This window comes from Trachypithecus francoisi, unplaced genomic scaffold (genome assembly GCF_009764315.1).
Source record: "Trachypithecus francoisi isolate TF-2019V2 unplaced genomic scaffold, Tfra_2.0 Lachesis_group8, whole genome shotgun sequence".
In the NCBI taxonomy this organism is placed as follows: domain Eukaryota; kingdom Metazoa; phylum Chordata; class Mammalia; order Primates; family Cercopithecidae; genus Trachypithecus; species Trachypithecus francoisi.
This window is the reverse complement of record NW_022681473.1, coordinates 72,235,605-72,379,783: the sequence shown is the minus strand read 5'-3', so window position 1 is coordinate 72,379,783 and position 144,179 is coordinate 72,235,605.

Below are 144,179 nucleotides of genomic sequence, written 5' to 3'. Positions count from 1 at the left end.
AATTTTCATTCACATATCGCCAGTTGTGGGATCAGTCATTAGTTGCTATGTAACAAATCACTCCCAACATCAGTAACTTAAAAGTAACTATCTGTTGAAGTCCTGAGTTTGTAGATCAGCAGTTTAGACTAGGATTGATTGGGTAGGGCCAGGCTTGGCTGATCTCGTCTGTGCTCTGTCATGCAAATGTCGTTAGTAGCTTTGGCTGTTCCAAGATAACTGAATGAGACAGCTTGTGCTAGCTTCTTGTGGTCTCTCATCATTCATCAGAAAAGCCTAGACTTATACATGACGGCTATGGAGAGGGTCCAAGAGAGTAAAGTCACTTGTGGTTCAAGCTCAGAACTTGCATAATGTCATGTTCATTTTGTACTATTACCCAGGACAAGTCACTAGCTCAGGCAGGTTTCTTTCTTTTTCTTTTTCTATTTCTTTAGCTGCAGTTTCACTCTTGTTGCCCAGGCTGGAGTGCAATGGCACCATCTTGGCTCACTGCAACCTCTGCCTCCCATGTTCAAGCGATTCTCCTGCCTCAGCCTCCTGAGTAGCTCGGATTACAGGCATCTGCCACCAAGCCTGGCTCATTTTTGTATTTTTAATAAAGACAGGGTTTCACCACTTTGGCCAGGCTGGTCTTGAACTCCTGATCTCAAGTGATTCTTCCTCCTCAGCCTCCCAAAGTGCTGGGATTACAGGTATGAGCTACGGCACCCAGCTGCCTAGGCGGATTTAAAGGGGAAGAAATATATTCTACAAGTTAATGGAAGAAGCTGCAAATGATTGAGGCAATTTTTGTAACCTATGATAGATGTTCTTTGTGGTTTTATTTGCTTTAAGGATTTGCTTCTAACCATTTAAAATCCATTATATTATTCTGTGCTTAAAGGAACTCTCCTACGGAGTAATTGTATTAAGCTTCTTACTCATTCCTGGGTCGTCTTTCAGATACCTAGCTGCCTCAACAACAACCCCTGCTTACTCTTTATGTTTCTCATACACTGTACAGAGGACTTGTATAAACTGGATCTCAGAAATAATCAGTATGAACCCAGGTAAGTAAATTAAGCTAGAATAACATCATTAGATTCTGAAGCACTTTGTCTTTTATTTTCTCTTCTATCCTCACAACAATCCTGTCATCTAGGCAGGGATTCACTCTTTGTCCTGATACAGAAACTGAGGCTCAGAGAGTTTAAATGATTTCTGTGAGTCCCCATGACTGTATGAGTGATAGAGTTGAGATTTGAACTCAGGTTATCTGAAGGTAAATCCATCTCTTAATTTATTGTGCACGTTGTCTCTAGCTGGTTGGCTGGCTTCAGGCTGATGTTGGACCAACTTGCCTTCCTCTCTTGGGCATAAATAATCTAGTATAGCATTTCTTAAACTAGAACTTTGGGCCCTAGGTGATAAGGGATAGCAATAGCCTGGCCACAGAGGCATGAACAAAGAACATCATAAAGTATGGGAATATTCAAGGACCAGTCCAGATCTCTGAGTTTCCCTTTCATTCTCCTGGGCCCAAGAGATCTGCACTCCTTGGGCAGATAGGGATTACAGTGCTGGGATTACAGGTGTGAGCCACTGTGCCTGGCCCCTTCATCCTTTCTTGACTTTAATTTTCCTTTGCCCTCCTAAATTATAAAGCTTTCAAGGTGAATAATGACAGTAGGAGGCGGGGGGCATGGTGATACGCAACTTGAAAACAATTGAGGGCAACTGCTTTAGTTTTATATTGGCAAAAGTCTAAAGAGGTCACCTGGTACCTATGGAGTCTTTCTGTAACTCTCAGAGCTCTGATAACCTCAGGCACAGCATTAGGGCAGTGGAGGAACATAAGCTTGTGAGTCAGACACATGAGCTAAAATTTCTATTCCTCCATTTACTGCTCAGTGTCCCCATTTGTAAAATGGCACCAGTTATATCTACTATATCAGCTTATTTAATAAATAAAATGAGATAATGTATTTAAAGGTCATCATATAGAGTAAATGTTAAATAATTTTGTATGCTCCTTAATTGAGGGATGCATTCATATATCATAGACCTTTATCTCTATAATTCTTTTAATTCTAACTCAAGTTGCACACAAACTAGTTGAAAACGTGGGTTTTCTCTTCTTTCTTTACTTAACTCATTTTCTATTTTAATCTGAAGACATAATAAATTCAGTTTGACCCAACATATTCAATTAACATACCTACTACATCAGGCATTGTGTTAGGTACTAGGCACTTAGTAAAAACATAGCAAAATGACTAAGATACATCTTTGTCCCTAGGCTTCAAGCTTCTCATAGTCAAGGAGAGGAGATGTGAACAAAAGGGCCGTATTATAGGATAGACTATCGTGTCTGAAGGTGGTTCCTTCCAGTGGGTTTGTGGTCTTGCTGACTTCAAGAATGAAGTCACGCCGCGGACCTTCACGGTGAGTGTTACAGCTCTTAAAGATGGCATGGACCCTAAGTGTGAGTAGCAGTAAGATTTATTGTGAAGAGCAAAAGAACAAAGCTTCCACACTGTGGATGGGGACCCAAGTGGTTGCCATTGCTGGCTGGTGTGGCCAGCTTTTATTCCCTTATTTGTCCCCTCCCATGTTCCATTTTTGTCCTATCAGAGTGCCCTTTTTTAATCCTCCCATGGTTGGCTAATTTTAGACTCCTGCTGATTGGTGTGTTTTACAGAGTACTGATTGGTGCATTTTACAATACTCTTGCTAGCTTCAGAACACTGACTGGTGCATTTTTACAGAGCGCTGATGGTGCATTTTTCAATCCTCTTGCTAGCTAAAGAGCACTGATTGGTGTGTTTTACAATCCTGGCTACAGAGCACTGATTGGTGCATTGTATAATCCTCTTGTAAGACAGAGAAGTTCTCCAAGTCCCCACTCGACCCAGGAAGTCCAGCTAGCTTCACCTCTCAATTCCCCCTGTAAACAGGACACCCCAACTGCTGTTGGGAATTGGGCAATGACCACTCTAGCTACATCCTGCTGGATAGGGGCAAAGAAGGGGCCCTGCAGTTGTAGTGTCCTCCAGAGGGGAACTCTCTAGGCCCATTAAAGGGCCAGTGGGTTGGTCCAGGGGTCCTCGGTAGAAGTTGTGAGTTTAGCTCATTTGGGCTTCCATTTGTAAGACCATTTGTAGCTTGATGACCTTGATCCTGGAGAAAACGAATTTGACAAGGAAGTTGAAAATACAGGGCTCAAAGTTGAGTAATAGCAGATGGTTCTCATGGGACCTAGAAAGGGGAGAAGCCATGTTGCCCAACTCTAGAGGTTTGCATAAGATTTTGAAAGGTGTTGTCTGATATCAGAAGCCTTCTCCTGTAAATGCCAGGCAGCGTCTCCTACTATCCCTGACTGGTTAGTGTAAAAACAACACTTTTCCCCTAAGAAAGTGCAAAGTCCTCCTTTCTCAGCAGTGAGGAGGTCTAGGTCTCGGCAGTTTAGGAGAGTCACTGCTGCCAAAGAGTCTATTTGGGATTGTAGAGTAAGGATAGACTTTGTTATTTCTCACAAACTGAGAAATCCTTTGAGAGTGTGTGGTAGTAGGATAGTGAAGTGGACATTAATTGTAGTGGGCATTAATTGTATGGTCCTGCACTGATGAATTTGAGCTTTGAGGGGCACTGATAGGGTCTGATTTCCTGGGGCAATGTCAATGTTGGGACTGAGGAAGACTAAGGTGCAGGTGCCTGTCCAGTTGGTGGGGAGGCAGATATACGTTAAAGTTCCACATAAGAAAAATATGCCTTGGCTGGGTAGACAGAACTGGTTGTGTATATTAAAAAGGTACGTGAGTTTGTTTTCATTTTCCCATACTCCTAGAGTGCTTGCCAAGGTAGCTCCGGTGAGTGGCTGGAAAGGGGTGTTGGGAGCAAAATGAGTGGCTCCCTGTGTTCTGTTTTCCCATTGGAGAAAAAGTGGTTTTGTATCTACTAGGAACCATTCAAGACAGTAACTGAAAAGGGAATGAGAAGGCATTCACTAGTGGTGGGGGCGCTGCTGCAAGTGGTCCAGGGGTGAATGGTCATGCAAGGAGTATGTTTTCCCTTACAAAACCTGGACTGTTTGTTAAGCAGGGAGGAGGTGATGATTTTTGCAGGCCCTGAGAAGCAGACAAGCCATCTGAATGGAGCTGTTTGGCTGACTCGGAAGTCACTATGATCAGCTGGGGCTTGAAGTTGTAAGGTGTAATTACTCTGATGGGACAGTAGGTGCCCCAGGGGCAGGCCTGATAACAAGTTATGTTGGAGGCATAAAGGGGCTTGGAAAGTTAAGAGGGTATTCTTGGTTACAGGGCCATGTATGGGCTTTTCATTGCTCATGTAATAGATGAAGTTGGAAATGTAAGAGCATAAAAACTGGATTGCGCATCCTGTTAGAGTATTTTTGGTCCTATCAGAGATGGGGAAGTCTAACTGCCAGTCCTCTCTGGGATAGTGCCCTATCCTTTTTCCCCCCAGAGGGGACTTATGATGGACCAAGGGATTATTCCTTTGGCACACCTCACAGGCTTTAACTACTTGTTGGAAGATCCAGAGGAGATTTTTCCCTGTAAATAGGGATTTGATCATTTGATGAGTGTTCTCAACACCCATGTGAAAAGTTTGGTGAAGGGTCTTAAGTATTTTCCACTGGCTGGCTTCACGTGTGAGTATCTTTCCCTTTTCTGTCGTTAACCACCACGAGGGGAGAAAACTATTCCCTCTTGAAAGTCTCCATTCTGTTTTGGTCAGGGAATACTGGGGCTAAATCTTTGGGAGAGCATTGTTTGATACCAAGGGTCCTTCCATAGGTATTTCTAATGGGAGGTTCACCTGGCAGCAATTTTGCCCTCAGCGTCTGCCCAATGGTTTCCTTCTGCCTTTTCTCCTTCACTTTTGTGATGGTTTTGGCAATATAAGACTGACACTTCCTTGGGTTCTTGCACTGCATGCAATAACTCCATGATTTTCTTGTGGCATTTAATGGGGGTTCCCCCAGAGGTTAGGAACTCCCTTTCTTTCCATTTTGCAGCATGGGCAGGTAGGATTAGATAAGCATACTTGCTGTCTGTATACGCATTTATTCTTTTTTCCTTTCCCAGTTATAAGGCTCGGGTAAGCACCACTTGTTCTGCTAACTGGGTGCTGGTCCCTGGGGGAAGAGGCTTACTTTCAAGTACTGTTACATCACTAACTATGGCATAACCTGCCCTTCTCATCCGATTTTCCACAAATGAACTTCCATCAGTACCTAGATTAAGGTCAGGATTAGCTAAGGAATTCTAAGAGGTCATCTCGGGAGGCATAAATCTGGGCTAAAATTTGTTGGCAGTCATGCTCGATTGGTTCCCCATCCTCTGGGAGAAAAGTGGCAGGGTCGAGAGCTGCACACATATGTGTCCAAAGCACCAGTCCCTCAAGGAGTAGCACCTGGTATCTAAGCAGGCAACTGTCTGATAGCCATAAACTTCCTTTGGCACGTGGTATGCCATTTACATCATGAGTAGTCCAGACAGTGAGATCCTTTCCTTGTATTATTTTGATAGCCTCTGATACTAAGATGGCCACCACGTCAACTACCTGCAAACAGTGAGGCCAGCCTTTTGCTACTACATTAATTTCCTTACTTAGGTATGACACTGGTTGTAGGGTTGTCCCAAGAGTCTAAGTAAGGACTCCAAGAGCTGTTCCCACTCTCTCTGTGACGTATAAAGAGAAGTTTTGTCTTGTGGGAAGGCTTAAGGCTGGAGCTCGTACTAGGGCCTGATTTAAGGTTTTGAAGGCTGTTTCTGCCCCTGGTTCCCATTCTACTAGATGAGTATTTGCCCTCTGGGTCTCCTTGATTATGAATATAGAGTGGCCTGGCCATCTTGCTGTATCAGGGCATCCATAGTCGGCAAAAGCTGGTGATGATCCCAAGGAACACTGGCAACTGTTTAAATGTCTTAGGGGGAGGACAAGCCAGTATAGGCTGTATTCATTCTTTGCTGAGGTCCCTGGTTCCTCTGGCTAAGATTAGGCCTAGATATTTGACTTGTTGTAGGCAGAGCTGGGCCTTCAATTTAGATGCCTTGTACCCTTGATTAGCTAGAAAGTTCAAGAGATCTAGAGTAGCCTGCTGGCATGAGGCTTCTGAATTGGTAGCCAAAAGCAAATCACCCACATACTGAAGGACCAGAGTGCCTGGACTTGAGAAGTGGCTTAGATCTTGGGCCAGTGCCTGACCAAACAGATGAGGGCTATCCCTAAACCTTTGAGGCAAGAGCGTCCACATAAGTTAGGATGTGTGGTCTTTGGGATCCTTAAGGCAAAGAGAAACTGGGAGTCAGAGTGCAGGGGAATGCAGAAGAAGGCAACCTTGAGGTCCAGAACAGTGAACCATTCTGCTTCCTCTGGTATTTGAGAGAGCAGGGTATAGGGTTTGGGTACAACTGGATATAGAGGAATTACTTCCTCATTGATGAGTCTAAGATCTTGTACTAGTCTCCACTGACCGTTTGGTTTTTGTACTCCTAGAATTGGGGTGTTGCAGGCACTGCTGCATTTTCTTACTAAGCCTTGAACTTTTAAATGTCTGACAATATCCAGTAATCCTTTATGAGCTTCAGGCCTTAAGGGATATGGCCTTTGATAAGGAAAAGCAGTGGGGTCTTTTACCCTGATTTGGACTGGGTGGGCATTTATTGCCCTTGTGAATTGTCCTTCTAATGCCCAGACTTCAAGGTTGATTCCCTCCTCAAGTAGGGTACAACAAATGGGTAACTTGCTCCCCATATTCATGTAGCTAATAGCTCCAGCCTTGGCTAATACACCCATCCCTAATAAAGGTGTGGGACTTTCAGGCATAACAAGAAAGGTATGTGAAAAGAGCAAAGTCTCCCAATTACGACTGAGGAGGTTGGTGAAATACCTAGTTACAGGCTGTCCCAGGATTCCTCGGATGGTAACGGACCTTGAGGACAGCCATCCAGGACAAGAGTTTAACACTGAGAAGGCTGCGCCAGTGTCCAGGAGGAAGCCAATTTCCTGGCCCTCAATGGTTACACTTATCTGGGCCTCAGTGAGTGTGATGACATGAGCTGGCGCTTGCCTGGGGCACCCTCAGTCCTGTTGTTGGATCATCTGGTTGGGGGCTTCTGTCCCAGAGAACCTTTGTCTTCTGGGGCAGTGTTCCTTCCAGTGATTGCCTTGGCATAGTGGACATGGGTGACGGGGCGGCTTGTTTCTCACTGGACAATCTTTTTTAAGGTGTGCCTGTAAACCACACTGGTAACAAGCCCTACCAGGTGATTGGCCTGCTCCATTTTCTGTCCTCTGTGAACCACCAAGGTTTGTTTGTCTGAGGGCCATGACTAAAACTGTGGTCTTTCTCTTATCTCAGTTTTCCTTTTCAGCCTATTCCTCTTGGTCCCTATTATAGAACACTGAGATTGCCAGGTTTAATAATGCCTCCACATTTTGTTCAGGGTCCAGGCTAGCTTTTGGAGCTTTCTCCTGATATCTGTAGCTGATTGGGTAATAAACCTATCTTTTAGGATCAATTGACCCTCGAGTGAGTTGGGTGACAGGGGAGTATATTTTCTTAAGGCCTCCCGTAGCTGCTCAAGGAAGGTAGTAGGATTTTCCTCCTTTCCCTCAGCAATGGTGGACATCACTGAATAATTCATGGACTTTTTCCTAATTCTCCTTAGTCCTTCTAGAACACAGGTCAACAGATGGTTGTGACTCCAGTCCCCATGATTGGATTTGAGTCTAGGTCCCAGTTGGGATCCATACTGGGGACGGCTTGCTGACCGGTAGGGAATTTGTCCCTTTCTTCAGCTGTCATTCTGTCATTTACTTGACTAAGATACCAGGTATCTCCAAACTCTTGAGTTGCAACTAAAGCCACATTCTTTTCATTAAAGGCCAGGGTTTTATCTGATAATAGCATGACATCTCTGCAAGTGTGGTCGAAGGTTTGCCCTAGACCCTGAAGGACATCTATATACCTATCAGGATCATCTGAAAACTTCTCCAGGGCTATCTTGATCTGCTTTAAATCAGAGAGGGAGAAGGGGACATGTACCCAGGTTGGGCCAAATTCCCTTCCCCCTACAGCTTGAAGGGGACATAACTGATAGCCTGGGGGTTTTTGTGGTCCCTTGGAGATTTCTTAGCTTGTTTCCTTCTGGGTGGGGGAGATTAGAGGAGGCTTATCATTAATAGGAAGGGGAGCTGTAGGAAGGCTAGGATGTGGAGGTAAGCTGAGAGGTCCTCCTGTAGTATGTAGATTACAAGCTTTGCATAGTTGTGGATTATCCTTCAGTGAAAAGAAGGCTTGGACATAAGGTAAAAGGTCAAGCTGCAGGAAAGTATTGTAATTTATACTTCCTTCAGGAGGCCATTTTTCCCCATCAGAGAGAGAATATTGGGGCCAGGCCTTAGTGCAGAACAAAAATAAGCTGCTTCTTTTTCAGGGTTTGCAGGTCAAATTGGTCCCAATGGCTTAGAATGCATTTCAAGGGTGAGCCTGTTGATGCCTGAGTGTTTCCCATCTGAAAGAAAAAACTGCCCCGCGGTTTTGGTTTGTTTGTTTGTTTGTTTTCCCCTGCCCAAGAACCTGCAATGTCCCTGGACCCTGCTGTTTGGAATAGTTATGCTCACTGAAACAACAGTGGAAACACTAGTTTTCCTCCTAGACCACAAAAAGGAGGATCGAGGAAGGTCAGATTTAGTGGCCCTTACCAACACATTCTCGAAAACGTGCACCCTTGCCTTTCCTCTTAGACCATGAAAAGGACCAAGAAAAATTGGATTCAGTGGCTCTTTCCAGTGCATTCTTGAAAACCTGTTAGAGTCCTAAGCATCTTCTCCTGTTGGTATTGGGACCTTACCTTTGTCCTACAAAGATGATATGCCTCAAAATGGAGTGGAGGGCCATACCCTGAGGGAGGGAAGAGATCTCGAGGGTTGGAAGAGTGACACCTTTTATCCTCACTTCTTATCATATAAATAGGAAAGATATCCCCCTAATTTTGGAGTTGATAATTTCTGAGGCTCCCCATATCCTAGCTTTGGGAATAGCCTTTGTTAGACCTGCTAGTCTGAGAATCCATTCTAAAATTCCAGATAGTCCCCTGCCAATGGGGCTTTGGGTAAAAAGTATGTCTTTGTGATTGGTAAGCTTGGGTGGCTAAGGAAGTGAACAGAGTCTTGAAATTTATACTAGAAATCATTCTTATAGGAGAGACTAGAAGAGCACCAGGGACAGGAAGTGGTTTTTAGAAGCAGGTCTAGCCTCCAAGAAGAGAGGCGGGAGGAAGTTTGTCTGACAGGTGTTAGGACTCAGGAGGCAAGGGTCAGGATAGATAGGATAGATGGGCAAGTCTCACTTGGGTGATTTAACTTTGAGAGTTCTGCTCATGGCTGCAGGGTCAACCAACTTTTTGTTGAGACTCTGGAGCTGAATGGCTTTCTTCTCTGTCAACCCTCATCTCAGCCCAGAAGTACAGGAAAAGCGGAAGCAGGTTCCAGGCAAACCAATATTCCTGACTCTGAAGAGCTGGGGGTTGTTAGAGAGCCCTTTCCCAGAAAGCCTGACACCTTGTCTTTAGTCTGGTGGCTGCACTGGTTGCCTTTAACTGGCTGACAGGTGTCCGCTGTTTAGCCCCCGAATTCTAAGGAAAAATAGGACAGAATATCAAGTGAAAGGGATCTGATGGTACTCACTGCAAGGCAATATTCTGGGTGAGCCCCCAAGATGTATCTGGAGTTGGTTCCTTCTGGTAGGATCGTGGTCTTGCTGACTTCAAGAATGGAGCTGCGGGCCTTCGCAGTGAGTGTTACAGCTCTTAAAGATGGCACAGTCCCAGAGAGTGAGCAGTAGCAAGATTTATTGTGAAGAGTGAAAGAATAAAGTTTCCACATGGTGGAAGGAGACCTGAGTGGGTTACCACTGCTGGCTGGGGTGGCCAGCTTTTATTCCCTTATATGTACCCTCCCATGTTCTACTTATGTCCTATCAGAGTGCCCTTTTTTCAGTCCTCCCCGCGACTGGCCACTTTTAGACTCCTGCTGATTGGTGCAGTTTTACAGAGCACTGATTGGTGTGTTTTACAGTGCACTGATTGGTGCATTTTACAATCCTCTTGCTGGCTACAGAGCACTGATTCGTGCATTTTTACAGAGTGCTGATTGGTGCATTTTATGATCCTCTTGCCAGCTACAGAGTGCTGATTGGTGCATTTTACAATCCTAGCTGCAGAGTGCTGATTGGTGCATTTTATGATCCTCTTGTAAGACAGAGAAGTTCTCCAAGTCCCCACTTGACCCAGGAAATCCAGCTGGTTTCACCTCTGACTCTGATACAAGTGGAAATAGACCATTCAACAAAGAACAGGATGAGTTAGTTGACTTTAATACTTGGGATGTGATGTAGAGAAAAAAGATCAAAAGAGAAAAGGCAAAAGACAAGAACTAAAACTGAAATTTTATGTTTTAGTAAGTCTGAGTAAGTCCTAATCTTGGAGGTCTTCTCCATTATCATGGATTTATCATCTACACATTAAGAACTGTCAAATTTATATCTCCAAACATAATATTTGTTTTGTGTCCTAAAATATAATATTGAATTGCTTTCTCACATTTTCTCAAACTCAAATGTCTTAAACTCAACATGTCCATAATTGAACTTATCTTCTGCAACCCCAAACTTTTCATACTCATAGTCTTCCTCATCTCAGTTACTGACGTCTTCCTTTCAATAGCTCATGCCAAACACCTTGAAGTAATATTTGACTTGTCTTATCCTCTCTCTCTTTCTCTTTTTATACATGACATTAAATTCAACAGATAATCCTTTTGGCTCTACCCTCAAAATAAATAGAGTTCTATAAATTCTCACTGGCTTTATTCTCTATCAGAAACTTGTGTCTGGATTACTGCAAATCTTCTAACCAGTCTCCCATCTTCCACACTTTTCTTCTCCTTTTTTGGTCTATTCTCAATACATGGCCAGCTAACTTAGCTTATGTTACTTTTTTTTTGCTCAAAATCATGGAACAGATGTTCTTTTTGTCCAGAGTAAAATCTAAAATCCTTACACTGGCTTTTCAGACACTATGTGATCTGGCTTTCTACTACCTCTCCAACCTCATCTCTTTCTACTCTGCCCTTCATTCTTGTATTAGGGTTCTCTAGAGGGACAGAACTAATAGGATAGATATTTGTGTGTGTGTGTGTGTGTGTGTGTATGTATGTGTGTATATATATATATATATATATATATATATGTTATTCAGTATTAACTCACGTGATCACAAGGTCCAAGTATAGGCCATCTATAAGCTGAGGAGCAAGGAGAACCAGTCTGAGTCCCCAAACTGAAGAAATTGGAGCCTGCTATTTGAGGGCAGGTAGCATCCAGCACAGAAAAAAGATGTAGGCTGGGAGGCTTGGCCAGTCTAGTCTTTTCATGTTTTTCTGCCTGCTCTATATTCTAGCTGTGCTGGCAGCTGATTAGATGGTGCCCACCCAGATTAAGGGTGAGCCTGACTTTCCTTCCCCACTGACACAAATGTTAATCTCCTTTGGCAGCACCCTCACAGACACACCCAGGATCAATACTTTGTATCCTTCAATCCAATCAAGTTGACACTCGGTATTAGCCATCACATTAACCAGTGTGTTCAGACACGTTGGCCCCCTTTGCCTTCTCAAACCCACACAGCATAACCCTGACTGAAGGCCATTGAGTCGACTATTCCCTCTGTCTTGAATGATTTCACGGGCTTCTCTATGGATAACTCACCTCTTTAAAGTCCTTTTCATAATGAGGCCTCCTAGCCCTCTTTTATATTATAACTTGTCTCCTTCTCTCAACCATATACTTCTTTTACTTTTTACTAATTTTTTCCATTATATTTGTTATATTCTGCTATATCACATAATTTACTTTTTAAAATCTGAGGCTCTTTGTCTCTCTCTCTCTCTGTGTGTGTGTGTGTGTGTGTGTGTGTGTGTGTGTGTTTACTCTACATGCCAAGCACCTCAAACAGTGTGTGGTAAAGAATAGGCAGTCAAAAAGGATTTGTTGAACAAATAAGTTAACTCTGACAAAGTTTTTGCCCATTCACCATGCTGTCCAAGTCCCTTTCTCTGCTCATTCTAAGTGAAATAGATACCATGTTTTAATTGGCAATTTAATTTATTTTTGTGGACCAGTCTAGTGTAGAAGAATGTGACTGTTTACAAACAATGCAAGTACAGTATATAAAACTATAAGCTATTTGGGATAAAAGAATGTAGTTACACAAATATTAATACATATTATTCCGGAACTCTGAACTGAGGAAAAGGAAAATGATCAACTATGGAGCATACTATGCACATGAATTACCATTCAGCTTTATTTGAATAGGCTTTGAGGCTGCATAGTTTTGAGATGGAAATCTTTGCCTTTTGCTTTTAAAATCATTCTTTGCAAAGTCTTAACCTGACCTGCCATGTCCACTTACTTTAATGAAACATGAAGCTGCTTAAAATGAAATTTCTCATCTCCACATTCTGTTCCTCTGATTAATTTAGCGTTGGCATTTAAGCATGATTACATTCCCTTGGGAATCAGTGATGTTTTAGGCAATTTCATCTGTTTAATTTACATTTTGTTGAAAGACTTAGGAAGGCAACTGCTTTTTAAATCAAGATCCCCAAATGTCCATGCATCCTGATTATAGCTGATCTTTCTATTTTCATTATGCTTTCATGAGTTGAACTTATTAAAATATGAAAATAAAGGAAAGCAAATCCACCATGTCAAATAAAATGCGCCACTGCTCTCCACTCTCTACATAGAGATGGTTTTCCATCATGCCTCCACGCTTTTTCAATTAAATGTCAAGTTTTGCACGGCTGCATCAAGAAACTTGATCATGGGGCACAAAGTTTTGCTTTTCCTTGCTCTGGATTATATTTAACTTAAGCGCTTATTACCAATAAGATTATTATGTAATCAGAACAACTAATATTAGATTTTATTATTGGACAGTTTAAAGTGGTTTTGAACCATATCACATAATCACTTTTTTCCCCAATTATCATCTATAATGAAAATAATGAGAATCTAAATTCTCATTACTAAGATATCTATTTTACAGATTTTCTATCTTTTTCAATTGGCAATATAAACTAAAGATAGAGAACCAGAATAACTGTGTTTCTAGAGCTGAATAAATATTAGAGATTACTATTACTATTACTTTCCATTCCATTCCATTCCATTCCATTCCCCTACTGAGAGAGAATTGGCCAATGAAAAGTAGAGAACAGAGAGGAAGAGAAACTACAGGCAGCAGGCCTCTGCTTAGAGTATTCCTTCCTATTTGTTTTCATTAATTAAAAAAATCTGACAATCTTTTATTGAGTGCTTTGACCTAGTCCTATGGTAGAAGTTGGACACATAACAAATAATAAGACAGTTTCTGCCGTTTAAAATCCTCTTAGCAGAGAAATCTACTCTTTTCTCAATGTTGGAATTTAAAATGGGTACTTTCTGTGCAGCATGACCATGCTTCTATTTTGAATAATGTTTTAAACGTCCCCCAAGTGTCAATAACTAAACATATTAGACTTTACTTCTGGCCAGGCACAGTGGCTCACACCTGTAATCCTAGCATTTTGGGAGGCTGAGGTGGGCGGATCACCTGAGGTCAGGAGTTTGAGACCAGCCTGGCCAACATGGTGAAACCCTGTCTCTACTAAAAATACAAAAATTAGCCAGGCATGGTGGCAGGTGCCTATAATCCTAGCTACTTGGGAGGCTGAGGCAAGAGAATCACTTGAACCCAGGGGGTGGGGGTTGCAGTGAGCCGAGATTGCGCCGCTGCACTCCAGCCTGGGCGACAAGAGCAAAGCTCTGTCTCAAAAAAAAAAAAAAAAAAAAAAAAGAGAATTTAATTTATTTTTATTTATTATATGACTAACATATTGGGTTTTACTAACTTTTTTGTGCAATGGTAGATAGATACACTCCAGACATTTGCCTAGGCAGTAACACAGGTGCCCCAAGAACTTCCAGTCATAGTCTTAGTGGTAAATCATTTATTTCTTCTTGGGAACAGAGTCCTTTCCACCATTGGTACAAATAAAGTGTTTTAATATTTAGAGGTAAGCCCTACAAAGTTTCAAGTGTCTGAATCTTAACTATCTTCTCACCTGTTTGTTTTATTTTGCTTAATCCCCTTATATAAACTTATTTCTACTTGGTTTCTAGGACAAATTTTGATGCTAAATTAAAACTGAGTTTGAATTCTGATTCACCACTTTTTGGCTACATATGGATATGCATACAACACTAGATATTGTCATCTACTGCACTGTTGCTCCAAGGTACTTATCTTGTGGTACCAAGTTTTGGTTGTCTAGATTTGGATGTCATTGGGCTTAGTGCTTATTGCCAATAAGTTATGTACATGCCAACATAATACTGAATTTTTCATTACTTTTATCAACTCTAGTGAGACTAGTGAAGATATGCATCACTTAAAAGATTGACTGAGTAGTATTTCCTTCCATCTCACTGGGTGATACTAGTTGTACTCTGTGTAAGTTGTACATCTTAGAGTTGTACAGTATGCAAATTGCAGAGCCATACTTGGTTACCTTGGTGTGACAGGTTGAGGCCAACTACAGATTTAGAGAGCACATAGCTCCATAAGATTGTTCTCACTTCTGACACTAACTGTAAGTTTAAGTGGGGGTTCCTAAAACTACCCTCAGGTTAGATAATTGCTAGAACTAATTGAAAGCTGCTATAATACTCAATGATTATGGTTTATTAAAGGGATTAAGATCCATCAAAGGAAGAGATAGATAGAGCAGAGACTAAGAGGGTTCCAAACACGAGGCTTCTATCATCTTCACCCTGTGAAGTCAGGTTATGTTGCTCTCCTGAGATTGATGTGTGACAATATTCTTGGAGTATTACTAATCAGGGAAACTCACACATACCTTGGTGTTTACATTGGGCTTCTGTTACAGAGGCATGCTTGGTTGAGTGATTGTCCATGAGGTTGATTGTCCATCAGGTTGATTTTAATTTCTAGTCTCCAATTGTGGCCCAAAGCCCCCACCCTAAATCACATGATTGGTGTGAGTCAAAGCACCAATGAGTAAATCACATTGTTACTAGTGGACTAGCTCAGGATCCCCAAGCAAATACAGATACTTTACCTTCTGGAAGTCCAGGACAAAGTCCAGATCTCATTTTAGGTAAGACTAAATTCATTACTGCACCCTTGGGAAAGTCCCTTAATTTTCTTCTATCACTGTTCTCTCATGTATAGAATGAAACAAATTATATGTGACTGTTAGGGTTATATTCTGGTTAATTACAAAGCATACAAACTTAAGATTATAGGAGTAGAAAGTAAAAAAATATGTCACTATTCTTTCTTTGGTTTACTACCCTCTTCATGTATACTTGTGGGTTCTGCCAGCATAGTCTTGTTAATTTTGTCTTTGTTTCCAACTCCAATTTTTTTTGACACATAATTTCAGTCACAATCACTGAGTTCTTGGGTGTGTCTTTTTTCCTACCTCAGTGGACTGGTTTATTATCTTTATCAGGGTTCTGCAATAGCATTAGACCTCTTTGAGTTTTGTTCTTTTCTCCTTAGGCTTGAAGACTTTTCTCAAAGACATTGTCTCATTAACTTTCTCACTGCCAGTAATGGAGTTTCTATTATCATTATTCTATAGTCATTCCAAGGAGTTCTCCTCTTAACAATTTCCTTTTTTTTTTTTTTGAAGTCAAGAGAACTGTTATTTTGGCTCAGTAGCTGAAGGAAATTTCATTTAAGGGGTGGTATTATTTTGTGCTTAGAGAGGATTAGAATGGAAGGTGTAGGGTCCTTTTTGAATGATTTCTGAACCAGTTGAGAAATGGGGCCTAACATTTCTTTATTGGCAAAATCTAGGTATTAGGGAATGTGACTTTTATGTCCAGATAAATGGATTTTCTATTACTGAACCTATGAACTCAACAAATACAGGGAGAATGTGTGCTCTCTGTAGGCAGACCCACTTCAAATGGGATAAAGGAGAAGAACTAGCTAAGCATGCTTGCTTTATTCTTCACCAATTTTTTTTCTTGACACAAGGTTTCATTTCACTCTCACCAAGGCTGGAGTGAGTGCACTGGTGTGATCTCAGCTCACTACAGCCTGGACTTCCCAGGCTCAGGTGGTCCTCCCACCTCAGCCTTCTGAGTACTTGGGACTACAGGTATGCACCACCATGCTGTGCTAATTTTTTGTATTTTTAGTATAAATGGGGTTTTGCCATGTTGGCCAGGCTGGTCTTGAACTCCTGGCCTCAAGTGATCTACCTGCTTCAGCCTCCCAAAGTGCTGGGATTAGAGACCTGTGCTACCACACCCAGTCAGGCCAGAATTTGCTTTTCTTTGGTGGGGGGACTGAGTCTCCCTCTGTTCCCTAGGCTGGGGTACAATGGTGCAATCTTGGATCACTGCAACCTCTGCCTCTCAGGTTCAAGCAATTCTTGTGCCTCAGTATCCCGAGTAACTGGAATTACAGGCAGGTGCCAGCACACCTGGCTAATTTTTTTATTTTTAGTAGCAACAGGTTTCACCATGTTGGCTGGTCTCAAATTCCTGACCTCACATGATCCGCTTGCCTAAACCTCCCAAAGTTCTGAGATTACAAGCATGAGTCACTGTGTCTGGCCCTTCAGCAAATTTCTAAGACAAAAAAAAAAAAAAAAAAAAATTCACTCGTACTCTGCTGGGGGATACACGAGTAAAGAAATGGAGAGAAGCCAGGAGTATCACATAATTGAGTTTCTACTACATAGATGGAAATATGTAGAATATGTACATGTAGCCAGAAAGTGGTAAATCAGAATTCAAACTCAGTTTAATTTAAATCAAAGTTTGTCCTAGGTATGCAAGAATACCATTCTTAACTGAATGGTATTTCAACCACCATTGAAATTAGTATGGTCAATTATTTTAGTAAAGGCCCCAATTTGTTCATGCCTTCCTGTATTGGTAACTTTTGCTAGTTTTCTTTTGCATTGACTCTGCATTTGGATATGTGCCTTGTTTTGGCTCTAGGAAAAGTAGCAAACACCAAACCTGTGGCTTAAAAAGTGCTTGCACGCTGGAGTTTGTCCTGTCTTTCTGCTCTTGGAATGTTATGACATCCAAGTGAATAAGAGCAGGCAGTCTGCTGGAGGGTGAGGCACTACATGGAGAGAGGTCCCAGTCATCTCAGCTACCTCAGATGAGACCATCATAATCTAACAAGTCCCAGTGGGGCTGACCTACTAATTTACCAGTGATCACATGGGGAACTCTGGCAAAAAAATCACCCGGCTGAACTTAACCCACTTACAAATCCAAAGAATTGTGTCAGAAATAAATAGTAGTTTTAAGCCACTTAGTTGTGTTAGTATGTTAGGTAGAAGTAGATAACTGACAAATGGGGAAGATACAGTCCCATGAAATAGTGGTTTATATTAATCCAGTCTCACATTGCTATAAAGAACTACCTGAGACTAGGTAATTTTTAAAGAAAAGAGGTTTAATTGGCTCATGGTTCCACAGACTGTACAGGAAGCATGGCTGGGAGGCTTCAGGAAATTTACAATCATGGCAGAAGGTGAAGAGGAAACAAGCACATATTCTCATGGCCAGCAGGAGAGAGAGACAGAGAGGGAGGGAGTGAAGGGGGAAGTGTCACACACTTTTAATCCCTCAGATCTTGTGAGAACTCATTCATTATCACAAAAACAGCAAGGAAGAAATCCACCCTCATGATCCAATCACCTCCCATCAGGTCCCTCCCCCAACATTGGGAATTAAAATTCATTATGAGATTTGGGTGGGGCATAGAGCCAAACCGTATCAGAGATTTATGATTTCCATGACAGAGGGGCAATGGGAATATGTCAGAGATACTATAACAAGTAGTATTTTATTATAGACAAAGAAAACTAAATTCCATACCTTACTTTCCGCAACCTACAACAGTGGAATCTGCCCATGGACAAAAAAGGCTGAGAAGGAAAAATAATTAACTGTAACACTGGTATCTGTAGTAGGTGAGGGTGTTATTTCTTTGTAGTATCTCAATAATTAAATTCACAAAGTTCAAGATCCTAGGTTTGTGAGACTTCCCCTCTACATCATTTTTGTTCCAATTTTGCATCCTATTCTATGCCATGAATTGAAAATTTTATTTTCTCAAGCAGTTTGCAATCTTTGGTGGTAATTTACCTGGTGTTTCATTGGGATAGATAAGTCCCTACCTTTGGATTTACAGTTTTCAGGGCCAGAATTCTCATTTCAGAAGAATTCTCTTTCTTGATTTGATTCCTGACAATAAAAAAGCACATAAAATATAAAGTCTATAAAAAGAAATCATCAACTGCGATTATAGAAACTGCTCTCCCAGTGGGAGAATTATGCAGCTATTACCAAAGCATGGCAGAATGTGACTGCCTGAAATGTAAATATGCATACAAATCAATATCACCTCATATTTCAGGTAAACATGCACATCACAAACATTTCTGTACCAAAGACACATTGATAAGGAGAATATGGAATAAAGTATATTTTGTAGGGTTTGTGTTTTGCTGGGGGAAATGTTCAGGGGGCTTACTTAATTTAGTCAATAAACTTTTTAAAAAATTTATTTTATATCAAGTACTTTTCTGGAGGTATGGATACAGAGATAGTAGGCTTGGTTTTGCCTTAAGGGAAATTGTTGTCTAGTAGGGGCAAGCAGTGTAATCAGTATTATGACAAAGATGTGCATCTGGGACCACAGAGAAAGAACGCTAATCCAGAATGGGAGACAGTCTTTTTAAAAAATTTTTTTTACTATACTTTAAGTTCTAGGGTACATGTGCGCAACGTGCAGGTTTGTGGAGATAGTCTTAGTGCAGGCTTCCCAGAGGCAATGAAGCTAAAGCCCATCCTGAAGTGGGAGAAGGAATTAGCTAATTGAGGTTGAGTGTGAAAGCTGACTGAACCAAGGAAATGAATTGTGCAAGAGCAGACTGGGCTTAGGGGTCAAGCATTATGGAGGACTGCTGAACTACTAACTAACATGACTAAAACATAGAGTCCAAAGGTGTAGGAAGGAAGAACATTGAGCAACGTGTCAGATGAGTGAACATGGTCCAGATGACAAAGGAACTCATAGGATAACCTGAGGAGTTTGGAACTAACAAGGTGCAATGAGGAGTCAGTCAGGAGAGGTTTTAAACATGATCATGAGCTGGTGAATTGATGAGATTTATTTCTTAGAAGGTATCACTGATTAGAATACAGAGCATGGATTAGAGGCTGGTCAAAAAGGCAGAATCTAGGAAATAAAAGGATGAAGATCCAAAGCAAAGGCTTTGAGATTGAAGAGAACTGGGAGGACTCAATAAAATGTACAATAAATAGCTTCAGTTACAGTATTAACCAGAATATAGAAAATAGAGGACACACTCAAACTAGTTATTTTGAGGTGGATTTTAATAAAGTCACTAGTTAAAAAGGTGAGGGCAGAATGTAGAAAAACAATAAACAAGACTGACACAATGGGAAGCTATTTCCTTTCCCTGGGGTTAAATAGCAAGAAGAGAGAGTAACTACTGGAATCTGGTGAGAAAGTGCAGTGTGGAAAGACAAAGTCTGTGATATTTGTTCAAGGTTCATAGCTAACTTACAGGGTCCTGGTACAGATGGAGTGATGAGCATGACTACTCCAACTTCTCTTTCCCCTGTCTTTGATGTCTTTCTGAGGCTCAGCATTGGCTGCATGTAGGGCCACTGATGTCCTTCATATGGGGCCAGCTTCTAGGGACACAGAGGAAGCAGAGACAGGAAGAGAGTGAATCGGGAGAGGCCAATGGAAGATATGCAGCACAATAACACATTGAATGCAGTAGATCAGAAGCAGAAGAAGTCTTTATATTTATGTTCTTTAAGATGGAGTGATACCCCTTCAATGATTATAAGAAGCACAAGATGAAAGTAAAGTTATTTTACTTATAGTTCCTGGTGGGACTGGTACATAGTGTGCCCAAAGACCACACAGGAAGGTCAGAGAAAGTGTGGGAAGAGAGAGGCACCCTGGTCCAATTCCTTTATTGGAGTCCAGCACGTTGTCCAAGCAGGTTTCCTGCAGGGAGTTTTAATTGGCAGGTTGAAAGCAAGAAGGCATTGAGTTTCAGGAGGCCACACTGTGACTGAGAGGCAGTCACTGTGGCATATCTGTATGGTCCATGTGGGGTGTGATGGTCAGCAGGACCAGTCAAGTATGCTATATCTAGCTGTCCCTAGATATAGGGAGGTGGTCACCAGGAGGAAGCTGTATAATGCAGATATCTACATCAATTGCATTGAAAAACTGGGAGGAGGTGTAGAACTGGAGACTGTGTCAAGGGTGACTGAGCCTTTGGTCAGTTCTAAAAAAATGTAATTTATATTCACAATGGATGCTGAAGAAATCCTAATGGTTTCTCCAAGTCAATGAAAAAGTCTAAACTGCTTATTGTGTTTAAATAAGGCAAAAGCCAGTCAAACATGTTTCCATAAAAATGATTAAACTGAAAGACATTTTATTGCTTAATAGCATCAATTTAACACATCATATTGATTTGAAGTAGCTTGTTGAAATGGAGAAAACTAGGTTTGGAGCCAGATTCAATTTAATTAGAATATGAGCTATGTGATTTACTTGCTCTGCATCTTTGGGCAAACAATATAAGTCATACAATTTCTCTCAATCTCAGTTTACTATTTTGCACATGGGGATAACAATTTATGTATTAAAAGTCCCAGATACAGTGCTACGAATGTAGTAGAGGTACAACAGAGTTAAATAACATTTAAAAAGCCCCACTTAAATAATTTTTTAAGTTAGGAATAATTTTTAGTGTTGAAAATCAGTTCAATGGTTGAAACGTGTGTATACTAACACTGACTGGGAATTATTTTTTTCTTTTTTTTAGACAAAGTCTGGCTGTGTTGCCCAGGCTGGAGTGCAGTGGCACCATATTGGCTTACTGCAACTGTTGCCTCCGAGGCTCAAGCCATCCTCCTACCTCAGCCTCGTGAGTAGCTGAAGCTACAGCTACTTTTTGTATTTATTTATTTGTTTATTTATTTTTTATAGAGATGGGGTTTTACCAAGTTGCCCAGGCTGGTTCCAAACTCCTGACCTTAAGTGGTCCGCCCACCCTGGCTTCCCAAAGTGCTGGGGTTACAGGTGTGAGCCATTGTGCGCAGCTTGGGGAATCCATTTTTAGGTTTTCTGATTGTGAATAGTTACATTTTAATGTGACCTTGTCAAACTTCAACAGTCCATTTCCCACAAAATCAAGAGAGAAGCAGACTGATTTTTTTTGCTAATTAATTTTTTTTTCTAAAAAATAATCATAGCTCAACCAAATGTATTCAAACAATCAAATGGAATATGTTTTCTGGAGGAGCAACATTCTTTGTCTCTCTCAGTCAGTTTGCTAATTGATGACAATTTCTGCTGGCATTTGAGTTTGGGGATATGCTACTTTCCCCCGCTATCATTAGCTCATCCAGTTCACGAGACTGGAAAGGCTGTTGGGTTTTATTTTTCAAGGTAGAAAATGTATAAGAGCCCCAAGGTTCTCTTGGCTGCTTCAATGTCATCAGCAAGTATTCTGATTTACTACAGTCTGCACAGCTGGTGTCTTTTATAACATATTAACTGAGTGTGACACTTAATATATGAGTGACACCCTGTCAATTGATTTATATATTTTTACCCTCAACATGCACTCTTAAAATAAGATGTGTAAGTGACTTCTAAATGAGATTTAGAAACATTAAAATGAACAAGTAATATTTGAAGGGAAGCTGTATTTGGCTGCAAGAAATAGAAACAGAAACAAGTACTACAATATAAATGAAATTTTCTCATAATCTGTGTTTGTATGGGGGACACAGAATGGAAACTTCTGAATGGCTATGTCCCACTAAAGCTGGAAATGAAACGTTGCAACTAAAGTACATTTCCCCATCTCTTTTGGTCCTGGGGAAATCTGTGGTCACTCTTCAGTGATGTCTCTGCTTCTTTCTGTGGATCTTTTCAGTTGCGTCTCTCTGCAGAGCAGTATTCACTCATCTCTTCATCTGCATTCTACACCAGCCCTTAGCTATAGCATAGCCCACCCACGTTAATTAATTCCTCTTTATAATTGGCATTAACTTCTCAGATCCATATTATCCACATTATGATGTATATGACTAAGCCAGCTCATCTTCCTTATGAGCCAGGTCTCACAAGTCTCAGGTTACCGGCCAGCCAATGGTTTGCTGGTGCTGGTTGGATCAATCTACCCATAGTCCAGTATACTACAGCCATAGCAGTGGCATTGTGTGGGCTGATGTTTATGCAGAAAGGAAGCACATGGTTGTGTGGAGTAATACCTGATGTTTGTTGCCTCATGCCAAGGAAATTGAGGACACAGACACACACAAGGAGTGAGTTTAAGAGAGAAGGTTTAATAGGTGAAAGAAAGAGAAAAGAAAATAGCTCTCTCTCCTGCAGAGAGAGAGAGGGGCTGCCAAGTGGGTCTTCCAGTCTTGTGGTGAAGTGCAGGGGGCCTTTCTAGGCTGGCTTGAGGAAGTGGTGTCTGATTTACATAGGGCCCTAAGATTGGTTGGACCAGGTGTGACATTTACATGGCGTGTGAAGAAGCTGGCTACCCCACTAATGTTTTTATTATGCAAATAGATTTTCCACTTGGCCAACACCATGTTGACTGCTCCTTAATGGTACATGTGGTTGGCAAGGAAAAGGGAAGATGGAGCCGCCATGTTGAACATGCCTAGCCCCAGGTAGCCTTTTCCTATTGGCACAGCTGCGGGCATTCACCTGTGCAAGCTTCCAGCTTGCTTGTCTATGTCTGCAGCTTGATTTTTTCAAGCTGCTCTTTGTTAGAAAAGAAACGATTTTGGGGCTGCTTTTCATTAAAAGGAAAACCTTACCAAGGACTTCCTTATCCTCACTATCTGCCTAAATAATTTCTTTTTAACTACTGTATCAGTATGAGTTGTGAGGGGAGCATGTAATGATAGATATTTTATTTTTTTACAAATAGAGTCAAATAGAAAAAACAGAATCAACCGATATAAATCACAAAATGTACTGTGATTCATTTGTCTTCAGTAAGACAGAAGAAAGAAGGGAACTAACATGCACAACTTCTGACATGTAGGAAATCACCTTGAAGCAATGGCAGCCTCCAGTGACACAACCAGGCAAACTATCTCAGAAGAGGTCATGGAACAAAAGGTCTTGTAGACCAAATTAAGATGCTTGAATTGCATAACTTCTTAATTCTTCTTTTTTTTCCTTTTTCTTTCCTTTTTTTTTTTTTTGAGACAGAGCCTTGCTCTGTTGCCCAGGCTGGAGTGCAGTGATGCAATCTCGGCTCATTGCAACCTCCACCTCCTGGGTTCAAGCGATTTTTGTGCCTCAGCCTCCAGAGTAGCTGGGATTACAGACATCCACCATGCCCAGCTAATTTTTGTATTTTTAGTAGAGATGAGATTTCACTGTGTTGGCCAGGCTAGTCTCAAACTCTTGACCTCAAGGGATCTGCCTGCCTCGGAGCTTGTTAATTCAATGTAAAACATATAGTGAGAAGCAAGGAAAAGAAAAGCAAGGGGAGAGATCAGGTGGATTAATACACTGATGCTAAAATGCAACTGGGATGTATAGACTAGACCATACTACCTAAAATATGCTATGATATATATTTTGTCTTTCTGCTGCATTAGCCATTTGCACTGATGTGTAGACAACGGCTAGAATTGAGATTTGAGCAAAGAGGACCAATAGACAGCAAGTACCCAGGGGCCTAAACTCACAGTTGATTTTTTTTATAGAGATGCATGAGTAAGTACACATGGCATAGCTATAGCTTACTAATTAGCTTGACAAGCACTTATAACTTTTATTTGTGTTTCTTGGGCAGAAGATACCCTGAGCTATAATGGGTCCATATTGGGTGACTCATTTTTGGATAACAGCTATTTAGTCTAGAGGTGGCATGATCACATCTTATGTATTTTTCTTTCATCCCTTTTTATTTATTAGTTGCACTCTCATTTATTCTCTCCTATATTCTGTTTACTTGATTCATCTTTACCATGTCTTGTGGGTAACTGACTTATCATTGATATTTAACATACTCTGTGAATTCTGCCTAAGATATACAAACTATTTGCTAACTTTCTGTCTAAACTTAACATTTCTAATGGATTTTATCTATTCCATTTTTTTTCTTGCCTTCTAGAATAGAACTGAATGTTCTAAAATAATAGAGCAAACACACTGCAACTTCTATGGCACACGCACTGAGATAAAAATTCCATATATGTTATCTTATTTAACATCCTCAGTAGTCTTGGAAGTAGTTACTACTATCAAGTAGGAAGTTGAGACCAAGTAAAATTGTATAATTTGTGCAAAAATCACATGGGAGATAAGTGGCAGTGTTGGAATTCACAAGATTTCTGTTCTTTGTATTTTTGACTCACTGAAAACTCCAAGAGGGTCTTGGCATGTGGCGGATGTGCATCTAATATGTTCCTTGTATTTCATTGAAAACATTTGCATACAAACCTATCTGTCTACACATTATACTGTGAGGTGCTTAAGAACAAGGATTGTGGCCCATTCGTCTCAGTATCCACAACACCTGGCACAGTGTTTCACACAGAATGCATCTCAATAAATGTAAATATCTCCTTTTCAAAAATTGCAAGTTACTGCCTACCCTATTATTTCATTCTTTTCTTCTTCCCTGCCTCAATTCCTCCCTATCGTTTTCCTTTCTTTTCTCCCAGGGGACTTTAACATTTGTTAGATTAGCTTGATGTTCTGCCAGGGCTGTGTTTAAATAACTTCCTGTTTTACATTTTCTTCTCCTCTGCTCACCATATTTGTTTCAGACTGTGATCCGACAGCTCAACATTTGTAGGGGAGAGAGTGATCTCTCAATGTCTTTCAATTCAAAGGTATTATGTCCTGTCTCTTCAAAAGTACAGGGAGAGGAAAGTAGTTTTATTTAATGAGGTAGAACATTTGAGCCGCTAGTTCAGAAGAGATATCAAAGAAGGTTGTTCATGTCAGCCTCTTGATTTTTACTGTATAGGTCTTTCTAGTTCCCTGGGACATAAAAGCGTGTCATTTAAAAGGCATTAGATACATTTCTCTGGTTTAGCATGTTTAATGAGTCTCAGACATTGTAAAAAGTTGTGGAGCCTATAACTCTTATGGCCTGAATGTTGCAAATTATCTATATGGAGCCAGAGGGTAGCATAGGATTATAAAATGAGGGTTAGCCATCATCTAGCAGACTATAAAGTTTCTCTGTTTTATATTTTTCAAAAGATAAACTGACAAAATTAGTTTGGGAATGGAAATGTTAATACGTGACCTTAAAAGGCACAGTTTCATCCTTTATTTTGTCTGGTGAGCAGTCTGAGACTAGGAAAGATAAATGGCATGCCCATAGTAACCCTACCATTGCTTCTTAAGATTCATCCCTACCCCTGTGCTATTTATTCAGTCACTTATTCAGTTACAAACACTTATTGACTCATACTACATATCAGGCACAATGAATAAAACCCAAGTCCCAATCCATCCCGCAAGGTAACTGTTACCTTAAATACCACAATGTTTTTACCCAGTTAATTTTGCCATCCTTTGTAAACCATCTCCTTTCTTATCTACTCCTGCTGTTCCATATTTCTCCTCCACTAACTTTTCTTCCCTGCTTCCCTCTTTCCCTCCTTTCTTTCTGGAACATTTAGTATGTTACTTCTGTATTCAGGGCCCTGGGACAGACACTGGGAAGATAATGAGGATTAAGAGTTTCTGCTTTTAAGGGACTCACAGTCTGAATGGAGACAGGTATGTCAAGCCAAATTTACAATACTGTATGATAGAGGATCTGCTTCTGCTTTATATTTAATTTTATAGTTCTCTTCCATCTAGCCCAAGGTGACATCTCAAAAATTTCTTGAGGATAAGTATTTAAAATTAGAATCTGATTCCAAGTCATTTTTATATTTTTCAAAGTCCCGTGTATATGTTGGATGTGGAATAAATGTTTCCTGAGTTGAAACTGAGTGGGTCAAAGTGTCATGCAAATGCTATGAGACATTTGGTCATGTCTTGCTGTCTTTGGTTTCTGCTGCCCACCCTTACTGAGTTTTGTTTTTTCTATTGTATTGTGATGAAAATAACTAACCATTATTGTCAACTTGTTATGTGTCAAGTGAATGGTGCTAAGTGAAGTAAATATTGTTAACCAAGTTTTACAGAGGAAGAAATTGACACCCAGAGACGTAAAGAGATCTGATCAAAATCATGATGCAATAAAGTTGAAGAAGCTTGGATCTGGCTCTGTAGTTTGAGCTCTTATTTATGATGCTGCATAGCACAGTGTAGTAGATATAGGATATTAGGTTTGCAGTCAAGCAGCCTTGACTATTTTATAATTTGAGTAAATTAATACCTCTGAGTTTTAGGTTGAGGGTAAATTAGGATAGTAATATTTACTTTAAATTATTGCCTCAAAGATTAAATAAAATAAGCATCCATTACATGCCTGGCACTAAAGAAATGCTGCCTTCTTCCCTTATTCTTCTCTCTTCAAAAGTCAGTGTTCTTGAGAATGTGACTTACTAAGTTTCTACTAATCTTCTGGGGGAATCAACATTTTATACCAGCGTGGAAATGCTTTGTATCTTTTATAGGACTTAGCAGGAAGTGAGTAATGGGGAGGTGGGGGTGATGCAGGGGCTTTGGACCTCTAAAATCAATGGCCATACTCCCCAATAAGAAGTAGATCACAGTGATTATCTTATGCAGGAGTCTTTAAGAGATGCTGGCATGAGAATAAGGACATATTCCTAACAATTATATACAATAGGTCCTCTGAACATTTTATATGCCCTTAAAATTTCTTGAGAAAATTTGAGAGAGGAACAAGTAGTCCCTAGCCTTAAGCATCCCTTTCTCTATTCACAGAATGGTTCTTGGTGTGTGCCCTCTTCCTTTCCCACGACAAGCCCAAGGTTGCCAGTGTGCCTATCTCTCCTTTGGGAAGCTACTTTCGTATTCCCCACCCTCTACTCTGTTGCTTGGGTCTTGTTTTAGTACTTTCCTTCCTATTTACTGTAGGTTCTGTAGGCTTTAGGGGCTTGCTGGTTACTATAGAAGACAAATCATTTTAAGCAATTACATGAGTAAAGGAACAAGCTTTTAGAATGTTGAAAAGATCTCAGAGAGTTTGGCTTCCAGACCTGACTTCTTTCTGACATAAGAGCTAGAAGCCCTACTGCTTTTGTTCTAAGTAGTGGTTGCCACCAAACTTCTCACCTTTCCTAGACTCCATCCTTTAATGATATCAAGTTGAATACTGAAAGAAAGAAGATAAGAATTGATGCCTCCTAATTTCTAGAAGATGATATGATTTAGGCGAAGGGAATAAATTTTTGTTTTATGGACTTTTTGGCAGTCTTATGAAGCTTACAGACCACTTCTCAGAATGCTTTTAAATGCATAAAATAAAATATGTAAAATTTCAGAAGATAACAAGTATACTAAAACAATCAAGGCATTAACATAACTCATACTTTTCATGTATTAAGCAATAAGCAATTTTATTTTATTTTATTTATTTATTTTTTTTATAGTTTTTTTTTTTTTTATTATACTTTAAGTTCCAGGGTACATGTTCATGACGTTTATATCATGTATAACTCCCAATGCAATCCCTCCCCTCCCCCCTCCCCATGATAGGCCCAGTGTGTGATGTTCCCCTTCCGAGTCAATGATCTCATTGTTCACAGTCCCACCTATGAGTGAGAACATGCGGTGTTTGGTTGTTCTCTCTTGTGATAGTTTGTTAAGATGATGGATTCCAGCGCTCATGTCCCTACAAAGGACGCAAACTCATCCTTTTTTTGGCTGCATAGTTCTTCCATGGTGTATATGTGCCACATTTTTTTAATGAACCGGCATTTCTATCTCAGGTTATGACCCATTTCTAATCCATCTGTCACAGATGGAATTTGGTTGATTCCAAGTCTTTGCTATTGTGAATAGTGCCGCAATAAACATACGTGTGCATGTGTCTTTGTAGTAGAGTAATTTATAATCCTTTGGGTATATACCCAGTAGTGGGATGGCTGGGTCATATGGTACATCTAGTTCTAGATCCTTGAGGAATCGCCATACTGTTTTCCATAATGGTTGAACTAGTTTACAATCCCACCAACAGTGTAAAAGTGTTCCTATTTCTCCACATCCTCTCCAACACCTGTTGTTTCCTGACTTCTTAATGATTGCCATTCTAACTGGTGTGAGATGGTATCTCATTGTGGTTTTGATTTGCATTTCTCTGATGGCGAGTGATGATGAGCATTTTTTCATGTGTCTGTTGGCGGTATGGATGTCTTCTTTTGAGAAATGTCTGTTCATATCCTTGCCCACTTTTTGATGGGGTTGTTGTTTTTTCTTGTATATTTGTTTGAGTTCTTTGTAGATTCTGGATATTAGCCCTTTGTCAGATGAGTAGGTTGCAAAAATTTTCTCCCATTCTGTAGGTTGCCTGTTCACTCTGATGGTAGTTTCTTTGCTGTGCAAAAGCTCTTTAGTTTAATTAGATCCCATGTGTCAATTTTGCTTTTGCTGCCGTTGCTTTTGGTGTTTTAGACATGAAGTCCTTGCCCATGCCTATGTCCTGGATGGTACTACCTAGATTTTCTTCTAGGGTTTTTATGGTATTAGGTCTAACATTTAAGTCTCTGATCCATCTTGAATTAATTTTCGTATAAGGGTAAGGAAAGGATCCAGTTTCAGCTTTCTACTTATGGCTAGCCAATTTTCCCAGCACCATTTATTAAATAGGGAATCCTTTCCCCATTTCTTGTTTTTGTCAGGTTTGTCAAAGATCAGATGGCTGTAGATGTGTGGTATTATTTCTGAGGACTCTGTTCTGTTCCATTGTCTATATCTCTGTTGTGGTACCAGTACCATGCTGTTTTGGTTACTGTAGCCTTGTAGTATAGTTTGAAGTCAGGTAGCATGACGCCTCCAGCTTTGTCCTTTTGACTTAGGATTGTCTTGGCAATGCGGGCTCTTTTTTGGTTCCATATGAACTTTAAAGCCGTTTTTCCAATTCTGTGAAGACTCATTGGTAGCTTGATGGGGATGGCATTGAATCTATAATAACCTTGGGCAGTATGGCCATTTTCACGATATTGATTCTTCCTATCCATGAGCATGGTATGTTCTTCATTTGTTTGTGTCCTCTTTGATTTCACTGAGCAGTGGTTTGTAGTTCTCCTTGAAGAGGTCCTTTACATCCCTTGTAAGCTGGATTCCTAGGTATTTGATTCTCTTTGAAGCAATTGTGAATGGAAGTTCATTCTGATTTGGCTCTCTGCTTGTCTGTTACTGGTGTATAAGAATGCTTGATTTTTGCACATTAATTTTGTATCCTGAGACTTTGCTGAAGTTGCTTATCAGCTTAAGGAGATTTTGGGCTGAGACAATGGGTTTTCTAAATATACAATCATGTCATCTGCAAACAGGGACAATTTGACTTCTTCTTTTCCTAACTGATACCCTTGATTTCTTTCTCTTGCCTGATTGCCCTAGCCAGAACTTCCAACACGATGTTGAATAGGAGTGGTGAGAGAGGGCATCCTGTCTTGTGCCAGTTTTCAAAGGAATTTTTCCAGTTTTTGCCCATTCAGTATGATATTAGCTGTGGGTTTGTCATAATAGCTCTTATTATTTTGAGGTACGTTCCATCAATACCGAATTTATTGAGCGTTTTTAGCATAAAGGGCTGTTGAATTTTGTCAAAAGCCTTTCTGCATCTATTGAAGTAATCATGTGGTTCTTGTCTTTGGTTCTGTTTATATGCTGGATTACGTTTATTGATTTGCGAATGTTGAACCAGCCTTGCATCCCAGGGATGAAGCCCACTTGATCATGGTGGATAAGCTTTTTGATGTGCTGCTGAATCCGGTTTGCCAGTATTTTATGAGAATTTTTGCATCGATTTCATCAGGGATATTGGTCTAAAATTCTCTTTTTTTTTTGTGTCTCTGCCAGGCTTTGGTATCAGGATGATGTTGGCCTCATAAAATGAGTTAGGGAGGATTCCTCTTTTTCTATTGATTGAATAGTTTCAGAAGGAATGGTACCAGCTCCTCCTTGTACCTCTGGTAGAATTCAGCTGTGAATCCATCTGGTCCTGGACTTTTTTTGGTGGGTAGGCTATTAATTGTTGCCTCATTTCAGAGCCTGCTATTGGTCTATTCAGGGATTCAACTTCTTCCTTTTTAGTCTTGGGAGAGTGTAAGTGTCCAGGAAATTATCCATTTCTTCTAGATTTTCTAGTTGATTTGCGTAGAGGCATTTATAGTATTCTCTGATGGTTGTTTGTATTTCTGGGGTCGGTGGTGATATCCCCTTTATCATTTTTATTGCGACTATTTGATTCTCTCTCTTTTCTTCTTTATTAGTCTTGCTAGCGGTCTGTCAATTTTGTTGATCTTTTCAAAAACCAACTCCTGGATTCATTGATTTTTTGGAGGTTTTTTGTGTCTCTATCTCCTTCAGTTCTGCTCTGATCTTAGTTATTTCTTGCCTTCTGCTAGCTTTTGAATGTGTTTGCTCTTGCCTCTCTAGTTCTTTTAATTGTGATGTTAGAGTGTCCATTTGATCTCTCCTGCTTTCTCTTGTGGGCATTTAGTGCTATAAATTTCCCTCTACACACTGCTTTAATGTGTCCCAGAGATTCTGGTATGTTGTATCTTGTTCTCATTGGTTTCGAAGACATCTTTATTCTGCTTTCATTTCGTTATGTACCCAGTAGTCATTCAGGAGCAGGTTGTTCAGTTTCCTTGTAGTTGAGCGGTTTTGATTGAGTTTCTTAGTCCTGAGTTCTAGTTTGATTGCACTGTGGTCTGAGAGACAGTTTGTTATAATTTCTGTTCTTGTACATTTGCTGAGGAGTGCTTTACTTCCAATTATGTGGTCAATTTTGGAATAAGTGCGATGTGGTGCTGAGAAGAATGTATATTCTGTTGATTTGGGGTGGAGAGTTCTATAGATGTCTATTAGGTCCGCTTGGTGCAGAGATGAGTTCAATTCCTGGATATCCTTGTTAACTTTCTGTCTCGTTGATCTGTCTAATATTGACAGTGGAGTGTTGAAGTCTCCCATTATTATTGTATGGGAGTCTAAGTCTCTTTGTAAGTCTCTAAGGACTTGCTTTATGAATCTGGGTGCTCCTGTATTGGGTGCATAGATATTTAGGAGAGTTAGCTCTTCCTGTGAATTGATCCCTTTACCATTATGTAATGGCCTTCTTTGTCTCTTTTGATCTTTGATGGTTTAAAGTCTATTTTATCAGAGACTAGGATTGCAACCCCTGCTTTTTTTTGTTCTCCATTTGCTTGGTAGATCTTCCTCCATCCCTTTATTTTGAGCCTATGTATGTCTCTGCATGTGAGATGGGTCTCCTGAATACAGCAGACTGATGGTCTTGATCTTTTATCCAGTTTGCCAGTCTGTCTTTTAATTGGAGCATTTAGTCCATTGACATTTAAGGTTAATATTGTTATGTGTGAACTTGATCCTGTCATTATGATATTAACTGGTTATTTTGCTCGTTAGTTGATGCATTTCTTCCTAGCCTCGATGTTCTTTACATTTTGGCATGTTTTTGCAATGGCTGGTACCGGTTGTTCCTTCCATGTTTAGGGCTTCCTTCAGGGTCTCTTGTAAGGCAGGCCTGGTGGTGACAAAATCTCTAAGCATTTGCTTATCTGTAAAGGATTTTATTTCTCCTTCACTGATGAAGCTTAGTTTGGCTGGATATGAAATTCTGGGTTGAAATTCTTTTCTTTAAGAACGTTGAATATTGGCCCCCACTCTCTTCTGGCTTGTAGAGTTTCTGCCGAGAGGTCTGCTGTTATTCTGATGGGCTTCCCTTTGTGGGTAACCGACCTTTCTCTCTGGCTGCCCTTAAGATTTTTTCCTTCATTTCAACTTTGGTGAATCTGGCAATTATGTGTCTTGGAGTTGCTCTTCTGGAGGGGTATCTTTGTGGCGTTCTCTGTATTTCCTGGATTTGAATGTTGGCCTGCCCTACTAGGTTGGGGAAGTTCTCCTGGATGATATCCTGAAGAGTGTTTTCCAACTTGGTTCCATTTTCCCCCTCATTTTCAGGCACCCAATCAGACGTAGATTTGGTCTTTTTACATAATCCCATACTTCTTGCAGGCTTTGTTCATTTCTTTTTCTTCTTTTTTCTTTTGGTTTCTCTTCTCGCTTCATTTCATTCATTTGATCCTCAATCGCTGATACTCTTTCTTTCAGTTGATCGAGTCGGTTACTGAAGCTTGTGCATTTGTCACGTTCTCTCGTGTCATGGTTTTCATCTCTGTCATTTCGTTTATGATCTTCTCTGCATTAATTAGTCTAGCTGTCAATTCTTCCACTTTTTTTTCAAGATTTTTAGTTTCTTTGCGCTGGTACGTAATTCCTCCTTTAGCTCTGAGAGGTTTGATGGACTGAAGCCTTCTTCTCTCATCTCGTCAAAGTCATTCTCTGACCAGCTTTGATCCGTTGCTGGCGATGGGCTGCGCTCCTTTGCAGGGGGAGATGCGCTCTTATTTTTGAATTTCCAGCTTTTCTGCCCTGCTTCTTCCCATCTTTGTGGTTTTATCTGTCTCTGGTCTTTGATGATGGTGACGTACTGATGGGTTTTGGTATAGGTGTCCTTCCTGTTTGATATTTTCCTTCTGACAGTCAGAAGGACTGTCTGTTGGTCTGTTGGAGATTGCTTGAGGTCCACTCCAGACCCTGTTTGCCTGGGTGTCAGCAGCAGAGGTTGCCGAAGATAGAATATTGCTGAACAGCGAGTGTACCTGTCTGATTCTTTCTTTGGAAGTTTCCTCTCAGGGTGACTCCACCCTGTGAGGTGTGGGGTGTCAGACTGCCCCTAGTGGGGATGTCTCCCAGCTAGGCTACTCAGGGCAGGGACCCACCTGAGCAGGCAGTCTGTCCGTTCTCAGATCTCACCGCGCGTTAGGAGATCCACGGCTCTCCCCAAAGCTGTCAGACAGAGTCATTCGCGTCTGCATGGCCCGCCCTCTTTCCCCTAATGGACTGCAGCTGTGCGCTGTCCGCAGAGGTAGAGTCTACAAAAACAGGCAGGCTTCCTTGAGCTGCTGTGAGCTCCACCCAGTTCGAGCTTCCCAGCGTCTTTGTTTACCTACTTAAGCCTCAGCAATGGCGGGCGCCCCTCCCCCAGCCTCGCTGCTGCCTTGCGGATAGATCGCCGCCAGACGGCTGTAGCAGTGAGGGAGGCTCCGTGGGCGTGGGACCCTCCCGGCCAGGTATGGGATATATTCTCCTGGTGTGCCTGTTTCCTTAAAGCGCAGTATTGGGGTGGGAGTTACCCGATTTCCAGGTGTTGTGTGTCTCAGTTCCCCGGCTAGGAAAAGGGATTCCCTTCCCCCTTGCGCTTCCAGGTGAGGCGATGCCTCGCCCTGCTCAGCTCACGCTGGTCAGGCTGCAGCAGCTGACCAGCACCGATGTCCGGCACTCCCTAGAGAGATGACCCCAGTACCTCAGTTGAAATGCAGAAATCACCGGTCTTCTGTGTCGCTCGCGCTGGGAGTTGAAGACTGGAGCTGTTCCTATTCGGCCATCTTGCTCCGCCGCAATAAGCAATTTTAAACAGAGTATACTGGAAAGCAATGACCAGTTGGGTCAATATCTGTAGACATGGAGATTGTGATTGAGTCTAAATACTACTATAACTTCAAATTATTGATTAGCATAAGTTATAGTCCAAGACATTTGCAATAACTATAATGCCATATTAAAATGTCTGTCATTTCTTTTGCTGATAAAGTGGAATGTATTGCACACAGTAGTGTGTTTGTTATTTACATTTGTAATTTAAGGATATGCTAAATTTCAGTTAGAGACAAGTAAAAATTAGATCAGATATGTTTTCCTGTCCAAGTTCATGGATCCCAGAAATCTCTTTATAATCCTGTTGGTGGTCTGTGGATCCCAGATCAAGATCCTGTGCTAGGACTTCCTGTCAGTTGTCCTCTCTCCCTGTCCTCTTTACTAGGTTACCATGACCTGCCTCCTAGATCTTCCTCATTGTTACAGTTTTGTATAAACATCTTAGAATGTCACTAACATCAGGGTAACTTAATAGCATCTGTAAGAGTAAGAAAGCTTGAGCTGTCATTTTTGCTTCAGGCTGCAAAATACAGTAATAAAATTTTTCTTTCCTTCCCTTGCCATTCCTTGCTTTTTTTTTTTTTTTTTAAATAATTATTTAGTGGGAGAATCAAGAAGTGGGGAAAGAAAGATGGCAACTGCAGATGGAGCATAAGGACCACATAGCTCATGGTAGTTTTCCAGATGAGCATGAATATGCAGATTTTAGGCATATGATAATCAAAAGACCTGGAGGTTCTTTCCCTCCTCTCCTTATATTTCAGTGCTACATTCTGATGATCCTAATTAGTTTTTTCTCCCATATGCATTAGGATTTCAATTATGATGGTATGTGTATCAATTTATAAATAGAAAGAAAGGCAGTCTTATGTCATGGATCATCTGATCTCTGTTGGTACAGCAATGGCAGGCAGGGATGTCTCTTAGTCTCAATGTTCTGAATTGTGTGAGCTAGAATGCCCCCATACCTCTGGACATCTAAATGGACATGCCTAGGATGGTGCAAACTGCTGCTTTTCTCAATTAGCATGGAAAAAAAAGCACATCCCAACCCAAATTACCACACAGATTATTTTAGTAATTTGTATTTATCAGAATATGGTATCCTGAACAAAAGATAATAATCCTATTTAAAAAAATATATACAGAGTCATCTTTCTATAGGAAAATGTTGAAACCCTATAGCACGACGTATCACACAAAGCCTGTAGGATTTGTCCACTACTTGCCTTTCAGTTTCTCTTCTGGCACTCTCACATATACCCTGAGATTGGGCCACACCAAACAATCTTCAGATCCCCAGATACACCAGTTCATTTCATGCCTCTGTGCTCCTGTACATACTGTCCCCACTGTCTAGAATTCATTCATCCTGCTTTTTTCTGGAACTCAAAATTTTACACAAATTATACCTAGTTCAATTGAACTTTAGAAATATTTCTCTCACATTTTTGGGAAGCATTGAGCACTTTCTTCCCTGTGTTCTTACACTCCTGTGTTTGGTGTTTGTACGTTGATGGCAGAATTTGTTAATTCTTTCTGCACAGGTTTATTAGGGATCTTCTCAGTTCTGGGCTCAATGTCTAGACATTGATGAATATGACAGATGCCCTCTGCCTTCCCAGAGCTCACAGCTCTGCAAACATTCCACATTATTGTGTCTTCTTATTTGCCAGTTTTTACCATCAACTCAGACAAGGAATACAGCCATCTTTTCCTTATTTTTTCCTCAGACCACTCACAAAGCCTTTACATCGAAGTAGGCTTTATTTACAGAGGGGTTTTTACATTGCAGACATTGAACATATAAAATTCAAGATTAGACAGCTCTTTTTAAAAAAGGTTTTCTACCATCCCACCACAGAGAATTGGCCACATTCCTCAATATCTTCCAACATTCTTCCAGGCTGATTCCTTTCTTTGCTTCTTCAAGACACAATCACATAATAATTTCTTATAATATACATCAGAACAATTTAATTTTTATTTCCTTGTTTACTTCCAACAATATTTTCCAAAACCAATAACTAATTTAAGTACTCTTCTAAAAAAGTACTGTCTACTCTGGGTCATATTCTCTAACAATGTAGAAGTGGTAAAATCTTGGAAATTTTTTGTTTCATTTTCTTCTTCACAGTAACTGGAAGGACTCAGGGTGGAGATTTTCTTTTTCTCATGAATAGATTTATGCACTTCATTCAAACTTTTAGAAGACAAAAGTATCTATAATCAGATTTGGTAATATAATACAATATAAAAATTCTACTATAATATGATACTATATATAGCATTATAGCTTTATAAAAGATTATAATTTCATCTTTACTGATGGCCTACAATAAAAGGTAAGAGATTGTAGAAAGATGGATTTAGCTTTATTACAGGACACTGAGGTTTTCTAAAATGTAGGTGGGTTTGCTGTGCTAGAGCTTACATTATTTGTAATAAAATACCATTTGTAAAATCTTTTAAAAAGACAACCTATGTTACACTTTTTTATTATTATTTTTTATTATACTTTAAGTTCTAGGGTACATGTGCATAACGTGCAGGTTTGTTACATATGTATACTTGTGCCATGTTGGTGTGCTGCACCCATCAACTCGTCAGCACCCATCAATTCGTCATTTATATCAGGTATAACTCCCAATGCAAACCCTCCCTCCTCCCCCCTCCCCCTGATAGGCCCCAATGTGTGATGTTCCCCTTCCCGAGTCCAAGTGATCTCATTGTTCAGTTCCCACCTATGAGTGAGAACATGTGGTGTTTGGTTTTCTGTTCTTGTGATAGTTTGCTAAGAATGATGGTTTCCAGCTGCATCCATGTCCCTATAAAGGACTCAAACTCATCCTTTTTGATGGCTGCATAGTATTCCATGGTGTATATGTGCCACATTTTCTTAATCCAGTCTGTCACAGATGGACATTTGGTTGATTCCAAGTCTTTGCTATTGTGAATAGTGCCGCAATAAACACGTGTGCATGTGTCTTTATAGCAGCATGATTTATAATCCTTTGGGTATATACCCAGTAGTGGGATGGCTAGGTCATATGGTACATCTAGTTCTAGATCCTTGAGAAATTGCCATACTGTTTTCCATAATGGTTGAACTAGTTTACAATCCCACCAACAGTGTAAAAGTGTTCCTATTTCTCCACATCCTCTCCAGCACCTGTTGTTTCCTGACTTTTGAATGATTGCCATTCTAACTGGTGTGAGATGGTATCTCATTGTGGTTTTGATTTGCATTTCTCTGATGGCGAGTGATGATGAGCATTTTTTCATGTGTCTGTTGGCTGTATGAATGTCTTCTTTTGAGAAATGTCTGTTCATATCCTTTGCCTACTTTTTGATGTGGTTGTTTGTTTTTTTCTTGTAAATTTGTTTGAGTTCTTTGTAGGTTCTGGATATTAGCCCTTTGTCAGATGAGTAGATTGCAAACATTTTCTTCCATTGTGTAGGTTGCCTGTTCACTCTGATGGTAGTTTCTTTTGCTGTGCAGAAGCTCTTTAGTTTAATTAGATCCCATTTGTCAATTTTGGCTTTTGTTGCCGTTGCTTTTGGTGTTTTAGACATGAAGTCCTTGCCCATGCCTATGTCCTGAATGGTACTACCTAGATTTTCTTCTAGGGTTTTTATGGTATTAGGTCTAACATTTAAATCTCTAATCCATCTTGAATTAATTTTCATATAAGGAGTAAGGAAGGATCCAGTTTCAGCTTTCTACTTATGGCTAGCCAATTTTCCCAGCACCATTTATAAAATAGGAATCCTTTCCCCATTTCTTGTTCTCTCAGGTTTGTGAAAGATCAGATGGCTGTAGATGTGTGTATTATTTCTGAGGACTCTGTTCTGTTCCATTGGTCTATATCTCTGTTGTGGTACCAGTACCATGCTGTTTTGGTTACCGTAGCCTTGTAGTATAGTTTGAAGTCAGGTAGCGTGATGCCTCCAGCTTTGTTCTTTTGACTTAGGATTGTCTTGGCAATGCGGGCTCTTTTTTGGTTCCATATGAACTTTAAAGCAGTCTTTTCCAATTCTGTGAAGAAACTCATTGGTAGCTTGATGGGGATGGCATTGAATCTATAAATAACCTTGGGCAGTATGGCCATTTTCACGATATTGATTCTTCCTATCCATGAGCATGGTATGTTCTTCCATTTGTTTGTGTCCTCTTTGATTTCACTGAGCAGTGGTTTGTAGTTCTCCTTGAAGAGGTCCTTTACATCCCTTGTAAGTTGGATTCCTAGGTATTTGATTCTCTTTGAAGCAATTGTGAATGGAAGTTCATTCCTGATTGGCTCTCTGTTTGTCTGTTACTGGTGTATAAGAATGCTTGTGATTTTTGCACATTAATTTTGTATCCTGAGACTTTGCTGAAGTTGCTTATCAGCTTAAGGAGATTTTGGGCTGAGACAATGGGGTTTTCTAAATATACAATCATGTCATCTGCAAACAGGGACAATTTGACTTCTTCTTTTCCTAACTGGATACCCTTGATTTCTTTCTCTTGCCTGATTGCCCTAGCCAGAACTTCCAACACGATGTTGAATAGGAGTGGTGAGAGAGGGCATCCCTGTCTTGTGCCAGTTTTCAAAGGGAATTTTTCCAGTTTTTGCCCATTAAGTATGGTATTAGCTGTGGGTTTGTCATAAATAGCTCTTATTATTTTGAGGTACGTTCCATCAATACCGAATTTCTTGTGCTTTTTTAGCGTGAAGAGCTGTTGAATTTTGTCAAAAGCCTTTTCTGCATCTATTGAGATAATCATGTGGTTCTTGTCTTTGGTTCTGTTTATATGCTGGATTATGTTTATTGATTTGCGAATGTTGAACCAGCCTTGCATCCCAGGGATGAAGCCCACTTGATCATGGTGGATAAGCTTTTTGATATGCTGCTGAATCTGGTTTGCCAGTATTTTATTGAGGATTTTTGCATCGATGTTCATCAGGGATATTGGTCTAAAATTTTCTTTTTTTGTTGTGTCTCTGCCAGGCTTTGGTATCAGGATGATGTTGACCTCCTAAAATGAGTTAGGGAGGATTCCCTCTTTTTCTATTGATTGGAATAGTTTCAGAAGGAATGGTACCAGCTCCTCCTTGTACCTCTGGTAGAATTCAGCTGTGAATCCATCTGGTCCTGGACTTTTATTGGCTGGTATGCTATTAATTATTGCCTCAATTTCAGAGCCTGCTATTGGTCTATTCAGGGATTCAACTTCTTCCTGGTTTAGTCTTGGGAGAGTGTAAGTGTCCAGGAAATTATCCATTTCTTCTAGATTTTCTAGTTCATTTGCATAGAGGTGTTTATAGTATTCTCTGATGGTAGTTTGTATTTCTGTGGGGTCGGTGGTGATATCCCCTTTATCATTTTTTATTGCATCTATTTGATTCTCCTCTCTTTTCTTCTTTATTAGTCTTGCTAGCGGTCTGTCAATTTTGTTGATTTTTTCAAAAAACCAACTCCTGGATTCATTGATTATTTGGAGGGTTTTTTGTGTCTCTATCTCCTTCAGTTCTGCTCTGATCTTAGTTATTTCTTGCCTTCCGCTAGCTTTTGAATGTATTTGCTCTTGCTTCTCCAGTTCTTTTAATTGTGATGTTAGAGTGTCAATTTTAGATCTTTCCTGCTTTCTCTTGTGGACATTTAGTCCTATAAATTTCCCTCTACACATTGCTTTAAATGTGTCCCAGAGATTCTGGTATGTTGTATCTTTGTTCTCATTGGTTTCAAAGAGCATCTTTATTTCTGCCTTCATTTTGTTATGTACCCAGTAGTCATTCAGGAGCAGGTTGTTCAGTTTCCATGTAGTTGAGCGGTTTTGATTGAGTTTCTTAGTCCTGAGCTCTAGTTTGATTGCACTGTGGTCTGAGAGACAGTTTGTTATAATTTCTGTTCTTGTACATTTGCTAAGGAGTGCTTTACTTCCAATTATGAGGTCAATTTTGGAATAAGTGCGATGTGGTCCTGAGAAGAATGTATATTCTGTTGATTTGGGGTGGAGAGTTCTATAGATGTCTATTAGGTCCACTTGGTGCAGAGATGAGTTCAATTCCTGGATATCCTTGTTAATTTTCTGTCTCGTTGATCTGTCTAATATTGACAGTGGAGTGTTGAAGTCTCCCATTATTATTGTATGGGAGTCTAAGTCTCTTTGTAAGTCTCTAAGGACTTGCTTTATGAATCTGGGTGCTCCTGTATTGGGTGCATATATATTTAGGATAGTTAGCTCTTCCTGTTAAATTGATCCCTTTACCATTATGTAATGGCCTTCTTTGTCTCTTTTGATCTTTGATGGTTTAAAGTCTATTTTATCAGAGACTAGGATTGCAACCCCTGCTTTTTTTTGTTCTCCATTTGCTTGGTAGATCTTCCTCCATCCCTTTATTTTGAGCCTATGTATGTCTCTGCATGTGAGATGGGTCTCCTGAATACAGCAAACTGATAGGTCTTGAGTCTTTATCCAGTTTGCCAGTCTGTGTCTTTTAATTGGAGCATTTAGTCCAGTTACATTTAAGGTTAATATTATTATGTGTGAACTTGATCCTGCCCTTATGATATTAACTGGTTATTTTGCTCGTTAGTTGATGCAGTTTCTTCCTAGCCTCAATGGTCTTTACATTTTGGCATGTTTTTGCAATGGCTGGTACCGGTTGTTCCTTTCCATGTTTAGGGCTTCCTTCAGGGTCTCTTGTAAGGAAGGCCTGGTGGTGACTAAATCTCTAAGCATTTGCTTATCTGTAAAGGATTTTATTTCTCCTTCACTTATGAAACTTAGTTTGGCTGGATATGAAATTCTCGGTTGAAAATTCTTTTCTTTTAGAATGTTGAATATTGGCCCCCACTCTCTTCTGGCTTGTAGAGTTTCTGCCAAGAGATCTGCTGTTAGTCTGATGGGCTTCCCTTTGTGGGTAACCTGACCTTTCTCTCTGGCTGCCCTTAAGATTTTTTCCTTCAATTCAACTTTGGTGAATCTGGCAATTATGTGTCTTGGAGTTGCTCTTCTGGAGGAGTATCTTTGTGGTGTTCTCTGTATTTCCTGAATTTGAATGTTGGCCTGCCCTACTAGGTTGGGGAAGTTCTCCTGGATGATATCCTGCAGAGTGTTTTCCAACTTGGTTCCATTTTCACCCTCATTTTCAGGCACCCCAATCAGACGTAGATTTGGTCTTTTTACATAATCCCATACTTCTTGCAGGCTTTGTTCATTTCTTTTTCTTCTTTTTTCTTTTGGTTTCTCTTCTCACTTCATTTCATTCATTTGATACTCAATCGCTGATACTCTTTCTTCCAGTTGATTGAGTCGGTTACTGAAGCTTGTGGATTTGTCACATATTTCTCATGTCATGGTTTTCATCTCTGTCATTTCATTTATGACCTTCTCTGCATTAATTATTCTAGCTATCAATTCTTCCACTCTTTTTTCAAGATTTTTAGTTTCTTTGCACTGAGTACATAATTCTTCCTTTAGCTCTGAGAAGTTTGATGACTGAAGCCTTCTTCTCTCATCTGGTCAAAGTCATTCTCTGACCAGCTTTGATCCATTGCTGGCGATGGGCTGCGCTCCTTTGCAGGGGGAGATGCGCTCTTATTTTTTGAATTTCCAGCTTTTCTGCCTGCTTCTTCTTCCCCATCTTTGTGGTTTTATCTGCCTCTGGTCTTTGATGATGGTGACGTACTGATGGGGTTTTGGGTAGGGGTTCTTCCTGTTTGATAATTTTCCTTCTAATAGTCAGGACCCTCAGCTGTAGGTCTGTTGGAGATTGCTTGAGGTCCGCTCCAGACCCTGTTTGCCTGGGTATCAGCAGCAGAGGTTGCCGAAGATAGAATATTGCTGAACAGCGAGTGTACCTGTCTGATTCTTACTTTGGAAGCTTCCTCTCGGGTGTACTCCACCGTGTGAGGTGTGGGGTGTCAGACTGCCCCTAGTGGGGGATGTCTCCCAGTTAGGCTACTCAGGGGTCAGGGACCCACCTGAGCAGGCAGTCTGTCCGTTCTCAGATCTCAACCTCCATGTTGGGAGATCCACTACTCTCTTCAAAGCTGTCAGACAGAGTCGTTTGCGTCTCGGAAGTTTTCTGCTGCTTTTTTGTTGTTGTTGTTTAGCTGTGCCCTGTCCCCAGAGGTGGATTCTACAGAGACAGGCAGGTTTCCTTGAGATGCTGTGAGCTCCACCCAATTCGAGCTTCCCAGCGGCTTTGTTTACCTACTTAAGCCTCAGCAATGGTGGGCGCCCCTCCCCCAGCCTTGCTGCTCCCTTGTGGTTAGATGGCAGACTGCTGTGCTAGCAGTGAGGGAGGCTCTGTGGCCGTGGGACCCTCCTGGCCACGGGTGGGTATAATCTCCTGGTGTGCCCGTTTGCTTAAAGTGCAGTATTGGGGTGGGAGTTACCCGATTTTCCAGGTGTTGTGTGTCTCATTTCCCCTGGCTAGGAAAAGGGATTCCCTTCCCCCTTGTGCTTCCCAGGTGAGGCGATGCCTCACCCTGCTTCAGCTCTCGCTGGTCGGGCTGCAGCAGCTGACCAGCACCGATTGTCTGGCACTCCCTAGTGAGATGACCCCAGTACCTCAGTTGAAAATGCAGAAATCACTGGTGTTCTGTGTCGCTCGCGCTGGGAGTTGGAGACTGGAGCTGTTCCTATTCGGCCATCTTGCTCCGCCCCCTGTTACACTTTTTTTTTAAGCACAAACCAACTTCTTCATAGTACCCTCCCCTTTTTTATTTTTACTACAAAATGTTTCTGTGGCCTGTGATAGTACTGAGCCATCATTTCATTGTATTTTGAATATTTAAATGTTTAAAGATAGATTTGTTTACTTAGCTTATTTGTATGTAGAGGCTAATATTTTCCTGGCTCTTTGGATATAGGCTTGTGTTAATTTGAATGGAATGGATCTCTATGCACTTAGCTTGTTTTTGTTCTTGTAGTTGTTATTATTATTTGGTGTATTTCATTCCAGAAAAATTTTATGTATATTTATTGTAGATCATTGTCATAAACATCCACATCCACATGATATTTTATATCTGGCTTTGTTCAGCTAATGTTTGATGTGTACTTTGAACAGTGTTTAAAGCAAAACTTTTTAATGATTGTGTAATACTTCATTACATTTATATCAGAGTTTGCTTCACTGTTTTCCCAGGGCTGAGTAATTAAGTTCTTTATTTCCATTTTTTAAATCAGTATAAATAATTCTGTGATTAACTTCTGCTTGGATTGGACGTTTTTATATTTTGAATTCCTAGACATATGATTACTGAATGTGAATAAAATTATTTTTAAGCTCTTGATTTCCAGTTTCCCAAAGGCTGGAAGCAGTATATAATCCTACCAACTATATTGAAAAGTAACTGCTTTATTACTCACCAGTTAGAAATGTGTAAAATCATTAAGACATATGATATGAAAGATATTACTTCATTATTGCCACAAAGAGTGAATTACTACATTGCTATAACTAGAGTTATTACAGTTTTATATATTCAGTTATTAATTGCTTTTACTTTTTTTGCAACTTGATTAATACGTATCCTCTAATAAGCTGTTATGGTCTTCATGTTTATTTTGCTTTATAAGGCCCTTAGATATCATAAACTTATTTTACTGACTAATATGCCTTGCAAATATTCCCCACATTTTTTTTTACCTTTTAATATTTTTAAAATTTTCCATTGACATTTAAGAGATTGTCAGTCTTCATGTCATCAAATCTGCAGATCCTTTCTCTTATTCTAGAAGCTAGAAGACTAAAATAGATGTCTTGACCTCCAGTCTTCTGATTTTGTAATTTTTGGGCTTATGATTTTATCACACAGAATCGGCTGATACATTTTTTTTCTTTCTACTTTAAGATGGTGTGTCCTGGCCGGGCGCGGTGGCTCAAGCCTGTAATCCCAGCCCTTTGGGAGGCCGAGACAGGCGGATCACGAGGTCAGGAGATCGTAACATGGTGAAACCCCGTCTCTACTAAAAAAAAAAAAAAATACAAAAAACTAGCCGGGCGAGGTGGCGGGCGCCTGTAGTCCCAGCTACTCGGGAGGCTGAGGCAGGAGAATGGCGTGAACCCGGGAGGCGGAGCTTGCAGTGAGCTGAGATCCGGCCACTGCACTCCAGTCCGGGCAACAGAGCGAGACTCCGTCTCAAAAAAAAAAAAAAAAAAAGATGGTGTGTCCTAGCGGATGATACGATGATACTGTTTCATTTCTTTCATATTTCAGAACACAAATTTCTTAGCAAATATACAAAATTTAAATTTTATAGTAAATTCAAATGCTAAGATACACAACTAAAAATTCCAAAACAATGGCAAAATTTCAATGCATAATTCAAGATACTTTCATATAAACATAAATGAAAAGGTCGCTGTGGTTCACAAACTGTCTAGCCATGTTTATTGCTACTCTTTACAGCAGCTAAGAAAACAGCTATGTGGTCTATCTGGTTGCAAACCTTGAAAAGCTTCCTCTGTACTTTTATGCTTTGGTGATCAGAAAACTGTTTTATTAGCATTGTTAATAGTAATCTGAATTCAATAACTGTGAAAATGTATTGAGAACCTATGATGTGCTATGTATATGCTCTTCCAGGTGCTGGTGATGCAATCAGACAAGTCCCCTGCTGTTGTTCTGGAGTTTACATTTGGAAGAATTGTATTATATACTGGGGAAGGATGTGGTTACTCTCCTGAAAGCTTCCCTTGGTCACTGTCTTCTTCTTCTCCTCCTCTCTTTTCTCCCTCTCTTCCCCCTCCTCCTCCTTCTTCTCTTACTCTTCTTCCTCCTTCTCTTTTTAAGTGAGGAAGCCCCTAGAAAATATTGTGACAGGGAGAAACTGATTTTAAATAAGTATGACTGAAAAAAAGTCTTTCACTATAATAGAAAATCTTGGTGCTGAGGGAAGAAATCCAAATATTAAAAATTTTCAGAAAATATGTCTTTGAACAGACAAACATTCATGGACTTTTGAAATTCATTACTTCTTTGGTACCTGGGAGACTGACTTGCTGTGGCTTTCAACTCTTCTTGTTAGAGGGATAAAGATTCTGCCTAACATAGTTTCTAACCAAACTTCTACATTCCAATAAACTGAATAAAGTGGAAATATAGCTTCTCACTTTCTCCTAACCTTCAATTAATTATTAATAAAAACTTTAACATACATGTCAGCTCAAGCTTCTGTTTCATATTCTCCTTAAGATGTCCACACATCAACAGGGGCTATGATCTCAGAGTTTCCAGAATAACCTGGGGTGATGTTTTGAATGGCAACGCTGAGGGAAATGGAGGGACTCCCCTGGGAGAGAAAGGTGGTAGGTGGAAGGAACTGTTTTGGGGCAGTCAAACACATGGATGAGCCTGTCCTCACTGGTTTGGGCCAGGGTTTCCTTCACAGCCCCCTCTGTTCTCTAACAAGGTGACTGTCTCAGTTTGGGATGAATGAAACCCAAACCTACTCAAAGTAGATCAAGCAAAAGAGGAACTATTGGAAGGATTCAGGGAAACCTCACAAAAGTCAACTGTGGAAAGGCAGATGGGGAGCTCCCCGCTTTCTAATCTCTACTTCTTTTTGTATGTCTGTCCTGCTCCTGTGCATGCTTTTTAAATTTTTTTCTTTTCTTTTCTTTTCTTTTCTTTTCTTTTCTTTTCTCTTTCTTTTCTTTTCTTTTCTTTTCTTTTCTTTTCGAGACAGAGTCTCACTCTGTCACCCTGGCTGAAGTGCAGTGGTGCAATCTCAGCTCATGGCAAACTCCACCTCCTGGGTTAAAGCGATTCTCCTGCCTTAGCCTCCCAAGTAGCTGGGATTACATGCACCTACCACCATACCCTGCTAATTTTTGTATCTTTTAATAGAGACGGAGTTTCACCATGTTGGCAGGGCTGGTCTCGAACTCCTGACTTCAAGTGATCTGTCTGCCTCGGCTTCCCAAAGTGTTGGGATTACAGACATGAGCCACCATGCCTGGCCTCTGTGCTTGTTTCTTAAGAGGAGCTCACACTTCTTACCAACCAGCATGTGCAAGGCAGAAAGTAGCTGTCAATGCTGAATCTACATGGTCTCCTGCCATTTGACCAGCTATAGACTCTGTTGAGTCCCAAGATGGGGAGAGTATTATAGTTTGTTGGCTGGTTTATGGATTGGCTAGTTTTGAGCCAGCCACCACACTTGTTTGATCAACTGTAGCTCAGACAGAAGGAAGGTCATGATGATCCCACTTATACTAAGCAGGAGCTGTGGGAAGATTCTCTGAAAAAAAAAAAAAAAATGAAAGGGCAAGAAAATTGACCATGTGAATTTAATGAAATGAATCAATGAAAAAAACGAGTGTCTGATATAGTAGCAAAATGAAAGCAGTAAGACATAAAAGCTCACTATAATTCAAAGGTTAAAAAAGTTTTAAAGTATTTGTCAAAAGTGAACAAAACATAGGAACAAGTACGTAAAAGATAAAACTGCAGGGGATAGATAAAAAAGCAGTTAAGGAGGTTACAAATCCAGCTTTTTAACAATATTTATTGAATGTTAACTTCATGCCCAGCTATCTTCTGGGCAGTGATTAGTGAACAAAAAAGATGTTTCCTGTCTGTAGGGGGCTCATAGTCCAGTATGAAGAGCAGACATTAAACAATAAAGAAAGTAAATAAACGCATAATGGAAAACACAGTAAGAGTTGTAAAAACATCCAAAACAACAAATATTCTAACCAACTAATAAACATGCTACTATAAATGAGAGGTTAAGCCAAGATCTAAATGACAAGGCACAATCAGTCATATAAAATCAAAGGAAGGGTTTCCAGGCAGTGGAAACAGCTGGAACAAAGGCCGGAGTGTAGAAACAAGGTTGATGAATTTGAAGAGCCTAAATAAGGATTAGGAATGCTAAAATAAACATTGAAATTATAAAATGACTTAAAAGGAAACATAAGGTTAAAGTTAGAATAAAAAATTTAAAATAGTAAGATAAAGTGAATATCTCGCCAAGGTTTTTGAGGTCAGAAAAATCTTCCTAGAGAAGTAACATCATTAGAAAAATGCAATGGACTGAGTATTTCTGTCCTCCCTAAATCAGTATGTTGAAACCCTAACCCCAAGGTGGCGGTATTAGGAGATGGACCCTTTGGAGGGTTAGACCATTAGTGCCCTTATACAAGATAACCCAGAGAGAGATCCCTCACCCCTTCCCATGTGAGGTTCCAGTGAGAAGACAGCTGTCTTTGAGGAAGCGGGCCGCCACTAGACACCAAATGCAGGAGTGCTTTGAACTTGGACTCCAGATTCCAGGACTAGGGGAAATAAATTTATATTTATAAGCTGGTTGGTCTATGGTGTTTTGTTATAGCAGCCTGAGCAGACTAAGACAAGAAGCTAAAATGATCTGAAAAGAAATTCAAACATAAGAAATATCAGGCAATCTAAAATACATAAATAATATACAACACGCATGCACACACAAACACACACATAGAAATAAAAGAAAAAGTTGCAGGCAAGACAGCCCCAAGGGAATGGCAGAGTCTGTTGTGTGAAGGCCATGGGGACACTGAAAAGTCCAGAAATTTGGGAGTAGAGAGACCTCTTCTTAAGCAGAAATTTCTGGCAGTTCAAATTCAGGAAAAATGGTCTCAAGCAGAGACACTTCTGTATTACAATTTGACATTAACCTAAGTTTGGTATTTGTCATTCATCCGTCCACCCATCCAGCCATCCAATATTTTTTGAAGACGTACTGTGGGACATGCATGACAAATTCAGCCCTCAGAAACAATATCACATCCAGATATCATAAAATCTATCTCTACATCATACTGGTTTAACTGAGAACTATGTAATTAGGTGGCACAGTATTAATTCCCTGAAGAATTGCTTTTATTGAAGTATACTTGAGAGTTTTGCCGTCAGCCCAGGTTGGTGAACTCTGTAAACAAACAACTTACAACTTGTGTCTGTTGTAAGATGTTTACCATGTAAATCTCTATAGCACAAAGTATTTTTTAAAGAAAATTTCCACCCTTCCCTTTGCCAAAGAAATTTTTATCTGAGCTTAGTACTAAAATAGCTATAAATTTTCCAGAAATTTTGAATTATAAAAGATTTTCTAATTTAATTTGTGGATTTAATTTTGCTCTAGCCACACATTAGCCTAGAGCAAAATGTGTGGCTCACCAGCATGTTGTGGTCACATTTTTTTGAAATGCTATCTCCAGCTTTGTTTCTTTTTCCTCTTTCACTCTACTTTTAAGTTATTTTACTTTGTCACATTCTGGTACCTTGTAAGTATGAAATCCTATCCAGAAATATGACAGGGTGTAAGTAGATAAATTATTGTGCCAGGCTCTGTAATACACATTAAGGATACAATAAAAACTAGGCTTTTTTTTTTTTTTGTCGCCAAGAAATTCACAGTCTAGTATGGGTAGAGATGTATAATACGATTGCTACCAGCTGTGAAGCTTTTGCAGTGATTTTAGCAAGTTCTTTTACTTCTTCTCTATTTCCTACCCATTTATCCTATTCTAACCATGAGATATAACATTGATTTTTCTGTCCAAAGCAAGAGATGCAGCAAAGTTGCAGGTAGTTTGGCACAGTGGAAAAAGACTTGAACCTTAAATTAGAAGACCAGGATTTCAAGTCGTGGTTTTTCATTTCAAAGCTTTGTCACCTTGAGCAAGCTATTTTACCTTTAAGTCTTGGTTACTCATCTATATCGTGGATAATGTGAGGATAAAATGAGATAAAGTAAGTGAATCCATGGCTAGTTTTGGTGCTTTCGAGCTATGATCCCATAACATCATGCTCTTACCTGTATCGTAGTGCGTACTAGACCAGCTTTCTTTCTCAATACACTGTAAACTTGTTAGGGCAGAGTACAGTTTTGTTTATTTTTCTATTTCCAGCATCTGGCATATAAAAAACACTGAACAGATGTTTAATCAATGAATTCATTATGAAGAAAGTTAACATTTATTGAATGCACACTTTGTGTTAGGTTAATTGGTTTGAGTACATTTTCTCTAACATGCATTACTTGAAACCTTAAGTATTATCATCCATGTTTTAAATATGGGAAAATTGAGAGTTACGGAGGTTAAATAATTTGTATAAGGCCACATAAAATTTTTCAGTAGAATGGAAATTCAAACCCATTTTTGCTTGTACTTTCTCCACTGCTCTAATCTGCTTGCCAGCAATTGCCACTCCCAGCAGCTGTAAAAATTAATATTTCTGTGCATCAAGGTTCATAGCAATTAAAATAAACATTCTAGCACACATTCTAACTTAATAACATTGTTAAATAATAATACATGTGTGTATGTGCAACAGTACAAATTCCACTCTCCCAAAGTCCTTTGATGGCAAATGATAGCTGTATTAAGTAATATTTGCATAGTATTTTCTACAAGCCTCTTTTCTGAGTGTTTTAGAAATTTTCACTCTTCAAGGCCGGGTGCAGTGGCTCACGCTTGTAATCCCAGAACTTTGGGAAGCCAAGGCGGGCAGATCACCTGAGGTCAGGAGTTCGAGACCAGCCTGACCAACACAGAGAAACCCCGTCTCTACTAAAAATATGAAAAAGTTAGCTGGGCATGTTGGTGCATGCCTGTAATCCCAGCTACTCAAGAGGCTGAGGCAGGAGGCTTGAACCTGGGAGGCAGAGGTTGCGGTGAACCAAGAGCACGCCGTTGCATTCCAGCCTGGGCAAGAGCGAAACTCTGTCTCAAAAAAAAAAAAAAAAAAAAAATAATAATAATATTGAAGACATTTTAGCTCTTCAAGCCTCATAAACATGTGCAGAAGGTATTATTACCCCATCTTAAAGATGAGAGGTTATGTAACTTGTCCAAGGTCACTCAGCTAATAATGTTATGAAATTGAGATTTGAACTCAAGCACTCTAGCTTCAAGTTCATCACCATCATGCTTCACTGCCTCTCAAGTGGTGTCAATGGAGGCTTTTTTGGGACATTTGCAGGCATGCTTGGCTCTCAGTAGACTGACGTGTGGGCTATTCAATCAGGTACTTGTCCTGTGTGCCTCATTGTGGAACTTCATAAAACTGAAATTGAACATCAGTTCAAATCAATTTGTCACATAATCAGATTATGTGCAATCTGATGTTTGGAGAAGCCTAATTGTAACATTGTGTTTGAGGCAGGAGATCAAAAATTGATTGTGTGGCTTTGTTGAATATCAATCATCCTTTTATTTATAGCAAACTGTTGACTTAGGATTATTCAATACATATTGATAAAATATTGGTAAGGTAAATTAATAATAAATTATCAGCTACAAATCATTTGCATTTCACTTAGCATGGAGGGTGAAGGGTAGTTTAGAGTAGATCCTTCGCAGTATATCATTTTGCCATTGCTGTGTAATTTCAAGGTAATCTTGAATAAATATGACTTCAGTCTAGAACTGAAGCTATGCCAATACCCAAGGGGCACCAAATCCACTGAGTACTTTTTATTTCTGAGCATATGTATATATACACCGACCTCAGGAAACTTTGGGAAGCAGTATGGTAGAGTCTAACATAGGCTGACTTTAGAGCCAGGCAGATATTAGTTTAAATCTTAATAGTAATAAAAACTACCAGGAATTGATAGTTCACTATGTATGTATCATTGTACTAAGTGATGACAAGGTAGCACTAATGTTTTTTGTTTTTGTTTGTTTTTTTTTTTTTTTTTTGAGACGGAGTCTCGCTCTGTCGCCCAGGCTGGAGTGCAGTGGCCGGATCTCAGCTCACTGCAAGCTCCGCCTCCCGGGTTTACGCCATTCTCCTGCCTCAGCCTCCCGAGTAGCTGGGACTACAAGCGCCCACCACCTCGCCCGGCTAGTTTTTTATATTTTTTTAGTAGAGACGGGGTTTCACCGGGTGAGCCAGGATGGTCTCGATCTCCTGACCTTGTGATTCGCCCGTCTCGGCCTCCCAGAGTGCTGGGATTACAGGCTTGAGCAACCGCGCCCGGCCGGTAGCACTAATGTTAAAAGTCCCTACTTAGAATCAGCCAAACCAGGAATGAAATCCTGGCTATACCATGTCCTACCTTTGTGATTTGGGCTCCACTTTTTCATCTACAAAATGGGTACAATTGTTGTTGTGAAGATAAAATAAGAAAATCTTTTTCACTAGGAAAGTGAATGTTCATGGATTATTTAGCCTCCCTCAGCTTTCTTATTTGTTAAATGGAGATATTAGTAACCACTTTTTTGGGTGATTATAAGATTTTAATGAGAAAATGTAGGTAATAGACCCGATGCTTATTAATTCCAATTAGTAGGTGCTCAAACATTTGACTTCCTTCCTCTCTCTCCCATTACTGGCATTAAGTCAAAGTTCTTCAGTTGGCTGGATGTCCTCTGGTAAAAGTGTTTCATGAAATATTCTAGTTTTTGTATCCATCAATAATGCACTAATGGATACAAAATATATATAGGGAGCAATATATTTGAATGTGTAAGAGTTATGAACATTCTAGGATATTAAAAAGAAGTGAATGGGCCATTTTTTGTATTTATGCTAAGTGGTTATAATTATTTCAAAACAATTCAGAGTTTTTTTTTTCAGCTAGTTTTTAATCAGATTATCTGAAATCTGATGTTTAGAGAAGCCTAACTGTATTAAACTTTTAAATTCAAAGCTACTTCTTTTGCTTCTGTATATTCCATCACTGCCACTGCTGAAGAATTAAGTATCTCTGTCACTAAGCTTCCTGCAAGATTGATTTCCCCATGTACTGCGGTCTACTCTTGTTACACATTTTTCTATTTCAAGTCTTCCTGAGTGTGAAGTCACATGTCTGCATCTTAGTTACAGAGAGTTTAAGAATGTTAGTTTTCCTATTTCTACATTAGGAGGTAGAATTCCTAATGTAAAAAATTGCAAAAATTTAGGAAAGTGCTAAAAAAAAGTTGGGCATGCACAAAGGACAGGTGTTCAATCTTCTATAACTAATGTATATATTCTCCTATGACTGTTACTAACATTATTTTCAAGTTTTTGCTCTCTTAAATGATGCTGTGCTAAAGATTGTTATATACTAGCTTTAAAAATATTCCTTGGGAGTAGATTTATACAAAAGGAGTTGAGTTAAAAGCCTTCTGTAGTACTGTAGAATATTTCCATAAATGTTTGGTAACACTCCCACCAGTAATAGATATTAGTGTTTTTTCACCACAATCCTGAGTATTATCAGTTAAAATGCTTTACAGAGGATGCTAACTTTATAATTAACTTGCATTTCCATGATGACTAGGAATAATGACATACTTTCATTTAATTATTAGGTCGTTTTTATTCCTTTTACATTTTTTATTTTGTGTGAATTATTTGTTTATATTCTATGTTCATAACTGTATTGGAGTTTCAGTTTCATATTAAATTGTATAAACTTTTGTGTTCCAAGGTTGTACAAATTCATATATATTTCAAATGTATTTTCTTAGTTCATTGTTTGCCTCTTATTTTGGTTTGTTACAATTTGTGATGTTAAAAGTCTAAAAATGTGTGTGTGGTTAATGCTATCTATTGTTCATTAACATTGTGGTTTCTTCCTTTATTTATTTATTTATTTTTAAATTATACTTTAAGTTCTAGGGTACATGTGCATAATGTGCAGGTTTGTTACATATGTATACTTGTGCCATCTTGGTGTGCTGCACCCATCAACTCGTCAGCACCCATCAACTCGTCATTTACATCTGGTATAACTCCCAATGCAATCCCTCTCCCCTCCCCCCTCCCTGTGATAGGCCCTGGTGTGTGATGTTCCCCTTCCTGAGTCCAAGTGGTATCATTGTTCAGTTCCCACCTATGAGTGAGAACATGCGGTGTTTAGTTGTCTGTTCTTGCGATAGTTTGCTGAGAATGATGGTTTCCAGCTGCATCCATGTCCCTACAAAGGACTCAAACTCATCCTTTTTTATGGCTGCATAGTATTCCATGGTGTATATGTTTTAATATTCTTTTAAAAATCAGTTCAAATACATTTCAAATTATATATTTTACAATTTAAAATAATTTCTTATTTTATATTTGACCTTTTAATCCACCAATAATTCACTTTGTTATATGGTAATAGATAAAGATCTAATTTCATTAGGCTTTAAATTGGTTAACTTGGTACTACTTATTGAATAGTCTTTAATTTCTTCATTTATTTATGATGCCTTCCTTGTAATGTAAATAATAGAGATTATTTTTAGGCTATTTTGAAAAAATTAACTTATGTGTTGATTATTATTACTAATCTACATCAAATAGTTTTTGGGTCAATTTCACTTATTTATCCTATGAGATAAGCTCTCCAATGACTTTGTTAAGTCAGTAATTTTGCTATTGCTCCTACATAAAAACATGTATGTCACTCATTTACTTGTCTCCTATTATTTTGAACCAGGTAGTTTGCTTAGAATATCAAGGCTGATATAGACCTATTCTTTCTCCTATCTACTTTGATCCATATGTCTACATAACTACCATTTGATTTGATTCCATACTAGATAAGTTTAAACCCAGATGAGTCAATGCTATATCAGAGCAGTGAAGGGGAAGGCTGATCTGGCTTGGGGCGTGTACCAATTTTCTTGAGGCTAAGTCATAGAAATGACGTGGCAGTGTGTCTATGCTGTACAATCTGCCTTGTTTCCTTTTATCTTTGAACAAATGATTCTACGCTATGTCAACAAATCCTCCATTTGTCCACTAGTTGCCTCTGTTGCCTATTTGTGGTACATTTTTATTCGCAAATAAAAATACCTGTTATAATACAGGTTGAGTATCCCTTATTTGAAATACTTGGGACCAGAAGTGTTTTGGATTCCAGATTTTTTCAATTTTTAGAATAATTGCATATATATAATGAGATATCTTGGGGATAGAACTGAAGTCTAACCACAAAATTCATTTATGTTTCATATGCACCTTATACATTTGGCCTGAGAGTAATTTATATAATATTTTTAATAATTTTGTGTATGAAACAAAGTTTGCGTTAAGTACTTTCATGTGGGATTTTCCACATGTGGTGTTATGTTGCTGCTCAAAAAGCTTCAGATTTTGGAGCATTTTGGACTTTGGATTTTCAGATTAGGGATGCTTAACCTTTATAGACAAACTAAGTTTTATTGACTTAATATATAGTAAGTGAGAGTACCACACATACAATCTTAAATAACATGTTTAAGAAAATGAGTGCGTGCTTTTTATTACTTACGTGTTGGCATTAGGAATTCCTAGGCCAGGATATCAGAAGGAGTTGGGAGGTCTTTGGATTTGTTGAAATTTTAAGTTCAGGACCAAATCTAAGTGACATAAAGTTCTGAGTAAAGCATAGTTGAATAAATGATGGGATAGTTGTTCTGGCTTTCAGCATGACATAACTGATGAGGTTTGTTTTACAGATTTTCAGAGTTCTGAATTTAGATAATCCCCTGTCTAGGCCAGAGGGTCAGCCACAAAATCAGTTTCACTGAGGAGCCACACCACTGTCTTATTCACTAGGTGACATATTCATCCCAGTAAAAAAATGTTTGGAGTCAGACCAGGGTCTGGTCTTCTTGCTTCTTTTGTCAAATGATGAGTGGTTGGATCACCTGACATAACAGTGACTGTGCGGCATTATGTAAGACTTAGGAGAAACAGCAATTGCCACCTGTAACACTCATGAAGAATAAGAGCCTGAATGCTTTAAAGCCATGGCCCTTACATGCCAAAGCCAGAAAAAAAGCATGCCTTACACTATTCGCAATAGCAAAGACTCAGAACCAGCCCAAATGTCCATCAATGATAGACTGAATTAAGAAAATGTGGCACATATACACCATGAAATACTATGCAGCCACAAAAAAGGATGAGTTCATGTCCTTTGCAGGGACATGGATGAAGCTGAAAACCATCATTCTCAACAAACTATCGCAAGGACGGAAAACCAAACACCGCATGTTCTCACTCATAGGTGGAAATTGAACAATGAGAACACTTGGACACTGGAAGGGGAACATCACACACCAGGGCCTGTCATGGGGTAGGGGGAGGGGGAAGGGATAGCTTTAGGAGATATACCTAATGTAAATGGCGAGTTAATGGGTGGAACACACCAACATGGCACATGTATACATATGTAACAAACCTGCACGTTGTGCACATGTACCCTAGAACTTAAAGTATAATAAAAAAATTTAAAAAGCATGCCTTAGAGTCCTTTTTGGTCTACCTGGAAGAAGCAGGTGGCCATGACTTTCAGTTTAGAGATAAATTATTCTACTTGAAGAACTGTGTTCATCCAAATTCAACATGAAATATTAGAAATGGCACAGGTAGTGCCATGGCTAACAAACAGAAAAAGAAAGCTATTTAATTGTTTATTTTACTTGGTCTGAAGAGTTTAGACCTCCCTGCTAAGTACTGAAGAATATAATTTATAACTTTAGCTAAGTTTAATAAAATTTGTGACTACTTTTTCGATTTGCAAAACCTTCATTGTAGAAATCATTGATGGCGCATAGAAAAAGTGAATCAGTGATTACTATGAGCAGTTCTCCGGAATAGCCTATAGTGGCTGCATTTGGAAATTCTTGGGAATGCACTTCAATGAAATATAAAGCACAGAGGTAAAAAGATCATGAATACTTGAAAGTCTCTATCAATTACTCAATACATACAAGTAAAATTTATTTATATTAAACAAGTGAAGACTTGTTGTCAACATAAAAGATAGTAACCCATTGGAACACAAATTTTGTTGGGGAGTAAATGTTTATCATAATAGAAATATGCCATTTATCTTCTTTCCTTTGGGAAAAAAAGTTCTCTAGCTGGAGTTGAATAACTGCTATAAGGATATTGGAGAATCTCTGAGGAGAACAAGTGACCTAGTACAGAAAATGTAGCCTCAATTCTTGTCCTTAATGTGTTTCTAATTTCTATTGACAACACTATAATCATTTTTATAGAAATATTTCGCTGTCATACAGTCAAGTTCAATTTTTATATGACTGGATGTTATAGTTAATACTGTGGTTATATTTCAGGTACTAGAAGAGTGTAGTGGAATGACTCCCTGGATGTTTAGGTGAATAAAGATTAGATTTTTATCTGAAGTGTTGGGTGGTGTATGGCAAACTTGAGTTAGTATCATTTAGGGATATAGCCAAAGTCTGTAAAAATCTTACAACAGAGTTGGAGAACTCTATTTAGAACAAAGTGGGTATGAGTATGGTTAAAGGAAATCTCTTCAATCTGGTTATGATGCAGCACTCTTTTATTAGCAATGTATGAGTGAAGATCAGCAAAGTGACAAGAAGTAGGCAAACATTAAAGCAAAGGTGCTAAACAAAGGACAGCATGCTACTCTGTGCTTCTGGGCAGCTGGATGGTCTATTTCTAAAGATCTTGGGTGGAAGTTATCTACCTTATGTTGCTGTTAGCTTGAGCTGAATAACTTAGGTTAGCAATCTCCTTCTGAAGATCACTGATTCTTAAGAATTCTCATCCTGAGGTCTATAGTGGGAATGGTCTACCTGTGTTCTGAGGATCATCTGTAAATTTTTTTTATTATTATTATACTTTAAGTTCTATGGTACATGTGCACAACATGCAGGTTTGTTACATATGTATACATGTGCCATGTTGGTGTGCTGCACCCATTAACTCGTCATTTACATTAGGTATATCTCCTAATGCTATCCCTCCCCACTCCCTCCTCCCCACAATAGGCCCTGGTGTGTGATGTTCCCCTTCCCGAGTCCAAGTGATCTCGTTGTTCAATTTCCACCTATGAGTGAGAACATGCGGTGTTTGGTTTTCTGTTCTTGTGATAGTTTGCTGAGAATGATGGTTTCCAGCAGCATCCATGTCCCTACAAAGGACACGGGCTCATCGTTTTTTATGGCTGCATAGTATTCCATCGTGTATATGTACCACATTTTCTTAATCCAGTCTGTCACTGATGGACATTTGGGTTGATTCCAAGTCTTTACTATTGTGAATAGTGCTGCAATAAACATATGTGTACATGTGTCTTTATGGCAGCATGATTTATAATCCTTTGGGTATATCCCCAGTAATGGGATGGCTGGGTCAAATGGTATTTCTGGTTCTGGATCCTTGAGGAATCGCCACACTGTCTTCCACAATGCTTAAACTAGTTTATAGTCCCACCAACAGTATAAAAGTGTTCCTATTTCTCCACATCCTCTCCAGCACCTGTTGTTTCCTGACTTTTGAATGATTGCCATTCTAACTGGTGTGAGATGGTATTTCATTGTGGTTTTGATTTGCATTTCTCTGATGGCGAGTGATGATGAGCATTTTTACATGTGTCTGTTGGCTGTATAAATGTCTTCTTTTGAGAAGTGTCTGTTCATATCCTTTGCCCACTTTTTGATGGGGTTGTTTTTTTCTTGTAAATTTGTCTGAGTTCTTTGTAGATTCTGGATATTACCCTTTGTCAGATGAATAGATTGCAAAATTTTTCTCCCATTCTGTAGGTTGCCTGTTCACTCTGATGGTAGTTTCTTTTGCTGTGCAGAAGCTCTTTAGTTTAATTAGATCCCATTTGTCAATTTTGGCTTTTGTTGCCACTGCTTTTGTACAATTTTTCTTTTCTTTTTTCTTTTTTTTTGAGATGGAGTCTGGCCCTGTGGCCCAGGCTGGAGTGCAGTGGCGCGATCTCGGCTTACTGCAAGCTCCAACTCCCGGGTTCACGCCATTCTCCTGCCTCATCCTCCCCAGTAGCTGGGACTACAGGCGCCTGCTACCACGCCTGGTTAATTTCTTTTTGTATTTTTAGTAAAGACGGGGTTTCACAATGTTAGCCAAGATGGTCTCAATTTCCTGACCTTGTGATCCGCCCACCCTGGCCTCCCAAAGTGCTGGTATTACAGGTGTGAGCCACCGCACAGGGCCAGCATTTTTATTTCTTGAATGAGCCATGCCCATTTTAAAATCCCAGGCCCAGTATATTTGCCACTTCCTTTGCCTCAACTGCTTTTTTATTTAATTCAGTTTTCTGTTTACATGGTAGCTCTGAAGAGCTATCTTCCAAAATCACCTTCCTTAAAATAGTCTTTAATCTTTTTCTTTATTTTTATAGTGCTTATCATCATGCCTGAATATTTATTATATATTCATATATTTTTGACCTTTTTTTAGCTCCCTTAGGGCATTGATTTGTTTGGCTTATCTGTCTCTATCTTCTTGCCATCTGGTATAATTCCTGACACATAGCAGATGCTTAATAAATATTTATCAAATTAATTAAAACATCATTTTACTTAGGCCAGAATCTGTCTGACTAGGGCTATATTGCTGCTCAGTAACTTACTTTTACAAAATAGCTTTATTGAGATATATTTCATGTACCATCAAATTTACTCATTTAAACTGCACAATTATTAGGTTTTTAGTGTATTCATAGATATGTGGAACCATCACCATAGTCAATTTCATAACATTCTTATCACTTGAAAAAAGAAGACTTATTTTCTTTAGCTATCATCCACTTATTCCCTGCTCCCTTCTCCCCACAAGTTTTTCTTTCTTAATGAATAGTCTGAATGCTACTTGAGTCACCACTGGTAGGCATTATATATAATGAAGGCCCTTACACAGTTCACACACTGTTGGTGTGCAGCACATGTATATCATCCCTCTTTTATCTTTTAGTACTCTTAATAGTCACAAAGTCAGAGATTTTTTCCATAATTTTCTAAATAAGAAAGTTAGAACCTAAGGAGTTAAGAAAAGTGTCCATGGTCACATAGCTGGTCTTCAGAGCTCTTCTCCCTTAGTGGGGATAATAGAAAGCATGCATGAAATTCACAAGTAGAACTCCCTATTGGTGATTGGGTGGCACCCAGAGTTTTGGTGCTAGGCATTGAGGAAGAGGGTCTTGTTTTATGCTAATGATGAAATGTGATGCTGTACAAAACTACACATAGAAGTGTAATTGATGAAGGTGCCAACACTTTTTAATGTTTTGCTGTCAATAATGACACTTCAGACTTGAGTCATAACAAGAACTATATAGAGATACATTTCCCTTCCTCAGAATGGCCACAAATCTCTTTCAAATTGAAATGATGATAATTTGCTTTTTTTCCCTGTTCATTTATACCTTCATCCATTTAGCAAATGTACCTTTAAAATTCTACAATACTCTAAGTATCTGAAACTTTCAAATTTGGGGATTCTTTCCCCATGAAAAATTATTTAACATATGTAAAGAGATATATGCATAATAATGTTAACCATATTGTTGTCTATAATAAAGAAAAATGGGAAAGTAGTAAAATATCTAATAATATAAAATGGTGAAATAAATGAATGCATTCCCTTGTCTAAATATTACGTAGGCAGTTGAAACAAATATTATTTAATTACTCAGTAAGTGCTCAGGATATAGAGTTATATGACCAAAGCAACATATAAAATTACAAAAACTGTGTGACTTAATTATGTGTAAATAAGTGCATTGATAGGTAGCTTGAGGAAGCCTGTAATCCACCAGATTAGATTTGGCCCCTTTATTATAAGTTCCCAAACCACTCCACACTTTTCCTTTGTTATACTCATCACATTCATAATTAGTTGTGCAATGTCTACTATTTCCATTAGAATGCAGACGCGATGGCAGAGACTGGGTCTGTTTTACTTAACCCTGTATTCTCCAGCACCTAGTATAGTGCCTAGCACAAATTCATAGTAAAATATTTAAATGATTAAGCTGATAAATTGATTAAGCAAAGAAAGAAAACATGCAATTAGATGGAATGGTGGTAGCCTTGTGGACGATGATTAAGTTTGAAGCCTTTGGAATCAGACATTCTGTTCGAAATCTTGTGCTACCCTTCTCTGTTGTATCATGAAGCTTACAAAAACTTTTCATAGCTATAAGCTGTTTTAAACCAAGGACAACTTAACTTTGACCACAAAGAAAAAAAGAAAGAAAGAAACAAACTCTAAAAAAATCCTACACTTTAACTCCACATTCCCTACATATTTACTTTTTGATGTCTCAATTTGTATATTTTTATATTGCCTACCTCTTGATAAATTGTTGTAGTTATTTTAAATAGTTTTGTCTTTTAGTCTTCATACTAAATACATAAGCAGTTTGCACACCACAGTTACAGTATTTGAGTATTCTGAATTTGTCTATATACTTTATACTATGTACTATCAGTGAGTTTTGTATCTTCAGAAGTTTTCTTGTTGCATGTGAACATCCTTTTCTTTCAGATAAAAGAACTCCCTTCAGCATTCTTTGTAAGATGGGTCTGGTGACCCTTTTTGTAAGATGGTGATAAATGTCCTCAGCTTTTATTTGTCTGTATCTCTTGTATTAAAGGATAGCTTTATTGTACACAGTATTCTCGGTGAACAGTTTTTTCTTCAGCAGTTTGAATATGTCATCTCACTCCCTTCTGGCCTGTAAGGTTTCCACTGAGAAGTCTGCTGCTAGATGTATTGGAGCTGCTTTATATGTTATTTGCTTCTTTCTTTTGCTGTTTTTAGACACTCTCTTTGCCCTTCACTTTTGAGATTTTGGTTATTATATGCCTTGAGGTAGTCTTATTTGGGTTAAATCTTCCTGGTGATCTTTGACCTTCTTGTACCCAGATATTTATGTCTTTCTCTATGTTTCGAAAGTGGTCTGTTATTATTTCTTTGAATAGCTTTTGTATTCCTCTCTCTTTCTTTACTCCCTCTTAAATGCCAGTGACTCTTTCATTTGCTCTTTTGTTGCTGTGCGAAAGAACAAAGTGTCCTTTGCTCCTTTTCATTTTATTTCTTCTCCTCTGTGTATTTTTTAGTAATCTGTTTTTGAGCTTATTGATTATTTCTTCAGCTTGATCAGTTCTGCCATTAAGATGCTCTGTCCTTCACTGGTGTCTCTAAGTCACTTTAAGTCCTTTTTCCTTTTGCCATAAAAATGAAGATAATTATAATACACATCTCACTGGGTGGTGATGAATATTATATGAGATAATGTATGTAAAGCATAATGCTGGGCACAGAGAAAGTGTTCAGTAAATTAGAGACATTATGATCATTATTTTTCTGTATTTTCCCAATTTTCCACAGTGTGACTCTGTTGTGTTTATAATTAGAAAAATCAAACTTAAGAAGAAAAAAATAACCAAAATTGGTATATTGCATGAGTCTTCCTCCCTCTTCATCCTAGCTGGCAATTTAGAATGCATTGACCAACTGTTCACCAAAATGTTTTCTAGTTTTTGAAAGTATTGCAAAACTTTTTCTCCTTCATGAATGTTTTAAAGGCATTGGAAAGCCCATGTTTGCAAAATCTGGTGACAATAGAATTGTTCTCAAGTCAAAGACTTTATGGCATAGAAAATATAGTTTGTTGAGTATTTCCTACACATGTACTTACAAAGGATTTGTTAAAAATCCTTTAGTTAATATATGTAAAATATAGAAAATGAATAATTTGGCGTTTAGTACTCCTGAGGAATCTATATTGAGAGAACTTTTCTTTAAATTCAAGTGTCTTGCAGAATGACAAATACTGCATGATTTTGCTTGTGTGTGAAATCTAAAAAAGTTGAACTCATAGTTGTAGAGAGTAGAATGGTGGTTACTGGGGGAATGAGAGGGTGGTTGAGGAGATGTCTGTTAAAGGATACAAAATTTCAGTTAAATCAAAGGAATTAGTTTAAGAGATCTGTTGCACAAGACAGTGAATATAGTTAATAACATTGTATTCTTGAAAATAGGTAATACACACGTTAATTAGCTCAATTTAGCCTTTCCTGTATGTATACATATTTCAAAACACACATGATAAATATATATGATTTTTGTCAATTAAAATAAAAAGGCAAGCAGGTGAGGTTATGGATGTTAATTAACTTCATTTAATCTTCCTACAATGTATACATATATCAAAACATCACATTGTACCCTATAAATATATACAATTATTATTCGTCAACTAAAAAAATAAATCCACATGCCTGGGAAAATAATCTAAGAGATACTACTCAGGAAAATGCCAGAACACCCATCTCTAGGAGAGTTGTGACTTTAATGGGTTGTTAATTGTGCATGCATGGCTAGAGGCTTCTATTGATTAGTGTGCACAGTAAAAACAAATTCCATGTTAAACACTATCATTTCCTCTAATAATAAAATTTCTGGTAAACTCTAACTTTTTCCTCAAGATTCAAGTTAAATGTTATGCTGAGAAGCTGAGAAGCTTTTCATAATTTTCATGGAGCATTAACGTTGTTTTTAAGCTTACTATGTTTATTATATTTATCTGTTCTCCTTAAATGTGCCTCCAAGGAAAAGTATTTGTCTTATTTCTTTTTTGTACCATCTGTGCTTGGCAAAGTACCTTATGTGGAACATGGTCAGGAAATATTTATTAAATGAATGAATAAATAAGTGAATTGGAGACTCTTACAGAGTCATCTTTTTAATCAAGCAAAATTCACAATCAGAAAAAAAGCAGGGAGAACACATGAGTTTGAACGTCTATGTCACAGTTCAAAATTGCTGCTGATCAGGTTTATGCCTAAATACTATTGACCAATAATGATTTCATTTCTTAATTAATTAGTAAACTCAGCTGCCAACTGCTTGAGGGTAGAAATCATCTTTGACTCTCCTGTGTCTGGCACTGTGCTTTAATTATGAAAGGCTTTCAATTCTGTAGGTATATTCTGAAAAATCCCCTTGCAAGATGTTTTCATGATAAAATGGCTCTTGATTTTTGATTCTCAAATTTCATCTTTCATTACAATATAATTTTCTTTCATTAAAATGTTTTCCAGGTGATATTAAGGAAAACTATATTTACATCCTTCAAACTAAATATAATTTTTAAAAATTGGTATAAGTCTTAAGTTACATTACCAATACAACTGGTAGAGTTATTGAATCACATGCACTATGCTTGTACTAGATGCTAGTACACCTCTTCCAGAATCTCTTCCTTGGGAAATTCCTTAGTCTTCTGGGAAAGACAGACAGAAAAATCAGTGATGCAATGGCCTGAGCCTAGAAAGAGGCACTGGGAGTTATAGGAAGCCAGAAGAAGACTATGCTCCTAGCCCAACCCAGAAGGATGACAATTTGCTCAGCCTTTCCAGGGAGTTTAAACAGTTGAGCTGATTTTTTTTAAAAGGAAGGTAGAATCTATTTAGGCAGAGAAGAAGGAAATATATCTAAGAAGGGAAGAAGAAATATATCCAAGAACACAGAGGTAAGATAGAGGTAATGGCCCATTTTGGAGGCCTGAGCAGTTCCACGTGGGTGTACTCTAGACTGTATTTGTAGTGACGGTAAGAACTGAGGCCAAGAAACATGTAAACAGAGTGGAAAGGACCTTGTGTAGCATTACAGAGTGTTAAGCCTTTTTGCTGAAGACTGTGTGGTATCATAGAAAAGTGTTAAGTGGCACTAGTCTGTGGAAGAAAACTTACGCATTTGCAATGGGGAAGGAGAGGAATAAACTAGTAAAACAAATACTACAGTGGTGGAATCTGTAGAACTTTATTACTGTGGCAACTGAATAGCAGATAGCAATCTAAGATTCATATTTCTGTCTTGAAAGACTAGATGAATGCTAATTCCATTCACTTACTCATTCATTTGTTTGTTCATTCAATAAATATTATTTAATACCTACCATTAGCAGAGAATTGCTTTATTTACCATAAATAAATAGATGAATAGGTTATGGGCTTTGATTTCTAGGAGCTCACAGCCTAGTGGAGAAGGCAGAGATGTAGATAAATAATGACTGTACAGTGTGTTAATTACATTATTTTTTAAAGTTTTAAGGTAGAATAAAGACTTAGAAGAGGGTATAATTAATTTTTTTTGGGAGTGACTAGGAAAGTGTGAGAGAGGTGATGATTCTTGGGCTAGTCTTTTTTTTCTTTCCAGGCAAGAAATCTTTATTTATGCCATTACTGATGGGGTTTATGAAATGAAACTACACATGCAAGATTTTTCAAATTGCTATTATCAAGCTTTGCTGAAGCATTTACGACCTTAGTTGGCCGTTTTACTTTCCCTAGACATTTTTTTTTTTTTTAGCTTGAATTTCCTTTTCTTTTTCTCAACTTTTATTTTAAGTTCCGGAGTACATGTGCAGGATGTGCAGGTTTGTTACATAGGCAAATGTGTGCCATGGTGGTTTACTGCATAGGTATTAAGCCCAGCATCCATTAGCTATATTTCCTAATGTGCTCCCTACCCTTGCCACCCCCAACCCCCAATATTATTCTCCTCCCTGTGTCCTGTGTTTTCATTAATCAGATTCTACTTATAAGTAAGAATATGTGGTGTTTGGTTTTCTGTTCCTGCATTAGTTTCCTTAGAATAATGGCTTCAAACTCCATCCATTTCCCTGCAAAGGATGTAATCTCATTCCTTTTTATGGCTACGTAGTATTACATGTACCACATTTTCTTTATCCAGGCTATCATTGATGGGCATTTAGGTTGATTCCATGACTTTCCTACTATAAATAGTGCTGCAAGGAACATATGCGTGAATGTATCCTTTTTTTTTTCTTTTATTATACTTTAAGTTCTGGGATACATGGGCGGAATGTGCAGGTTTGTTACATAGGTATACATGTGCCATGGTGGTTTGCTGCACCCATGAACCCGTCATCTCCATTAGGTATTTTTCCTAATGCTATCCTTTCCCTAACATCCCATCCCCTGACAGGCCCTGGTGTGTGATGTTCCCCTCCCTGTGTCCATATGTTTTCATTGTTCAACTCCCACTTATGAGTGAGAACATGTAGTGTTTGGTTTTCTGTTCTTGTGTCAGTTTGCCGAGAGTGACGGTTTCAAGCTTCATCCATGTCCCTGAAGAGGATATGAACTCAACATTTCTCAAAAGAAGACATTTATACGGCCAAACATGAAAAAAAAAAAGATTTTTTTTTTGTTTTGTTTTGGAGACACAGTCTTGCTCCATCCCCTAGGCTGGAGTGCAGTGGCAGGAACTTGGCTCACTGCAACCTCCACCTCCCGGGTTCTAGTGATTCTCCTGCCTCAGCCTCCTGAATAGCTGCGGTTACAGGTGCTTGCCACCATGTCCAGTTAATTCTTTTGTATTTCTAGTAGAGATGGGGTTTCGCCATATTGGCCAGGCTGGTCTCGAACCCCTCACCTCAGGTGATCCACCCACCTTGGCCTCCCAAAGTGCTAGGATTACAGGTTGAGCCACCACACCCGGCCGTATCTTTTAATAGAATGATTTATATTCCTTTGGGTATATAACCAGTAATGGGATTGCTGGGTCAAATGGTATTTATGCCTCTAGGTCTTTGAGGAATCACCGCACTGTCTTCCACAGTGGTTGAACTAATGTACACTCCCACCAACATTGTAAAAGCGTTCCTTTTTCTCCACAACCTCACCAGCATCTGTGGTGTTTTTTTTTATCTTACTTCATTTTTTAGTAATAGCCACTCTGATTGGTATGAGATGGTATCTCATTGTGGTTTTCACTTGCATTTCTCTAATGATCCGTGATGTTGAACTTTTTTTCATATGTTTGTTGGTCACATGTATGTCTTCTTTTGAGAATGTCTCTTCATTTCCTTTGCCCACTTTTTAAATGGGGTTGTTTGTTGTTTTCTTGTAAATTTGTTTAAGTTCCTTGTAGATGCTGGATATTAGACCTTTGTCATATGGGTAGATTGCAAAAATTTTCCTCCATTTTGTAGGTAGTCTGTTTACTCTGATGATAGTTTATTTTGCTGTGCAGAAGCCCTTTAGTTTAGTTAGATCCTATTTGTCAATTTTTGCTTTCGTTGCTATTGCTTTTGGAGTCTTTGCCGTGAAACTGCTGCCCATGCCTATGTTCTGAATGGTATTGCGTAGGTTTTCTTCTAGAGCTTTTATAGTTTTGGGTATACATTTAAGTCTTTAATCCATTTTGAGTTCATTTTTGTATATGGCATAAGGAAGGCATATGGATAGTCAGTTCTAGCCAGTTCTCCCAGCACCATTTATTAAATAAGGAATCCTTTCCCCATTGCTTGTTTCTGTCAGGTGTGTCTAAGATCAGATGGTTGTAGGTGTGCAGTCTTATTTCTGGATTCTGTATTGTGTTCCATTGACCTATGTGTCTGTTCTTATATAGTACAATGCTGTTTTGGTTACTGTAGCCTTGTAGTATAGTTTAGGTAGTGTGATGCCTCCAGCTTTGTTCTTTTTGTTTAAGATTGCTTTGGGTATTCAGGCTCTTTTTTGGTTCCATATGAATTTTAAAATAGGTTTTTCTAATTCTGTGAAGAAGGTCAATGGTAGTTTAATGGGAATAGCATTGAATCTATAAATTGCTTTGGGCAGTATGCACATTTTCACAATATTAATTCTTCCTCTCCATGAGTATGGAACGTTTTTCCATTTGTTTGTCATCTCTGATTTCTTTGAGCAGTGGTTTGTGGTTCTCCTTGAACCACAAGGTCATTCACTTCCCTTGTTAGCCATATTCCTAGGTATTTTATTCTTTTTGTGGTCATTGTGAATAGGAGTTCATTCATGATTTGGCTCTCTGCTTGCCTGTTGTTGGTTTATAGGAATGCTAGCAATTTTTGCACATTGATTGTATATCCCAAGACTGTGATTAACTTGCTTATCAGCTTAAGAAGCTTTTGGGCTGAGATGATGGTGTTTTCCAGATATAAGATCATATCATCTGCAAACAAAGATAATTTGGCTTCCTCTCTTCCTGTTGGACTACGTTTTATTTCTACCTCTTGCCTGATTGCCCTGGCCAGGATTTGCATTACTATGTTGAGCAGAAGTGGTGAGAGAGGGCATCCTTCTCTTATGCTGGCTTTCAAGGTGAATGCTTCCAGCTTTTGCCCATTCAGTATGATACTGGCTGTGGGTTTGTCACATATCGCTTTTATTGTTTTGAGGTATGTCCCTTCAATATCTAGTTTATTGAGAGTTTTTAAACATGAAGAGATGTTGAATTTTATTGAAGATCTTTTCTGCCTCTATTGAGATAATTATGTGGTTTTTCTCTTTAGTTCTGTTTATGTGATGAATCACATATACTGACCTGCACATGTTGAACCAAACTTGCCTCCTGGGGATGAGGCCAACTTGATCATGATGGATAAACTTTTGATGTGCTGCTGGATTTGGTTTGCCAGTATTTTATTGAGGATTTTTACATCAATGTTCATCAAGGATATTGGCCTAAAGTTTTCTCTTTTTGTTGTAGCTCTGCCAGGTTTTGGTATCAGGATTATGCCGGCCTCATATAATGAGTTAGGTAGGAGTCATTCTTCTTCAATTTTTGGGAATAGTTTCAGTAGAAATCGTACCAAGTCTTCATTATACCTCTGGTAGAATTCAGCTGTGATTCTGTCTGATCCTGGGCTTTTTTTGATTGGTAGGCTATTTATTACTGCCTCAATTTCAGAACATGTTATTGTTCTACCCAGGAATTCAATATTTTCCTGGTTTATGGAGGGTGCCTTTGCCTAGGAAATTGTCGATTTCTTCTAGATTTTTCTAGTTTATGTGCATAGAGCTGTTTATAGTATTCTCTGATGTATGTTTGTATTTCTGGGGGGGTCAGTGGTGATATCCCCTTATCATTTCCAACTATGTTTATTTGATTCTTCTCTCTTAGCCTAGCTAGCAGTCTGTCTATTTTATTATTATTATTATTTCCAAAAAACCAGCTCCTGGATTCATTGATTTTTGGAAGGATTTTCAGTGTCTCCATCTCATTCAGCTCGGCTCTGATCTTGGTTATATCTTGTCAAAGCAGGCTAGCTTTGGGGTTTGTTTGCTCTTGGTTCTCTAGTTTTTTTTTTAGTTGAGATGTTAGTTTGTCAACTTGACATCTTTCTAGCTTTTTGATGTGGACATTTAGTGCTGTAAAATTCCCTTTTAACACTGCTTTATCTTCATCCCACAGATTCTTGTATGTTGTCTCTTTGTTCTCATTAGTTTCAAAGAACTTCTTGATTTCTACCTTAATTTCATTATTTACCCAAGAGTCATTCAGAAGCAGGTTGTTCAGTTTCCAGGTAGTTGTGTGGTTTTGAATCAATTTCTTAATCTTGGTTCCAATTTGATTGCATTGTGGTCTGAGAGACTGTCAGTTCTTGTGCATTTGCTGAGGAGTGTTTTACTTGCTACTAAATGATCAATTTTGGGTAAAAACATGTTCCTTTAGCTCAGTGAAACTTGTTATTACCCACCTTCTGAAGCCCATTTCTGTTAATTCATTCATTTCAGCCCCAGCCTAGTTCTGTGCTCTTGCTAGAGGGGTGTTGCCGTCATTTGTAGGAGGAGGGGCACTCTGGCTTTTTGAATTTTCAGCATTTTTGTGTTTATTCTTTCTCTCTTTGTGGGCTTATCTACCTTTGATCTTTGAGGTTGCTGATCTTCCAGTGGGGTTTTTGTGGGGTCTTTCATTTATGAATATTGTTTTCTGTTTGTTTGTTTTTCTTTTAATAGTCAGGCCACTCTACTGTAGGACTGCTGCTGTTTTCTGGAGATCCGCTCCAGATCCCAGTCTCCTTGGCCTCTCCTGCAGGAGGTGGTTGGGGTCCCCTCCTGATAGAAGATCTCACCCCCTCTGGAGGGATGGGTTCAGGAACCCACCCAATGAAGCAGTCTGATTGCTTCTTAACAGAGCAGGTGTGTTGAACTGGCTGCCTCTATTCTTCACAGCCAGCAGGATGGAATGGCTGAAGTTAGGGAACTGCAGAGATAGCAGCCATCCCTCCAGCTGGGAGCTCCCTCCCAGGGAGAGATCAGATCTCTTGTCTGCAGAACTGAAGACCGCACCCCGACCCTGCCCTGCCGCGCTTCCCCAGTGAGGAGGAGTGAATTGGGCCCAGTTAAAGAAGCAGTCTGGCCCCAATCTGGCAAGGCCACTGTACTGTGCCATGGGGGGCCCCTCCTTGTCTGGGCCATCTGGTCTGGACTCTCCACAGCAGGCAAGCTGGAATGGCTGTTTCTCTCAAACCACAGAGATGGCAGCTGCCCCTCGTTCCGGGAACACAGTCCCTGTCTCAGGTGGACTTCAGCCCTCTGCCTTGGCTGGCTGGCATTCCAAGCCAGTGGGTCTTAACTTGTGAGCTGCCTTGGAAGTGGGGCCCGTAGAACAACACTGCTTGGCTCCCTGTATTCAGCCTCCTTTCTCGGGATGTGTACGGACGGATTTTCCGCTTTGGCAGGGATCTGGGGCCTGAATATGCAAAGCTCCTGGGTCTCTATGTGCGCTTGAGCAGTTGTTTTGCAGAGACTCAGCTCTGTGTATTGGACCCCAGTGGTGTGGGCTCATGAGGGAATCTCCTGTTCTTCGGGTTGCAAAGATCCATAGGAGAAGCGTGGCTTTGCTGGTGGGTCACAGAATCACTCCCAGCATCCCCTGGCTGGGGGTGCGGGTTCCTTTGGCTCCATGTCACTCCTGGGCGGGCTGTTGCCTCGGTGGGTCCAAGCTGCTTGCCTATTCAGTTACAATGTGAGAACTTGGATATTTCAGTTAAAGGTGTTGAATTCACTGGTCCGTTTTCATTTCACTCCGTGAGCGCTGTGGACCTCAGCTGCTTCTAATCAGACATCTCACCCCTCCCCCGTACTAGGTCTTAAAATAAGAATAGAATGCTCAGGGAGGTTGAGGTGGGAGCATCATTTGAGCCTGGGAGGTTGAGGCAGCAAGTGAGCTATGGTCCAGCCTGGGTGACAGAGTGAGAGCTTGTAAAAAAAAAAAGAAAAAGAAAAAATAGAATGCTCCAAGTGTACAAGGGGAAAAGTTTAATCTAGGGAAAGGAGCACCATGAAAAACAGCACGATGCTTTCAAGAAACCACAAGTAATTCAGTATGACTTAAGCATAAGTCTTAAAGTAGTTTGGAAATGGGGCTGGTATGTGATGCTAAACATCATGTATCTAGTGACCATGCTAAGAATTTTTTTATTTATTTAATTTTTAATTTTGGTGTGTACATGGTAAGTATATATATTTACGGGATACATCAGATGTTTTGATGTAGGCATGCAGCATTTTGTACTTGATCAGGCAAATCAACAGTTCTCCACTGGGAGAGTACATCAGACTCATCTGAAGACTTCAAATACATTTCTGAGGTCTTGACTCACCCCACGCCTCTTGCATTAGAAAGCACAAAGGTGAGCTTGCAGTGTACATTATTTTCAAGCTTTATGGACCAATCTGATGCGAAGCCACTGTAGGCAATGGTGGAACCATTGTAAGTTTCAAGTCTTTTCTTCCAATGGCACACAAAGCATTTTTCTGCTTTTCTATTGTTGTGGTGTGACCTACAGCCACCTCATAAAGCACAAATTGGTCATAATGTTTACTGCCCAACCTTGTAATAATCGATTGCCACTTTCTTATCAAATACAAAGAATAAATGGAATCTGATTACTATGGAACCATCTTCCATTGTGGATATATTCTTGTCAGAAACTATATAATGCAAAAATGGCCACAAATGATTTTTTTCTCAAAACTACTTTTGTTATAAAATCTTCCCAAAGTGTATAAAGTATTCAAAAGGTTTTTTATGAACAAATCAGGGAAGGTTGGCACTTGTCTTACTCTTTTCAATTTGCTCAGTAATTAGTAGGGAAATGTCTCATAATGTTTGGTAAATGGAGGAAACAAAAGTGGTATCTACATCTTTTGTTATCAAAATAGATAAGCTATCTAGCCTGACAACAGGAAATGAAATGATGATTTCATGCAGAAAAATGGATTATCTTCCATCCCTGTTGAAATGGCAGTGAAAATATATGAAATATTTAGGAGATAGGCAGTTCACAACTACATCACAGCTTGAAGTTTCAGCATCAGTTTCAAACTCAGTAGGAATGCCTGGATTTCACTTCTCAATTTTGGATGGCAATGAACATAATTAATCAGCATATTGACTAGAAGAGTGAGTAAAATAATGGGAAAGAGAGAAATTGGCTAGCTGAATTGACAATTTCCTTTAGTTTTAATTGTTTTAGTAACTACTGACATTATTTGGAATAGGGAAATAATGAGTCACAGAATTACACAGCTACAGAAACTAAAAAAGTCATTCAGTTCAATTTTCTGCCTTACATTTAAATTTACTTTCTTGACACAATGTTGACTTTCATTTAATCATTAACTTGTAAAATTATGTGACTCCTATATAGTAGTCACTTAATAAATCTGGCTTAAATTAATAAACATATAAACCTTTTCAGTAAGATCCCAGTCAAATGGTTTCTTTTAGGTTGCCGTTTCTTTTATGTCACTAATGATGGGGAAATGGCTCTTTGGACAGTTCAGTTTTAAAGCTTTTCTTCTTTTAAAGCATATTCCACTGTGGTAGAGTATATGCATTTTGGACTTCAGCAATCCTGGGTTGCTATCTACTGCTCATCAGTCATAAATTATTTAACAGGTTATTTAACTTCTCCATTCCCCTGTTTTCTCTCTTACAGAGTGAAACCTACCACTTGCATCATTAAATGAGATAATTCACATGAAGTACTTATCACAGTGCTTAATGGATAATAAATGCTTAATAAATATTAGCTTATTATTATTGCTAATAATATTATTATCTACCTATACAGTCTGCCATTGGTCTTAGGTCTCTTCTACAGAGCCATATAGAACAAACATAATTCATTTTTCAACACAAAGCCTTTTAAATATTTGAAGATGATTATCACATAATTTAAGTAGACAGAGAGGTAAAGAAGATAATAGTAGGTCACTAAAAAGAAGATAATTATCATTCTAATGTCTACCTCCATGAGATTAACTTTTTTAGATCTCAGATATGTACCCTATAAAAATGTACAGTATTATGTATCAATAAAAAATTTAAAAAGACCTATAAGCCATCTCCAGAGTAAATAAAGGAGGCTAAAGAGACATAACTAATTGCAATACCTGACTCTAGACTAGATCCTGTATTGAGGGGGCAAAATGTTATAAAGGTCTTTATTGAGCCAATTAACAAAATTAAAATATGGACACTAACCTAGACAAAAAGTACTGTGTCAATGTTAAATTTCCTGAGGCTAACAGTTGCATTGTGATTACATAAGAAAATGTCTTGTACTAAGAATATGCTCTGAACTATTTATGGATAAATAACTATAATATATAAAAATTACCCTTAAATGGTTAAAAAAAAGAATGTTATACCATGGGGATTTGATATTCTAACACTGTATTTCCCATTCTCGATATTTATCACAGCCATTATAGTGTATATATATTTATTAAAGAGTCCTACATATATGTTAATTTCTTTTTTGTGTGTGCATCATAAAAACAGTGATCTGAGTTTTGAATAGGAGTAAAAATTTACAGTAAAATGTTATAGGTAGATCAATTTCCCTAAAATTTGAATTAATCATTTTCTGTCATTGTTAGGCCATTTGTTAATAATGACAGTTGTTTATATTTGTTTTTCCCATCTAGGCTATGTAATTGTTGTTCTTTGGACTAGAGAAATTTAGCAATTTCTGTAGTAAAATATAGCATTTTGCAGATGTATGTAGGCAATAAGTCAGGCTGATGGGTCTACAACTACTCTGATAATGCAGAACTTCGAGCAAGTTACTTATCTTCTTGGAGCTTTACTTTCCCATTGATAAGATGGGTAGCAGATCTGTTTCATTGGATTTGTGAGATGTGAGAAAATAATAATCATAACTAGCATTTGCTAACCACCTATCATGTGCTAGTCATATACCATGTATATTATATTGATCAATTTTAGGCAAATTGATATACCTAGAACATTTTACTGTAAATTTTTACTCCTATTCAAAAATCAGATCAATTTAAATAACAATTCTGCAAGGTAGAAACTATATTTTCCACATATGTAAGAAACATGGTAATCAAAATGTTACTTTCTGTGGTATTTTCTTCTTTGCAAAATTTCACAAGAGTTTTTCATTTTCATGATGAAAAAAGAGGCAGTAAGGTAGAGTGATTAAAAAGCACTCTGAAGTTCAGTACGAGACTATTTAGGGGCACAGTCTAGCCCTACTATATTCTAGCTGTATGATCTGGGGCAAGTTATTTAACTTTTTAAAGACTTAACTTGTTTATTTGTGAAGTGGGAATGATAAACTTGATATCTATAGGATTTTGTGAGATTGAATGAGATCCAGTATAATAATGCCTAGTAGATTGCAATTTCCGTGTAATAAATAAAAACACTTTAGTGGCACTTCAGGTGCTCTTTGAATTGCTATCTCTATATTAACTAATTTATTCCTCAAGACAACTCTATGAGGTAGGTAGCATCTTTCCCCTCATTTTACAGGTGAAAGACAAAGGCACAGATAAATCATTTACCCTAAATATAGCAGAAAAACAAGAAAGGGGTTGGATCAAAAATAGAAGTGTGTGTATGTATGTGTGTGTGTTTGTCTGTGTGTGTGTATAATCTACAAAGAAAGCACAAATAACAGAAAAAAGTGGAATCAGGGAAAGGACAATATCACATATCAAAGTGGAAGTAGAGCCACAAGCTATCACAGACATTGCTACTGGATTTGTAAATTGGTTCAACCATTTTGGAAAACAGTTTTTTTTACCCACTAGGTTTGAATATTCATGAACCTCATGATCCAGCAAATCCACATGGTTGTGTAAGTATCAAAGAGAAGCTCTTGTATGTGTAGAGTGGGGAGCTATGCCAGCATATTTACAAAAGCTCTTTAAATATAGTAAATATATGAAATAAATCAACTGATGATCAACAGGAAAGTAGGAGAACACATGGCAGAATAGTCACAGAATGGACTATTATATAGCAGTTAAAGTGAATAGACTATGATGACATGCAAAGATATGAGTGAATATCAGCAAATGTAATATTAAGTGAAAAAATATCAAAATATTACATATAAGTTTATAATCTTTTTGTAAAGTTGAAAACAATAAAATAAAATATTTTTATGATACACATAGATTTAATAAACTGTAAAAATGAAATCAAGAAAATCAAGGGCATATTGAAACATGATTCACTAGACTAGTTCATTAGAACTGTTATCTTTGGTGGGGTCAGGCAGGGAATGGGAATGGTAATCATAAAGTGAGATGCAGGTTATTGTCAAGGTCCTAATTTTTGTTTTGAGTGATGAGTTCATGAATGTGTCTTGTGCTGTTAGTAAATAAGTAAATAAACAACTGATCTATATATGGAGCAATAACAGGAGTGTATCATGAATGAAAGATCGTGATTAATCCAATTTTGTTGATTTGAGATCCAGAAAGAGAGAGAAAATAATACCAGGCCATTTGGCTCCAGAGTACATGTCTCAACAGATGTGCTGTATTATTTCTATTGTTGTTTTTATCATTAGTATATTATAAAATGAAATAAGTTGTTATAGTTTATTTAAATATAAGTACCAGATATTGTTCTGAATTCTAGGGAGACAGAGGTGAACAAGGTGGGAACATTGATTCTCTCATTTAGCTTAGATTTTGTTTTGAATTGCTTGTAATGCAATCCTAGCCATTGAGACAAAACAAGAAATCTAATAAGGATATTCTGGAAAAGATTTCTTCCTTTTAAAAGTAACACACAGGAGGGATGTTGTTGTGTTTATACAGGAAGTTAGAAAATGCGGCAGCATCTTTCAATTGGGCAAAGGTGACACATCAATGGTGGAAAGAACCTGGGTCTTTAATAATGTGGAGTAACTGAATTAACCAATCCTGGAGCCACATTATTTAGGATTTACATTAATGGTTCCAGGAGACGGTAAATTTTCCTTTGTTGAACTTTCTTTTACTTTAAATCCAAAGAACCCTAGATGAAAAATAATTTGGTACCAGGAGTGAAATATTGCAAGAAACATACCCTAAAGTTTTGGAATTGTCAGACAGGGTGAGAGAATCATGACATTTCCAGTTCTATCAATAATATTCCCTTAAAAGAATTAAGTCAGTTTTTCCTGAATAGTGATATAAACTCCAAGTATAAAGACCCTGCTTTGCATGGACAACCTAACTGAGGACCATAGATCCATGTTACAAAAGGTATGGTAGGAAGTCCTAGCAAAAGCAATCAGGCGAGAGAAAGAAATAAAGGGCATCCAAATTCGAAAAGATGGAGTAAAACTATTTCTGTTTGCCAATGATATAATTGTATACCTAGAAAACCCTAAAGACTCCTCCAAAAGATTTCTAGATTTGATAAATGAATTCAGTGAAATATCAGGTTAAAAAATCAATGTACACAAATCAATAGCACTGCTGTACACCAAGGATGACCAAGCTGAGAATCAAATAAAGAACTCAATCCTTTTTACAATAGCTGAAAAAAATTAAAATACCTAGGAATATATTTAACCAAGGAGGTGAAAGATCTCTACAAGGAGAATTATAAAACACTGCTGAAATAAATCATAGATGACACAAACAAATGGAAATACTTTCCATGATCATGGACTGGAAGAATCAATATCACGAAAATGACCATCCTGCCCAAAGCAATCTACAGATTCAACGCAATTCATCAACATACCAATATCATTTTTCACAGAATTAGAAAAAATAATTCTAAAGTTCATATGGAACCAAAAAAGCTCAAATAGCTAAGACAATCCTAAACAAGAACAAATCTGGAGGCATCAAATTACCCAATTTCAAATTATACTACAAGGCTATAGTAACTAAAACAACATGGTATTAATATAAAAGTAGAGACATAGACCAATGGAACAGAATAGAGAATCTAGAAATAAAGTCAAATACTTACAACCAACTGATCTTCGACAAAGTATACAAAAACATAAATTGGGGAAAGGACACCCTATCCAATAAATGGTGTTGGGAAAACTGAATAGCCATATGTAGAATAATGATATTAGATCCCTATCCCTCACCACACGCAAAATCAATTCAGATGGATTAATGACTTAAATCTAAGACCTGAAATCATAAAAATTCTAGAAGAAAATCTAGGAAAAACTCTTCTGGATGTTGACCTAGGCAAAGAATTTATGACTAAGACCTAAAAAGGAAATACAACAAAAACTAAAATAAATGTGACCTAACTAAACACGAAGCTTCTGCACAGGAAAAGACATAATAATCAGCAAAAGACATAAGCAGACAGAGTGGGAGAAACAGCAGAAACCCACAGAATGGGAGAAAATATTTGCAAACTATGCATCAGACAATGAAATTATATCCAGAATCTTCAAGGAATGCAAACAAATCGGCAAGAAAAAAATAAATAATCCCATCAAAATAGGCAAATGTCATGAACAGACACTTCTTGCAGGAAGATACACAAATATGTGTAAATACATATGGCCAACAAATATATGAAATAATGTTCAACATTACTAATCACTAGAAATGCAAATTAAAACTACAGTGAGATACCACTTTACCCCAGCCAGAATGGCCATTATTAAAAAATCGAAAAACAACAGATGTTGGTGTAGATGTGGTGAAAAGGGAATGCTTATACACTGCTGGTGGGAAAGTAAATTAGTAAAACCTTTATGGAAAACTGTATGGAGATTTCTCAAAAACTAAAAGTAGATCTACAATTTGATCCAGCAATCCCACTATTTTCCCAAGGGAAAAGAAGTTGTTATATCAAAAAGACATCTACATGCATATGTTCATCACAGCACAATTCACAATTGTAAAGATATGGAACCAATCTAAGTGCACATCAACCCATGAGTGAGTAAAGTGCAATATATATACACCATGGAATACTACTCAGCCATACAAAAGAACAAAATAATGTATTTTGCAGCAACTTGGATGGAGCTAGAGGCCATTATTCTTTTTTTTTTTTTTTGAGACGGAGTCTCGCTCTGTCGCCCGGGCTGGAGTGCAGTGGCCGGATCTCAGCTCACTGCAAGCTCCGCCTCCCGCGTTTACTCCATTCTCCTGCCTCAGCCTCCAGAGTAGCTGGGACTACAGGCGCCTGCCACCTCGTCCGGCTAGCTTTTTTGTATTTTTCAGTAGAGACGGGGTTTCACCATGTTAGCCAGGATGGTCTCAAACAAACTCCTGACCTCGTGATCCGCCCGTCTCGGCCTCCCAATGTGCTGGGATTACAGGCTTGAGCCACCGCGCCCGGCCTAGAGGCCATTATTCTAAGTGAAGTAACTCAGCAATGGACAACCAAATACCGTATGTTCTCACTTATAAGTGGGACCTAATCTATGGGTACACAAAGGCATACAGAGTACTATAATGGACTATGGAAACTCAGAAGGAGGATGAGGGATGAAAAACTACATAGTGGGTACAAAGTACACTAGTTAGGTGTGATGGTTAATACCGAGTGTCAACTTGATTGGATTGAAGGATACAAAGTATAGATCCTGGGTGTGTCTGTGAGGGTGTTGCCAAAGGTGGTTAATATTTGAGTCAGTGGGCTGGGAGAGGCAGACCCACTCTTAATTTGGGTGGGCACAATCTAATCAGCTGCCAGCATGGGTAGATTATAAGCAGGCAAAACAATGTGAAAAGAGAGACTGGCCTAGCTTCCCAGCCTATATCTTTCTCCCATGCTGGATGCTTCCTGGTCTCAAACATCGGATTCCAAGTTTTTCAGTTTTGAGACTTGGACTGGCTCTCCTGGCTCCTCAGCTTACAGACAGCCTACTGCGGGACCTTGTGATTATGTTAGTTAATGCTTAATAAACTCCCCTTTATATATACATGTATTTATCATATTAGTTTGCCTGTCACTATGTGACAGGCAAATTGAAATTTCAGACTTAACCACTATAGAATCCATCCATGTAACCAAAAACCACTTGTACCCCTAAAGCTATTGAAATAACAATCAAACAAAACAGCCCCTAAAAATGCCAAAAAAAGATACAAGTTATGGTAAGGCAACTCTAACTGCTCGTGCCCTGTGTGGCCTTGTTTTGGCATCCTTTGTTAAATTAAATGAGAGAGAGACAGACAGACAGAGAGATTGAGAGAGAGAGAGAGAGACAGACAGAGAGATTGAGAGAGAGAGAGAGAGTACATGTTCATGGGTTTTCTTTTATTTTTCTTCTTTTTTTTTGAGACGGAGTCTCACTCTGTCACCCAGGCTAGAGTGCAGTGGTGTGATCTTGGCTCACTGCAACCTCTGCCTCCCAGGTTCAAGCAATTCTCTGCCTCAGCCTCCCGAGTAGCTGGGATTACAGGTGCCCACCATGACACCTGGCAAATTTTTGTATTTTTAGTAGAGATGGGGTTTCACTATCTTGTCCAGGCTGGTCTTGAACTCCTGACCTCACGATCCACCCGCCTTGGCCTCCCAAAGTGCTGGGATTACAGGCATGAGCCACCACACCTGGCCTATGGATTTTATTTTCCACTAATACCTAGATCATCTGTCTTGTACTTGGTGCCATGAAAAATTAAAAAAAAAAAGAAAAGAAAAGAAAAGAAAAGAAAAAAACAGAGAACATGAGAAGGATCCACAAGAAACTAATGCAAAGCTGTAACAGGCTGAGCAATCCATAACAGATGCTGTCAAAATGCAATGGTGCTTCTGAAGCATGAGAAATCCCAAGTGGCTGGGTGGAAAGAAAAGGCTTGAGATTCCATGCCATTTTTTTCTCTTAGTTAAACCTCTTAGACATGCTTGCTAATAACTATATAGTTAATTTTTCAGAGGCAATTTCTGGGAATGAAAAAAATCATGGATTTATAAGTCAATATAGTGCAAATTCTGATTCTTAGAGGCTGTGCTTGATATTCACCATAATAGTTAAGTGACCCTGGAAAATTCACTTTGCCTCTTTAAGTCTCAATATTCTCATGTAAAATAGAAATAGTCAACATATTTCAAAGGGTGGGTATAAAAATTAACTGTTTGGTGTATAGCAGGTTAGGCAACCCTCCCCTCAACCATTACAATTTACTTTTCCTTTTTCCTATTCTAGGTATACTTAGTCTCCACACTTTCTTTAATTGTATTTGGCCTCTATTCAAGGGTACACTTTTCATATTGTGACTGATTTTGCAATCAATGTGTTTTAACCTCCAGTGTTTCCTACCTGACTTTTTGTTATCTAATTGTAAGCACTTTTGATGCATCTGTTTACATTCAGCTTTTCCCTCTGGTCTTGACATTTCCCTATTGATTGAGAACATCTTTGAGGACCTTCCAACTTTGCCAGTCATCCCTTGCATTTAATATGTAGAGTGGGTCATCACCTCATTCATTGAATGCTTTCTGCTTCTCATGGTTCCTTCCATTTGTGTTGAACTGTATTTAATATAGACTTCTCTCTCTTTCTCTCTCTCTCTCTTTCTCTCTCCCCCTCTCCATCTCCCTCTCCCTCTCTCTTTCCCTCCCTGTCCCTCTCCCTCCCTCTCCCTCCCTCTCCCTCCATCTCCCTCCCTCTCTCCTTTCTCCTCTCGCTCTCCTAGGATGGAGTGCAGTGGTGCCATCTTGGCTCATTTCAACCTCCACTTCCTGGGTTCAACCAATTCTTGTGCCTCAGCCTCCTGCATAGCTGGGACTATAAGGCATGCAACACCATACCTGGCTAATTTTTGTATTTTTAGTAGAGATGGAGTTTTGCCATGTTGCCCAGGCTGGTTTCGAACTCCTAACCTCAAGTAATTCACCTGCTTCAGCCTCCTAAAGTGTTGGGATTACAGGCGTGAGACACCATGCCTGGCTCTTTTGCTCTCTCCCTCCCTCCCTTCCTTCTTTCCCCTCTTCCTCCCATCCTCCCTTCCTCCCTCCCTTTCATGCTTCCTCCCTTCCTCTTTTCTTCTTTCCTTTTTCTTTCATTTCTTCTCTCTCTCTTTCCTCATGTTAACCAACAATTCTATTTGTTGAAAATAGATGATGATTCACTTGAAACACATACACACACACACATGCGCGTGCACACACACCCTTTATGTCTCTAAGCCAGTATTGTATGCATTGGAGAAATCAGTTGCATAATACCTAATACCTATATTGATCATTTAAAAGTGTTGGTTAAAGGCATGCGTTCGATCCTGCCTCTAACTCCTATTTACCGTATGATGTTATATAACCTACTTAGCTTCTCTGTAAAATGGGGATAATAATAGTATCCTCTCTAATGGGTTATTGAAAAGATTAAAAGAGTGAGTTAATTCAGTAGCCTGTCAGAGTGAATGCCTAAAAAAGCATTATCTATTTTTATGCATCTTTGGCACATGTAGAATTATATTAATATGTAATTTCAAAATTTACTATGAAAAGAGGGGGTGCCATTTATTCAATAACCACAGAACCTGAATAATAATAGCTACCATTACTGATCTCCTGTTATATACCAGAGGCTGTGCTAGGTACATTACCCAAATGAACCCATGTGAGCTATTTAAGACTCTGAATCAAGGACACAGTTGACTGAGTATAAATCACTCAATGTCTGAAGTCTATTCCTACTGTAACTGGTTACCAAAAAGTGTTTCCATAGTTAGTTTATATTTGGTGTATTCACCAGAAGATCATCATCATCTGTCTATTCCTATGCTGTCTCTCCCATCCTATACCCACAAATCTCACCTCTCTCCCATCCTTCATATTATCCTTATTAGAGCCTCTTTTATCATTTTTATTCACAGAATATTTCTTTGATCATTTGTTGTGAATAAAACTTGTTTCTCCTCCATAAAAACACTTTCCTTAGAATTTTACTAGTGGATCTGCCTATGTACTGATGCCCTAAGGGAGCTGGAGTTTAAGCCAGCATTATTCAACTTCACAGAAATCCTTCCTAATTGTTTCTCTGCTACTCTGGTCTTGTGAGGTAGAAGTATAAAAAGAGCATTGGAGCAACAGAGGAAGAAGTGACTTAGAGGGTGACAATCACTGTCTATGCAGTCAGAGATTTGGAAGGAAATCCTGGTCATGTCTTCTACTAGATGTGTGACCTTGGGCAAATTAAGCTTTCTAAGCTTCAAATACATCATCTATAAAACTAGGATAAAATTAACACCTGCTTCATAGGGCTGTTGAAGGGGCAACTTTTTTTTTTTTTGAGACGGAGTCTCGCTCTGTCGCCCGGGCTGGAGTGCAGTGGCCAGATCTCAGCTCACTGCAAGCTCTGCCTCCCAGGTTTACGCCATTCTCCTGCCTCAGCCTCCCGAGTAGCTGGGACTACAGGCGCCCACCACCACGCCGGCTAATTTTTTGTATTTTTTAGTAGAGACGGGGTTTCACCGTGTTAGCCAGGATGGTCTCGATCTCCTGACCTCGTGATCCGCCCACCTCGGCCTCCCAAAGTGCGAAGGGGCAACTTTTGATAATCTACTCATAATGCTAAGAGTTTTTGCTGGCATACAAGAAAATTTCTATGTTTGTTGCAATTATTATTTTTATTCTCACTTTTACTATCAGTGCTATCATTTATTGAGCATCTGGCATACATGAGACCTAGTGAAAGGTATATTAAATATGTTGGCTTATGCCTCTTCATTTAAGCATGTTAGATATTATCTTTAACTTTTTGGGGGAGTTTTGCTTTACAGAAAAATGGGGAAGTAGCTAGAGGGGAATATGAGAATAAATGAGGATTAAAAAAACAATATGGGAATTGTGATAACATTTAATGATGATGTAAAAATCTATTATAGAAGGAGAGACAGAAGATGCAAGAGAGAGTAGGATAACTGAGAACATGAGAGAGAATGAAATCCAAAGCATATGGAAAGGGAAGAGGGCGTGATCATTGCTAGGAAGGTATGTTTCATGGTTATAATAGGAAAGAAAGAGAAATGACTGCAGTTTAGGTATTTTTGTACATTTGAAGGTAGGAGGGTATATAGCCAGATACTATTAGGTGGCTTCTGCTTTTTCTTCTACATCTCCTTTTCCTTCTTCTCCTTCCCTTGTTCCTCCTCCTCCTCCTTCCCTTCCTCCTGTCCCCTACTCCTCTTTCTTTAACAAGATACAAGGTAAGCCCAACTACTATAAATAGAGCTAAAGTTTGGGATATTTGATAAATTGGAGAATTTCGCAAAGAGTAGGAGACTGAGCTTATTAGAATAATGCCTGCTGTTAACCTAGTGAGTGAACTCAACTGGGTATCAGACCAAAGGAGCTAGACAGTATTGAGTTTTGGGGTTGGTGATCATGACTATATGACGAAAGCAATTTTTCCAGTTATGTGATGGACTTCTGCAAATTAAGCTGTGTGAATGAGGAAATGAGAAGTCAAAGGGTTAGATTCATTCAGGGTTGGGATGAGCACAATTAAAGCACACACAGGCAAGAAACTTAGAGATATTACTATGATAGTATCATGGGCCATGAATCTGGGCTAGGGTCTGAATGATAGAAGGCTGGCAATTAGAGAGAAAGTGGAGGGGGTCAGGGAATTAGTGATTTCATTATCCAATGAGTTTGGATAATTATTGACATGAGAGTACCAGAGAATATAAGCTGAAAGAATAGGAGTTTGTGGTTGCTTAGTAGGAGATTGAGTTAATTATAGAGGTGATGCTGTTTCTGGCAATGTCATGGTCCAGACTACAGGTAAGGCGAATGAGATATAAGCCTTTCTTATTAAAAACCCAACAAAAGCTTGGACTTGGACTTTCCCATTTGAAGAATCCCCTGGGGCTTCAAGGAACACTGTCTGAAAACTACTGACCCAGGCAAAACTCACTGTCTAATGAAGATCCTCAGTTTCAGGTATTTTCAAATCTGTCAGATATTGGCATTAAAGTTAAAATAATGTCATCCAGGGAAGTCAGGACTTCTGCCTTGCTAGCCACTTCTCTTCCTTCTGTGTCACTTACAGAGACAGACACTGTGACATAAGCTTTAAATCAGATAGACTTGAAATCAAATTCAGCCTATTTCACTTACCAGCTGTGCAATATTGGGCCAGTTACACTCTCCGGGCCTCAGCTCTTAATTCATAATATTAGATGTCATGAAGATTAAATGATACAATTTATCTAGAGCATTTGGCATATAATATGACAGAGGGTTTATATCTTCTGTATTATGAGGCCGTATTATAATTCTTAAGAGCAACGTCTGAGGGGTCTTCTGCCAGAGTTCAAATGTCAGTTTTTAACCACTGATCAACAAAGAGTGAGAAACAATCTCCTTGAGCCTCCGTTTCTCCCTTTGTAAAATAAGATGATAATAGGGCTTTCTTCATTGGGCTGTAGTGAGGATTAAGTAAATTAATGTTTGTGAGGCAGTTACAGTGATAATCAGAGCATAGTGAGTGCTACATAAGTAGTGACTCTTATTGTTGTTAATTATTTCCTCTGCTCCCTATTTTATATGAAGCATTAATAAAAAGTTTAACAACCTGTGTCTTAAGTGGTTGTTCCCTCTACTCTGTACAGAGGCAATGTAAGGAATATGTTAAATCAACTGTTTAGTGTCTATCCATCACTCTAAATAATTAGCATTATTCAAATTGTTTTTCAGTGAAGAGTTCCTCTGGGCTGCTGGGGCCTCTGAGAAGGAGGGTCTTGTTTACTGAGTTGAGAAAGTCCTCATAAGAAAGGAAGCTGACTGCATGAATACAGTACATTGGGTGTGAGAGATGCCTTGCTCACATTTTTGCTCAAAAAACCTGGGCTAGGTTAGCAGTGCAAATGTTGAATGAATGGCTTAATGCTTGTGGTGGGGCTGCTGTGTTTAAGTGGGGACAAGTCTCAGTGGAACTAGAAAGTATTTTTCCTTTCTTTTATGCTCTCTAACCTTCTGCAGTTTTTGGATAAAGAGGTAACTGCATTTTATACACTTCCCCTTTCCATTTTGAACTCTTTCTATTTTTATGGCTTTACCCATACGATTCATCTTACCTCAATGTTCTTCACTGTCTGAAAAACTCTTATTTATCTTTCTAGGCTCAGCTCACATATCACTTTCTCTGTGAAACCTTTCTGACCTTCCCAGGGCAACAACTCTGTGCATAGACAATATTTTTTCCTGTACCCCCACAGCTCTTTGTAAACTCTCTTTGATACCACAAGTCTTTAATTAATTATCCATCTTTTCCACCAGACCCTAGTGTCCATTGAAGGTAGCGTCATGTTTATTTACCCTAGTACTGTCAGCCACTACTTCAGTGCCTGCAATACTTATTATTGAATGAATAAATGAAAGCAAACATGCAGGTCATAGAAATGGCAGTCACAACATCACAGTCTTAAAGCGTATTCGAGTTCTGTGAGTAAGGAGAACTTCCACATCAGATAACTGATGGGAATATAAGACCTACGTCTGTGCTGTATTTGGTGTCTTATACATTGATGAACAATGCAACTAGGTAGAAATTATGACTGATTATGATAGTTATACATGCAATCAAGCTCTTTTGTTCTGACACCCAGTTGAGTTCACTCACCAGGTTAACAGCAAGCATTTGAGTTTGTGACTCAAGACCGAATCCAACCCCCTATTTTGCAATTAAAAAATTAAGGCTCAGTGGTTAGGGTCTCACAACTTAATTTTAAAGGGCAATTCCATAAAGATAGAAGTTGACTGGCTGCTTTAATAGAACTCTACAAGCTGGTTCTTAGGTTACTACAATCTGATCTGAGAGACAATTTTCCCAATGTAGCTGGAGGTTATCAGTCTCATGAGGACTGACTTGCACTAATCAAATTTATAGATGACTTATGTATAAATTAGAATGCTCATTTATTAATTTATAATATAACTGCCACATGTTTGAAAGTATCATTAGCTGATTTGAATGTTTTTCCATACAGAAAACATGAGACATGATAATAATATTTAGAAGACTGATTTCTAACAAAACGCTATTGAGAGACCTGAGTAAAACTGGGCTACCCTGATTTAATTTCTTGATATATTAATTATTAAACTATTTATTTTCAACTATAGTTGACCCTTGAACAGCAAGAATTTGAACTGTATGGGTCCACTTTTATGCATATTTTTAAAAAACCAAATATGGATGGAAAATATAGTATTTAAGGGATGTGAAACTCGTGCATTGGAAGACTGACTTTTCCTATAGACAGGTTCTGCAAGGATGACTGTCCGACTTGAGTATACTGGGATTTTGGTATACATGAGGATCCTGAAACCATCCCCTCAGTATGTACTGAGAGATGACCGTAATTCAGTCCTCAAAAGTTTGCTGAATGCTTGTTTTATGCAAACTGGGTTTCCAAGATGAATCAAATAGGGTTTCTCTTTCCTTGTGGAACACACAGTATAATAAAGAAAAATTAAGAAAGTTCTAAAATGACAGATTGATATAAGACAGATGTTGTAATTTAAGAATGTTCAAAAAACAGTTGGAGCCCCAAAATGAGTGATAAATTTCTCCTGCAATAGACATGGAGGCTTCATGGAAGTGCTATACTTGATCTGGGCTTTGAAGAATGATTAGGAGTTCACTAATTGGACATGTATGTGTGTTGCAGTATATGCAAAACTCACGAAAGTGCTGTAGCATGGGCAATGGCAGTATTTTGATATGGTTGGAGCACAGGGTTTAAGAATGGGGGCAGGAAGAACAGCAAGGAATAAGGCTGAAGTCAGAGGCTAGAACATGAAGGGCTTCACACAGCCTTATTAAATTAGGCAAGGGGTTTTCAGCAAATAGAACCATGTTTATATATACCTTTTGGAGCTGTATTTTTGACATTAATGTGGAGTGTGGATCGGATGAGGGAAAGACAGACAGGAAGGTGTCAAGCAAGAGAGCTGATGGACCTGAGTTAAGATGCTGCTTTGTGTCCGGAAATGGGAGCATAGCTAAGCTAAGAGTAGGCAGACTGTAACTGAATAAAGTTTCCTTTCTGGCCACTGGGGCTCTTTCCAAAATGGCGGTGAATATTAGTCCTGTGGTGCCGCGGCACAGGGAGGACCTTTGGTGAGTCTGAAGTTGTAATGAGACAGAGATGGGCAAGAAATGCGAACTCCTGTCTGTGTAAGTGAGAGGTGACAACGTGCTAGCAGCCTTCGCTCGCTCTAGGCGCCTCCCCGCCCTGGGCATTCACTCTGGCCGCAGTTCAGGAGCCCTTCAGCCCGCCGTGCGCACTTGTGGGAAGCCCTCTCTGGGCTGCCTGAGGCCGGAGCTGGAGCCGGCTCAGTCTGCCTGCCAGTAGGTGTGGAGGGAGAGGCGCCGGCGGGAAACAAGGCTGCGCAAGGTGCTCTAGGCCAGCACGAGTTTTCGGTGGGCCCCGCATTCAGAGTTGCCTGCCGGCACTGCCGGCCCCAGGCAGTGAGGGGCTTGGCACCCCGGCCAGCAGCTGCGGAGGGTGGGCTGGGTCCCCCAGCAGTGCGGCCCGCCAGCCCTGTGCTCAAATTCTCCCGCGCCTCAGCCGTCCCCACGCCGTGCAGGGCTTGGAACCTGCAGCCCGCCACGCCCCAGCGCCCTCACCCGGAGGTGGGCTCCCGTCAGGCCTGAGCCTCCCCAAGGGCTGAGGAGTGAGGGGCCATTGGTGCGGGCTGGCGGCACCTTGGCCCGCGGGAGGTGGGGGGGGGAGGCGGGGATCGCTAGGCAAGCCAGCCGGGCTCCTGAGTGGGCGGGGGACTTGGAGAACTTTTATGTCTAGCTAAAGGATTGTAAATGCACCAATCAGCACTCTGTGTCTAGCTCAAAGTTTGTAAATGCACCAATCAGTGCTCTGTGTCTAGCTAATCCAGTGGGGACTTGGAGAACTTTTGTGTTTAGTTAAAGGATTGTAAATGCACCAATCAATCAGCACTCTGTGTCTAGCTCAAGGTTTGTAAATGCACCAATCAGTGCTCTAGTCCAGCTAATCTAGTGGGGACTTGGAGAACTTTTGTGTCTAGTCAAAGGGTTGTAAATGCACCAGTCAGCACTCTGTGTCTACCTCAAGGGTTGTAAATGCACCAATCAGTGCTTTGTGTCTAGCTCAGGGATTGTAAACACACCAGTCAGCACTCTGTTAAATGGACTCATCAGCTGTCTGTAAAATGGACCGGTCAGGAGGATGTGGGTGGGGTCAGATAAGGGAATAAAAGCAGGCTGCCCAAGCCACCAGTGGCAACCCGCTCGGGTCCCCTTCAACGCTGTGGAAGCTTTGTTCTTTGGCTCTTTGCAATAAATCTCGCTGCTGCTCACTCTTTGGGTCCGCACTGCGTTTATGAGCTGTAACCCTCATGGGGAAGGTCTGCAGCTTCACTCTTGAAGCCAGGGAGAACACGAACCCACCGGGAGGGATGAACAACTCTGGACAGGAGGAAGGAACAACTCTAGATGCACCACCTTTAAGAACTGTAACACTCACCGCGAAGGTCTGCAGCTTCACTCCTGAGGCCAGTGGACCACGAACCCACCCAGAGGGAGAAACGCTGGACAGGAGGAACGAACAACTCCAGACGTGCCGCCTTTAAGAGCTGTGACCCTCACCGGGAAGGTCTGCAGCTTCACTCTTGAAGCCAGTGAGACCACGAACCCACCAGAAGGAAGAAGCTCCAGACACATCTGAACATCTTAAGGAACAAACTCCAGACACAGCATGTTTAAGAACTGTAACACTCACTGCGAGGGTCTGTGGCTTCATTCTTGAAGTCAGCGGGACCAAGAACCCACCAATTCCGGACACATAAGGATGAGGGAACCACAAGGGTTAAGAAATATCACATGGGCCGAAGGCCTGAGTCAAGCTGTGGAATAGAAGACTCTTTACTCAATCAGAGAGTTCACCTTAACCCCCTCAAATTCTCCTAAGTGAAATGAAGACCAAAACCTTTACAGTCAGACAGACATGGGTTAAAATGTTAGTACTATGACTGGTTTTCTGTGCAATTTGTGTGCCTCAATTTTTTTCAAATACAATATAGGTCTAAAACTTTTTTTTTTTTTTGAGACAGAGTCTCACTCTGTCGCCTGGGCTGGAGTGCAGTGGCACGATCTTGGCTCACTGCAAGCTCTGCCTCCTGGGTTCATGCCATTCTCCTGCCTCAGCCTCCTGAGTAGCTGGCACTACAGGCGCCCACCACCATGCTCAGCTAATTTTTTTTGTGTTTTAGTAGAGACAGGGTTTCACTGTGTAAGGTAGGATGGTCTCAATCTCTTGACCTAGTGATCTGCTCGCGTCAGCCTCCCAAAGTGCTGGGATTACTGGAGTCAGCCACTGCACCCAGACTGAAGCATTCCTCCTCACAGACTTATTGAAAGGATTACATAGTATTGTGATGTCTGTAAATTGACTATCAGAGTGGCGGCTCTACAGTGAGGAGGGGGTCCTCAAAAATATTCACTTATTTTCTGTGTGTGTGTTTGTGTGACTGCCAGTGATCATGAAGCCATGAAGTAGGGAGGGAAGTCAGGTGAGCATCTGAGAGATTTCCTGATTCTAATGGTCCAACAAGTGTAGTGGTTGAAGCCTGGATAGGAAGGGAGAAAGCCTGAGTACTGGTCTGGCTCTACCCTAACTTAACTTCCTCACTTTCAGTTCGTACATGGAAGCCACCTTGATCTGAGTGAGTGACAAGAGAGTTAGAATCCGGAGTCATTTGGAGGCAAAGTTTAGGCAGTAGTAGTGACGTCTTATTTTGTTCCTGGGGCTACTGGGCATGGCAAGGATACTTCAGTTAGTAGCCATAGAATGCTGAGATTGTATAAAAGAAAAGGAAAAACATGTCCCTGTCCTGGAGAGAAGTTTTCAGTTCAGAGAGATGTCCTCAGGCTTCAATAGCATAGGCCATTGATTGTGCTCTTGCCTTTTTGTGGAAATAGGCTGCAGAGTTAAAGAACTCTGGCTGAAGTATTGGAGTTTCAGGCTGATGACCACATGTCACAATGACAAAAGCAGAAGGAAAATGAATTTTTTAGCCCTGAATTTCCTGGACTCACACTAGGGCTTCAAGATACATACCCTCCAAGAATATATGATGTGACTCTTACTCATTCTAGTGTCTTCCCGGATACTAAAGAGTCCCAGTTTAGGAATATGCCAGCTCTTTTTTCTCTTTCCATTGTGAGCTTTACTTACTCTTCTGATGATAAAAATGCCAGGATGGATACATTTCAAGGAAATGAACAGTTTAAAATGTTGCCTGTTTAAAAATTAAAATTAATTTGCCCTGTGAGTTGTGAGCCTTATTTTAATAGTACCCTGAATAATTCAGGAGCTGCAGAGTTTGTTCAGAGCTTGTGCTGTGGCTTTTGGCTGTCTTGCTTGGGAAGCAGCCCATGCAGAAATGCTTAGCATGTACAGAATTAATTATTCTGGGGGCTTCAGAGCATAGGATCGTAGGTATATGGTTATGGAAGGTTCAACTTAGAAGAATTTTAAGAAAGGACTGGAAAGGCCATGCAGTTTGGCCCCAACTTGCAGGCTTATCTGAAAGAGGCAAGCTGGTCCAAGGTGTGGATGAAGGGAGAAGTTACTTTTGAATAACTATCTCTGCTTAAAGCTTTTCACTATCTTTTCAGATCCACTGGATAATGTCAAAACTCCTTAGCATGGAACGCAAGGCCCTCAGTTTTCTGGCACCTGTTTACTTTTCCATCTTCAGCTTATGTCCTGCTTCTTTGCAATATGGAGTTTTGACTTTCACAACATTGCACAACTTGTAATTTCTACAGGAATCCTGCTAATTCATGTCTCTCAGCATTTTGCCTACTGCTTCTTCTGTATGGAAGACATTCACATTTACTCTTTTTCTCCTATGAGGACTTTAAGAAGTACTTGTCCTTCATGCTTCAGCCTAATTTTCACCTCCTATGAAAACTTCCATGAAACTCTGAAGTGTTTCAGGTGCCTCTTCTCTGTATTCACTCATTGCCTGTGTTTTCTTCTCTTGCAGTGCCTAATTCTCCCATACAGTCATTGTCTTCTTACACGTTTATTTTTGCCACTGAAACAAAAACTCCTTGAAATCAGAAGCTATTTTATTTATCTGGCCTATAGCAGGCTCTCTTTAAATGCCTGTTGAATTGATTGGTATCAGGTAGACCTACCTTCTTCAGCCTCAGATCTCTTATTTCCCTAAGTTATGGCACAATATCTGAAATTCCATCATTACAGAGTTGATTCCTTTTGGTCAAGCATTGCTATTTCTCTTCAAATGCCCCTCATAGGTAGAGAGTGTACCACAGAGTGTTAGACCTTAAAGGGTCCCTAAAGACTATTCAGATCTCTCTATTTTAAAAATGAGTCAACTGAGAGACAGTTACTCACCCAGAATCACACAGCTTACTAATGGTAAATCCAGGCTTACATTCTGGGAATTGTGACTGCACATTTAAGATCTACTTGTCACATGGAGTTCAAATTCATTCACATCAACAATAAGATACTTGAAAGTCTGTAGTAATGGTGATGGTTGAGAAGAGGCAAATATTACACAAAAGGAAAGGCAGACAACCCTGAAGCTAAACTGCACAGGTTAATGTCATGGAAAGAGGCTTTGAAGCTAGACACACCTATTGGCTGTGGGGCTTCTGACAAAATGCTTTCTCTTTTTGAGCACACTCATTAATGAAGCACATATATATTGAGCTTTTAAAATCTGTTTTGTAACAGAATAATACCCTTTTAGGATTATTGTACAGATTAAATGATATAGGATGTAAAAAAAGTCTGAGAAAGAGAATGTGATCAATAAATGCTTATTCCTTTTCCTGCTTCATGTTTTTGTTCAGGACTGGCCCTACCTTATGTTTTGAGATTTTGAGGAAGGCATGCACAGAACTTAAGATACTGTTACAGGGCTTTTACAAAAACTGGAATGTTTCCAGATACCTCTCAATAGGGTGGAAGAAAAAAAAGCCATGCAAGAAATTCCAGTTCAGAAGGATTCTAATACAGCAGGAATCATTACAATCATTGCTGAAAGATCATCACGGACAGATGCATAGCTTGCCATCTTGTGTTGACCAGAGAGGACTTCTCTGGCCCCAAGATTTCTTTGTATTCTTGTCTGCCACCTACATTACTTTCACCTACCCTACAGTCTGGACATTGAATTTGTCCCCATTTGTTAATTATGCAAACTATACCAAATTTTCATAACTTCTTGTATATACATTGTTTATCTTACTACAATGCCTTGCCTCCATTTTCAGAATAACTGTCACCCAACTGTAAGGACTACTTCAGTTTCATTTCCTCATGAGGCTTTCCTTTGGCTGACAGCCCAGGGTTTTGGGCTCCCTCCTCTGTGTTTAACAACACAGTGCCTACTTCCTTACGATTACTCTTATATGCTACATTATAATTTGTCGATTTATATCACTCTTGAACTAGAGCTACTAGAGAGCAAAAAACTGGTCTTATTTTTCTTTGTATTCCCAATACTTGGCTATTTCCTGGCCATGAGTAGGTGCTCAATAAATGCTTAATTCTTGAAAACTAGGTTTGAGGAAAAATTAGCACATGATTGGTCTAGTTAAAGAATATTCCCAATATATATTTTAATTCTGAATATAAATGGAAAAGATCTTTTGGTTCTAAGTATATTTTTTCTTATTCATAGCTCTGCCTATTATTGATGATTTGCAACTAATTCACAAAACTATTTAGTCATGAGGCTATTGTTTTGTGTAATAGTGGGTCATAGTGTTTTTCTTGCAGAGACTTCAGCAACAGAAAAAGACCACCCTCTTCACTCTGTTACCAAGGCAATATTCTGAGAAGGAGCTACAGTCCAATTGGGTTGAATCTTTCTCATATATCAAAGCCTTTTTTTTTTTTAACAAACCTTGGCAAAATCTTCTCAGAAAGCTTCTGTTTAGAAATATAAAGCTAGAAGCGCAGCTCCATGGCATGCTTTATTCATTTAAAAAATTGTGATCCCAATATAAGCATTTCTTTCTTGGGAGGCCTTTCCATTTTAATCAGCTTTCTTTCCTAGAGAACTGGCCCCTAAAAGTTGTGTACAATTTGTGATGCAGACAGAATGAAAACAAATGAGGGAGAAAAAAGCTGCCACACTGAGGATGGATTTGTTGTTTAGACAGTGGCTCAGTACCTCTTGAATCATTTAAAAGAAAACATTTTAGCTGTCACTCCTGTTTAGGAAACAATGCTGTGATTCTAAAACCTCCTTAACCTGGTCACAGTCTGAAATATAAAGTCTTCTTTATGGGCATCTCTTAAAGGCTTTGGAAAACACCAGGATTGCATTGTTTTGTCAATTAAAAACATGTGTCTCTTAAATAAAACCTGTGCAGGCCACATGGGTCACTAAATGGTGCATGACTGATAAAAACAAGACAAAACAGAACACCAGTGTCATCTTAGATTGCATTAATTTTGATAGTGTTCAAAGTGAAGAAGGCGGTATTGCTTTTGATTCATTTAAAAATGAAAACAACTTGGATCATTGTATTGATCTCTGGGAACTACGATTTCAAGAAGGATATAGCATATTCTTCTTGAAAAAGTGTGTTCAGAGGCAGATCAGGATAGTAGGAAGGCTCAGAACGCCATCTGGAAACTCTTGAAGAAACTAGACTGGTATACTTAAAAACTTACTCTCTTTCCTGCCTTTGAAAGATGCTTTGCAGAGGCATCAATTCTCCAGCATTCCAAAACGAGCTTGTAGGTGGGTGGGTTCCGTTCATATCCATCTCAGTTCTTTGCAACTTTCTGCCTTCCTTATCCCAAAGATCTCCAAATCCTGCTAAATTCCCAATCCCTCCAGTGAGACAGCTTCTCCATACTCCAGATACATCCAACCTGGTCCTTCAACTTCACTGATTCATGTTCATGGAACACCTTCTACAAGATTCTTTGTATAGATGTCTCCAGATAGGCTGAGAGGTAGCACATGGGATGCAAGGCACAGGGTACATGGTGGTTTGGATTCTAGTCCTGCTACTTGCTAGTTGTGTGATCTTGGAGATAATTTAATCTCTCCCACAAGTCTGTTTCCTTATCTTTAAAATAAATAAAACAAGACAATACATCCTCACAGGGATGTGGTTAGGATTAAGTAATATAACATGAGAATGTGGTTGAATGTGGTTGATTTGATAAATGGCTAGTTGCCTTTCCTAGTTGGACTGTCTGCTATCTAACAACATTTATTAGATGATTGAAGAAAACTTTTTTCAATGTCTGCCCTCTTTCTTCTCATAGAAATACGTGTCTGTAGAAAACAAACAAAAAACAAGACAAACAAAAAACCTAGAACCCCAAACAACCTCTTACAAAGAACAAAAGCAGCATGACTCTGTCTCAATAATATAACTTTTACACTAGAGGGTCATCTGTTATAGTTGTTTGTAAAACTAGTGTTTCCTACTGAGGCTGATAGTTCACATTTTTTAGGATTTACCTACTTCATTACTAATTCTCATAGTGACCTTGCAAGTTAGGTGTAGCGCATTACTTTCACTGCCTTACAGGGAAGAAATGGGGGCTTGGAGTCTGAGTGATTTGCCCTAGGACATGCACTACTACAAGACAGAATCAGGATTCAAAGCCAGGTTAGTGTGGCTATAAAAGCCGTACTCTTTCTGCAGCAACATAGATTTCTGAGTCCTTGGGGACAGAAACTTTATCTCAAGCCTTCTTGTAATCCCATTACCTAGCAAAGTGCCCTGCATGAAGCAGATGTTCAATAATAGTTTATTTAATTGGTTTAAATTGAACCAAATGATTATTTCATCACTATCCTTTGCTTTCCTATTTATAATTCCAGTTTTTTAACAAACCTTGGCAAAATCTTCTCAGAAAGCTTCTGTTTAGAAATATAAAGCTAGAAGCGCAGCTCCACGGCATGCTTTATTCATTTAAAAAATTGTGATCCCAATATAAGCATTTCTTTCTTGGGAGGCCTTGGCTTCAATTGACTTGACTTCATTAGTAACTACAAATGCTAATTTCCCAGGACATATCTGAAATCAGGTCATGTATCTGTTAAAAATATTTATCTACCTTTCCAAAGCAATTACAAGAATTTTTCAGAAACTTTCAATTCAATTTATGGGTTGTTTTAAATAGGGCTTTCATGTGTTAAAGTTTAAAAGTAATTGAGGCTATATCAACACTGAGTCATTCTGAGAAAATATTAAGACATGTATCATAATAACGATGATGCTCATTTTCCATATCAAGAGTTTTGGAAATGGTTTCTTGAAATTTTTTGGAGTCCCATTTATTTTCAAGAAGATTGATATTTAAGGAAGGCATGTGTCCAAAACCAATTTTGATATATATATTTTTTCTATACTGACACAACTCTCATCGCTCAATAGATGGTACAACCATACTTGCTTTCCTTCTTTCTTCAAATTTGGAGGTCATCTGGGGGAGACATTTCACCCAGAGGAAAATTCGCTGACATTTATATGAAATAGACCTGAGTTTGAATCTTTCTATTTTTTTTCCCTTTTTTGTAAACCTTTTACGTGAACTCCGTGTATCAGTCCTAACCTGTTTGGTCTGTTCCACACATCATCATGACAGTGATTCTTCTAACTTCAAGTGTAATAATAATCTTTTTCCCTGTTGAAAACTTTTTATTTATTCTCATTTCTATGAAGTGAAGCTTGAAGTTTACATGCTGACATTTAATATTTTCCATGATTTGACTTTAAACTTTGGTTAGGTGTAGTGCTTACAAGAGTGGCTTTGGCCTCAATCAGATATGGGTTGGAGTCCTAGCTGTTGACTAGGGAAACTTATTTAACCTCATTATGTTTCAATTTCCTCACCTATAAAATAGAGATCGTAATAGTGTCCAACTCACAGACCTATTGTAAAGAACAGATGATACATTACGTATATTCTTGGGTCAAGAATCTATTCTCACTATTACTCAAAGAACATATGATTTTATTATTTTATTTTTATCTTTATTTTTTTGAGATGGAGTGCCCCTCTTGTTGCCCAGGCTGGAGTGGTTCAAGAGATTCTCCTGCCTCAGCCTGCTCAATAGCTGAGATTGCAGGTGCCTGTCACCACACCTGGCTAATTTTGTACTTTTAGTAGAGATGACGTTTCTCCATGTTCGTCAAGCTGGTCTTGAACACCCGACCTCAGGTGATCCACCTGCCTAGGCCTCCCAAAGTGCTGGGATTACAGACGTGAGCCACTGCACCTGGCCAATTTTATTTTTTATAGCTGATTTAATCATGCTCAAAAGTTCCACGTCATTTGGAAGCTAGAAGGAAGGTTGAGCGTGGAGGACCCAAAATTTCCAATTACTGATATCTCAGTCCTTTCCAGTTTAGATAATAGCTTTTGGGAGTTTCAGTCCCTTTGGATAATGCTTCTCTTTTAAATCCCACTTCTTCCTTGCTCATCTCTAAGTGCATGACATTATGGTTGATGGCTGATGCTGCATATGGCAGCAGGGAGGAGGGGGCCTGGCTCCCCACATGCAGGCCATTTTACCTTCCTCTGGCTCTTTGAGTCTCCATGGCAATGTCTTCCTTGGCCTGGTCGTTGACATTGGCTTAGCAGCTGAAGTTTATGATTAGTGAACTCATGGTTTATTCTCTGGCCTCCAATGGAGTCTGGTGGAACCCCACGCTATTTCACTCATGCTGAGAATGGTCCTCGTTAGCTCTTTGTTGAAACAGCCCTTCCTGTAGCTTTTATTTATAAGGTCACTTTACTCCAGATACAGCATACTCCATAGTCCAAGGGGGGACTTCTGGATTCCTTGCAACACTGGTGTTGAGGAGCACGTGAAATGCTAATTTAGACTCTCCTAAAATGACTGTGTGATTATTTTTACTCCATGTTGCTAAGGGATTACTTTGCTAGTTGCCTCTCATTGCTGGTCTCTAGTTCCAAATGGAGAGTAGAGTACAACTCATATCTCCTGCCCCTGAGAGTTTGACTTTTTGACGTATCTACTTGCTTCTCTTCTTTTTAAGTAAAAATTCATTTTAAATAGACATTCCCCACTATTCTCCTATACTAGAAGGAGAAAGCTTTTCATTTTGGTTTTATGCTGGAGGAGACCCCTTTGAAGTTCTGGCTTCCTTTTACCCTGGGTTTTACAAGTGGGAAGATGTATTCTTCACATTATGAAAAAAATTATGATTTGAGTTTATTTGACTTGATTCTTGACTTGAGAACATGGAACAACTAAGAACTAGGAAGTACTTGTGCTTGGCATACAATTCAAGCCATCATAAGTGCTCAGTAAATTTTGGTTGCTGTCAGCTTTTCATTATTCCTACCTTTCAATGCATTTGACACTCCTTTCTTCCACACTAAATATAGTATTTTCTACAGGAATTTGGATTTAATTTCAACTTACGCTTTCCATAAAAGATGGTTTATTAAACACTCGACAGAAAGAATTTAATTTCTATACTCTTCCAAAGGTATTAAGCAAATTTAAAACCTGGAGAAGTAATTTTCTAGACAATAATAACATTAAAAAATATCCAACCCTTTAAAAAGCCTTTACATGTTCCAGAAGCCTTATATTTATTATCTCATTTAGTCCTTCCAAATGGTCTTTTGAGCCAGATACTATTATTTTTATTTTGGATATAACTTACTTTAATTAGATTGATTTACGTTTTCAAGGTAACAAGAGTAGGACATGATAGAGCTAGAATGGGAACCCAGGTTTTCTGGTGGCCACATTCGTGCTTTTGTCGATTAGGCTTTATTAGTTCCCACGCATCCTGACTTTTGGTGCAGAAAGTATGCTGCTCCGTAATCCACCTATCTCTTGACCTCCCTCCATCCTGTGTACTCAGAGCTCTAGCCATAGACCACTACTCCCTGCCCTTAAAGCCTCCAGGTATTCCTTCATCAAAGTGGCTTGTTTTAATCTATAACTGTGTTTACAATACTGTCCCCTCTGTCTCCCACCCTACATCCAACTCCATGCCCTTTTCCTTTTATATTCCTACTTTCTCTTAAGTTACTATGAATACTTGCACTCACACTCCTATGAAGATGATGATGTTTGTTTTTACCTCTATCAGGCCATATAACTTACACTGCCCTCTGTAAGAATTTTCTAGGTGTGTGTCTGTCTCCATAAATTGAATGTGAGTTTCTTGAGTGCAAGGGTAGCTTCTTTCTTCATTGTTGAAATAAATAGAATCAAAGACAAGCCTTTTATCAGTGTGAATCACATTAAAGTCTGAGAGAAAAGAGATACTGAGCTCCTGATAACTGCCTGTAGGCACATCTGGTTAAACCAGACAAAATAGGTTACTATGAGGATGGAGGGTGAAGTCAGCTTTTTTAAAAAAAGATCGCAAAGTGATGGCAAAAGGTCTCTGTCATTTGGAAGTTGTCAGGAGCTAGTAGATGAAGTATCTCATATCAAAACTCAATTCATGCCTTCTTCCCATGATTACTTATGAGCATCTACTGTATGCCAGCTACAGTTCTAGATACAGTTCAAGATGTTGAGCATAGAGTGAAGCATCAGCAAACATGGTCACTGGTCTCATTGGACTTACATCTATTTGGGGGAAATAAACACACTAGGAAGCACAGTCTAGCTTGAGGAGGAGCTCTAACAGCAAACTTCCTTCCATGCTTATGCATTTCAGAGAACTTTCTTCTCTTCCCACAGAGAGTGTGGTTCCTATTCCTGGGAATGGAAGGCTACAGGCCAAACTACAGGGCAAATTCAGGAAAGGACTTCTGAAAATTTCTATAATTTCCCGGACTCCAAGCCTTTGCTCATGTCATTTTTCCATCAAACTTATTTCCCTTTCTTCTTAGATCCTGCTGTTTTGTGTCCTCATAGCGTCCTCTTCTTACCCCTACTCATCACACCATCCTTACCACTTGGTATTGTATTTATCACTTTCAGGTTTTGCCCTCAACAACTGAGTGATTGGTTAAATGAAGATACATCTTGACCTTTAGGATTCGTAGTCAGCTCAAGGCTCTTTCCAAATTAAACAGACATGTTAGCAATTTCTCCTAAAATGCTAGGAAATATTCTCCTAAAAATATCTCCTTGTGGGGGAAAAAAAGCAAAAAATAATTTAGCATAATGTGATAAACACTAGCATAGAAATATAAAGACAGTGCAGTGTGATATGTTGGGCATTATACACAAGAGTACTGGAGTCTGACTGCTTGAATTCCAATCCTGATTTTATCACTAATTACCTTTGCGATTTTGGAGTAATTAAACAATGTTTAAGCTTATTTTCTCCACTTGCAAAATGAAAATAAATATAATAGATAATTTCTAGTGTGGGAAAGATCGAATGAGTCAGTTTATGTAAAGTGCTTAGTATTGTAGCTGGAGCACTGTAAGCCTTGCATAAATGTTAGCTATGGTGATTATAATGCAGGGAGTTGAGCTCCAAAAGACTGGAGTAGAGAAATTGTGCTCAGGAAAAGCTTCACAAAGGAGCGGATACTCAAGTTCATCCTCTTTGGATGATTTGAATTTTTCCAGGCAAAGAAGGTATGCTTGAGAAGGCTGTAAGGATTCTAGGCAGAAGAAACAGCAAATACAAGGGCAGAAAAATGTGAGAGAGCTTGGCAATTTGGGAAGTTTTCGGTAATATTTTGGTGTGGCTAGAAAATAAGGTGCACATGGTGTGGAAACAAGAGGAAAGGATGAAGGGATAACAGTGGGGGTAAACTCATGAATCGTCATTTATTTACTAAAGGAATTAATATGTGATGTGGTAGGTCATAGGGAGTTATTAAAGGGTTTTTAGCTGGGGAGTATCACAGTCAGGTGTTTGTTTTAGAAACAAATAAATCATTCTGGTGTTTGGGCTGTGAGGTGATGAGGGACTGAAATGGCAACATCAATGGGTCAGAAGGGATGAAGGGGGTCTGGGAAGGCTGATGGATAGATAGGATGTGAAGTTGAGGAAGAGAGGATGACTCCTGGGTTACTGATCTCAGTAATCTGAATTTCAAAGAGGCAGAGTCTAACAGACCTCATGCATTTTACAGAACCTTTAAAAGCCACTAGGACATGCTGTCAGGAGCATTTGCATTTGAGGATGAAACAGTACATATAGAACTGAATTTTGTATTGAACAGTCCAGACAGCTTTGACTCAGTCTGTCAAAGCTCATTATTGTTTTTCTGCTATGATATTTGGTGGTAGAAATCATCTAGGAAGCACACTGCAAACCAACAAACACTTCAAAATACTTACCCCATCAAAGCTAAAGAGTGACCAGGCATTGAAATATTATTTCATTCTGTATTTACACCACACAATACACATATATATGTATGTGTGTGCATACACACACACACACACTTTAGCAAAGTGTTAGTAGCTTAGCAGGGTCAATAGTCTTGCACTTCTGTTCTGGACCCCACCCCTGGTACCAATTTGCAATATGCTGTATCAGTCCGTTCTCATGCTGCTAATAAAGACACACCTGAGATTGGGTAATTTATAAATGAAAGAGCTTTAATTGATTTACAGTTCAGCATGGCTGGGGAGACCTCAGAAAACTTACAATCATGGCATAAGAGGAAGCAAACATGTCCTTCTTCACATGGTGGCAGCAGGGAGAAGTGCTGAGCAAAAGAGGGAAAAGCCCCTTATAAAACCATCAGATCTCATGAGAACTCACTCACTGTCATGAGAACAGCAAGAAACAGCAAAAGGGTAATATGGTTTGGCTTTGTCCACACTCAAATCTCATCTTGAATTTCCACATGTTGTGGGAGGGACCTGGTGGGAGGTGATTGAATCATGGGGGCAGGTCTTTCCTATGCTGTTCTCATGATGGTGAATAAGTCACATGGGATCTGACAGTTTTAAAAAGGGGATATTTCCTGCACAAACTCTCGTCTGCTGACATGTGAGACATGCTTTTCACTTTCCACCATGATTGTGAGGCCTTCCCAGCCACATGGAACTGTAAGTCCAATAAACCTCTTTCTTTTGTGAATTTGCCCAGTCTTGGGTATGTCTTTATCAGCAGTGTGAAAATGGACAAATACAGGGAGTAATTGTCCCTATGATTCAGTTACCTCCTACTGGGTCTCTCCCATGACACTTGGGGATTATGGACCTACAGTTCAAGATGAGATTTGGGTGGGACATAGAAAACCATATCATTCATTAGTAAGACCTTTATATCTGTACAGAATATTTTAGTTCATGTAGCAATTCACATTTTTCCCTAATAATTCTCACAACTAGTGTGTAAGAGAGGCAAACAGATGTTCTTATTTTGCAGACAAGGAAATCGGCTCTCATAGAAATTAAAAGATTTGTTCAGTGTGGCAGAAATGGTATGTGATTGTGCTGGCTCTTGCAACAAAGTTCTCTTCTTAGGGGGTTGAAATTGGGATCCTGTTTTTGGAGTTCATGTCTAGCACTTCTACAATTGCATTCAGTCAGTAGTTTCTCAGAATCACTATTCACCCTGCAGTTCAAAGAAGCAGTTCTTCAATGAGAACATGTGGACACAGGGAGGGGAGCAATACAGGGGTGGGGGGAAGGGGAGGGAGAGCACTAGGACAAATACCTAAAGCATATCGGGCTTAAATCCTAGAAGATGGGTTGATAGGTGCAGCAAACCACCATGACACATGTATACCTATGTAACAAACCTACATATTCTGTACATGTATCATGGAACTTAAAAAAAAAAGAAAAAAAAGCAGTTTTCTAAAAGAAAATTTGTTGCAATTTATTACTATGTAGATGATATATCTACATATGTCTGAAAGTTACATAGTATAGTATTTATAGGAACTCTTTTGGTTGAAAGTGACAGGAACTGAAAGTAAATTTGTTTAAAAACCAAGATAATGCAATGTTTTATATAACTGGGAAATCTAAGGTGATTAGTGTTTTCCTTTAGCCTTAGCTGGATTGGGGGTTTGAAGAATTTTCTCTCTCCTTCTCTTTCTCTGTCTCTGTCTCTTTCTCCCTCCCTCCTCTTTCTTTTTTCTTTTCCCCACACCCTACTGTTCTTTTATCCTCTGTAGTTCCATCCCTCATTTTTTTTTTTTATTATACTTTAAGTTCTAGGGTACATGTGCATAACGTGCAGGTTTGTTACATATGTATACTTGTGCCATGTTGGTGTGCTGCACCCATCAACTCGTCAGCACCCATCAACTCGTCATTTACGTCAGGTATAACTCCCAATGCAATCCCTCCCCCCTCCCCCCCCCGTGATAGGCCCCAGTGTGTGATGTTCCCCTTCCCGAGTCCAAGTGATCTCATTGTTCAGTTCCCACCTATGAGTGAGAACATGCGGTGTTTGGTTTTCTGTTCTTGTGATAGTTTGCTAAGAATGATGGTTTCCAGCTGCATCCATGTCCCTACAAAGGACTCAAACTGATCCTTTTTTATGGCTGCATAGTATTCCATGGTGTATATGTGCCACATTTTCTTAATCCAGTCTGTCACTGATGGACATTTGGGTTGATTCCAAGTCTTTGCTATTGTGAATAGTACCACAATAAACATACGTGTGCATGTGTTTTTATAGCAGCATGATTTGTAATCCTTTGGGTATATACCCATTAATGGGATGGCTGGGTCATATGGTACTTCTAGTTCTAGATCCTTGAGGAATTGCCATACTGTTTTCCATAATGGTTGAACTAGTTTACAATCCCACCAACAGTGTAAAAGTGTTCCTATTTCTCCACATCCTCTCCAGCACCTGTTGTTTCCTGACTTTTGAATGATTGCCATTCTAACTGGTGTGAGATGGTATCTCATTGTGGTTTTGATTTGCATTTCTCTGATGGCCAGTGATGATTAGCATTTTTTCATGTATCTATTGGCTGTATGAATGTCTTCTTTTGAGAAGTGTCTGTTCATATCCTTTGCCCACTTTTTGATGTGGTTGTTTGTTTTTTCCTTGTAAATTTGTTTGAGTTCTTTGTAGGTTCTGGATGTTAGCCCTTTGTCAGATGATTAGATTGCAAAACTTTTCTCCCATTCTGTAGGTTGCCTGTTCACTCTGATGGTAGTTTCTTTTGCTGTGCAGAAGCCTTTAGTTTAATTAGATCCCATTTGTCAATTTTGGCTTTTGTTGCCGTTGCTTTTGGTGTTTTAGACATGAAGTCCTTGCCCTGCCTATGTCCTGAATGGTACTACCTAGGTTTTCTTCTAGGGTTTTTATGGTATTAGGTCTAACATTTAAGCCTCTAATCCATCTTGAATTAATTTTCATATAAGGAGTAAGGAAAGGATCCAGTTTCAGCTTTCTACTTATGGCTAGCCATTTTCCCAGCACCATTTATTAAATAGGGAATCCTTTCCCCATTTCTTGTTTCTCTCAGGTTTATCAAAGATCAGATGGGTGTAGATGTGTGTTATTATTTCTGAAGACTCTGTTCTGTTCCATTGGTCTATATCTCTGTTTTGGTACCAGTACCATGCTGTTTTGGTTACCGTAGCCTTGTAGTATAGTTTGAAGTCAGGTAGCGTGATGCCTCCAGCTTTGTTCTTTTGACTTAGGATTGTCTTGGCAATGCGGGCTCTTTTTTGGTTCCATATGAACTTTAAAGCAGTTTTTTTCAATTCTGTGAAGAAAGTCATTGGTAGCTTGATGGGGATGGCATTGAATCTATAAATACCTTGGGCAGTATGGCCATTTTCATGATATTGATTCTTCCTATCCATGAGCATGGTATTCTTCTTCCATTTGTTTGTGTCCTCTTTGATTTCACTGAGCAGTGGTTTGTAGTTCTCCTTGAAGAGGTCCTTTACATCCCTTGTAAGTTGGATTCCTAGGTATTTGATTCTCTTTGAAGCAATTGTGAATGGAAGTTCATTCCTGATTTGGCTCTCTGTTTGTCTGTTACTGGTGTGTAAGAATGCTTGTGATTTTTGCACATTAATTTTGTATCCTGAGACTTTGCTGAAGTTGCTTATCAGCTTAGGAGATTTGGGGCTGAGGTGATGGGGTTTTCTAAATATACAATCATGTCATCTGCAAACAGGGACAATTTGACTTCTTCTTTTCCTAACTGAATACCCTTGATTTCTTTCTCTTGCCTGATTGCCCTAGCCAGAACTTCCAACACTATGTTGAATAGGAGTGGTGAGAGAGGGCATCCCTGTCTTGTGCCAGTTTTCAAAGGGAATTTTTCCAGTTTTTGCCCATTCAGTATGATATTAGCTGTGGGTTTGTCATAAATAGCTACTTATTTGAGGATACACATTCCATCAATACCGAATTTATTGAGCGTTTTTAGCATGAAGGCTGTTGAATTTTGTCAAAGGCCTTTTCTGCATCTATTGAGATAATCATGTGGTTTTTGTCTTTGGTTCTGTTTATATGCTGGATTACGTTTATTGATTTGCGTATGTTGAACCAGCCTTGTGTCCCAGGGATGAAGCCCACTTGATCATGGTGTATAAGCTTTTTGATGTGCTGCTGGATCTGGTTTGCCAGTATTTTATTGAGGAGTTTTGCATTGATGTTCATCAGGGATATTGGTCAAAAATTCTCTTTTTTTGTTGTGTCTCTGCCAGGCTTTTGTATCAGGATAATGTTGGCCTCATAAAATGAGTTAGGGAGGATTCCCTCTTTTTCTATTGATTGGAATGGTTTCAGAAGGAATGGTACCAGCTCCTCCTTGTACCTCTGGTAGAATTCAGCTGTGAATTCATCTGGTCCTGGACTTTTATTGGTTGGTAGGCTATTAATTATTGCCTCAATTTCAGAGCCTGCTATTGGTCTATTCAGGGATTCAGTTTCTTCCTGGTTTAGTCTTGGGAGAGTGTAAGTGTCCAGGAAATTATCCATTTCTTCTAGATTTTCTAGTTGATTTGCATAGAGGTGTTTATAGTATTCTCTGATGACAGTTTGTATTTCTGTGGGGCCGGTGGTGATATCCCCTTCATCATTTTTTATTGCATCTATTTGATTCTTCTCTCTTTTCTTCTTTATTTGTCTTGCTAGCGGTCTATCAATTTTGTTGATGTTTTCAAAAAACCAACTCCTGGATTCATTGAGTTTTTGGAGGGATTTTTGTGTCTCTATCTCCTTCACTTCTGCTCTGATCTTAGTTATTTCTTGCCTTCCGCTAGCTTTTGAATGTATTTGCTCTTGCTTCTCCAGTTCTTTTAATTGTGATGTTAGAGTGTCATTTTAGATCTTCCTGCTTTCTCTTGTGGGCATTTAGTGCTATAAATTTCCTCTACACACTGCTTTAAATGTGTCCCAGAGATTCTGGTATGTTGTATCTTTGTTCTCATTGGTTTCAAAGAACATCTTTATTTCTGCTTTCATTTCGTTATGTACCCAGTAGTTATTCAGGAGCAGGTTGTTCAGTTTCCATGAAGTTGAGCAGTTTTGATTGAGTTCTTAGTCCTGAGTTCTAGTTTGATTGCACTGTGGTCTGAGAGACAGTTTGTTATAATTTCTGTTTTTGTACATTTGCTGAGGAGTGCTTTACTTCCATTATGTGGTCAATTTTGGAATAAGTGCCATGTGGTGCTGAGAAGAATGTATATTCTGTTGATTGGGGTGGAGAGTTCTGTAGATGTCTATTAGGTCTGTTGCTGCAGAGATGAGTTCAATTCCTGGATATCCTTGTTAACTTTCTGTCTCGTTGATCTGTCTAATGTTGACAGTGGGGTGTTGAAGTCTCCCATTATTATTGTGTGGGAGTCTAAGTCCCTTTGTAAGTCTCTAAGAACTTGCTTTATGAATCTGGGTGCTCCTGTATTGGGTGCATATATATTTAGGATAGTTAGCTCTTCCTGTTGAATTGATCCCTTTACCATTATGTAATGGCCTTCTTTGTCTCTTTTGTTCTTTGTTGGTTTAAAGTCTATTTTATCAGAGACTAGGATTGCAACCCCTGCTTTTTTTTGTTCTCCATTTGCTTGGTAGATCTTCCTCCATCCCTTTATTTTGAGCCTATGTATGTCTCTGCATGTGAGATGGGTCTCCTGAATACAGCAGACTGATGGGTCTTGACTCTTTATCCAATTTGCCAGTCTGTGTCTTTTAGTTGGAGCATTTAATCCATTTACATTTAAGGTTGATATTGTTATGTGTGAACTTGATCCTACCATTGTGATATTAACTGGTTATTTTGCTTGTTAGTTGATGCAGTTTCTTCCTAGCCTGGATGGTCTTTACATTTTGGCATGTTTTTGCAATGGCTGGTGCCAGTTGTTCCCTTCCATGTTTAGTGTTTCCTTCAGGGTCTCTTGTAAGGCAGGCCTGGTGGTGACAAAATCTCTAAGCATTTGCTTATCTGTAAAGGATTTTATTTCTCCTTCATTTATGAAACTTAGTTTGGCTGGATATGAAATTCTGGGTTGAAAATTCTTTTCTTTAAGAATGTTGAATATTGGCCCCCACTCTCTTCTGACTTGTAGAGTTTCTGCCGAGAGATCTGCTGTTAGTCTGATGGGCTTCCCTTTGTGGGTAACTCGACCTTTCTCTCTGGCTGCCCTTAAGATTTTTTCCTTCATTTCAACTTTGGTGAATCTGGCAATTATGTGTCTTGGAGTTGCTCTTCTGGAGGAGTATCTTTGTGGCGTTCTCTGTATTTCCTGAATTTGAATGTTGGCCTGCCCTACTAGGTTGGGGAAGTTCTCCTGGATGATATCCTGAAGAGTGTTTTCCAACTGGGTTCCATTTTCTCCCTCACTTTCAGGCACCCCAGTCAGACGTAGATTTGGTCTTTTTACATAATCCCATACTTCTTGCAGGCTTTGTTCATTTCTTTTTTTTCTTTTTTCTTTTGACTTCTCTTCTCGCTTCATTTCATTCATTTGATCCTCAATCACTGATACTCTTTCTTCCAGTTGATTGAGTCGGTTACTGAAGCTTGTGCATTTGTCACGTATTTCTCGTGTCATGGTTTTCATCTCTGTCAGTTCGTTTATGGCCTTCTCTGCATTAATTATTCTGCTTATCAATTCTTCCACTCTTTTTTCAAGATTTTTAGTTTCTTTGCACTCAGTACGTAATTCCTCCTTTAGCTCTGAGAAGTTTGATGATCTGAAGCCTTCTTCTCTCATCTCGTCCAAGTCATTCTCCGTCCAGCTTTGATCCATTGCTGGCGATGAGCTGCGTTCCTTTGGAGGGGGAGATGTGCTCTTATTCTTTCAATTTCCAGCTTTTCTGCTCTGCTTTTTCCCCATCTTTGTGGTTTTATCTGCCTCTGGTCTTTGATGATGGTGATGTACTGATGGGGTTTTGGTGTGAGTGTCCTTCCTGTTTGTTAGTTTTCCTTCTAACAGTCAGGACCCTCAGCTGTAGGTCTGTTGGAGATTGCTTGAGGTCCACTCCAGACCCTGTTTGCCTGGGTGTCAGCAGCAGAGGCTGCAGAAGATAGAATACTGCTGAATAGCGAGTGTACTTGGCTGATTCTTGCTTTGGAAGCTTCCTCTCGGGTGTACTCCACCGTGTGAGGTGTGGGGTGTCGGTCTGCCCCTAGTGGAGGATGTCTCCCAGTTAGGCTACTCAGGGGTCAGGGACCCACTTGAGCAGGCAGTCTGTCCGTTCTCAGATCTCAATCTGCATGTTGGGAGATCCACTGCTCTCTTCAAAGCTGTCAGACAGAGTTGTTTGCATCTGCAGAGGTTTCTGCGCTTTTTGTTGTTGTTGTTGTTGTTTAGCTGTGCCCTGTCCCCCGAGGTGGAGTCTACAGAGACAGGCAGGTTTCCTTGAGCTGCTGTGAGCTCCACTCAGTTCGATCTTCCCAGGGCTTTGTTTACCTACTTAAGCCTCAGCAATGGCGGGCGCCCCTCCCCCAGCCTCGCTGCTGCCTTGCAGTTAGATCTCAGACTGCTGTGCTAGCAATGAGGAAGGCTCCGTGGGCGTGGGACCCTCCCGGCCCGGTGTGGGATATAATCTCCTGGTGTGCCCCTTTCCTTAAAGCACAGTATTGGGGTGGGAGTTACCTGATTTTCCAGGTGTTGTGTGTCTCAGTTCCCCTGGCTAGGAAAAGGGATTCCCTTCCCCCTTGCGCTTCCCAGGTGAGGTGATGCCTCGCCCTGCTTCAGCTCTCGCTGGTCCAGCTGCAGCAGCTGACCAGCACCCATTGCCTGGCACTCCCTAGTGAGATAAACCCAGTACCTCAGTTGAAAATGCAGAAATCACCTGTCTTCTGTGTTGTCCTGCTGGGAGCTGGAGACTGGAGCTGTTCCTATTCGGCCATCTTGCTCCACCCCCCAATCCCTCATTTCTTTATCTCCTTTTTTTTTTTTTTTTTGCATTTGTTTCATTTTCAGGTAGTCTCTCCTGATGGTTTTAAGGATGACCTTGGGACCTCAAAATATAAAAGGATCTTAGTATTTGCAATCCCAGTAGTAAAGAAACCCTCCCTCTCAGCATCTGTATGAATTATCTCCAAAACATTGATTGGTCCTGTTTGGTCACATGCCTTTTTATTTAACCAGGGTACTCTGACCTGGAAGCCAGGGTCAGAAACCCAATGTTGTGGTGGTGAAAGTGCCTCCCCCACTAATGGCCCCCTCTCATTAAGATTGTATGTAATGGGAGAGTGATTTTTGTCAAAGCGAAATTGGGTGCTGGTATCAAGAGATGAATAAAGAATTCTGAACAGGAAAAACTCAGTGATATTACACTGCACCCTGGAATTTCATAGATAGGCCAGCTTTCAAGACGGGGGAGACAATGAAAGGCTTCCTCCTTTAGCTCATTTACGCGTTATTGTATAACTTCTACTTCCTCTACTCTTTATTGTGTAACTTTGCCAAACTCAGTTTTCTCAGCTGTGCAATAAGGATAATGTTGCTTGCCCAACTACTGCATATGACTACTTTCAGGATCAAAGCGAGTACACAAGTGCTTTGGTGATGGTTGCAGCTGTGCAAACATAAGGAATCCCCTCCAGGGTCTGCAAGTTACTCCAGCATGTCTCATTCCTGTCTGCATCCTCACAGTCACAGTGTGCATGCTCAGGAAATGTCTGTAGTGCAGCAGTGGCTGCCCTCCTCCTGGGCTTGTGCCTATGGGCTCTCTTTGCCAGGGACTCTCCTTTCGGAAGAGCCTTTTGGATCATTTGTGGAAATGGCCTTTGCTTCAGTGAGCAGAGGTCTCTCTTCCCTCTTTTCCAGATTAACTACTGGCTGCAGCTTCCCAAGTGAGCATTGACAAGGCACATTTATTGCTTTAGATGAAATGTGGCAGGACAGCTGGGGATTGCCAGGCAGCTAAGGCTCCCACATGCACAAAGCACTCACACCCTTTGGCTCCAATTTGCAGCTGGCTGATGGGGAAATTGTAATGAGAATGTGAGTGACTGGCTGAACACAGAGGGAGAGTCCAGACAGAAAGGCTGTAGAAAGCTGTGTCTGATGAAACACCTTGTGTGGCTGCCCCAATTCAAGGGGGAGGGTTGGAGAATCTGCCCTGTTCGCTCAGCTCTCCACCTTGGCTGCCAAACAGCCATGCTTGCTCGAGGCTATGACAAGCCTTTTCTGTAGCTCTGTGTAGGAAGTGACAGCTGCTGAGAAATATCAGGTGAAAAGATAAAAGCTGAGGATTTCTCTCAAAGAGTTGAGCAAGATTTGAAAGCTGTACACTTGGTATGATTAAAAAAGAAAACAAAAGAATAGAGCAAATTAAGGCAGGAAGGAGTCAAAGATATCATGTAATCTGATTCCTCACTGACTGGTGTCTGTAGAGAAAAATGTTTTGCTCCGAAGTCACACAGCTAGTTAGTGGCAGGAAGGATTTAGAACAAAAATCTAGACAAATAGGCAAATATTTTTTTCCATCGTCCCCTTCTATCTGGTTCCTTTTCCATTTGAGTTGTTTGTTGTGCAGTTATTTAAGTAATATTTTACTATTCAGTGTATATAATTTGAGTCTCATTATGTGCCAGGCTCATGCAGACCAATTTCTATAATTCTTACAACAGTTGTATGAGCAGACATTGGTATCCTTGATGGTATTGTGAGAGATTACACAACTTGCCCAGCTCACACAGCTAGTAAGTAGCCAAACTTCTGTCTGTGTGGCTAGAGAATTCTCATTCTTTCCAAGATACGATGCTACCTCTGAAAGTTGGTTTTTGGAGTCAGTTAGGATTATAGATAAAAATTAGGGAGAAAGGAGAGAAACTAGATGGAACTAGAGAGTAGAAGGCTGGAATAAAGTAAAATAATGAAGGCTGGGATGTGATGACTGCAAGTGGCCCTTGGAGTCCCTTCCAGCCAGATGGAATAAGTAACTGGGATTCCTTAGTGTGAGGGCATAAATGTATAATCCGTGGGTGATATCCTTTGTTTCAAATTTAAATTAGACAAAAAATTGAAAAAAATTTCCCTAGTTTTTGCAAAAGACAGGCTGAGTGGTGCATGTAGAAACATATAATATGTTAGCTTGTATTCTACAGGTCCTGAGGTCATGGAAAGTTTGAGCTTTAAAATGAGAAGAGAAAATCAATTTAATCTCTTCTAATTAAGATCTTTTCCCATCCAAGAGAAAGTTGACGAATCTTACATTCAGAATGTATGAATGGTAGATAAAATGCTGTTCTCTATGTGACCACTATTGAAAACAGTACATGTAAACAATTGTTACACCTCATGCCATCCATTGATGAGGTATGAAACAGGCAATGTGCAAAATGAAATATTTATAATTCTTGGGAAACATGGATCCTTGATATGCCAAATTGCCCTGAGATGAAGAAGAAAATAAAAACAAGTAGTCAGAAAAAAGATGAAAGTAGCTTCAGCACATTATTTATGTTATGATGAAAAAACTTTTGTTTATATTAGACTCCATTTTTCATTTTGAAATACTGGGCCAGGAGCGGTGGCTTATGCCTGTAATCCCAACACTTTGGGAGGCCAAGGCAGGTGGATCATTTGAGGTCAGGAGTTCGAGACCAGCCTGGCCAACATGGCAAAACCCCATCTCTACTAAAAATACAAACAAACAAACAAACAAAAAGTTAGTGGGGCGTGATGGTGCATGCCTGTAATCCCAGCTACTCGGGAGGCTGAGGCAGGAGAATTGCTTGAAGCTGGGAGGCGGAGGTTGCAGTGAGCTGAGAGCACCACTGCACTCCAGCCTGGGTGACAGAGTGAGACTCCATCTCAAAAGAAAGAAAAAAAATTTTGGAAACAAAAACTTGAAAGGAAGAAAAAATACCCACAATGCTTGCACATTATATCACTTTTAGCATTTTGGTTTGCATTTCTCAATCTCTTCTTCTATTCTGGACCTCTTGTATAATTGTAATTTTATGTACAATTATATATATAATAAGCATTTTCTAGGTACAGTTTCCATAAAGACAATTTTTCATGATATCCTATACTTGTGAAGTGTATAGATGATAATTTACAACCTTTTTCTTACCATTGAGTATTTAGCTTGTTGCTGTGAATATTGTTAAATTTCCTGAAGTTTTTGACATCTCTCTACTGGCATATCTCTTTTAATCTTGTATTGTAGTGAATTGCTTTAATGAATTTCCTGATTTTAAACCATCCTTGCATTTCTCATATATAATGTACTTCATTCTAATGTATTCTGAATTTCATAGCTATAATTTTATGTAGATTTTAATCTCTATGTTCATCAGTATGATTGACTTAAGGAGATATAACAAGGCAGTCTGTTCTCCTTGAAAGGTCATGGCTGCTTTGTTAGACAGATCTGTTTTTGGATCCTCCACTTCCTGGTACATGACCTGGAACAAACAACTTAGAATTCCTTTTTATATGTTATTTTATTTTATTTTTATTTGGTCATATATTTTGAAAAGAGCACTCAAGGGATATGGTGTTTACCTGTGCTGAAGCATTCAATTCTGAAAGGTAATTTGAATGTTATATTCAAAATCTGAAAGGTAATTTGAAGGACTCATTGCATGGGTCAAAGTTATTGTAAATTCATGTACATCCATACCATACTCAAGATTGTGACAACATTTTTCTTTGTTATCCTATGTTTTAAATAACTAAGCTTTCAAAGTTAGTGGAATGAGACTTCTGGATTATAGCAAATGTGTAAGAAAGTATAAACAGACAACTATCAGTATAATTCAATCTAGTGGTTCCTAAACCTTGATTTGCTGTTGGCTGAGTAGGAAGGATGACCAGGCCTTCCCATCTGGAAAACACCCATACTCTTAAGTGATCCTCACATGCAGGCTCTCAGATTAGGGAAATACAGGTGTAGTGAAAAGAGAATCATAGATAATTTGTTAACACCATGTTTTAAAGCCCTGTTATTTATTTATTGGACTCAGAAAAATTCCCTAACCTTTCTGAACCTGAGTTTTATCATCTGCAATAAAGGTATAATACTTCTATTATAAGGTTATACATTGTCTTTCATGTAGTGATCAGTAAATGACAACCATTATTATTATAGTATTCTCTTGACACCAAGATGCTTCTTCCTACTCATTAATGTCTCTGTGGTTGAGATGCATCTCAAAATTAAGATAAACAATTATGTCAGCCACCAAGCAGGATAGTTACTGTACTGTTATATTGCCTGAAGATGTATAAACTTGTCCATATAGAGGTTATTTAATCACTTAATTGTTAACTCTGTTGAATTATTTGTATCAATATCACTACTGGGTGGTTGAATTTTAGCTTTTGAATTCCTAATTATTTAAATATGGATCCTAATTATTTATTTAGATGCCTTCAGAATACTGCATTGCCATCCAGTATTTTGAAGGCATCTAAATAAACAATTAGGCACTTAAATAAAATAATAATTTATTTAATTGAAATGAAAAAAAATGATGTTTCCAGAAGAATGATTGACACATACCAGGCAATGCAATGAGAGGAAATAGAAACTGCTAAAATAGATAGTAGAAATCTTAAAGTGGGAATTAGCAGTGACCAATTTATGTGTTTAATGAGTTGTCATTTAAGGGGCCGGGTGTGATGGCTCACGCCTATAATCCCAGAACTTTGGGAGGCTGAGGCAGGTGGATCACAAGGTCAAGAGATCAAGACCATCCTGGCCAACATGGTGAAACCCCATTGCTACTAAAAATACAAAAATTAGCTGGGCATGGTGGCACATGCCTGTAGTCCCAGCTACTCGGGAGGCTGAGGCAGGATAATTGCGATAATCGCCAGGAGGCAGAGGTTGCAGTGAGCCAAGATCGTGCCACTGCACTCCAGCCTGGCGACAGAGTGAGGCTCTGTCTAAAAAAGAAAAGGAAAAAAAAAAAAAAAAAGAGTTGTCATTTAGGTACCAAATAGCTCTTTCTCAAAAGCTGTTGGCTGACTTTCAAGAGAAGTTGGCTAACTTTCAGGATACTTCCTTTAGTAAAGAGAAAGAATAAAGCTGTGAGGGCTATGTAGATGAATCACCAACAGTCTTCTGTATGCCTGAAAACAATACTGTTAATCCTAAAGCTATGAAAAGCCTACTATCTTAAGCACAGGTTATGCCGGGTCTAAACCTTATGCTCCAAACTTGATTAGGCCACTGAAGAAAGAAGTATGGATAAATGTAGATGATTGCTAAATCTAAAACGTGAATATTTATGATTCTCCACTTCTTCCCCCAACAAAGCTGTAATAAACTGATTAAACTGATGTGGCTTATGATGAACAATAAATTAGGACCTAAAAAGAATGGGTGGCAGTGTAATTGGCTAATTATATTAGCATCTATACTTGAACTCTTATGGCAGTCTAGACAAATTGCACAGAGTAGCAATTTGTTGATTTGTGCTTCATTATAAGTCTGGGTTTTGTCCACAGAGGAAGGTGTTTTTTTTTTTTTTTTTTTTTTTGCTACTTTAAAGAGTAATGGAGGTGGACAGTTATTCATGCTAGCCAGCAGGCCAAGCTGAGCAGAGCTTTTGTGGTCCTTTGAGGTTTTGTAGAGTTGCAGAGATGTAAGCAATGTTAACATAAAGCTTAAATAGCAATAAATGGTTACATTGTTTCATGCCTTGCCTGTTCTGAAATGATAGTCATACATAGTTTGCATACTGATAATCCTATCTAGAAATGGTCAGTTATCACTTCAAACATCCAGGGAGGTTTTTCTTCTCGAGCTTTAAGAGTCTGAGGAATATAGCAAAGCAGCCGCTTCTTGTATTCTATAGCACCTATGGTCGTAGAAACATTAGACATTAAAAACAAGTGTTGTTTTAATTTATTTTTTTGAGATGGAGTCTCGCTCTGCCCACCCAGGCTGGAGTGCAGTGACAATCTCAGCTCACTGCAACCTCTGCCTCCAGGGTTCAAGCGATTCTCCTGCCTCAGCCACCCGAGTAGCTAGAACTACAGGTGCATGCCACCACACCCAGCTTATTTTTGTGTTTTTAGTAGAGAGGGGATTTCACTTTGTTGGCCAGGCTGGTCTCAACCTTCTGACCTCAAGTGATTCACCTGTCTCGGCCTCCCAAAGTGCTGGGATTACAGGCATGGGACACCACACCCAGCCTGTTGTTTTAATTTTCTGATGAGACAGTGGTCCAACCAGAGAGGGACTGGGTAAAGATGTTCGGTCTACTCTGTTGAGGATATCTTCTTAATAACTTCTGTTGCAATTCTTTATTTTCAGTACTATAGGAACAGCATAAAAATTTGCTAAGAAGTTGACATATACTGAAATGAATTGTACTCAATATGTGTATAGCTTAAGTAAGCATACTTGTACGTTAATAGTTGTCTATAAAACTGAAAAATATAAAAGAGTATCTACGGTGTTCTTTCTCACTCTTCAGTAGGATATTAAGAAGGCTTTTTAGGCCTGGTATGGCGCCTCTATCTTTCTTATATTGGTTGTACACATCCAACTTATATGTGTGTTGACTGTCAGGCGACTATGGTCCACTCACGTCTTATATCAGTGAAACCAATAGCAGAAGTGTTTTATCTCATTGAAGAGTATCAAGACTGTAATCAGATTGAACTGCATTTTAATCTCCCCTCTGTCATATATTACCTGGGGAATACTGGGTAAAATTCTTAACCTTTGAGAGCCTTAGTTCACTTATCTGTGAAGTGGGAATAACAACACCTACTTTATGGATTTGCCGTGACTGTTTTCTTTAATATTTTATTATTTTTAATTGATAAAATTTATGTATTTATTATGTACAACATGATGTTTTGAAATATGTATACAGTGTGGCATGGCTCCATAGAGCTAATTAACATATGCATTATCTCACTTATTTTTTGTAGCAAGAACAGTTAGAATCTACTGTTTTACTGACTTTGAAAATACAATACATTGTTATTCACTCTGGTCATCATGTTGTACTACAGGTCTCTTAAATGTATTCCTTCTGTCTAACTGAACTTCTGTATTCTTTGACCATCATCTCTCCAACCCTGCCCAGGTCCCCAGCAGCCCTTGGTAACCACCATTCTATTCTGTACTTCTGTGAGCTCTACTTTTAAAGATTCCACACATAAGTGAAATCATGTATTTGTCTTTCTGTGCCTGCCTCATTTCACTTAACAACATAATGTCCTTCAGGTTCAGGAAAGTTTTCAAAAATGACAGGATTTCCTTCTTTTTAGAGGCCAAATAGTATTCCATATATATACACACACACCATATATACACACACATACACACACACATTGTGTATATATGTGTGTGTATATATATCATTTTCTTTATTCATTCCTCTGTTAAGGAACACTTAGATTGATTCCATGTCCTGGCTATTGTGTTGTGATTATTAAAAGAAGTAATTTATTTAAAAGCACACTACCTGGTATATAGTGAACCTTAAATAAATGCCAACTTCCCTTCCATCACATCACTCCTTCCTTTCTTCTGAGCTTACAATAGATAAAAGTTTATTCTCTAAAGCAATAGCTCTGAAAGGGTGGTTCCCAGATCAGTTGCATCAGCATCACCTGGGGATTTGTTAGAAATGCAAATTATTGGCCCCACCACAGACTTCCTGTATCAGAAATTCTGAGGGTGGGGCTGAGTAATATGTGAAATCCTACAGGTGGTTCTGGTGCATGCTGAAGTTTGAGGACCACTGCCCTAAAATGTAGGCTTCCTGCTTAAACTAGTGTCCCAACAAATTTGTTTTTATTATCTCTATGGTCTGTGAGCAAATCTGAACATTGCACAGGTTGCAGGAGTCCAGTTCTGCAGAATAATACCCAGGAATGCCTTCTCTTCTTGCTATTGCCTTGACATAGCAGGTATTAAGATGGGTAAGGAGCACTAATGCCAATTGATTACAAGATGGAATAAAATCCTGAATAAAAGCTTTTATGCAGAAACCTGAATTTGTTTGCTCCATATCTTCAGCAATTCCTGAACCACCCTAGCTTTCTGAGTATTGTCCGAATTTATAATTTCTGCCAATCAATGGATATGAAATTGTGTATTATTCTGAGTTTAATTTATATTTTCCTGATTCTGCTGCTTATTGCTTGTACAATTTTGATTGACCAGCTTTTCCACCTCTGTGAAATGTTGGTTTATGCCTGTTATTCATTTTTCTGTAGGGTTGCTTAGTTTTTTCTTAGTGATCTATAAAATTATTTAGATCACTATAGACCAAATGAATTATCAATATTTGATCTCTTTTTGACCTATAAGAATGACAGTTTTGTATGGTTCAACCAAATACATTCTGAATAAATGCCTCTTTTTTGCTTTTGGTTCTATAAATTTTTCTTCCAGGTTATGGTTTCTCTTCTATTCATAGAATTTTTTTTGATGAAAAGAAGTTTTAAATTCTGATGTAATCAAATTTATTGACAATACCCTATATGATTTGTAGTTCATATGTCTTGTTGAAGGAATTAGTGCCTACATTTTCTCACTAGTCTGCAATATTAACTCTGTTATATGTTTTCATATAGTATTCTTTTTTCTTTATTATTATACTTTAAGTTCTAGGGAACATGTGCATAACGTGCAGGTTTGTTACATATGTATACCTGTGCCATGTTGGTGTGTTGCACCCATCAACTCGTCAGCACCCATCAACTCATCATTTACATCAGATATAACTCCCAATGCAATCCCTCCCCTCTCCCCCCTCCCCATAATAGGCCCCGGTGTGTGATGTTCCCCTTCCCGAGTCCAAGTGATCTCATTGTTCAGTTCCCACCTATGAGTGAGAACATGTGGTGTTTGGTTTTCTGTTCTTGCGATACTTTGCTGAGAATGATGGTTTCCAGCTGCATCCATGTCCCTACAAAGAACACAAACTCATCCTTTTTTATGGCTGCATAGTATTCCATGGTGTATATGTGCCACATTTTCTCAATCCAGTCTGTCATTGATGGACATTTGGGTTGATTCCAAGTCTTTGCTATTGTGAATAGTGCTGCAATAAACATACGTGTGCACATGTCTTTATAGCAGCATGATTTATCATCCTTTGGGTATATACCCAGTAGTGGGATGGCTGGGTCATATGGTACATCTAGTTCTAGATCCTTGAGGAATTGCCATACTGTTTTCCATAATGGTTGAACCACTTTACAATCCCACCAACAATGTAAAAGTGTTCCCATTTCTCCACATCCTCTCCAGCACCTGTTGTTTTCTGACTTTTTAATGATCGCCATTCTAACTGGTGTGAGATGGTATCTCATTGTAGTTTTGATTTGCATTTCTCTAATGGCCAGTGATGGTAAGCATTTTTTCATGTGTCTGTTGGCTGTATGAATGTCATCTTTTGAGAAATGTCTGTTCATATCCTTTGCCCACTTTTTGATGGGGTTGTTTGTTTTTTTCTTGTAAATTTGTTTGAGTTCTTTGTGGGTTCTGGATATTAGCCCTTTGTCAGATGATTAGATTGCAAAACTTTTCTCCCATTCTGTAGGTTGCCTGTTCACTCTGATGGTAGTTTCTTTTGCTGTGCAGAAGCTCTTTAGTTTAATTAGATCCCATTTGTTAATTTTGGCTTTTGCTGCCATTGCTTTTGGTGTTTTAGACATGAAATCCTTGCCATGCTTATGTCCTGAATGGTATTTCCTAGGTTTTCTTCTAGGGTTTTTATGGTATTAGGTCTAACATTTAAGTCTCTAATCCATCTTGAATTAATTTTCGTATAAGGAGTAAGGAAAGGATCCAGTTTCAACTTTCTACTTATGGCTAGCCAATTTTCCCAGCACCATTTATTAAATAGGGAATCCTTTCCCCATTTCTTGTTTCTGTCAGGTTTGTCAAAGATCAGATGGCTGTAGATGTGTAGTATTATTTCTGAGGACTCTGTTCTGTTCCATTGGTCTATATCTCTGTTTTGTTACCAGTACCATGCTGTTTTGGTTACCATAGCCTTGTAGTATAGTTTGAAGCCAGGCATCGTGATGCCTCCAGCTTTGTTCTTTTGACTGAGGATTGTCTTGGCAATGCGGGGTCTTTTTTGGTTCCATATGAACTTTAAAGCAGTTTTTTCAAATTCTGTGAAGAAAGTCATTGGTAGCTTGATGGGGATGGCATTGAATCTATAAATGACCTTGGGCAGTATGGCCATTTTCACGATATTGATTCTTTCTATCCACGAGCGTGGTATGTTCTTCCATTTGTTTGTGATCTCTTTTATTTCACTGAGCAGTGGTTTGTAGTTCTCCTTGAAGAGGTCCTTTACATCCCTTGTAAGTTGGATTCCTAGGTATTTTATTCTCTTTGAAGCAATTGTGAATGGAAGTTGATTCCTGATTTGGCTCTCTGCTTGTCTGTTACTGGTGTATAAGAATGCTTGTGATTTTTGCACATTAATTTTGTATCCTGACACTTTGCTGAAGTTTCTTTTCTTTTTTTCTTTCTTTTTTTTTTTTTTTATTAGACTTTAAGTTCTAGGGTACATGTGCATAACGTGCAGATTTGTTACATATGTATACTTGTGCCATGTTTGTGTGCTGCACCCAACTCGTCAGCACCCATCAGTTCGTCATTTATATCAGGTATAACTCCCAATGTAATCCCTCCCCCCTCCCCCCTTCCCATAATAGGCCCTGGTATGTGATGTTCCCCTTCCCGAGTCCAAGTGATCTCATTGTTCAGTTCCCACCTATGAGTGAGAACATGCGGTGTTTGGTTTTCTGTTCTTGCGATACTTTGCTGAGAATAATGGTTTCCAGCTGCATCCATGTCCCTACAAAGGACGCAAACTCATCCTTTTTTTGGCTGCATAATATTCCATGGTGTATATGTGCCACATTTTCTCAATCCAGTCTGTCATTGATGGACATTTGGGTTGATTCCAAGTCTTTGCTATTGTGAATAGTGCCCCAATAAACATACGTGTGCATGTGTCTTTATAGCAGCATGATTTATAATCCTTTGGGTATATACCCAGTAGTGGGATGGCTGGGTCATATGGTACATCTAGTTCTAGATCCTTGAGGAATTGCCATACTGTTTTCCATAATGGTTGAACTAGTTTACAATCCCACCAACAGTGTAAAAGTGTTCCTATTTTTCCACATCCTCTCCAGCAACTGTTGTTTCCTAACTTTTGAATGTATGCCATTCTAACTGGTGTGAGATGGTATCTCATTGTGGTTTTGATTTGCATTTCTCTGATGGCCAGTGATGATGAGTATTTTTTTCATGTGTCTGTTGGCTGTATGAATGTCATCTTTTGAGAAATGTCTGTTCATGTACTTTGCCCACTTTTTGATGGGGTTGTTGGTTTTTTTCTTGTAAATTTGTTTGAGTTCTTTGTAGGTTCTGGATATTAGCCCTTTGTCAGATGAGTAGACTGCAAAACTTTTCTCCCATTCTGTAGGTTGCCTGTTCACTCTGATGGTAGTTTCTTTTGCTGTGAAGAAGCTCTTTAGTTTAATAAGATCCCATTTATCAATTTTGGCTTTTGCTGCCATTGCTTTTGGTGTTTTAGACATGAAGTCCTTGCCTTTGCCTATGTCCTGAATGGTACTACCTCGGTTTTCTTCTAGGGTTTTTATGGTATTAGGTCTAACATTTAAGTCCCTAATCCATCTTGAATTAATTTTCATATAAGGAGTAAGGAAAGGATCCAGTTTCAACTTTCTACTTATGGCTAGCCAATTTTCCCAGCACCATTTATTAAATAGGGAATCCTTTCCCCATTTTTTGTTTCTCTCAGGTTTGTCAAAGATCAGATGGGTGTAGATGTGTGGTATTATTTCTGAGGACTCTGTTCTGTTCCATTGGTCTATATCTCTGTTTTGGTACCAGTACCATGCTGTTTTGGTTACTGTAGCCTTGTAGTATAGTTTGAAGTCAGGTAGCGTGATGCCTCCAGCTTTGTTCTTATGACATAGGATCGTCTTGGCAATGCGGGCTCCTTTTTCATTCCATATGAACTTTAAAGCAGTTTTTTCCAATTCTGTGAAGAAAGTCATTGGTAGCTTGATGGGGATGGCATTGAATCTATAAATGACCTTGGGCAGTATGGCCATTTTCACGATATTGATTCTTCCTATCCATGAGCATGGTATGTTCTTCCATTTGTTTGTATCCTCTTTCATTTCACTGAGCAGTGGTTTGTAGTTCTCCTTGAAGAGGTCCTTTACATCCCTTGTAAGTTGGATTCCTAGGTATTTTATTCTCTTTGAAGCAATTGTGAATGGAAGTTCCTTCATGATTTGTCTCTCTGTTTGTCTGTTACTGGTGTATAAGAATGCTTGTGATTTTTGCACATTAATTTTGTATTGAGACTTTGCTGAAGTTGCTTATCAGCTTAAGGAGATTTTGGGCTGAGACAATGGGGTTTTCTAAATATACAATCATGTCATCTGCAAACAGGGACAATTTGACTTCTTCTTTTCCTAACTGGATACCCTCGATTTCTTTCTCTTGCCTGATTGCCCTAGCCAGAACTTCCAACACTATGTTGAATAGGAGTGGTGAGAGAGGGCATCCCTGTCTTGTGCCAGTTTTCAAAGGGAATTTTTCCAGTTTTTGCCCATTCAGTATGATATTGGCTGTGGGTTTGTCATAAATAGCTCTTATTATTTTGAGGTACGTTCCATCAATACCGAATTTCTTGAGCGTTTTTAGCATGAAGGGCTGTTGAATTTTGTCAAAGGCCTTTTCTGCATCTATTGAGATAATCATGTGGTTTTTGTCTTTGTTTCTGTTTATATGTTGGATTACGTTTATTTATTTGCAAATGTTGAACCAGCCTTGCATCCCAGGGATGAAGCCCATTTGGTCATGGTGTATAAACTTTCTGATGTGCTGCTGAATCCGGTTTGCCAGTATTTCATTGAGGATTTTTGCATCGACGTTCATCAGGGATATTGGTCTAAAATTCTCTTTTTTTGTTGTGTCTCTGCCAGGCTTTGGTATCAGGATGATGTTGGCCTCATAAGAGTTAGGGAGGATTCCCTCCTTTTCTATTGATTGGAATAGTTTCAGAAGGAATGGTACCAGCTCCTCCTTGTACCTCTGGTAGAATTCAGCTGTGAATCCATCTGGTCCTGGACTTTTTTTGGTTGGTAGGCTATTATTATTGCCTCAATTTCAGAGCCTGCTATTGTCTATTCAGGGATTCAACTTCTTCCTGGTTTAGTCTTGGAGAGTGTAAGTGTCCAGGAAATTATCCATTTCTTCTAGATTTTCTAGTTGATTTGTGTAGAGGTGTTTATAGTATTCTCTGATGGTAGTTTGTATTTCTGTGGGGTCGGTGGTGATATCCCCTTTATCATTTTTTATTGCATCTATTTGATTCTTCTCTCTTTTCTTCTTTATTTGTCTTGCTAGCGGTCTGTCAATTTTGTTGATGTTTTCAAAAAACCAACTCCTGGATTCATTGATTTTTTGGAGGGTTTTTTGTGACTCTATCTCCTTCAGTTCTGCTCTGATCTTAGTTATTTCTTGCCTTCTGCTGGCTTTTGAATGTGTTTGCTCTTGCTTCTCTAGTTCTTTTAATTGTGATGTTAGAGTGTCAATTTTAGATCTTCCCTGCTTTCTCTTGTGGGCATTTAGTGCTATAAATTTCCCTCTACACACTGCTTTAAATGTGTCCCAGAGATTCTGGTATGTTGTATCTTTGTTCTCATTGGTTTCAAAGAACATCTTTATTTCTGCTTTCATTTCGTTATGTACCCAGTAGTCATTCAGGAGCAGGTTGTTCAGTTTCCATGTAGTTGAGCGGTTTAGATTGAGTTTCTTAGTCCTGCGTTCTAGTTTGATTGCACTGTGGTCTGAGAGACAGTTTGTTATAATTTCTGTTTTTGTACATTTGCTGAGGAGTGCTTTACTTCCAATTATGTGGTCAATTTTGGAATAAGTGTGATGTGGTGCTAAGAAGAATGTATATTCTGTTGATTTGGGGTGGAGAGTTCTATAGATGTCTTTTAAGTCTGCTTGCTGCAGAGATGAGTTCAATTCCTGGATATCCTTGTTAACTTTCTGTCTCGTTGATCTGTCTAATGTTGACAGTGGGGTGTTGAAGTCTCCCATTATTATTGTATGGGAGTCTAAGTCCCTTTGTAAGTCTCTAAGAACTTGCTTTATGAATCTGGGTGCTCCTGTATTGGGTGCATATATATTTAGGATAGGTAACTCTTCTTATTGAATTGATCCCTTTACCATTATGTAATGACCTTCTTTGTCTCTTTTGATCTTTGATGGTTTAAAGTCTGTTTTATCAGAGACTAGGATTGCAACCCCTGCTTTTTTTTGTTCTCCATTTGCTTGGTCGATCTTCGTCCATCCCTTTATTTTGAGCCTATGTATGTCTCTGCATGTGAGATGGGTCTCCTGAATACAGCAGACTGATGGGTCTTGACTCTTTATCCAGTTTACCAGTCTGTGTCTTTTAGTTGGAGCATTTAATCCATTTACATTTAAGGTTGATATTGTTATGTGTGAACTTTATCCTGCCATTATAATAATAACTGGTCATTTTGCTTGTTAGTTGGTGCAGTTTCTTCCTAGCCTGGATGGTCTTTACATTTTGGCATGTTTTTGCAATGGCTGGTGCCAGTTGTTCCTTTCCATGTTTAGTGCTTCCTTCAGGGTCTCTTGTAAGGCAGGCCTGGTGGTGACAAAATCTCTAAGCATTTGCTTATCTGTAAAGGATTTTATTTCTCCTTCATTTATGAAACTTAGTTTGGCTGGATATGAAATTCTGGGTTGAAAATTATTTTCCTTAAGAATATTGAATATTGGCCCCCACTGTCTTCTGGCTTGTAGGGTTTCTGCCGAGAGATCTGCTGTTAGTCTGATGGGCTTCCCTTTGTGGGTAACCCGACCTTTCTCTCTGGCTGCCCTTAAGATTTTTTCCTTCATTTCAACTTTGGTGAATCTGGCAATTATGTGTCTTGGAGTTGCTCTTCTGGAGGAGTGTCTTTGTGGCGTCCTCTGTATTTCCTGAATTTGAATGTTGGCCTGCCCTACTAGGTTGGGGACGTTCTCCTGGATGATATCCTGAAGAGTGTTTTCCAACTTGGTTCCATTTTCCCCCTCACTTTCAGGCACCCCAGTCAGACGTAGATTTGGTCTTTTTACATAATCCCATACTTCTTGCAGGCTTTGTTCATTTCTTTTTTCTTTAGGTTTCTCTTCTCGCTTCATTTCATTCATTTGATCCTCAATCACTGATACTCTTTCTTCCAGTTGATCGAGTTGGTTACTGAAGCTTGTGCATTTGTCCCGTATTTCTCGTGTCATAGTTTTCATCTCTGTCATTTCGTTTTTGACCTTCTCTGCATTAATTATTCTAGCTATCAATTCTTCCACTCTTTTTTCAAGATTTTTAGTTTCTTTTTGCTGGGTACGTAATTCCTCTTTTAGCTCTGCCAAGTTTGATAGACTGAAGCCTTCTTCTCTCATCTCATAAAAGTCATTCTCCGTCCAGCTTTGATCCATTGCTGGCAATGAGCTGTGCTCCTTTGCAGGTGGAGATGCGCTCTTATTTTTTGAATTTCCAGCTTTTCTGCCCTGCTTTTTCCCCATCTTTTTGGTTTTATCTGCCATGGTCTTTGATGATTGTGACGTACTGATGGGGTTTTGGTGTAGGTGTCCTTCCTGTTTAACAGTCAGGACCCTCAGCTGTACATCTGTTGGAGATTGCTTGAGGTCCACTCCAGACCCTGTTTGCCTCGGTATCAGCAGCAGAGGCTGCAGAAGATAGAATATTGCTAAACAGCGAGTGTACCTGTCTGATTCTTACTTTGGAAGCTTCCTCTCAGGGGTGTACTCCACCATGTGAGGTGTGGGGTATCAGTCTGCCCCTAGTGGGGGATGTCTCCCAGTTAGGCTACTCAGGGGTCAGGGACCCACTTGAGCAGGCAATCTGTCCGTTCTCACATCTCAACCTCCATGTTGGTAGATCCACTGCTCTCTTCAAAGCTGTCAGATGTTGTTTGCATCTGCAGAGGTTTCTGCTGCTTTTTTTTTTTTTTGTTGTTGTTGTTGTTGTTGTTTAGCTGTGCCCTGTCCCCAGAGGTGGAGTCTACAGAGACAGGCAGGCTTCCTTGAGCTGCTGTGAGCTCCACCCAATTCGATCTTCCCAGCGGCTTTGTTTACCTACTTAAGCCTCAGCAATTGCGGGCACCCCTCCCCCAGCCTCGCTGCTGCCTTGCAGTTAGATCGTAGACTGCTGTGCTAGCAATGAGGGAGGCTCTGTGCGTGTGGGACCCTTCCGGCCAGGTGTGGGATATAATCTCCTGGTATGCCCCTTTGCTTAAAGCACAGTATTTGGGTGGGAGTTACCCGATTTTCCAGGTGTTGTGTGTCTCAGTTACCCTGGCAAGGAAAAGGGATTCCCTTCCCCCTTGCGCTTCCCAGGTGAGGCGATGCCTGGCCCTGCTTCAGCTCTCACTGGTTGGGCTGCGGCAGCTGACCAGCACCCATTGCCTGGCACTCCCTAGTGAGATGAACCCAGTACCTCAGTTGAAAATGCAGAAATCACCTGTCTTCTGTGTTGCTGGCGCTGGGAGTTGGAGACTGAAGCTGTTCCTATTCAGCCATCTTGCTCTGCCCTTCTTCATATAGTATTCTTGAATAATAAATCTCTGCCTTTGTTTTTCCAAGTACATTTAAGAATTACATTGTCAAAATTATATAAAAATCTGCTGAGACTTGATTGAAATTTGGCTTTAAATTTTGTAGAAAATTGAGTTTATAATATTGATTTTAATTTAAAAAGTTTGGCATAGTTCTGTTTTTCTAGAATTAGTAGAGTATTTAATCTGCTAATCTGTCTGAAGTTTCTTTTGGGTTTTCTAAGTGGGTAATCATATCCACTACAAAAACATGATAGTTTTGTTTCTTCCATTTCAATGCAATTTTGAGCACATTTTATTTATTTATATTTTCTTGTTTCATTATGCTGGATGGTACTTCAAGTGCACTGTAAAAGAGATGCAGAAATAATGGGCATCCTTGTTATATCCTTAATATTAAAAGGATATGCATTTAACGTTTTACCATTGTTAAAAATAAACTGAGGGACAATACCATTTTAAAGAGTTTATTTGATCAAATAGTTATTCATGAATCTGGCAGCTCCAAACCACAAGTGGTTTGGGAGCTCCTCTAAGGAGTACAAGGGGGAGACTTTTATCCGACAAAAAAGAAAGTAAAGCAAAGAAAATATTTGATTGGTTGGACTACAGTTATACAGTTGCCTTATTTGGTCTATCCCACTGGAAAGTCCTTACTTATGTAATTATGAGTTTGTTGGATGCTTCTGACTGGATGAGCTTATGTTTGGTTTTTCTCTAACAAAGGCATTTATAAGCAATGGCACAAGTTAGCTTTTACTTATGTTTGCAGTTTAAGCAAGGTTAAGGTATTTGTGAGGCCTAACTAACTTTGTCTGACTCAGGGCTTCCTCAGGCCCAGTCTCCGTTTTAATTTACTTTAACATTGAGTTTGTTTGCTGTGGGCTTTTTATTTTTTTATTTTTATGTTTTTTGATAGATATTCTTTATCACCTTAGGGAAAATCCTAATTTGCTGAGAGTTATACTCAATAAGGAATATTAATTTAATGAAAATTTTCTGTATATATTTAAATGGCTTAGGTTTTTCTCCTGGACTATTTTACTTGGTAAAGGTTTTTGCATTCCCAGAACAAAGGAAACTTAGTCATGTCATTTTCTTTAAAACTTGTTGTTATAAATTGATGCTTTGGGTTTGCTAAGTTTGAATTTTTTAATTTGCTACTCCCTGCCAATGGTACCTTTTTCTTAGTTTTAATTTAATATTTCACTCTGTATTTTATTTATAATAAATATATCTCTTTAGCTATCTACCCAATAACATCAATATCTAGAACTGATTCTTAGATTTCTGTTGGACTAAGGTCTGTCTGACGGCACAGTCCCAGCTAGTAATTCCTGTGATGGTGTTCTTCTTGTGTGTTGTTACCATCAATCAAAATCTTGTTCTTTCATGGAAATCTATTCTAGGTTTTCTCCTTTATAAGGCCTTCCCAGATTCCTGTGACTAGAAGTAATTGCTTCCTTTTTATGTTCCTACTCTATTTTATAGGTATTTCTATTTGGCCTTTAATTCGTTCTTCTTGGTTTATATATCATCTCCCACATATTTTATAAGGCCCTTGAGAGCAGGGATGGCATCTTACTCAATTTTTTACTCCTAATATCAAGCCAGTTTCTATCATTTATAGAGAGACAGAACTGGGTAATGAAGAAAAAAAATTAGTTAGATGGTGTTTGAAACTAGCTTTGGCCTAATTACTAAATGTTCTTAAGCTTCATCATGTATAAAACAGGAAGTATAATTGACTCATTTCTCCTGATTATAAAGATATAATTAAATGAAATAATGTTTATAAAATGGGTGGCACATAGGTCTTCACTACATGTTTGATGAATTATGCATTAATTGACCAAGTAGAGGGATCTGTTTTTAGTAGTTATCCTACTATATTGTTTAGAAATTATGCTAAATGTTACACAATGTTTACCTTTAGAGCCACAAGTAAAGGAAGCAGATCCAAACGTGCACTTGTCAAAGAAACATCAGCCTCAGGCTGTTTGGCAAGGATTCTTTGTAAAGCACTGTTTGAGGTGCTGCTGGAATTAATAATTCTCCTACTTCTCTCTGGATAATGATTCTTTCATCACATTAGTTTTGCTGAGAGAGCTACACAAGGGCTGGCTGGTGTTGCATGTGGAGCTCCATTGCACTGGGACATGGGGAACTTGTCATAAGCTGCCAGTTACTTCCATGCACCACCCAGAGAAGAACGTCAAGGAGTTAGCACTTCTCTACCTGAGAACCTGATTTTGACCAGGAATCTCAGCATCACTGAATATTAGGTATGGAAGAAGAATGTCCAAACATTTATGTAAAATTTGATTAGTTGTATCAGCACATATGTTATGAACCAGGGATTTAAAAGGAGGTCTGGCTTAGAGAGAACATATCTACATTCTCCTTCTTAGAACCTGTCAGTGTTTTCCAAATGCCAGTAAATAAAGTCGAAATCCCAAAGACTTGTTTAAATTTCTACATGAGTCATCTCTCACTATTTCTCATGTGCTCTGTACTTCTGCTTCTCCATGTGTTTTGCTGATCTATAATTCCCATCACTTTACTATCCCTGAATATTTACTGAAACAGAATCCCCGCTTAGAATGTTCTAGTTCAACCCATTCTTCTATACTCAGTTCATATGTTACCTTTTCCAGGTAGCCTTCCTTAATCGAATCAATACAAATTAATATTTCATTTAGTTTTGAGTAAATAAGCACATTTTATTTATTTATTTTCACATTTTATTTTATTTTTTATTGTTATACTTTTAAGTTCTAGGGTACATGTGCACGACATGCAGGTGTGTTATATATGTATCCATGTGCCATGTTGGTGATAAGCACATTTTAAATAATGACATTTTATTTGAATGATAAAACACATCTTTTAAAAGTGCCTAATGTAAATGAGTTAATGGGTGCAGCACACCAACATGGCACATGGACACATATGTAACAGACCTGCACGTTGTGCACATGTACCCTAGAACATAAAGTATAATGAAAAAAATAATGAAAATAAAGTAAAATAAAATAAAAGTGCCACTCTGTACCAGGCAATGAGCTGAGGTCCAAAATGGATTATTCTCAATAAGCTCAGTTCTATTGGGAGACAAGAAAGGAACAAATAATATACTGTTAACTGTTAATGTATTTAGATAATGTGCTACAGGAGTGTGAAGAATAGAAAGCCAAAGCGTAGTTGGTCTGTAGCTTCTCCAATATGATCTTCCCCCATGGGTAGTTTGAGATTATTTGCGGCATGGTGGCTGGGTTCAAAGTGCAAGTATCCTAAGAAGGCAAAGAGAAAGATTATGGCCTTTCTTTTGCATGGAAAGTCACGTAATATCACTTCCACCATTCCCTATTGGCACACATGCATAAAATCCACTCAGGTTTAGATAAGTGGACCTAGTCCCCATCACTTAATGAAAAGAGTGCCAGTGCCAAGGTCACATTTGAACAAGAGCATGTGGATGAGAGATATTACTGTGGCCATCTTGGAAAATACAAACTACTGTTTTACCCCTGTTACCTTCTGTTTACTTGTCCACTTTACTTCATAAGGAAACCCTTAAAACACAAGCCATCCATTAATTTGTTTTCAAAGTCTGTGAGAACTGGGGTTGCCAGGGAGATTGTGTTTTATTCTGAAGATGGGTTTAGGGGAGAAGACTCATGAAGGATGGAATAGGTGGTGACAGCATAGAGGAAAGAAAAAGAAAGTTGAGTACTGAGGTGTGGGGCAGAGAGAAGGAAGGAGAACCCAAAACCAGTTCAGATCTGATGGGAGTTTTCTGTCAATGATTGATATACTAAGCCTTGTTTATCTCAATTTAGATGTAAATAATTAATTGCACGGTGAAGACATAATGAATTTTTGCTTAAGTCTTATTTGTTAAGCTTAAATAATCAATCTGAATAAATAAATAAAGCTTAAGCCTTATTGATTACGCTTTATTTACACGTGAATGTGAATGGGGTTAAGTCAGATTTCTTGTGACAGGAACTTGATAGTTTCTAGGTGGAGCATAGTGGTACAAATGGGTGAAGGAAGAATCCGGGGTGGGGAGTTTTCCAGAACTGGGGCAAGAGGAAAAAGATAATGTTTTGGTTTCTGAGCCCATTAGTCAGTCTTTTAATATGCCCATTGCTTAGAGATGCAATATATAACACTGTTTAAGAGTCTAAAATGTGTTCGTAGAAACCTGAGTTTTAGAATACATGCCATGGCTCACGCCTGTAATCCCAGTACTTTCGGAGGCTGAGGTGGGCAGATGACTTGAGGTCAGGAGTTTGAGACCAGCCTGGCCAACATGGCGAAACCCTGTCTCTACTAAAAATACAAAATTAGCCGGGCATGGTGGCGGGCACTTGTAATCCCAGCTACTTGGGAGGCTAAGGCAGGAGAATTGCTTGAACCTGGGAGGTGGAGGTTGCAGTTAGCCAAGATCGTGCCACTGCACTCCAGCCTGGGTGACAGAGCAAGACTCTGTTTTAAGAAAAAACAAACAAAACAAAACAAAAACAAAAAAAACCCTGAGTTTTAATCACCCCTTCAATACTTAATAGCTGAATGAATTCAGAAAAATTACTGGCTTTGAAACCTCAGTTACCTTATTGCCAAAATGGGAATAGTAGCATCCCTTTCAAAGAATTATTGGGCATTAAATATAATTCTATAAGGTTTACACCTAGCAGTTTCTGATGCCTAGTAAGTGCTCAAAAATGATAAATAACAACCATTATAATATCTTTATATTTCTGCATTTTTTTCTGAGTATTTGTTCTGCATTCAGCCATATATTGTTTATCTCCTTTATCATTGTGTGGAGGGTGGCCTAGATTCTTTATCATCCTCCAGGTGGAACTCTTACCCTGGGAAATGATTTTCATGCAGCCTTAAAAAAAAAAAAAGTGAGCAGAAGCTTCTGTGAGAGGAATTGCTTTGGTCAACGAGTGGTTAGAAGAATCCCAGTCCTAATTACCCAAATGTGTACAAGGACCCTCCAGTATACTCAAGTACTCCTCCACGCCTCGCATAATTTGGAGTGGCAGATAGTTATGATGCTTGCATTATGATGAGAATAGAGACAGTGGGTATAGTTAATATTATCTTTCTTTAGATTTCTACTCTCAGTTATGACTAGGTGAAACTCTAAACCTCTGGCCTTTCCTGTGGGCTTAGCACTTAATTATGCAAACCAATTCCAACTTGCACAAATATACAAGAGGTAAGGTGGGGGAGCAAAGTAGGGTGGGGTAAGGTGTAGGGACTTCCTTCCTTTTACTAGCTGTGTGATCCTGAGCAAATGGCTTAACTTCTGTGAGACTGTTTTCACATCTGTAAAATGAAGATAACAATGCCTACCTCATAGGGTTGCTGTGAGGATTAAATAGGTAAAGGACTAGCACGGTTCTTGCGGCACAGTAGGGCTTAATCAGTGTTATTTTTTCCTTGGTTTCCTATTCTCTTGTAGGATAGTCATCCCAACAATTATGCGTAAAATAGAAACTTCCTAACCTTAGACACACCTGGAGCTATAAGTTTTCAAGTCTGAATAACCTTCTCCTGCTAGTTATTAGATTGTCCTTTCTTCTGCTGGCTGTGGAAATGTGTAACAATCCAACTCTCCCTGCATACTCAATGGACTAATTTGCAAAAATTTGGAGGAAGAGCGTAAATATTAAATGCAGTAGAAGAAGTAGGCTAAGTGAGTCTTCTCACATTTCTTAGGAGTTTGGTTTAGATAACGAACCTACTGGTGGTGGGAAAAACAAAGTTTTGACTTGAAACCTTTTTTATAGGGAGGTGGTGTAGGGAGCAAATTATACTATTCTTCGTACATTGTGTTGCAATTTTAAGGTGTTGCAACTTCCTGAACTACCATCTTGGCAGCCTAAGAACAGGATTTTCACTTGAACCCCTCAAAGCAACTCATTTAATATGCAGTCATTTATGCCTTCTTTTCTCCCATCCCACATCTTTCTTTCATTCTGCAAGGCTTTCCTAATGATGTGCTATGTTTTAACTACTATGTTAAACCTGGATACATTGTATAACCAATGCAATGTGAGACCATGTTATTTATATTGGTTGTTTGATTAATTAACAAAATTTTTCAAAATATCATTAAAATGATGAATACATACATTAAACATTTTATTTTAACTTAGAGAAGGGCATGTTTAATCATTAATCTTTTAATGCAAAGTCATGTTTTTTCTTTGATTGAGTCTGCTGATAGGAGGTTGCAGTTATCCTACTTGAATAAACCCTACCCACATTGCATTGTTTACAATTTCTAGTTTCCATTTCTTTAAAGTGGAGTTAAAACTTAGGTACATGACAAGCAAACTAAGCATAAAATCTTTAACAATTTTTATTTTTTTCTTCCCAATCTTTTGAAACCATTTTTTTCCTCATTGCTAATTTAGTAGCCTTTTTAAAATAGCTTACCTTCATTGAGTTTTTTCGAGGCATTCCATTTCTTTTTACTGGTATAGCTGTTCTTTTTTTAGAAGTAATTTTTAATAGTTGCAAAAATTTTCTATATGGGTGCAGCATAATTGCCTTGACAGATTACATTTTGTATCCTTGCACTATGTCCAGTTCCCTTTCTCTTATTTTTTATTAATAAAAATATAAATAATGCTACAATAGATATTTTTTCCTTTTTTTTAAACTCACACATTTATTTTAAAAATAATTTCCACGTTTATTTTAGATTCGGGGGTACATGTGCAGGTTTGTTGCATGGGCATATGGCGTGATACACCATGGGCATATGGCATAATGATCCTATTACCCAGTTGGTAAGCATAGTACCCAATAATTAGTTTTTCAGTCCTCCCCCCATGAGTAGTCCTCAGTCTCTATTGTTACCATCTTTATATCCACATGTATCCAATGTTTAGCTTCCACTTATAAGTGAGAACATGCAGTATCTGGTTTTGTTTCTTTGCTAATTTTCTTAGGATGATAGTCTTTAGCTGCATCAATGTTGCTGCAAAGAACATGATTTCATTCCATTCACTTTTTATGGCTGCATAGTATTCCACGGTGTATATGTACCACATTTTAAAAAAATCTTAAAAAACCTTAAAAATCTTAAAAAAATCTAAAAAAACCTAGATTGATTTTATGTATTTGCTATTGTGAATAGTGCTGCAATGAACATATAAGTGCATGTGTCTTTATGATAGAATGCTTTATATTCCTTTGGGTATATATCTGGTAATGAGATTGCTGGGTCAAATGATAGTTCTGTTTTAGCTCTCTGAGAAATCTCCAAGCTTTCCACAGTGACTGAACTAATTTACACTGATACCAACAATGTATGTGTTCCCTTTTCTTTGCAGTCTTGCCAGCATCTGACGTTCTTTGACTTTATAACAATAACCATTCTGACTAGTATGAGATTGTTTTGATTTGTGCTTTTCTGATGATTTGTGATGTCGAGCATTTTTTCATATATTTGTTGGCTGCTTGTATGTCTTATTTTGTGAAGTGTATGTTCAGGTCTTTTGCCCACTTTTTAATAAGGTTATTTGGTTTTTGTTTGTTGGGTTGTTTAAGTTCCTTACAGATTCTAGATATTAGTCCTTTGTCAGATGCATGATTTGCTAATACTTTCTCCACAATATTGCATATAGATTCTGTGGGCTATTTATTCTGTTGATAGTTTCTTTTGTTGTGCAGAAGCTCTTTAGTTTAATTAGGTCTCACTCATCAACTTTTGCTTTTGTTGCAGTTGCTTTTGAGGACTTAGTCATAAATTCTCTGCTAAGGGCAATGTCCAAGATGGTATTCCCTAGATTTTCTTCTAGGATTTTTTATAGCTTGAGGTCTTGCATTTAAGTGTTAAGTTAATTGAGTGTTGAGTTAATTTTTGTATATGGTAAAAGGTGGGGATGTAGTTCATTCTTCTACATATGGCTAGCCAGTTAATCCCGTACCTTTTAGCACATAGGGAGTCCTTGCCACATTATTTATTCTTGTCTGCTTTGTAGAAGATCAGATGGTTGTAGGTGTGCAGCTTTATTTCTGGGTCCTCTGTTCTCTTCCACTGATCTATGTACCTTTTTTTTGTACCAGTACTATGCTGTTTGGGTTAGTATAGCTGGTTTGCTTTCTAGGAAACTGATTTGCTTTCTAGGAAACTCATTTGCTTTCTAGGAAACTGATTTGCTTTCTAGGAACCCGATTTGCTTTCTAGGCTCACCAGGGCGAGTATTAAAGGACCAGCGAGTAGGCAAGGCTAGGAGCAAAACTGCAAATTTATTTTTTGGTCAGCCAGCTTTGTGGGGGAGGGGTGAGGTCCGTCGGTCTCCGGCAGGGGAGGCCGGGGGAGTCATCCAGTGGAGCTCTCCGGCAAGGTTCCTAATGCAGTCCCGACAGGTGTGGGGACCGAGGAAGTTTGCGCAGCGGGCCGGCAGGGAGCGGCTTTTATGTCCTGGGCCTGGGAGTGGGAGGGCAGTGGGCGGGACATAGGCGGGTCGGGGGCCAGGCGGTAGGCGTGGCTAGGCGGGTTCCGGTTTTTCTCCCTCGGAGGTGGGGTTGCGCCTGCACAGTCGACCTGTGTCTTTCCCGGGCGTGGGAAAGTGGACAGTGAAGAACCCAGAACTGCGCCATCTTGTATAGTTTGAAGTCAGGTAATGTGCTACGTTTGACTTTGTTCTTTTTGCTTAGGATTGTTTTTGGCTATTCAGGCTCTTTTCGGTTACAGATGAATTTCAGAATTTTTTTTCTAATTCTGTGCAAAATGATGTTGGTAGTTTGATAGAAATAGTGTTGAATCTGTAGATTGCTTTGGGCAGTATGGTCATTTTAATAATAATAATTTTTCTAATCCATGAGCCTGGAATGCTTTTCTATTTGTGTCATCTCTAATTTCTTTCAGTAGTGTTTTGTAGTTGCCCTTGTAGAGATCTTTTACTGCTTTGGTTAGATGTATTCCTAGGTATTTTATTTTTTTGTGTGTGTATAGCATCTTTTTGCACCCATAGTTAATGGGTTTATAATCATAGTTAAATGACATGATTACAATAACACATAAACAAAAAGAGATTTTGTAACAGACATCACTGATGCTTGGCAAATTTACATCCTAACCATTGGGAGCAAAAAATGCGTGAACATAGTTTGAGCAGCCTACAAATCCTAAGTGTTTAGTTGCAGTGGTTCTCAGTCAGCATGCTACAGAGATAAATACTTAATACAGAGAGTTGAGTAAGTAGAGGATGATTACAAGAGTTAGTGTCGCATAAGGGTATGTCAGATGAGTAAACAGGCAGTTTTGATGCAGTGATAGGCTATTTCAGATATACTCTGGTGTCTGTGGGATACAGAAAGGGAATTTGACTCAGTCTGGGGCATCAGGGAAAGATCCAACACAGCAGTTTACACAGAATGAGCACTTGATTAATATGTGCCTAAGGAAATATTTGCTAATCCTGTTCCTTGGAATTTGGGGTTTACATTGATTTTAAAAAAAGAACTTGACTTGCTTTCCCTAAGATTCACACAGAACTCAGGACCTTTCCTTCTGATCTGTAATTTAAACAATTATGTGACAGTCAATAATCCCATTTGACAAGACCTTGAAAGTATAGTCCATGCCATGCTGAATTTGAAGTAGTTACAGGTTGGGAGTGGGGGATGTATTTAATATTTCAGAAAAAGTATAGTATTTCTCTGTCTGGGAGAAATTCTATTTTTTTTTTTTTTTTGGTTCAGATACTAATGAAGCATCTGAGTGAATGAAGTGGCCTCATTGCTGTCCTCATCCCATCAGAACAAAGAGCAGAAAGGGATTCAACAGTATTATACATAATTTGAAATGTTCTAGAAGAAAATAATGTAAAAAAAATGTAGTAGAAATAGCTACTGCTTTTAAAGGGCTTATGGGCCAGGCACGGTGGCTCACGCCTGTAATTCCAGCACTTTGGGAGGCCTAGGCAGGTGGATCGCTGGAGGTCAGGAGTTCAAGAGCAGCCTGGCCAGCATGGTGGAACCCTGTCTCTACTAAAAATACAAAAATATTAGCCAGGCATGGTGGCGCATGCCTGTAATCCCAGCTACTTGGGAGGCTGAGGCAGGAGAATCACTTGAACCCAGGAGGCAGAGGTTGCAGTGAGCTGAGATCATGCCTGGGTGACAGAGAGAGATTCCATCTCAAAAGAAAAAAAAAAAAAAGAAAAAAAAAAGACTTCTGTGCCAAAAGCTGCATTAAGTGATTATATACATTATCTCATTTAATCTATACAACATTCCTACTAAATACCTAGTATTTACACTTATTTATTTTAGCAAATTAGAGAAGTGACTTGGGACATCTTGGATGCAAATCCTTGATTGTGTGTCTTTTCAATCTGTTACACAGACTCCCAAAGCAGAGAAAATGACAGACACGGCACAAAGCAACTCTTCTTGAGGTAACAAGTTAGGTTGAAAAGTACCATTTGGCAGAGAGAAGTGGGGTAAGGGTTGGACAATCTTTCTTAGCAATCCCAAGGATGGAAATTTTAAGCAAATTTGGAGGCAATTATAGTGTAGAACAGCCTTTGAATAGGGCTAATCCTGAAATAAACTCAATCATTCTGGTGATGCCAGACCAACTATATAGTCTTCCTGACACACACATATACACACATACACTCACATACACACACAGAGTATATATTAATGATAAAAAATTGTACACTTTCATCTCAGTAAGTCATGCATAACTAACTCCCACTCTTTGCTTTCAAAATATCATCAACAATCCTTCATAAGAAATATCTAAGCTGGGTGAACCCCACCCTGTTTAATTCAACAAGCTGTCACTCACCATCTACTTTATGCTAAGTGCTGAGGCAGTAAAAATGAAGGGCCATCTCCTTCTATCTGGAGAGACAGATCCTTAAATAGATCATTTCAGTGTATTCTTCTAAACAAAAGGATTTTTTTTTTTGCCTGAGGAATCATGAAGGTACCTACTAAGCCTCTTCACTAAATGTTGCTTTAAAAAAACAACTCCTTTGACTCAACACATTATATGTTACAAAAGTGCTACACGGGGGCTGCTCAGATATAGGTGGTCCAGTTGGTGTGAGACGTGAAATTGTTGGACTGATTCCTTTGCAGGAATGACATCTGGGTAACTGCCCACAGCAGCATTTCATAGGCGAGATTGTTAGCGCTGCTATACCACCCTTGAGTCCTCTGACCTCATGATCATTCATGAAACAACGTTACTTTGCATTTTGTCGTTTAATAAGTCATACAAATTGCCTTAACTGCCATAAAGTATGACATTATGCTCCCAAACATTTAAAAAAGAGACTCCTGATTTAGCCACACTTTTTTCCCCCAACACCTCTTTCTTGATAGAATAAAAGAGAAATTCATCCATGCAAGCAAGGAGAGTTGGCTTTATTGAATTTTTAGTCTTTACTGCTACAAGGGAATGAGTTAAGGGTGTGTTGCCAAGAAACAAAACAGTGGAACATCACAATTAGAGGTGTGAATTTCAGACATGAAATGTAATTGTTTTACGAATTTTCACAGGGATCACCACCTGGTACTCACCAAAGCTATTTTGAGACTATCTTTCATCATCCATGGGTATTAAAACAACCAGCAAGCAGTTATTCTTTGTTAGTTTATGACCCATAAGTACTTATTAAATGGAGAAGCTACCAAATACAGAATCAAAAATCAGAGTAAGCCCGATGCCGCACCTTGCTTTTATAACCAAACTATTCTTTCAGGGGGTGTCTTGAAATGTTCCCAGTTAACTTGTGAATATTATTAACATTCTATCCAAACTCTCAAAATGAATTCTGTATTAGCTTTGTTGCGTTTGGAAATAAATACAAAGTTTTCTGTTATAGAAAATCTTTCTGTTCCAAAGGACATGGTTTAGGTATGGTGCTTTGTTATTCTGATTACTCTGAAATTTCTGAAACAAGAAATCCTGTATAAGTACCATCTCTGGAGCAGTAATTAATTCTCTGTTTCATTCTGGAATGAAAATACCCAAAGAAAGAGATGTTTTGAAGAGGAATCTGTTGTGTTGACTGCTCACCAAGCCTGCAGGCTGCTATGGATAGAAGCAGCCCTAGGGGGTTCCCATGTATAGCATATGTAGAATTTTGGTTCTGAGGTCCTGGCCATGATTGATTGGAAAAGGGGTTGGTATCTGAGTTGAGGCTGGTCAGCAGCCTATGTGGTAGCCTGGTGTAAGAGCTGTTCCTAACTCTGATCAGTTTTGACACTAATAAAGTGAACTATAAAGTCTTTCTCCACTGGGGAGTTTGAATAAGAAATGTAGAGTCAACAATTGTCAGTGGAGGCAGAGAACACAAAGAGGACATCATGAGAGATGTAAACGGGTTTCATGAAACAGTAGAAGTCATGAAGCTGTAGGAGGCTTGAGTAAGCAGAAGCTCAGTATAGGCAGAAACCTTGAGATGTCTAGGAGGGGGACATCATAACAGTGGCAATTGTAACAACAAAAGCAGATGAAGTGGAGAAGGACAGTGTTGAGTGACTAATGGCAGTGTACTAGAGCCAATGAAGCTGATTGCTGAGAGAGTGACAGGAAAACTTGGTTGCTAGGGTTCTGTTAATTCTTAATGATCTTCCAGGCTTTTAGCAATATCCTTATCTATGTGAGAACTGCATTCTACTGTTAAAATTCCCATTTTCCTTATTTCTGTTTGTAGAAAAGGTAATCTGAATGAGCTAAAGTAAAGGGAATTTTGTTCCACAAGTAGATATTACCCCTCCATTTTAATCCTTCTTAGCTCACTGTGGAAAAACCTGCTACACTCCCAAATAATCCACTAAAATTATTTTAAAAACAACAGCAACAACAATAATAATCCAGTTGTAGTCTTTTGTTGGAGGAAATGGAAAGAGGGTTGGTATACATGACTTCTCATGTTCTGCTACTGACTGCTTCTTACGGATGATCAGTAGCAAGCCAAATGCTTAGCATACCTCATTTCTAACCCCATAAGAAACATCAAAGGTTCTTATTGTAAAATTCATGTTACACATTGAAGAAACAGAGGCTTAGAAAGGACCAGTGAATTGCCTAAGTGCACCCTACAATCGGGAATCAGAGTGGGGATCTTTACCCAAGTATCCCTGGCTCCATAGTAGGTGTGCTTTCCACTGCACATCATGGCTTAGCCTTTGCCACCCCCATGACATTCGTTCTCCCAAGGAAACAGATGTGTGGGATAGAAACAAAAGTCACTACTGCAAGGGCCACTGAGATCAGCTCCATGCTGGGAGCAGGCAGTCAGACAGGCAGGCGGGGCCCACTATTCCTGATAGATTACTGCCACTCTATCTTATGCAACATGGTTATTGTGAACAGGCTGCATTTATTAAGTCATGCCACTCAGTCAGGTATTTTATTACCGATATCAGTGTAATTTATATCTAAAAGCACAATCATTTCCCTTCGCCATGTGAGAAATCTGACAGAAAGGAGGTGACAGATGGCAGGTAGAATGTTCCCCAGTTGTGATGTGGATCGTGGAAAATTGGACAGTTGGTCTATATAGATATTTCTGGCAGAAATCACGAGGAAGTGGGAGTTACACATTGAAGCCCCATTCATCCTAGTCTTCAGAGTCGGCTGTCTCAGGTAGGGTGAGGCAGTTGGAGACTGACTGACAATGAAATGTGTCAGCTCATTCATCAGGGACTGACAAGGCTCCAGGTGAGAGATCATGCATGGCAGTGGGGCTATTGAATTGCCTGAGGCTACTGAGTTCTACTTAGAGACCACAAGCCTCCATCTCTCCTGACTGAAGAGTGCTACAATTTCGTAATTTAGAGGGGTAGTCCTAATTAAGAGAAGTTAATGTTTCTTCCACATGCTGGGTGATTCCCTTCTGAGAAGGGGAGTAGAGCTAACCTGCATTGATTATGCTCATGCCCAGGCCCTGTTCTAGGTACCACAGATAAACTGTTCTGCTTTTAGGACTGACAATTGAGAAACTGAAAAGGAAAGGGCACTGTTAATATGATTTTGATTCTTTGGGGTGGGGATCAGTCTTTAAAGAAGCCAATGGTCCAGATTTCAGTTGAAGATGCATGTTCTCAAGCCCCTCTACTATGGTTGGGGGTGGAGGCTTTATACTTACCATGGGCATTAGGGCAGAAAGAGGTAAGGAGAGTCCTTGCCCTGAAGGCACTCAGAGCCTAGTAAGGGGGAAAGACAATTAAGCATGTGAGTATAGTGGAGTGTGATGGCTGTTACCATGGAACTACCAAGGAGATTTCCCTTGGGGTGTCCCTAGCAGACTATGATGGCTGCTGATTCCCTTACTGTCCACTCTGCATCTCACACTCTCTATATCCTACTACAGGCTGGATACCTGACTTCCAGACTCTTTCCCAGAAGCTTCTCTTTGTCCTGTCTCCTGTCTCCAGCTAATTGGCCTATGTTATTTCTAGTATTCCTACTAAGGGACTGGGTTCCACTAAAGTATATGCTTAAAGTTTAAAGTTCTCTGATATTGAAAGGATAGTTAGAAATCTCTCCTTTAACGCTTTTGTTCCATGGATTTTGGAGGAATACAAAATTGGGTAGATTGTTTGTGATGTTTTTGTGAAAGCTTTTCTCTTTGAGTTAGGTTTGGACTGTGGCCTTGCCTAACTCCTATGCAGTGTGTGTGTGATAATGCAATGAATACAATCCTCTATGCTCTGCTTGCTTTATAGCAGGTTGCTCCAGGATTCCCAAATGCAGGGGAAGGATGGGTTCTGTTAGTAGTAACAGATTCTTTTAAGTATTAGAGACTCACTAGGTTTATAATTACAGGAGTGAGAGGATTATATTTGTCTTTAAAATTGTCACCCAGATAGTAGTGTGGATAAGGAGTTGAGGTAAAAAAGACAGATTTGGGAACTAGACGAATGGGGTAATCAAAACAACTTCCCCTAGTACTTCTAATTTTGCCTGAACAAGTCCATCCAGTTAAGCATTGGGGAAAAGGAATAAAGAAGAGAGAAAGCATGTGAATCTTTGAGTTTCCTCTGAAATATGAAAGGATGCATGCTATTTCTTAAATATCATGGATTGAGCACTCTTGCTGAGACCAGAAAATACAGTTTGCAGCCTATTTCCTCAAGGAAAAATAGTGGAAAGAAAGAAAGCTTTAGGCTGTTTAGTCTGTAAAATAAACTAATCTCCAACAGGCTTTCCTGTCAGTGCTAACTACCAGAACAGAGCTTTAGTATAGAAGAGAAAGTAAGGACAAGGAAAATACTAGAATTATTCCAACTGGCCCATTTCTCTCCCTCAATTTTTAAAATAGAAATACCATATGGTTCCATACGATAGAATATCTTTAGTGTAGTGTTATATATAGTCTCTTTGTTGATATGACTGAATTTTTTTTATTTGTTTACACTTTCATCCCCAAATGGTTAAATGATGTATGAATGTGAGGCCAGAATGCTAATGCCAGCAGATAGAGAATTTATCTGGAAGAAGTTTGATGCATTAGTTCAGGTAATAGCAGCTTGTTAGCATTTGTTTTTCAATGTTAAAAAAATATACATTCCTTTAAGGACAGTGACAGCTATGTAATTTTGGGGACCCAACGCAGAATAAACATGTGAAGCCCTAGCAGGGCATAGTAGTCATTCTCCTCCTCTCCTGTGTCTTCTGCCCTAATCAATAGTGAAGGGCAACCCCTAAAGGTTTTCAACCTCCTTTCAGGAACTTGCCTGGTACCAGGATTGGAGATGGATGAGGGACCATCTCCAAATTGCCATTAAACTCCCAGTGGTGTTGCTAGCCCAGGGCAGAGATGGTTGCTGACTTGCTCTACTCCCAGACACCATACCCCAATGCAGACCTTCACCTTGCCTATACCAAGGCCCCTGAAGGAGGTGGAGGGAGGGGAGAGAACTGGGCCTTGAGACCTTTGGTGGTCCCTTGTTAGAGGTCAGCAGCAGGCTGGGTTGGAAAAGAAAGGATCAGGGATGATGTAGGGGTAGGGACAACGGGATTGAAGAGGAAGTCTGAGAATATATTGAGGAGGTGAGGAAGTGACAGGAGGGAGTACCCTGTGTGAGCTGATGCACCAAGCTCCCACCAGCCCACGCTCCATTGTCCCGTCATGCTTTACTTTAAAAAGTCAATTCAAAGACAAAATTATTAAAAATTTCAAGACAGTTGCTGTAAAGCATTAATCCCCAAGTGCATGGGCCCTTTTGAGCATGGAGCCCTGCAGGACTGCACAGGTTGCAGGACTGCACAGGTTGCAAGCCCAAGAAACAGACTCTGTTTAAAGAACTATTCTTCGGTGTTGCTGATGAACCAGGCAGCGTGGAGTTTTCAGCGGGGAATGTGGAAGCTAGAGAAGCAGTTGTTAGGTTTTGGGAAGCACACCTGGTTAGAGCTCTGGCTCCCTCATCTCCTGGTATCTACCCTCTGACAAGCCATTTCTCCTCTCCTGGTACTGTTAATCTGTATCTCTAAAATGGGGAAAGTAAGGCAGAAAATCTAAGTGTGTCTGTGTGTGTAAGATCAAGGTCATGCAACTAAACACTGACAGGGAGGCTCATCCTTACCCTGTATAACTCCCAAATCCATACTACTTGTCTATATGATTTTGTCTTCTTAGGCAATAATGTCAGTGGTTGTTAACCCTTTAGTGTGTTGAAACTTTGACAAGTTAGTGAATTCCACAAATCTGCCATGAAGAATAATAAAGAACATGGAAAGCCATTTTGCATAAAATTTCAGGGGGTTTACAGAGCTGATACGGTTTGGGTCTGTGTCTCTGCCCAAATCTTATGTCAAATTATAATCCCCAGTGTTGGAAGTGGGGCCTGGTGGGAGGTGATTGGATCATGGGGGCGGATTTCCACCTTTGGTGCTCTTCTCGTGATAGTGAGTGAGTTGTTTTGAGATCTGTTTGCTTAAAAGTGTGTAGCACCTTCCCCCTCTTCTCTTCTTCCTCCTGCTCAGGCCATGTAAAGATGCCTCAGATTCCCCTTTGACTTCGCCATGATTGTAAGTTTCCTGAGGCCTCCGCAGCCAAGCTTCCTGTGCAGCCTGTAGAACCATGAGCCAATTAAAAGTCTTTTTATTAATTACCAAGTCTCAGCTATTTCTTTATAGTATTACCCATTGTCAGAGCAGACTAATACAGAGCCCCTGAAGCCTATCTATGAACCAGGTTGAAAGCCCTGAAGAAGTAAAAATGCCTCCCATATTGCCTGAGGGATGAGGCTTTCAATTGGGATGTACTGAGTTTGTGCTGGCTGTGTTGCAGAATGCTACATTCTCTTTCTCATTAATTTCATAGACTGCCTCGGACAAAGTATTCTTTTCTGGCTCTTGGTTTTTTCCTGCCTTATTTTTGTGGTAGCAACACATTTTCTTCACTGACTTCTCTGCAGGGAGATCTCCCTGCTTTATGCACACTCTGTTAGGAACAAGTCATCCTTTTTGAAGAAAAACAAGAGCAGTCTTTTGAAATGAATCCCTTTAAAGGACATCTGGTGTGACATTAAGCTTCATTCCTTTCTGGTCGAGAGAGCCACAATCACACAGGCTGGGTGTATGCGGGATGCAACTTTCACAACTCCAGTTGCTGCTATAGGCAGTACAGAGCCCCATAGATGGCGTCAGTAGTCCAAAGATGAAGTCTGGAGGCAAAAGCCTGTGTATTTCAGGCTTGGCAATGTATTATTTATGAAGGGAAATTAACTTTGAAATCTTCTTAGTTTGCCCCCAGCAATATACACAGGAAACCTGATTTTCTCAGTACAAGGTAATAGTCTTTCTAACAAATTAGATGAATTCTAATGTCTGTTTTCTGGTACTTTGTAGTTATGGGTATTTGGCTTCTTTTTTGTTATTAATATTAAAAATACCCCTGCTTTACAGAGAGGAATGTCCAAGTGGACTTGTGAAGTCTTGGGAGGAGGGGGACAAAAAAATCAAAATCCTGATGAAATGCAAAAGACTCAGTCTGGAAATTTTGTATTGTTGCTTAAAAGCTAATTTTCAGCTCTCTTCACGTTCATCGTTGTAGTCAGTTCATATGCAGTGGGGTGGAGAGAATATTCTACTTTAGAGTCAGGCAAATCTGATTTTTTTTTTTGCCATTTGGAAGTTGTGTGATTCTAGGTGAGTTACTTAAATTTCCTGAAACTTAGTTTCTTAATGTGCAAAATGGGTTTATGATACCTAGTTTATAGAGTGGTTGTACATACCAGGTGAGTCATGTAAACTAGATGGTGCAAGGTGAACATTCAACAGATACTAAGTCTATTCCTTTTTATAAACATGTTGCTGGCCTGAAGATATTGCAGATTACCTATGTTCATAATGTCTGTGACAGAGTTTTCAAGTGAGAATTTGTCTGAAGTAAATGTTTGGATATTACTTGAGAAGAAAAGGATTGAGAAGTAACTATGTTTCCAGAAGGTAATTAAAATTTTATAAAATGGCAAGTGAACATGGAAGACAAGTGCCATATGAGTCATGTGGCAATGGAAAGTACCTTCTGCCAACATAATATCACAAATAAGACCAAGGACTGGGAATGTCTTCTTAGAATAACAGTTAATTTTGCACCATGGTAGAGCAATCACCTATGACTGGGTCGTATCTCAGCTCCAATAGTTCCTAATTAGGCAACTTGGGGCAGGTTGCACATAACCTCTCTGAACCTCAGTTTCCACATATGTAAAATGTAGATGGTATCATTATTTACCTATTCCATGAGAAAAGGATTGTCTTGAGGGTTAAATGTCTTGAGGGTTAACAGCAACTTAGGCTAGTGTTAAGCAAATGATAAACAGTTCTTGTTGATGTTTTTGCTGTTATACAAGAGGATGTTGCAGTGGATAAACCAAAAAATCTGTTGCTAGAAAATCTAGGATATGGTTTTTGTTCTGGTCACTTAATGACAATGTGAATTTGGGCAAATCATTGACTTAGTTTTCTCTTTGATCAAATGCTTATCATCATGGTGATAATCCCTACACCAGGCCCCTCAGAGGATTTTCCTGAGCACTGGCTATAGCCTAACATAGCTGTAATTCAGAGATGTGGATGGATGGGCTGAAAATCCTATTAGGAGAAGCCATGTCAAAGGAAGCCTGAGGTGACTGTCTTAAAAAGAGAAACAGCTGCACAGGGAAAAGATGCTTATGAGCTAAGAACAACTGGATGGCATCCAGAAGGGGGAAAAACCCTGCGATTACTCTGTGTTTCTTTCACAAGGAGAAAATGAAAGAAGAGCAACATCTTCCAAAATGACCCAGGGAATCATGTGCACAACTGACACCATGCCACAGATGGTAATCAGGGAGACCTGTGGAAGGACAAATCCAGACAGTGCCTAAAACTGAGGCTCTGGGAAAAATGACACAGGAAGCTACCTCTTTCCTCAGTCTTCTGAGTGAAGTGAAGGACATAGATGGAAGTTTAGGCAGCTTGGGGAACTTTGGGAATCTGTGCAACACTACTAACTTGACCATTGTTATATATGATTTCTGAACTTTACATTTGTCTTGAGGTAAATTTGTGGTTAGAAGATATTTCTGACATTTCAGGTATTTCCAGGAGGGGTAGAGGTGGTGATATCCACAACAAAGGTCATATACCATGCAATTAATGTTCCTAAGCATTGGCCTGGCTATAAGATATCAACATGCTTTGTAAACTGTAAAAGGGGCATTCCAACATTTGTCATAAGCATAGCTGTGATTGCTATGTCTTGAGTGGCAGCATGATAAAGTAGATGGAACATAATTTTGAAATCAGCTAGCTTTGGGTCTGAGTCTTGTCTCAGCCACTCCATGGTGGTAGGTGTAAGTTGGGAGAAAATGTCTAGGTGATAGAACAATGTACAAGTAAGACGGAAAAGAGAGAATTAAAGGGAAGGGCACCAATTTCAGGAACAGGTATATATCAGCAGCAAGGAGGTCAAACAGGAAGTAGTGAAGATTTCTCAAGCAAAGGGATATCCCAAATCATGGGAATCCAGGACCAGCTCAGAGACCTGCACAGGGAGATAGTCAGATCCAGGAGATCTGGTAGGTAGCACTCTTAGCTGCCTTCTGAGGTTCTGCAGCAGGGCTCCAGCCTTTGCTGTAATTAGAAAGACAAGGAGGGTCTTAATTCTATTTGTTTACTGGAGAAGTGTTTATTGAGCACCACTTTCATGGCAAGTACTATTTTAGGTGTTGGGGATACAGAACTATAGTGACAGCAAAGATCCCTGCCTCATGGAGCCCCTCAGAGCCACTTGCTTTGTGTAGTAAGCTAACCGATATTAGAGCTGGTGGTCTCTTTCCCTCATGTGCTGGTCCAAGATGCTGGTAAACTCTTTCCTTCGGAAAATACACAATATTTTATACTTAATAAACTCTCCTTACTATTCTGTATTTTCAATCCCTGGCTTGCTTGTGTGTTTTTCTTTTGAGGTTCTGGGCCATTTGAAGGGTTGCTTTTTGTTGTTGTTTTGTTGTTTGTTTCTGAATCTTTTGTGTCTAGTAGAATACAGTGTATGTCCAATGTGCTTAGCTTACATTTGGCACTCAGTAAAG